Source organism: Oncorhynchus nerka, linkage group LG20, assembly GCF_034236695.1.
Source record: "Oncorhynchus nerka isolate Pitt River linkage group LG20, Oner_Uvic_2.0, whole genome shotgun sequence".
NCBI lineage: Eukaryota > Metazoa > Chordata > Actinopteri > Salmoniformes > Salmonidae > Oncorhynchus > Oncorhynchus nerka.
This window is the reverse complement of record NC_088415.1, coordinates 80,445,094-80,589,272: the sequence shown is the minus strand read 5'-3', so window position 1 is coordinate 80,589,272 and position 144,179 is coordinate 80,445,094. Positions and strand designations below refer to the sequence as shown.

The 144,179-nt window shown below is 42.8% G+C and overlaps 5 protein-coding genes and 1 pseudogene across 10 annotated transcripts; 3 read left to right on the top strand and 3 right to left on the bottom strand.

Annotated features, from left to right (window-relative positions):
- Positions 1 to 10,835: 10,835 nt before the first annotated feature.
- Positions 10,836 to 17,631, top strand: LOC115103206 (prostaglandin G/H synthase 2-like). The gene is made up of 9 exons (XM_029623984.2): positions 10,836 to 11,738; positions 11,959 to 12,075; positions 12,197 to 12,340; positions 12,602 to 12,745; positions 13,000 to 13,181; positions 13,317 to 13,647; positions 13,918 to 14,204; positions 15,137 to 15,284; positions 16,149 to 17,631. Exons 1-9 carry the CDS (start codon positions 11,678 to 11,680, stop codon positions 16,556 to 16,558), a joined length of 1,824 nt encoding a protein of 607 aa, XP_029479844.1. The 5' UTR covers positions 10,836 to 11,677; the 3' UTR covers positions 16,559 to 17,631.
- Positions 17,632 to 44,157: 26,526 nt separating this feature from the next.
- Positions 44,158 to 46,655, top strand: LOC115103207 (phosducin-like). The gene is made up of 2 exons (XM_029623985.2): positions 44,158 to 45,336; positions 45,656 to 46,655. Exons 1-2 carry the CDS (start codon positions 45,232 to 45,234, stop codon positions 46,103 to 46,105), a joined length of 555 nt encoding a protein of 184 aa, XP_029479845.2. The 5' UTR covers positions 44,158 to 45,231; the 3' UTR covers positions 46,106 to 46,655.
- Positions 46,656 to 52,155: 5,500 nt separating this feature from the next.
- LOC115101586 (protein odr-4 homolog) lies at positions 52,156 to 64,306 on the bottom strand (annotated as a pseudogene).
- A 4,821-nt stretch (positions 64,307 to 69,127) lies between these two features.
- On the top strand, positions 69,128 to 92,442 carry LOC115103205 (nucleoprotein TPR-like). The gene is given in 48 exon segments (XM_029623981.2): positions 69,128 to 69,374; positions 70,277 to 70,381; positions 70,493 to 70,560; positions 70,680 to 70,767; positions 70,876 to 70,979; positions 71,178 to 71,342; positions 71,583 to 71,675; positions 71,756 to 71,836; positions 72,032 to 72,119; positions 72,333 to 72,464; positions 72,621 to 72,715; positions 75,414 to 75,611; positions 75,933 to 76,040; positions 76,362 to 76,579; positions 76,733 to 76,896; positions 77,179 to 77,315; positions 78,078 to 78,226; positions 78,483 to 78,645; positions 78,773 to 78,907; positions 79,180 to 79,320; positions 80,086 to 80,296; positions 80,444 to 80,637; positions 80,827 to 80,967; positions 81,142 to 81,258; positions 81,449 to 81,652; positions 81,848 to 82,044; positions 82,389 to 82,536; positions 82,641 to 82,778; positions 83,599 to 83,730; positions 84,267 to 84,397; positions 84,869 to 85,058; positions 85,208 to 85,393; positions 86,489 to 87,200; positions 87,347 to 87,540; positions 87,701 to 87,777; positions 87,899 to 88,098; positions 88,261 to 88,751; positions 88,885 to 89,085; positions 89,323 to 89,533; positions 89,773 to 89,821; positions 89,823 to 90,012; positions 90,167 to 90,238; positions 90,450 to 90,541; positions 90,695 to 90,801; positions 90,950 to 91,214; positions 91,296 to 91,402; positions 91,525 to 91,629; positions 92,148 to 92,442. Coding segments are annotated over 48 exon segments (7,704 nt in total). The 5' UTR covers positions 69,128 to 69,223; the 3' UTR covers positions 92,207 to 92,442.
- Positions 91,777 to 96,266, bottom strand: LOC135563046 (proteoglycan 4-like). 3 transcript variants are annotated; one of them, XM_065005843.1, is made up of 6 exons: positions 96,155 to 96,266; positions 94,575 to 95,604; positions 94,248 to 94,334; positions 93,313 to 93,960; positions 92,965 to 93,209; positions 91,777 to 92,593 (listed from the first exon to the last, which is right to left on the bottom strand). In XM_065005843.1, exons 4-5 carry the CDS (start codon positions 93,443 to 93,445, stop codon positions 92,971 to 92,973), a joined length of 372 nt encoding a protein of 123 aa, XP_064861915.1. In that variant the 5' UTR covers positions 93,446 to 93,960; positions 94,248 to 94,334; positions 94,575 to 95,604; positions 96,155 to 96,266; the 3' UTR covers positions 91,777 to 92,593; positions 92,965 to 92,970. The 3 variants fall into 3 exon arrangements, with proteins under 3 accessions (XP_064861915.1, XP_064861912.1, XP_064861914.1); XM_065005840.1 differs by lacking the exons at positions 91,777 to 92,593; positions 92,965 to 93,209 and having other exon boundaries at positions 93,447 to 93,960; XM_065005842.1 differs by lacking the exons at positions 91,777 to 92,593; positions 92,965 to 93,209; positions 96,155 to 96,266 and adding an exon at positions 95,850 to 95,947 and having other exon boundaries at positions 93,447 to 93,960.
- Positions 96,267 to 101,913: 5,647 nt separating this feature from the next.
- Positions 101,914 to 130,837, bottom strand: LOC115103204 (retinoic acid receptor RXR-gamma-A-like). Of its 4 annotated transcripts, XM_029623975.2 has the most exons (10): positions 122,053 to 122,278; positions 119,657 to 119,958; positions 113,926 to 114,073; positions 105,941 to 106,120; positions 105,693 to 105,853; positions 105,372 to 105,501; positions 104,978 to 105,110; positions 104,462 to 104,553; positions 104,103 to 104,208; positions 101,914 to 102,417 (listed from the first exon to the last, which is right to left on the bottom strand). In XM_029623975.2, exons 1-10 carry the CDS (start codon positions 122,177 to 122,179, stop codon positions 102,270 to 102,272), a joined length of 1,527 nt encoding a protein of 508 aa, XP_029479835.1. In that variant the 5' UTR covers positions 122,180 to 122,278; the 3' UTR covers positions 101,914 to 102,269. The 4 variants fall into 4 exon arrangements, with proteins under 4 accessions (XP_029479835.1, XP_064861910.1, XP_064861911.1 ...); XM_065005838.1 differs by lacking the exon at positions 122,053 to 122,278 and adding an exon at positions 130,632 to 130,837 and having other exon boundaries at positions 105,693 to 106,120; XM_065005839.1 differs by lacking the exon at positions 122,053 to 122,278 and adding an exon at positions 130,172 to 130,349 and having other exon boundaries at positions 105,693 to 106,120.
- Positions 130,838 to 144,179: the final 13,342 nt, after the last annotated feature.

Genomic DNA, 144,179 nt, shown 5'->3' with positions numbered 1-144,179 from the left:
ACCAAGGCACTTGAAACTCTCGACCCGCTCCACTACAGCCCCGTTGATGTTAATGGGATCCTATTTGGCCGGCCTTTTCCTGTAGTCCACGATCAGCTCCTTTGTTTTGCCACATTGAGGGAGAGGTTGTTGTCCTGGCACCACACTGCCAGTTCTCTGACCTCCTCCCTATAGGCAGTCTCATTGTTGCCCGTTGACCAGGCCTACCACTGTTGTGTCGTCTGCAAACTTAATGATGGTGTTGGAGTTGTGTTTGGCCACGCAGTCATGTGTGAACAGGGACTAAGTACACACCCCAGGGGCCTCGTGTTGAGGATCAGCATGGCAGATGCGTTGTTGCCTACCCTTACCACTTGGGGGTGGCCCGTCAGGAAGTCCAGGATCCAGTTGCAGAGGGAGGTGTTTAGTCCCAGGGTCCTTACTTGATGAGCTTCGTGGGAACTATGGTGTTGAACGCTGAGCTGTAGTCAATGAACAGCATTCTCAAATAGGTGTTCCTTTTGTCCAGGTGGGAAAGGGCAGTGTGGAGTGTGATTGAGATTGCGTCATCTGTGGATCTGTTTGGGCGGTATGAGAATTGGAGTGGGTCTAGGGTGTCCGGGAGGATGCTGTTGATGTGAGCCATGATCAGCCTTTCAAAGCACTTCATGGCTACAGACGTGAGTGCTACAGGGCGGTAATAATTTAGACAGGTTACCTTCGCTTCCTTGGGCACAGGGACTATGGTGGTCTGCTTGAAACATGTAGGTATTACAGACTCAGTCAGGGAGATGTTGAAAATATCAGTGAAGACACTTGCCAGTTGGTCCGCGCATGCTTTGAGTACACGTCCTGGTAATACATCTGGCCACGCGGCTTTGTGAATGTTGACCTGTTTGAAGGTCTTGCTCACATTGGCTACCGGGAGCGTTATCACACAGTCATCCAGAACAGCTGGTCCTCTCAAGCATGCTTCAGTGTTGCTTGCCTCGAAGCGAGTGTAAAAGCATTTAGCTCGTCTGGTAGACTTGCGTCACTGGGCAGCTTGCGTCTGGGTTTCCCTTTGTAATCCGTAATAGTTTTCAAACCCTGCCACATCCGACAAGGGTCAGAGCCGGTGTAGTAGGATTTAATCTTAATCCTGTATTTGACGCTTTGCTTGTTTGATGGTTCGTCTGGCATAGCAGGATTTCTTATAAGCGTCCGGATAGGTATCCCACTCCTTGAAAGTGGCAGCTCTAGCCTTTAGCCCGATGTGGATGTTGCCTGTAATCCATGGCTTCTGGTTGGGATATATACGTACTGTCACTGTGGGGACGACGTCATCGATGCGCTTATTGAAGTAGCCGATGACTGAGGTGGTATACTCCTCAATGCCATTGGATGAATCCCGGAACATATTCCAGTCTGTGCTAGCAAAACCGTCTTGTAGCATCCGCATCATCTGACCACTTCCATTTTGAGCGAGTCACTGGTACTGCCTGCTTTAGTTTTTGCTTGTAAGCAGGAATCAGGAGGATACAATTATGGTCAGATTTGCCAAATGGAGGAAGGGGGAGAGCTTTGTATGCATCTATGTGTGTGGAGTAAAGGTGATCTAGAGATTTTTTTTCCTCTGGTTGCACATTTAACATGCTGGTAGAAATGAGGTAAAACTGATTTGTTTGAGTGATTTCATTGAGTGCGGTCTTAGTGTGGTGGTAAATTGAAGGCTACGAATAATATAGATGTAAACTATATTGGTAGATAGAGAGGTCTACAGCTTATCATGAGGTATTCTACCTCAGGCAAGCAATACCTATATAATCATTAAAATAAGATGAAATGAGGCATTAACATTTTATGGCTATATACTTCATAAAGTAATTTATTTGACCTTAATAAAGGCGCACATGAAATGAGTATGATTTGTGTAATTGAATAGAGAGCATATTGATATCATAGCACTACTTGAAATTGGTGCCTGCAAGATTTCTATGGCCTTCGAGGCAATGCTGTTAGTATATTTTCATTACCAGGTGAGATAGATATTGTTTTGTTCTCACAAGAGGAAATTAAAACATGAGTATAACTCCCAATTAGAATCACAGGTGAAATAGAGAAATTCCTGCCCCATTTCTTTTGCCAGCCATCTACCAACGCAGGTTGGCATTTATTGTAATGAATTTTGCCCTGGAGGTAGCTCTGCAGAGTGGTCATTTGCTGGCACAGGGCAAGATTCATGACAATAAACCTGCTCCAACAACATCCTCTCTCTGTCTGCCTCTCCCTGGTCATTATTTTCTCTAAATGTTTGACCTTGAATATATCAAGGAACAGACTCGACAGCTGTCAACTCTCTGCTCCACACACAGTAATAAGACTAGACTATAAAGAAGACCGGGTGCGGCGCACAGATACATATGGAGGGTAATCGAAATATAAACCGGGTGACAAAGTTGACAGACTAGTTTGGGGTGGGTAGGTCTTTCCGCAATGGAGCTGTCATGTTCTTTAAGCATGTAATTCTACTCTCGCGTACTCTGTCTAACACCATCGCTCTCGTTCTCTCTCTCTCTCTCTCACACTACATCTACCTTCTCTCTATCTGCCATCTTTCTGGTCATATGCCACCTATCATGGTTCATCTTTACAGCCGCCCATCCCATTCTCTCGCCATTTTCTGGTAATCTGGTATCACTTTGTTCTGGTAGAGAACCATCAATGTCACTCTATACTTCTTCTGATGAGATTGCCTCAGCACTTCAAATGTATTCTTATTTTATTCCACTTCCACACTCCTTTTCTATTCTACTGTTCGACTTAATTTCAGATTCTATTCCCCCCAATTTCTACTGCGATTCTGCGATTCTTCTGGCTCAATCAGCAGAGGCGATTTGACTCTCATATTGCCTGTGGTGGTGAAAAGGCCTGCTGTGGAGTCCCTGCTGGGGACTCCCTGCCTGGTCTACACATCCCTTTGATAAAGACACTGAAGTAGAGACTCTGAAGTGAATATCTTACCTGGAGTGAGCTGAGCTTGGTCTACCAATCAATAATATATTTTGAGAGATGCCTGTAATTATGCATGTTGTTTGTGACATAATTGGGCAGTGATTCATGTCAAATGAATCCCTTTGTGGTGATATGTTAGCGTGTTCGTTAGCATTGATAGCAACATTTGTCATTGTAGCATTGTAATTTTAGCTACATGACACTGAGTAGTCTAACACCTGAATTCAATTTAAGCTCAGACAGGACATCCTTTCATTCTTTCTGTCTCAGGTAAGGGTTATTGGTTTGATTTGGAAGGCCTTCCCAGCTAGCAATGAGGAATTGGCCCAGAAGCGGCCCTCTTACGGGGGGCTGGAACTGATTGAATTTGCCCGGAATCGGGTTTTGGACTCGGCCCGGAATCAAAATGAAGGACTGCCCAGAATCGGCCAAAGTACATCGGGCCGTTTCCGTCTACCGGAATTCAGCCGACTTTTCTGGGTATCGTACCAGAATCCCCCAGGAGCAGCCCGATGCAAATGTGAATAAATGTCTACAAAATTACCTGATTTAGTAATTTTTACTATTATACATTTTATACATGCAAATTTTACCCACCCACAAAAAAAACAGTTTGTGTCAGAGAAAACATACACCTACCTGGTGATCGTGTCAGCATGCATGCGCCTGGCCCACCACAGGAGTCGCTACATGATGGGACAAGGACATCCCGGCCGGCCAAACCCTCCCCTAACTCGGACAACGGTCTCCCAGTCGTGGCTGACACGTGTCTTGCACCAGCATCTGTAGCAACGCAGTTTGCACTGCAATGCAGTCTCTTAGACCGCTGCGCCACTCGGGAGACTCCATGCACCGGAGACTCCATGCTCGGGAGACTCCAAGTTTTTAATGCTCATCAGATTCACAAAGTATCAAAATACTAAAATACTACACAGGACTCTTAAAGAATTTCATTTAAATGTTAATTGCATTTTTTTAATCACAGAAACAATGAGAAAGTATGGAAAAATAAATAATGAAATGTTAATTATATAATGTAGCCCGTGTAATCATCAGCCCCAATCGGCCCGAGCCCCAAGTAATACATTTGGGACAGATAACTCACACCGGAATTGGCCCGAGCTCAATCCCCGCATCCTAGCCATAAGTAATACTGCTGAAGGCGGCACTGAATCGGGCCACATGATGTCGGCTGAGTTTGACTCTCAGCCGAGTGCCCCGACTTTCAGACGGAATCGGCCCAGATCCACTATGCTAGCTGGGATGATAGCAGGTCCCTGTCATGCGTGTCGCCAAAACAGCTGTGTGACATGGATTAGAAAGCACGGTTGGTTAGCGTAGCATAGCCTCCTGTATCAGAACCTCACTTCTTCCTAAGCTCCTTGGTGTGTGAAGTCACCTTTCAGCTTTAGTGAGGTGTACTCCGTGATGCCTTCAATTCAGAGGCATTCAGTGGAACCCTTTGCCTCTGTAGTATTGTCGCTGTGGTTGAGCTAGCCTAGCGAAGGATACGACTGACCTTCACGCAAAGTGAATACTAAACCAGAATGGTATATAACAATATATGCCATTCAGCAGACACCTTTATCCAAAGCAACGTACAGTCATGCTGGCATACAATTTACATATGGGTGGCCACGGGAATCAAACCCACAACCCTGGAGGAGCAAACACCATGCTCTACCGACTGAGCCATACAGGACCAAAGAAAATGGCAAATAATATAACAGTAGGAGAGACTGAATTGGTCAGTGGCTGAATACATGTATAATTTCTAGGTGATTTATTTAATTTCGTTGTTTTGTTTTAGAAGGAATAAGAACATTTATATTTTGAAAGTAGCAAAATGATGATAGAGTTCAGTGTATTGTTGTGCAATCAAGCTAGCCTTGGGATCTGAATGAGCCTTCCAGTTATTTGGACAAATTCATTTTCTATTGGAATAATAAACTACAATAATATTCTACTCTCTTTCTCCCAGGCTGGAACAAACAAGTGGACTACGAGCCCGGGACAGGAAGTAAGCAGCTGTTTCCCAAGATGCACCTGGAGACTTGTGACGGCCCATTGTCGGCGGTGAGAGCCATGGTGGAGCTGCAGACCAGCCACATTGGGAAGGGCTGCGACCGAGAGACCTACTCCGAGAAGTCCATGCAGAAACTCTGTGGTAAGCCAATTAATAAGGAAAGAGAGGACAAAAGAAAACAATCAAATGTACCTAGAACATTTCAACCTGTGTGCGGTTACATAATGTGTCATTCATATTTACACTTGTGACTAGTGAAGTCATACAGACAATCGTGTCCCATTAGTTGTCTCCGATTATTTACTCTAATTTCACATTTTCTGCCTCGTTAATTACCACCAATATCTAACTGTCAAATTATAAACAAGTAGGGGTATTTAAATGTAATTTGTAACACATAGGAAAGTGTATTTTAAATCAACCTTATGAATCATTTTTATTAATAAGTGAACATGTTCATTGTGAAGAGTTGAACATGTGAAATGTCTCAGATTTGTACTATATTTCTTCCTTGGATTTATTTTCCTGTTGTGTAAAACTGAAGCGTGGTATGGTTGATTTGAACAATTCATTATGCAGCAATAACAGTTCATTGGTGGACTCTAGTCTAAGTCTTTAAGTGTTTGTGTAACTATGGCTACACAGGCATACTTAATTTCCTCATATACTCATTTGGATTTCCATACTTCTTTAGTATGCAAAGTGATTTCCATACTTCTTTAGTATGCAAAGTGATTTCCATACTTCTTTAGTATGCAAAGTGATTTCCATACTTATTTAGTATGCAAAGTGATTTCCATACTTATTTAGTATGCAAAGTTTGCAAGCCAGGAACTTTTCCAAACCTCAATAATCATTATCTAATATGCAATAAAACACATTGTAAAAAAATGTATTAGTCACACTTTATTTGGATTTCCCATCTGCAGATGCTCTACAGATGTTAATGCTAGCAACAAACTATCTGTTGACAAGAAACTGCTTACTAAGGTTACGGTTAGGGTTAAGCTTAGGTTTAGAATAAGAGTTAGAGTATGGGTTAGGTTTAGAATAAGAGTTAGAGTAAGGGTTAGGTTTAGAATAAGAGTTAGAGTAAGAGTAAGGGTTAGGGTTAGGTTTAGGTTTAGAATAAGAGTAAGGGTTAGGGTTAGGTTTAGAATAAGAGTTAGAGTAAGCGTTAAGGTTAGGGTTAGGTTTAGAATAAGAGTTAGAGTAAGCGTTAAGGTTAGGGTTAGGGTTAGAATAAGAGTTAGAGTAAGCGTTAAGGTTAGGGTTAGGGTTAGAATAAGAGTTAGAGTAAGGGTTAGGGTTAACCCTATTATCTTTAGAGCCACTTAAAGGTAAACAAACAACATCCTATGGCCCATTGTTTAAAAAATAAATCAACTTTATTTCCTAAGCAGAGACAGGTTGAAAGTGTGATGTATTCATAGTTCCCATGGCCAGACGTGGGCTGGTCGAAACAGATGAAAAGAGAGAGGGGTCGTGGATTTGACAAGCCCTCTGAAAACTGTACATAGTGAGAGTATGAGACTGAATCTCATCAACCTCAAGATCCCAGTGAAAGTCCTGAGAGAGTTAAGAGGCCTGGGTGTGTATTTATGCTGGCCTATCAATTGACAGACATAAATGTTATATAGCTTAAAGGAGCCAGCTTGTTTCTTCTGAAGGGTGGGCAGGATGGGAATTTGGTGGTGAGAACCAAGGGTCCTAACAAACTGGGTCATTCACCACTCATCAGCTTCAGACAGTCACCCCTTGTATGACATGGAGAGGGTGATGCTGTCAAATACCTTAACCATATAAAACTGTTCAGTTCACAACAGTTTGCTTGGTAGGGCAGTATGCATCTCTGTGTGTGGAATAAAGGTGGTCTAGAGTTTTTTTCCCTCTGGTTGCACATGTGACATGCTGGTAAAAAATTTGGTAAAACTGATTTAAGTTTCCCTGCATTAAAGTCCCCGGCCACTAGGAGCGTCGCTTCTGGGTGTGCATTTTCTTGTTTGCTTATGGCGGAATTCAGCTCATTCAATTCTGTCTTAGCGCCAGCATCTGACTGTGGTGGTATGTAAACAGCTACGAAAAATACAGATGAAAACTCTATAGGTAGATGGTGTGGTCTACAGCTTATCATGATATACTCTACCTCAGGTGAACAATAGCTTGAGACTTCCTTAGGTAATCGTGCACCAGCTGTTGTTAACAAAAATTCAAAGTCTGTCGCCCCTTGTCTTACCAGACGCCGCTGTTCAATCCTGCCAGTACAGCGGGCAACCAGCAAGCTGTATGTTGATAGTGTCGTCGTTCAGCCACGACTCTGTGAAGCATATGGTATTACAGTTTTGAATGTCCTGTTGGTAGTTTAATCTTCTGCATAAGTAAACTATTTTATTCTCCAAAGATTGCATGTGTGCTAGCAGAATGGAAGGAAGTGTAGGTTTAATTGGCCCATTTTCTCTGCCTCCTCTCCATGCAAATCACGGGGATCTGGGCCTATTCCAGAGAAAGCAGTATATCATTCGCGTTGGGCTCGTCAGACTTGTTAAAGGAAAAAAAGGATTCTGCCGGTCCATGGTGAGTAATCGCAGTCCTGATGTCCAGAAGTTATTTTTGGTCATAAGAGATGGTAGCAGCAACATTATGTACAAAATAAGTAAAAAAAAAAAAAGTTCCAATCAACACAAATAAACAAACAAAAAAGCACAATCGGTTGGGGACACGTAAAACATCAGCCTTCTTCTCCGGCGCCATTGTTACATAACTGTGCACTCTCCTGAAACAATAGCATGATATTCTTTCACTGTAATAGCTACTGTAAATTGGACAGTTATGATTAACAAGAATTTAAGCTGTCCTGGGAAATGTTCCTGTTACTTAAAACGTCATGCTTATCACATTAGCGCACGTCAGCTCAACCGTCCCTTGTGGGGGACACCGATCCCGTAGCGGTTAAAAATGCTGAGGACCAGGGCCTCCCGGGTCGCGCAGTGGTTAAGGGTGCTGTACTGCAGCGCCAGCTGTGCCATCAGAGTCCCTGGGTTCGCGCCCAGGCTCTGTCGTAACCGGCCGCGACCGGGAGGTCCGTGGGGCTAAGCACAATTGGCCTAGCGTCGTCCGGGTTAGGAAGGGCTTGGTCGTTAGGGATGTCCTTGTCTCATCGCGCACCAGCGACTCCTGTGGCGGGCCGGGCGCAGTGAGCGCTAACCAAGGTTGCCAGGTGCACGGTGTACCCTCCGACACATTGGTGCGGCTGGCTTCCGGGTTGGATGCGCGCTGTGTTAAGAAGCAGTACGGCTGGTTGAGTTGTGTATCGGAGGACGCATGACTTTCAACCTTCGTCTCTCCCGAGCCCATACGGGAGTTGTAGCGATGAGACAAGATAGTAGCTACTACAACAATTGGATACCACGAAATTGGGGAGAAAAAAGGGGTAAAATTCAACAACAACAAAAAATGCTAAGGACCACTATATATACAAAAGTATGTGGACCAGTGGAGGCTCATCAGAGTCGGTGAATTGCATAAAATGTTTAATTGTAAAACATTGTTATCCCTTTTAGATAAAACTATACTAAATAGAATCATGTCACCAAATAACTGATTAAAACAAACGATTTTGCAAAGAATGTTTACAGTAGCCTCAACAGCACTCTGTAGGATAGCATCTCGGTGTAGCCGCAGGACAGCTAAGCTTCCGTTCTCCTCTGGGTACATTGACTTTAATACAAAACCTAGGAGGCTCACCCCCTTCCATAGACATACACAGTAATTATGACAACTTCTAGAGGACGTCCTCCAGTCTATCAGAGCTCTTGCAGCATGACCTGACATGTTTTCCACCCAATAAAAGGATCAGAGAATAAATCTAGTACTGAAAGCATCAGCTACAGCTAGCTAGCACTGCAGTGTATAAAATGTGGAGAGTAGTTGACTCAAAGAGAGAGAAAGACAATAGTTGAACAGTTTTGAACAAATTAATTTCTTCCAAAATGAAGGAGAAACAAGAGAAATAGTGTCATTTTTTAAATTCAGTTTCACTTACGTTAGGTTACTAACTGCTAATACTGTTGTTAAACACTATTAGTAGCCTAAATTGTCAGTCAATATTTATTTTCTTACCTTAAAGGCCCAGTGCAGTCAAAAATGGAGGGCGGCAGGTAGCCTAGCATTAGGTGCGTTGGGCCGGTAACCGAAAGGTAGGTAGTTCGGTTCTCCGAGCTGACAATGTGATAAATCTGATGTGCCCTTTTGCAAGGCTCTTAACCCGAATTGCTCTTGTAATTCACTCTGGATAAAACCATCTGCTAAATGATTAAAATGCACATTTTCCTTTTTGTTTTATATACACTGAGTTTAAAAAAATGAGGAACACTTTCCTAATATTGAGTTACACCCCCTTTTGCCCTCAGAACAGCCTCAATTTGTCGGGGCATGGTTTCCACAAGGTGTCGAAAGAATTCCACTCCAATGCTTCCCACATTTGTGTGTAAGAATCTATTTGCAGATACAGTACATACAGATAAGTACATACAGTACACTGCTGCCATGAAGGGATGCACTTGATTGGCAATGATGTTCAGATATCTGGTGGCATTCAAACGTACCTCCACTTTTATCAAAGTGCCCAATGTGTGCCATGAAAACACACCCCACACCATCACACCTCCACCACCAACCTGTAATGTTGACACGTGGATGACACGATGGATGCATGTGTAGCCGATGTGAAATGGCTAGCTAGTTAGCGTTGGTGCGCGCTAGTGGCGTTTCAACACCTAGTGGAAAATGTATTAACAGACCAATAAGAAAGAGAGTTTCAAACCTTTCTGTCAATAACAGCTACTTTTCAGTTTTCCCCTCCCTACTCAGACCACTACCAGACAGTCCTAACAAAAATAAGCTATGACCATTTTACTTGAAAACAGGTACTTAATTGTTACCCAGAAAGGATTTTATATTGAGATTAAAACGGCTGCATTGGACCTTTAAGTCCACTAGATCAGGGTTTCCCAAACTCGGTCCTGCCCCCCTACACAGCGGATTCAACTAATCAAAGATTGAGGATGAGTATGTTATTTGAATCAGTTGTGTACTGCTAGGGCAAAAACCAAAACGTGCACCCAAGAGGGGCCCCAGTACCGAGTTGAACAAAAATATGAACGCAACATGTAAAGTGTTGGTCCCATGTTTCATGAGCTGAAATAAAAGTTAACACAAATTTTCCATACTCACAAAAAGCGTATATCTCTCAAATACTGTGCCCAAATTTGTTTACATCCCTGTTATTGAGCATTTCTCATTTGCCTAGATAATCCATCCAATTGACAGGTGTGGCATATCAATAATCTGATTAAACAGAAAGGTGGACCTTGTGCAGGGGACAATTAAAAGGCCAATCTAAAATGTGCAGTTTTGTCACACAACAAACTCAAACTCAAGTTTTGAGGGAGCGTGCAATTTGCATGCTGACTGCAGAAATGTCCACCAGAGCTGTTGCCCACCCAACGCCATAAACATTGTTTTTGAGAATTTGGCATTGTATGGGAGAGCGGTTTGCTGATGATAATGTTGTGAACAGAGTGCCCCAAGGTTGTGGTGGGGTTATGGTATGGGCAGGCATAAGCTACAACACATTTTGTCAAAGACAATTTGAATACACAGAAATAAGGTGACGAGATCCTGAGATTGATTGTGAGGCAACGTTTTTTTAAGGTATCTGTTACCATCAGATGCATATCTGTATTCCCAGTCATGTGAAATCCATAGATTAGGGCCTAATTGATTTATTTCAATTGACTGATTTCCTTATATGCACTGTAACTCAGTAAAATCTTTGAAATTGTTGCATGTTGTGTTTAGTTAATATTTCACTCATAAACAGGTGTTACTAACTCTTTCAAGTAAATATTCAAATAACTAAGAATAACATAACAACATAAAATAGGTTAGCTATTAAGGACGTAAAAGACAAATGACATTTTTTGTAACCTGGTCAGTCGGTAATTACAACACCACGACACATTTGGCCACATGTTGGCGCCAAATGACAATAAATTCTTCCTACCGTCCATATATCGTTTGCATGAACAACGATCGCCTTAATTTACTGGTAATAGCTTGGGAAGACTGTCCCTATTGCTTGTGGAGATATGCTCTGATGAAGGTCGACTGAACGAAAGCTTTTTGTAAGAAATTAACATCTGACAAGAAGTGTGTGGAGACGTTTTCCTGTTTTTTGTTTTGTCTCCTGCGCCTTCACTAATCGATTTTGGATTAGTCTTTAGAAAATGTGTTACTTTTGTTATCAATCTTTATACAATATAATTTAAAAAAGAAAACAACCTAATGTTGGCTACAGTGATTGAATACACTGTAAATACAGAAACGTGTATTTTATTGTTTTAAATGACCACACTGTGTGGATGTCAATGTTAACTGGATGCAGAATAGACCAAATGCCTCCATGAGGAAGATGATTGGTCCAATTTTTCCGCTCACCTCTGGTCCTGGCCGGTTCCCCCGACTTTATTAGCGTAATAGTTTGCGCAAGAGCTTGGCATGAGCATCGTACATAAATATGGAGCAGGCATCCAAGAATGTCAGAATCACTGTCGCAAGGTGTGAGCTGTAGTCGGCTGGAATTTTACACCGGATTGCGATTCAATAGAATCTTTCGGAATGAATAAAGTCATCTGCGTTGTTTTGCTCTCTAACGTCTGGATCTATTTCTGCGAAGGAGGTGAGAATATTTATTTTGAGACTCTTATAAATATATTATATTGTGAAAATATTGTATATGGCTTATTAATAAGAGTTTAGAATTATACTTTTACATAAACGTATCGATTTATCTGAATTGCTGTAATACAAATTCGAATGTTTGTAATGGAAAAAAGAGATGAATGGATACAATAATACAACTTTGTATAGCATTCTAAACTTTTTCAATATATTTTCAGTGGACCCTTGCTGTGCACAACCATGTGAAAATAGGGGCTTATGTAATTCAAAAGGCTTCGACGACTATGAGTGTGAATGCACAAGAACGGGATATTATGGAAAGAACTGCACAACTCGTAAGTGAAACATTTTTAGGAGGTCTAATACAAATTCCATCGATATTATGTATATCATTATTCACGAGGAGTATTCGATATTGTTATTATAAATATTTCCTATTCCCTCTCCACTCTGCAGCTGAATTCCTAACATGGATAAAGATATCATTGAAACCAGCCCCGAACACTGTGCACTACTTCCTTACACACTACAAAGGGGTGTGGAATGTCATCAACAAGATCAGTTTTGTGAGAAATGCTATCATGAGCTATGTCTTGACATGTAAGTTGAAAATTATATCACATTTTTGATAGATCATGAATGAAAGACTGCTGAGTCAATGTATTATTTGGATATACCTGTATGATATTTACTGATATGGGAAGGGTGGAGATAAAGAAAGAAATTAACAAAATATGAGTGAAAAAATACATGATAAATATTTTTCGGTCAGAAGTCTTACATTAAATTTAATAGATTACATTATTAGCTCAGTTTCTGAACAAATTAAATAATGTTGCTCTCTGCCTCTCTATTTCATAGCCCGCTCACATTTGGTGGACAGCCCACCGACTTACAATTCTGATTATGGCTACAAGAGCTGGGAAGCTTACTCCAACCTGTCTTACTATACACGGACCCTTCCCCCATTGCCAAAGGGCTGTCCTACACCTATGGGAACTGCAGGTAAGTGAGCTCCCTCCTAACCAGTTTTTTGGGATTCCTTTTCTAAGACCATGGAAGCCTTAGAAATTAACTTCAGACCGGTTTCTAAATAATTCCCAGCAGGCGAAAGTCACAGCCTTCTGAAGTTTCCAAAATGAGGCTGAATGATATGGCAGTCGAATTAACATAATTATAACTGTCGTTAGTAACCAAATAAATATTTTGTTGAGGCAGGACCCCAAGTATTTTGCTAACATCGCTCCTTCTCCTTATAGGAAGAGCCGTGCTTCCAGATGCCAAGCTTGTGGTGGAGAAGGTTATGTTGAGGAAGCGGTTCATTCCGGATCCTCAGGGTTCCAATCTCATGTTCGCCTTCTTCGCCCAGCACTTCACCCACCAGTTTTTCAAATCAGACTTCAAGAAAGGACCAGCTTTCACCAAAGCCTTGGGCCATGGCGTAAGTCTAATTTACAATACACAACAAATAGTGGGTCTGTCATATGAAAATAGTTTTCTAATTTGTTTCATGGTTGACTTTAACTTCTAGGTTTGGAGTGTATGTTTGAACTCATTCTTTACCTCTGTGTTTCAGGTGGACTTACACCACGTCTATGGAGACACTCTGGAGAGACAGCACAAGCTGAGGCAGTTCAAGAATGGCAAACTGAAGTATCAGGTTGTGAATGGCGAGGTCTACCCCCCATTGGTAAGGGAGGTTGGGGTCGAGATGCATTATCCACCCCACGTGATCGAGGAGCACCGCTTCGCTGTGGGCCACGAGCTTTTCGGCCTGGTCCCCGGTCTCATGATGTATGCCACCATCTGGCTGAGAGAGCACAACCGCGTCTGTGACGTCATGATGCAGGAACATCCCGAATGGGACGACGAACGCATTTTCCAGACCACACGCCTCATCCTAATTGGTGAGTTATCAGTACTAAAACTGGACACACCTACTGTGCCTACTGTACTGTCTTAGATCCTTCAGGTCCTTATAATGGGAATCATATATGATCAAAGTGAGGCAATGTTTGAGTGTTTTAGAAACCGTACAATGCATACAGATTAAAACAGCTCTGTGAAAAACAGATCAAAACACTATACTTAGTGGGTGTCAGATATTTATTGAGCAATAGCTCACTAACCTCATCTCATGCATTCTCTTCCTTCCTTCTTTCCTTCCTTCCTTGCAGGCGAGACCATAAAGATCGTGATTGAGGACTACGTCCAGCACCTGAGTGGCTACCACTTCCAGCTCAAGTTCGACCCGGAGCTCCTGTTCAACCAGCGCTTCCAGTACCAGAACCGTATTGCAGCTGAGTTCAATACCCTGTACCACTGGCACCCACTAATGCCTGACACCTTCAACATCGAGGGCCGCGCCTACACCTACCCCCAGTTTGTCTTCAACAACTCCCTGGTTACAGAGCACGGCATCAACAACCTGGTGGAGTCCTTCACCAAGCAGATCGCTGGAAGGGTGAGTTGTCTAGTGTACATTGAGGTCCTATGGGAAGCAGTGGTGGAAAAAGTACCCAATTGTCATACATGAGTAAAAGTAAAGATACCTTTAATAGAAAATTACTCAAGTAAAAATGAAAATAACGCAGTAAAATTCTACTTGAGTAAAAGTCTAAAAGTATTTGGTTTTAAATATACTTAAGTATCAAAAGTAAATGTAATTCCTAAATTATACTTAATTATCAAAAGTAAAAATAATTTAAAATGTCTTATATTAAGCAAACCAGACAGCACCATTTTCTTGTTTTTAAAAATTCACTGACAGCCAGGGGCACACTCCAACACTCAGACATCATTTACAAATTAAGCATGTGTTTAGTGAGTCAACCAGATCAGAGGCAGTAGGGATGACCAGGGATGTTCTCTTGATAAGTGTGTGAATTAGACCATTTTCCTGTCCTGCTGGGCATTCAAAATGTGAAGAGTACATTTGGGGTTTAGGGAAAATGTATGGAGTAAAAAGTACATACTTTTCTTTAGGAATGTATTGAAGTAAAAATTGTCAAAAATATAAATAGTAAAGTACAGATACCCCAAAAAACTACTTAAGTAGGACTTTAAAGTATTTTTATTTAAGTACTTTACACTACTGATGGGGAGTAGTGGGAATGGGGGTGGGGGCACTCAACACTGGAACATCCTTACAGCAATGGTATTTCATTGAGGCCTAAGTGACAACTGTTTTGTCACAAATAAACAGAGCTGGTTGGGGAATGGTGTGTTTTCAATCTCAGTATACATCCAATGTCAAACGTTAGACGTGGTAGTCCTTCCTAATGTTAGACGTGGTAGTCCTCCCTAATGTTAGATGTGGTAGTCCTTCCTAAGTGAACAATTCCCAAACTCCTGATACAGCTCCACTAATGAATCTTGATTCCTATTGGTTCCCAGGTGGCTGGTGGGCGTAACCTGCCTCCTTCAGTAGTGGGCGTGGCAGCTAAGGCCCTGGAGCACAGCAGAGACATGCGTTACCAGTCCCTCAACGCCTACAGGAAACGCTTCAACATGAGGGCCTACTCCTCTTTCGAGGATCTCACAGGTGGGACACACATCTTAAAGGGATAGTTTGGGATTTTGTCAATGAAGCCCTGCATCTACTTTCCCAGAGTCAGATGAACGAACCCGTGGATACCATTTTCCAGAGACATAAAATGGTATCCCCATGAGTTCATCTGACTCATAAAGGTCTTAATTGCCAAAATCCTGAAGTGTCCCTTTAATATTGATATTTATTTATCCTCAATCTAACTAGGTGAAAGCTTTCATTTAATAAGCACAGGTGCATGGCAACTGAAGTAGTGCCTGGAAAAAGCGACAGGATTGGTTCAGTTGTTTTGTTATTGGCATGGTTACTACCTACATGGCAGCTGCTGATATAGAGGGTGGGCAGGGAGTGGCTGCCGCCTGTTATCCTCTGCGGGTGTATTATTAAAGTCTGCACATGTAATCTTCAACGAACAATCACATACACATTTACACTCTCACGTGAGATTCACACAAGGTTCAACTGTACTGTGTCTATACTTGCATCATTGAGTTCCTATAAAGACCAAAACACAGACTTGTCATAGCATGCACCTTTCCACTGGGCACACACTGGTTGAATCCAAGTTGTTTTCATGTAAGTTCAATGAAATTACGTTGAACCAATGTTGAATTGACGTCTGTGCCCAGTGGGTTGTTCGTTTACTTTTTATTTTGTGAGTGAAGGATTTAATAGACGTGTGTGACTAGCAATGACTTATATATACACTAGATGACTGATAGTGCCAATATGGCCGGCTGGTGGCTTCAAAACCTTACAATGGCCAATACATAGCTTCAGCAATCCAGGGTTTATATACATCATTGGTGACTAGCAGGCTAGATGTATTAACCCTTTGTTGTTCTGTGGGTGTTGCAGGAGAGAAAGAGCTGGCTGCGGAGCTGGAGAGTCTATATGGGGAAGTGGATGCTGTGGAGCTGTACCCAGGCCTTCTGGTGGAGCGCCCCAGACCTAACTCTGTCTTCGGGGAGACTATGATTGAAATGGGCTCCCCTTATTCCCTGAAAGGTCTCCTGGGAAACCCCATTTGCTCGCCGGAATACTGGATGCCCAGCACGTTCGGAGGGATTGTGGGCTTTGACATCGTCAACACTGCTTCATTGGAGAGGCTGGTGTGCAGCAATGTCAAAGGTCCTTGTCCTATGGTGTCTTTTCAAGTGCCAGATTTTTTTAGAGTGTTTGAGCAGGCGTCAGCCAACGCAAGTGAGACACACCCGAGTGATGTGAACCCAGGTGTTCTGCTGAAAGAAAGGACTTCAGAGCTTTAAAGAACTAAAGCAATAGGTTTTTATTAAAATACACTTAGCAGTGTCTAGTGTTCTAAAGTTGCTCTCATTTTAGGTCATTTTGCTGTATTTCTGATTTTATTGTGATATTTGCAAGCAAAAAGGCTTTATTTTGCTGCAGCAATTATGTCATTTAGCATGGCAATATGCAATTATTTTGTCCAATTTGTTGCAAAACTGCACTGACGAGAGAGAACATTTGTTGACATTTGGCTAAATTGAACCATATTATGCTGTAAATGTGCGTGATTATTTGAAATTGCCAGGCCTCTTTTTGTACTGCAGTGTTGGATAATTTGTATGCAATAATATTTCGATGATTTAACTGTTTTATGAGGAAATAGTGCAGTGATTGGACAAATGTATAAATATTATAATTTGGGATTGCGGAATCCTTGAGGGACTTATTTAGTTATTTATTGTTTATTAATTTATGTATTTAATATTTATTAGTGTATTGTTGATTATTTAGTTATGATTATGTTTTTAAATATGAAAACCGTTTACTAATTTGCAATGCTTAACATGAACAAAAGTAAGTTAGTTTTCTCTGTATACACTGTGAAACTTGAAGGAGTTACATGGGGCTGTTAAGAGCATTGGGCCAATAACTGAAAGGTCGCTGGTTCAAGTCCCCGAGCTGGCAAGGTGGAAAATCAGTCGTTATTCTGCCCTTGAGAAAGGCAGTTAACCCCCAACAACTACTCCCCGTGTGCCGATGATGTGGAAGTCAATTTAGGCAACTCTCTGATTCCAAGGGGTTGGGTTAAATGCGGAAGACTATTCAGTTGAATGCATTCAGTTGTGCAACTGTCTAGGTATCTCCTTGCTTGAAGCAAAGACCTATCCAAAATACTTTTATGTTGTTTATTGTCTGTCTAGAACTTGAACTACCGCATGGAAAATCAGCTGGGGTGTATTTGTCAGTCGTTTTTCTTTGGTCAAATATAATGTTATTGCAAATGGAGGAAGTGAATATTTGTGAGACTGTATTATTACAGAGTGAAAGGAATGAATGCAAATGAATCACACTAATACAATTCTTGGTAAATTGATTGTCTTTTAATGCTTTCTTAAGTGCCATACCATTTTAATTGGAATGTAAATTGTGACTTTACTGTTATAAAAGGGGCAATCTGCAGTTCAAACAACAACAAAGTGGACACCCTGCCCCAGTTTTTGGTAAACAGCTGAGGAATGGGGCTGGAGAAGTATAACCAGTTTTAAATTCATAGATACAGCTATAGATGCAAGGACTGACCATCCATGACATCAAAATGATAGTTTTAACCATGTTTTGAGGCTAGACACTGTTATTACATTGTTAACAAGCAATGCAATAAATTAAACATGCTTACAGATGAGGTTTGATAATTGAACAAAGCTCATGAGGAATTAATAAGTTATATTCTTCAAGAATCAATGGGTACATATCATTAATAAAACATTTAAGAATGGACGTAGGAATCACAGATTGCCCCTTTAACATGGTTGCATATAAAAAATAATCCACCCATCTGTCTGTGAATAAAACAAGTTAAATTTGACATTGCATTAATTATAGTGCTTTATTTATTAAGAACCATTAGTCCTTCTGGGCTAATATTCTTGGGATTGTAGACACAAAACTATACAATACAATAGGAAAAAATCAACATTGTAATGAGTGGGCTTACCCCACGTCACACATACACTCATCTCATACCCAGACCACTCTAATGAAACTAGCTAGAAGGATGCTGTTGCTTAGTAGATTTAGAAGGGAACAGAGAACATCCCTTTCACTTTAATGTAGTCTGTCATTCTTACTCATTTCAAACTTTCCTTTACTCATACAGGGATTAACTTTAAAGTCTGAAAGGCGTTTGCCCATCTGACAAGTCAGGAGTATTTTTTGAGTTGGCTGAAGATTGCTTGTCCAAAAATGTGAAATGCTTTTTACATTTACATTTAAGTCATTTAGCAGACGCTCTTATCCAGAGCGACTTACACATTTTTACTGGCAGAAGTGCCATATATTGCCTGGCGTTCACCTATACATACAGTAGGGCAGGAATCAGAAAGATAAGTACTGGATCAGTACTGGATAAACTTGCACAATTGCCATAAATGGTTTGTCTTTCACTTAAACAATGGGGAGGAACCAGAAATATGTTTTAGGCTACTGGAATTCTTTGCAGTTTGGCTGTTTGTTTTATCACCGGCCAAATGGGGCAATCTCAGACCGGGCTCAACTGCTCAGTTGACTTGCCCCAGCCAATAGGGCAACGCTTAATGTCAATCCCTGCTTATACCAGTAACTTGCAACTTGGATTCTAGTTTATGAAGTTTTGGCTCAGCCACTGAGACTAGGTGCCAACAAACCGTTGGACAAAGGAAATTAATACACAGCCACATGCCAAGTTAAATAGTGTGAGCAGCCAGAAAGGAAAATGTGAACAATCCAAATCCATTAGCAACAAGGACTTCATTATAATCCTGAGAATTTTATATGGGAATTTATTGGCATTTAATTTAATTTGTGTTACTTTGATATTGGTCAAATGGAGGTAAAGGTTTTGTGGGTGATTTTGCTATGTTATGGTATGAAACCAAGTCTATCAATCATGACAGGTCTATTTATTGTGCTTGAAACCCATCACAGTGACCATATACTATCACAATAGTGGCATGAGAAATAATGTCAGTACTGAAGATGTCTTGAAAGTTAAGGAGCCTGTAGTTATTTTAGAAGGGGAAAGAAATGTGTAGGAGTAACAGTAGCCTGGGTCCAATACCTGCTTGTACTCTTGCCAACTCCATTGCTGTCATTAACATGACAATTCCATAAGGAGTTATCAAAAGAGATACAAACTGGCACCCAGGCTAGCCTAATGGTAGTTTGTACACAACATGACACCATTTTTTTTATTGTGATGACATACTGTGTGCATTGGGACATAAGCCTAACGCCTAGCTTACCTGTCACACATTAAGTCACGATACCAAACTTTCTGGGTATACAAGGAGCAGAACATAGGCATCCTATTCAGTGTTTAATAGATTGTCTATGGTATCACCTGATTTGCCCAATTAGTGCTTGCGTTGCGTAATTAGTGCTTGGTTTGGTTGGTGCATAGTTTTGGATCATAAATTCTCTGCTGACCCAACTGGGAGGCTGCAGACTGCTGCCAGCTATTTGTGTGGGCAGCTGTATCTGGTCTCAGAGCATTTTATATTATTCTGTACGTAAATCTGAGACACTCCTTTTTAGTATGATATGTTATGTATGTTATGTATTAATTTATGGATGTCCATCACCCGTTTTGTATGACATGTTACAAATTAAAAATTCGTATTACATGTTACAAATGTGCAAAAATCTATGATATTTTACAAATTCTAGCTAGGTGGCTAACATTAGCTAGCTTGCTAACGTTAGCTAGGCTACGATTTAGGGTTAGGGTTAAGGTTGGGGCTAAGTTTAGGAGTTTGGTTAAATGGTTAAGGTTAGGGAAAGAGTTAGTTAAAGGGGTTAAGGTTAGGGTTAGGGTTAACTAACGTGCTAGGTAGTTGAAAAGTAGCTAAAAAGTAGTAAGTAGTTGAAAAGTTCCTAATTATCTAAAATGCTAAAGTTGTCCATGATGATATTCGAATTCGCAACCTTTGGTAACCCTCTGTCTTATGTAACCATACCAAAAGCAGCATATCATTCTAATTTAAGTATGCCGGATTTACATTTACTATGTTACTTCTAGTCTATGAGACAAGGCTGGGCAGCTGCAGCCGCCACTGATTACTTCTACTATCAGAAGGCCCAGAAGACCATCAAACCCAAGGAAGAGTTCCAGGTGATTTACAATGAGAATAGTAAGCGCCGACAGAGATGGCCGCCTCGCTTCGCGTTCCTAGGAAACTATGCAGTATTTAGTTTTTTTTACGTGTTATTTCTTACATTGGTACCCCAGGTAATCTTAGGTTTTATTACAGTCGGGAGGAACTACTGGATATAAGAGCAACGTCAACTCACCATCATTACGGCCAGGAATACTTTCCCGAAGTGGATCCTCTGTTTTGCCCAGGAAGCAGTCTTCTGGTCAGGCTCCGGAGACGGGCTCATCGCGCACCGCTCCCGAGCATACTACTCGCCAATGTCCAGTCTCTTGACAACAAGGTTGATGAAACCCGAGCAAGGGTAGCATTCCAGAGAGACATAAGAGACTGTAACGTTCTTTGCTTCACTGAAACATGGTCGGTACAGCCACCTGGTTTCTTCACACATCGCGCCGACAGAAACGAGCATCTTTCCGGTAAGAAGAGGGGCGGGGGGGTATGCCTTATGATTAAGCAGACACATCGATGGCCCTGAACAAACTTTATTTGACTCTATGTAAACTGGAAACCACATATCCTGAGGCTGCATTCATTGTAGCTGGGGATTTTAACAAGGCTAATCTGAAAACAAGACTCCCTAAATTCTATCAGCATATCGATTGTGCTACCAGGGCTGGTAAAACCCTAGATCATTGTTATCTTAACTTCCGCGACGCATATAAGGCCCTCCCCCACCCTCCTTTCGGAAAAGCTGACCACGAATCCATTTTGTTGCTCCCTGCCTATAGACAGAGACTAAAACAGGAAGCTCCCGCGCTCAGGTCTGTTCAGCGCTGGTCCGACCAATCTGATTCCACGCTTCAAAATTGCTTCGATCACGTGGATTGGGATATGTTCCGCATTGCGTCAAACAACAACATTGATGAATATGCTGATTCGGTGAGCAAGTTTATTAGCAAGTGCATCGGCGATGTTGTACCCACAGCAACTATTAAAACATTCCCAAACCAGAAACCGTGGATTGATGGCAGCATTCCTGCGAAACTAAAAGCGCGAAGCACTGCTTTTAATCAGGGCAAGGTGACCAGTAACATGACCGAATACAAACAGTGTAGCTATTCCCTCCGCAAGGCAATCAAACAAGCTAAGCGTCAGTATAGAGACAAAGTAGAGTCGCAATTCAACGGCTCAGACACAAGAGGTATGCGGCAGGGTCTACAGTCAATCACAGATTACTAAAAGAAAACCAGCCCCGTCGCGGACCAGGATGTCTTGCTCCCAGACAGACAAACAACTTCTTCGCTCACTTTGAGGACAATACAGTGCCACTGACACGGCCCGCTACCAAAACCTACGGACTCTCCTTCACTGCAGCCGGCGTGAGTAAAATATTTAAACGCAAGGCTGCAGGCCCAGACGGCATCCCCAGCCGCATCCTCGGAGCATGCGCAGACCAGCTGGCTGGTGTGTTTACGGACATATTCAATCAATCCTTATCCCAGTCTGCTGTTCCCACATGCTTCAAGAGGGCCACCATTGTTCCTGTTCCCAAGAAAGCTAAGGTAATTGAGCTAAACGACTACCTCCCCGTAGCACTCACTTCCGTCATCATGAAGTGCTTTGAGAGACTAGTCAAGGACTATATCACCTCCACCCTACCTGACACCCTAGACCCACTCCAATTTGCTTACCGCCCCAATAGGTCCACAGACGACGCAATTGCAACCACACTGCACACTGCCCTAACCCATCTGGACTAACCCATCTGGACAGCTCAGAATTTAACACCATAGTACCCTCCAAACTTGTCATCAAGCTCGAGACCCTGGGTCTCGACCCCGCCCTGTGCAACTGGGTACTGGACTTCCTGATGGGCCGCCCCCAGGTGGTGAGGGTAGGTAACAACATCTCCACCCCGCTGATCCTCAACACTGGTGCCCCACAAGGGTGCATTCTGAACCCTCTCCTGTACTCCCTGTTCACCCACGACTGCGTGGCCATGCACACCTCCAACTCAATCATCAAGTTTGCAGACGACACTACAGTGGTAGGCTTGATTACCTACAACGACGAGACGGCCTACAGGGAGGAGGTGAAGGTCCTCGGAGTGTGGTGTCAGGAAAATAACCTCACACTCAACGTCAACAAAACAAAGGAGATGATCGTAGACTTCAGGAAACAGCAGAGGGAGCACCCCCCTTGAATGGACACTCCAATTCAAAGCAATGCACCATGAGATGTGGATTGGCAGCAGCCATGTTGGATGGAACATTGCTTCAGTGAGTTTCAGAACATGATGTCTCCCTTCCTCTTCATCTCAGATTGCCTGGCAGAATGTGGAGCACTTATGCGCACACAGCTTTTTCCAGTCACTGATGAGTCTTCTGATGAGTTACATCAGGGGGTATCAGGTACTGTATAACAACCTATGTTATAACCTCCTTATAACTGTATAACTCAGAACACTGTCAGCTTTCTATCTCATCTGGGATTCAGATGTCATTCAAAAGGTGAATATTGTCATCTCAGGTCCAGAATCTGAATCAGAATCTCAGGTCCAGACTTGGGTTAAAATACTATTTGAAATAATTTCAAATACTCTATGTATGCTTGCTTATGCTTGCCTGTTGCAATGGAATCAATAGAAACGTCTCAAGAGTGCAAACCCTGCCCGAATTGCACTCCAGGCAGGCTAAAGCAAATGATCTTGAATCAAGCTCTACTAAGGACTTCATTTAGCTCTTCCCTTGACTTCTTCCTCTAGCATCACACTGACTGATGTCATATTTTACATGTCAACTCTCAGGTGGAAAAAAGGCTGCACTACAGTACGTGTGCATCGTCAGGGGCAACAAGACACACCTGTAGTAGGCCATGTACACAAAAAGGTCCATGCTGGATGGGTTGTGACTCAATGGAGTATAACTACGACCGGAAGTGACTTTCCATAGCAGGTTCAGATAGCACTAACCCTAACCCTAGTGCTATCCGAACTAACCCTTTTCCTAACCTTAACCTAATTCTCCTAAACTTCTGTGTTAGTTCTCCTAACCTGCTACGTAAGTTCTCATAACCTGCTACGTTAATTCTTCTAACCTGCTACGTTAATTCTCCTAACCTGCTACGTTAGTCCTCCTAACCTGCTACGTTAGTTCTCCTACAAAAAAAAAAGTTACTTCCGGTCGTAGCTGTATACCACCTAGTCAAAACCCACTGGATGAGTCTGTAGGAGCAAAGACTCTACCCCTTCAAAGATGTCACTATTATAGGAGATAACCAACTCTATACAGTCAAAGATGTCCCTCTTATAGGAGATAACCAACTCTACACATACCTTAAGAGCAAAGATAACACTCTTATTGGATAACAAACTCTACACCATAAATCAGGGATGGATAAGTGGCTTATTTTTATTTTAGGAACTCAAATTACTGTTGAGAGTAAGAATTGTAGAATACCTAAGGTGCAATTTCGAAACTTGGTTGTGCATCAGCAGTTTTTCTCTTGTTATGTCAGCCACTCATTTAGCCCATGTCAGCTAAAACATTTTTGATCGGTAAGATGGCCAGACTATCTAAACTTTTAATAATCATGGTCGGAATACAGACTGGGGGGCCCCCATTGATTTTGTTAGTCACTCTCACTCAGATATCATATGCTGGCCTACTAGGCAGAGTTGCTCTGTCCACTGTCTGTGTTCGTTTGCCCATCTTAATCTTTTATTGGCCAGTCTGAGATATGTTTTTTTTTTTTTGCTACTCTACCTAGAAGGCCAGCATCCCAGAGTCGATTCTTCACTGTTGATGTTGAGACTGGTGTTTTGCGGGTACTATTTAATGAAGCTGTCAGTTGAGGACTTGTGAGGCGTCTTTTTCACAAACTAGACACTCTAATGTACTTGTCCTCTTGCTCAGTAGTGCACCGGGGCCTTCCACTCCTCTTTCTATTCTGGTTAGAGCCAGTTTGCGCTGTTCTGTGAAGGGAGTAGTACACAGCGTTGTACGAAGTCTTCAAAATATTTCTCGCATGGAATAGCCTTAATTTCTCAGAAGACGAATAGACTGACGAGTTTCAGAAGAAAGTCCTTTGTTTCTGGCCATTTTGAGCCTGTAATCAAACCCACAAATGATGATTCTCCAGATACTAAACTAGTCTAAAGAAGGAGAGTTGTATTGCTTCTTTAATCAGAACAACAGTTTTCAGCTGTGCTACCATAATTGCAAAAGGGTTTTCTAATGATCAATTAGCATTTTAATTAGCATTCCAGCTTCAAATGGACAAATGGGCTCCTGAGTGGCGCAGCGGTCTTAGGCACTGCATCTCAGTGCTAAAGGCATCACTACAGACTCTGGTTCGATTCCAGGCTGTATCACAACCGGCCGTCATTGGGAATCCCATAGGGTGTCGCACAATTGGCCCAGTGCCGTCATTGTAAATAAGAAATGACTTGCCTAGTTAAAAAAGGTTAAATAACATAAAATGTTTATAAAAAAATTGTTGGTGAAAGGTCATGATCATTACTCCGAAATGTTCTTGGCTGCTATTCTTTTCAATATTCAATAGGGTTCAACAATTTTGGTTGAATAGTTTGGCTATAGTAGAAAACCAGGCTTCCTAGACGTGACAACATCGTGATTTTGGAGGTATGGCTACGCAAGACTAATAGTAGCATAATCTTTCTCACTGGACTTACAGTTGAAGTCGGAAGTTTACATACACCTTAGCCAAATACATTTAAACTCAGTTTTTCACAATTCCTGACATTTAATCCTAGTAAAAATTCCCTGTATTAGGTCAGTTAAGATCACCACTTTATTTTAAGAATGTGAAATGTCAGAATAATAGTAGACAATTTATTTCAGCTTTTATTTTTTTCATCACATTCACAGTGGGCCAGAAGTTTACATACATACACTCAATTAGTAGTACACTCAATCGGTAGCATTTCCTTTAAATTGTTTAACTTGGGTCAAACGTTTCGGGTAGCCTTCCACAAGCTTCCCACAATAATTTGGGTGAATTTTGGCCCATTCCTCCTGACAGAGCTGGTGTAACTGAGTCAGGTTTGTAGGCCTCCTTACTCTCGCACACTTTTTCTGTTCTGCCCACAAATTTTCTATGAGATTGAGATCAGGGCTTTGTGATGGCCACTCCAATACCTTGACTTTGTTGTCCTTAAGCCATTTTGCCACAACTTTGGAAGTATACTGTCACGTTCTGACCTTAATTTCCTTTGTTTTGTATTTATTTAGTATGGTCAGGGCGTGAGTTGGGTGGGTTGTCTATGTTTGTTTTTCTAGGTTTTGGGAATTTCAATGTTTCGGCCTAGTATGGTTCTCAATCAGAGGCAGGTGTCATTAGTTGTCTCTGATTGAGAATCATACTTAGGTAGCCTGGGTTTCACTGTGTGTTTGGGGGTGATTTTTTCCGTGTCTGTGTTTGTTCGCCACACCGTACTGTTTCGGTTTTGTTCACGTTTATTGTTTTGTATTCATTGAGTGTTCTGTTCATGTTTTTAAATAAACAACCATGGACACTTACCACGCCGCATCTTGGTCCGATCCTTGCTACACCTCCTCTTCAGACGAAGAGGAGGAAAACCATTACATATGCTTGGGGTCATTGTCCATTTGGAAGACCCAATTGCAACCAAGCTTTAACTTCCTGACTGATGTCTTGAGATGTTGCTTTAATATATCCACATCATTTTCCTACCTCAGTTGCCATCTATTTTGTGAAGTGCACCAGTCCCTCCTGCAGCAAAGCACCCCCACAACATGATGCTGCCACCCCCGTGCTTCACGGTTGGGATGGTGTTCTTCGGCTTGCAAGCCTCCCCCTTTTTCCTCCAAACATAACAATGGTCATTATGGCCTAACAGTTCTATTTTTGTTTCATCAGACTAGAGGACATTTCTCCAAAAAGTACGATCTTTGTCCCCTTGTGCAGTTGCAAACCGTAGTCTGGCTTTTTCATGGCGGTTTTGGAGCAGTGGCTTCTTCCTTGTTGAGCGGCCTTTCAGGTTATGTTGATATAGGACTCGTTTTACTCTGGATATAGATACTTTTTTACCTGTTTCCTCCAGCATCTTCACAGGGTCCTTTGCTGTTGTTCTGGGATTAATTTGCACTTTTCGCACCAAAGTACGTTCATCTCTAGGAGACAGAACGCATCTCCTTCCTGAGCGGTATAATGGCTGCATGGTCCCATGGTGTTTATACTTGCGTACTATTGTTTGTACAGATGAATGTGGTACCTTCGGGCGTTTGGAAATTACTCCCAAGGATAAACCAGACTTGTGGAGGTCTACAATTTTTTTTCTGAGGTCTTGACTGATTTATTTTGATTTTCCCATGATGTCAAGCAAAGAGGCACTGAGTTTGAAGGTAGGCCTTGAAATACATCCACAGATACACCTCCAATTGACTCAAATGATGTAAATTAGCCTATCAATTATCCTATTAGCCATGACATAATTTTCTGGAATTTTCCAAGCTGTTTAAAAGGCACAGTCAACTTAGTGTATGTAAACTTCTGACCCACTGGAATTGTGATACAGTGAATTATAAGTGAAATAATCTGTCTGTAAACAATTGTTGGAAAGATTACTTGTGTCATGCACAAAGTAGATGTCCTAACCGACTTGCCAAAACGATAGTTTGTCAACAAGAAATTTGTGGAGTGGTTGAAAAACAAGTTTTAATGCCTCCAACCTAAATGTATGTAAACTTCCGACTTCAACTGTACATGGACAACTGAGCTGTCTGTACGAGAACCTGTCTGTAATGTCTTTTTTGTTGTGTTGGAACCCCTGGAAGACTTGCTGTCATCATGGAATGGGGATCCTAATCAAGTAAAATCTAAACCAGCAGTGTAAAGCGAAGGATAAGAATGTGAGTCTTTTTGGACTTTCCCTCGTCTGTGATGTAAAGAAAACATGTGGTGTCGGAATGTCAGATGTGCTTCCAGGCACGAAACCACCTGATACAGGCATGTTGGAAATGAATGGGAGGAGTCATGTACTGGAAAGAGCTCTGCAGGGTATTTATGCCTCCAATAACAGACCTGGAAAAACACAACTCAATGTGTGTGTGTGTGTGTGTGTGTGTGTGTGTGTGTGTGTGTGTGTGTGTGTGTGTGTGTGTGTGTGTGTGTGTGTGTGTGTGTGTGTGTGTGTGTGTGTGTGTGTGTGTGTGTGTGTGTGTGTGTGTGTGTGTGTGTGTGTGTGTGTGTGTGTGTGTGTGTGTGTGTGTTGGTGTGTGTTCCCGCGTGTCAACGAGCCTCACAGTCCACTTACAGGCAGCCCTTCTGGGAAAGTTGTACTAAGCATCTCTGAATGCATTAGTAGAGGCATTTCCACGTCATTTCATTGAAATGAAATGAAAACAACATTGATTCAACCAGTGGGTAAGGACCCAGTGCTGGAAGTGTGTAGCCTGTAAAGAGTCGTGGTCCCAATTCAAAGCAAGATAATTACCTTTGATATTAAACTAAACTATTTTCCAAACAATTCCAAACTATTTTCATAGTTTATTCAATTGTAGGACCATAAAATTCCACGGAATAACATGGTCTCACTGAAGCTGACTGTGCCCAGTGGGATGACAACATGACAACATGACCTACCGTGGCACAGACGTGTGCAGTCAAAAGACACTCCTGTCTCTTCTTAAGAACTTCTCAACTGGAAAGGATCTGACTAAGAAAAGGAAATAATCTTCTTAATCATCAATCAGAAAAACATCCTTACAGAGGCATGCCTGCGCACACACACACACACACACACTCACGAAGGGCGGGTTCAACATTGCAGCAGACTTTAAAGGCGAGGCAAGACTGACGGATCTACAAATCATCTTACATTATAAATAACTGCTCAATATAATATGTAGATCAGTTACCCATGAAATATCCCGTTTTGGTGCTCTCGAACACGGCCAAAGACTCGCGTGTGAAGGGATAGTCAGGGCTGACTGACTTGGCTAAGGAGGGGGATTAGTGGAATGGAAAATTGACTGTCCAGCAACAGTCAAATTAAATTAAATTGTATTTGTCACATATGATGAATACAACGGGTGTAGACTTTACCATTAACTGCTTTCCCTTCCCAACAATGCAGTGTAAAAAAAGAACTTGGAACACAGCAGAATAAAATACACAAGAATAAAGCTATATACAAGGAGTACCAGTACCAGATCAATATGCAGGGGTACGAGGTATTTGAGGTAAATGTGTACATAAAGGCAGGGTAAAGTGACTAAACATCAGGATAGATAAGAGTCAAATAAAACATGCGCCGTGACTAACATAAGAATAGGGAATGACAGAGGAATTAAAAGGAATTAAAGGATGAAAGGAGGGGTAGCAAAAAAGTCATGTTGTGACAAGAAGAGGGAATAGGGGATCAAACCTGCTGCACAATATGTCATGAGTCACAGACTCACACGAAGGGCATAATGGCTATGCAGCTTAGATCTCCCAAACTAGGAGCGGCACCATGCAATTCAACAATGTGAATTACACTCAGTGGTGGAAAAAGTACTAAATTGTCATACTTGAGTAAAAGTAAAGATACTTTTACTTGAGTAATTTTCTATTAAGGTAAGTCACGTAATAAAATACTACTTGAGTAAAAGTCTAAAAGTATTTGGTTTTAAATAAGATTGGCAAATTCGCCACTGGCGCCCTGTGCTCTTCACAGATGAAGGCAGGTTCACACTGAGCACGTGGCAGACGTGACAGAGTCTGGAGACGCCGTGGAGAACGTTCTGCTGCCTGCAACATCCTCCAGCATGACCGGTTTGGCGGTGGGTCAGTCATGGTGTGGGGTGGCATTTCTTTGGGGGGCTGCACAGACCTCCATGTGCTCGCCAGAGGTAGCCTGACTGCCATTAGGTACCGAGATGAGATCCTCAGACACCTTGTGAGACCATATACTGGTGCGGTTGGCCCTGGGTTCCTCCTAATGCAAGACAATGCTAGACCTCATGTGGCTGGAGTGTGTCAGCAGTTCCTGCAAGAGGAAGGCATTGATGCTATGGACTGGCCTGCCCATTCCCCAGACCTGAATCCAATTGAGCACATCTGGGACATCATGTCTCGCTCCATCCACTAACGTCACGTTGCACCACAGACTGTCCAGGAGTTGGCGGATGCTTTAGTCCAGGTCTGGGAGGAGATCCCTCAGGAGACCATCCGCCACCTCATCAGGAGCATGCCCAGGCATTGTAGGGAGGTCATACAGGCACGTGGAGGCCACACACACTACTGAGCCTCATTTTGACTTGTTTTAAGGACATTACATCAAAGTTGGATCAGCCTGTAGTGTGTTTTTACACTTTAATTTTGAGTGTGACTCCAAATCCAGACCTCTATGGGTTGATAAATTTGATTTCCATTGATAATTTTGTTGTGATTTTGTTGTCAGCACATTCAACTATGTAAAGAAAAAAGTATTTAATAAGAATATTTCATTCATTCAGATCTAGGATGTGTTATTTTAGTGTTCCCTTAATTTTTTTGAGCAGTGTACATTCTTTAGGCCCTAATCTATGAATTTTACATGACTGGGAATAGAGAAATGCATCTGTTGGTCACAGATACCTTGAAAAAATAATTGGGGCGTGAATCAGAAAACCAGTCAGTATCTGGTGTGACCACGATTTGCCTCATGCAGCGCAACACATCTCCTTCACATAGAGTTTCTGTTGATTGTGGCCTGTGGAATGTTGTCCCACTCCTCTTCAATGGCTGTACAAAGTTGCAGGATATTGGCGGGAAGTGGAACACACGGTTGTACACGTCGATCCAGGGCATCCCAAACATGCTCAATGGGTGACATGTCTGGTGAGTATGCAGGCAATGGAAGAACTGGGACTTGTTCAGCTTTCAGGAATTGTGTACAGATCCTTGCGACATGGGGCCGTGCATTATCATGATGAAGCATGAGGTGTTGGCGGCAGATGAATGGCACAACAATGGGCCTCAGGATCTCGTCACGGCATCTCTGTGTATTCAAATTGCCATTGATAATGGAGGAAAAAAACGGATGTGGCAGTCCTCGGCCAGTTGGACGTACTGCCAAATTCTCTCAAACGAGGTTGGAGGCAGCTTATGTTCGAAATTAACATTACATTCTATGGAAACAGTTCTGGTGGACATTCCTGCATTCAACATGCCAACTGCACACTCCCTCAAAACTTGAGACATCTGTGGCATTGTGTTGTGTGACAAAACTGCATATTTTAGAGTGACCTTTTATTGTCCCCAGCACAAGGTGCACCTGTCTAATGATCATGCTGTTTAATCAGCTTCTTGATATGCCACACCTGTCAGGTGGGTGGATTATTTTGGCAAATGAGAAATGCTCACTAACAGGGATATAAACAAATTTATGCACAAAATGAGAGAAATAAGTTTTGTGTGCGTTTCTGGGATCTTTTATTTCAGCTCATGAAACCAACACTTTATATTTTGCGTTTATATTTTTCTTCAGTATACATCATCCATACACATGCATTATGTAATAATCTAATGAACACTTTCACTGAGATTGTAAATAGTATAGGATACATCAACCAAAACTATTTTAAACTTAGGGCAAATTGGCCAGTTTTCTTTTTGGCATTCTGTACATATCTACTATTTTTTTTTCTCTCTACTTACTTACATCCAGAATATCTGCAGTCAAGTTGGATTACCAATGACAGAGAGCATGGTTTCTGGGTTGATGTGTTCAAATCTGTCAGGCTCCAAACCCTCTTGCATTTAAAGAAAGTGGAACAAGGATGTTGACAGTGAAGTCATTCATGTGAGAAAAAAAAATGTGAGCAATTTAAATGGTTCAGATAATGATTGGATAAGGGGAGAGGAAGAATAATTCATTACAAAGCGTCATTGTAGAATGCCAGGTGCCGTGTGCAGTAGACCAGTTCTCTAAGTCAGCGCATTGCAAATAGTTGGGGCCAGGTTAAGGGTTGTGAGGAGGCAGCGGAGCCAATGTAATGGGGGCCACATTAAGGGGAGCTAGGATAGTGATGGGGTTTGGACCAGAGAAAGAGACTGGGGATGGTGCTGCTGTACTGCCGAAATTAGGAGCCTGGCAAATGGACTGGGCCAGGGCCAATGTTGTGCAGAGAATATGGGTTTACAGGAGGCACAAGCTGGGTGTAAGAAAGCTAACTTGGTGCTTCCTCACTTGTCTTCTGTAATTTATATTAAATGTTTACAAATTACTTAGCACAGATCAAACACAGGTGACACACTCAACCAAAGGTAATATTTGGTGAGGTGACCAAGCAATTAAATCCCCATGTACACTGTGAAATGGGACTAATCAGATCAAGTGCATTAGTTATGTTGCTAGTCTAAAGCGGTACTTACAAATGTTTCTGTGTGAGATCTGTCTTGTAGCATGTGGATGGGCGTGGCCAACAAGCACACAGGTGACATGTGACATGTGCACACGGTTTGCTCATTAAGAAAACACATTCCATTACTAATTGGAGGGAAAGAGAAAACACACTCCATTACTAATTGGAGGGAAAGAGAAAACACACTCCATTACTAATTGGAGGGAAAGAGAAAACACACTCCATTACTAATTGGAGGGAAAGAGAAAGCACACTCCATTACTAATTGGAGGGAAAGAGAAAACACACTCCATTACTAATTGGAGGGAAAGAGAAAACACACTCCATTACTAATTGGAGGGAAAGAGAAAACACACTCCATTACTAATTGGAGGGAAAGAGAAAACACACTCCATTACTAATTGGAGGAAAGAGAAAACACACTCCATTACTAATTGGAGGGAAAGAGAAAACACACTCCATTACTAATTGGAGGGAAAGAGAAAACACACTCCATTACTAATTGGAGGGAAAGAGAAAACACACTCCATTACTAATTGGAGGGAAAGAGAAAGCACACTCCATTACTAATTGGAGGGAAAGAGAAAGCACACTCCATTACTAAATGGAAGGAAAGAGAAAACACACTCCATTACTAATTGGAGGGAAAGATTTTCTGCTCTAGTCCAGCTCTTTATAAGTATTCTACATCTGTTTGTATCGTACAGGTTATAGTATCTAAACAGTTATTGTAGAGTTGTTTACTTTGTTAATTATTTATTGGCTTAGTTTGACAAAGTGTTTTCTATTAATATAAGTGTTTTTTGTTTCCGTCCACCTGGTCTCTGCAAAGGTATGAAATGCTCAGGTGTAGCGCTTTATGATTAAGATTAAGATGGCAGTCTGTCTCTGCAGGGGTTAGTTAGGGTTGTTCTGAGCTCTAGGGGCTAGTCAGACTGTTCTTCAGTCTTTTTCATTCTTAGGGCTAGGCCCCTTTTTTCTCCACTTCCTGTCTGAATGACATGCCCAAAGTAAACTGCCTGTAGCTCAGGCCCTGAATCCAGGATATGCATATCATTGGTACCATTGGAAAGAAAACACTTTGAAGTTTGTAGAAATGTAAAATAATGTAGGAGAATATAACACAATAGACATAGAAGGAGAAAATCCAAAGAAAAACCAATCAGATTTTCTTTTGAGAGACCATCCTCTTAGAATTGCAAGAGAAAGGTCATATTGAACATTAGCTCCCTGGATCCAATTCCCATGGCTTCCACAGGGTGTCAGCAGTCTATGTTCAAGGTTTGAGGCTTGTAACTTCAAAAACGAATAAGAAATATCAGTTTTAGTAGAGGGACACAGTCTTGAAAATTCGTGTTTGCGTGCACCATGAAGACATTACGCACCTGCTTCCTATTGAACACACTTCTTTCCGAAATAAATATTATAGTTTGATTACATTTTAGGGTATCTGAGGGGTAAATAGAAACGTATTTTGAAACAAAGTTTAGGGGTAGATTTTCAGATTCCTTTCTCTGCATGTTGAACGAGTGGATTACTCAAATCGATGGCGCCAACTAAACTGACTTTTTGGGATATAAAGAAGGATTTCATCTAACAAAATGACAATACATGTTATAGCTGTGACCCTTTGGATGACAAATCAGAGGAAGATTTTCAAAAAATAAGTGAATATTTAATTTTTATTTGTGAAAGTATGAAACCTGTGCCGGTGGAAAAATATTTTGATGTGGGGCGCCGTCCTCAAACAATTGCATGGCATGTTTTTCGCTGTAATAGCTACTGTAAATCAAAACAGTGCAGTTAGATTACCAAGAATTTAAGCTTTCAGCCGATATAAGACATCTATATGTACATAAATGTTTAAAATCCATAATATTTATTTATTTACAATATTTATGTATTGATTATTTATTTGAATTGCACGCCCTCCAGTTTCACCGGAAGTTGTCCCGCTAACGGGACTCCTATCCCTAAGAGGTTTTAATCAGTTTATCATTTACTTTGAGCCTGGTCCAGCATCTTGTTGGATGATTTGTATATTTTGTAAATACCTGCATCTGCTCCAATAACCTTTAAATAAAAACCTTTCACTGGATATTCTGCTTCCTGCCTCTCTTTGTTCACCAACAGTAAACAGACAGCTCGAACTATCCAGGGCAACTAAGGGGCCTACCATCCACCCTTACACTGTGGTTTATATGGGGGTAACTAGATACAGTTGGTCCTCAGGCTGAGATAATAGTTTGACCTAAAAAAGGTTGGAGGATTTGCGTAAGCAGTGAGGGGGTGTTGAATGTGGGGGTGGTAGGTGAATCATGTCTAACCCAGATGAAGACCAGTTAGACCACCCATTCCATATACCATATCTGTCTGTGAATCAGGAACCACATTGAGTTTCCATGGCGATGGCACACATTCACAAACGTGACCAATTACTGGAACTTTCCATGATGAATCATTCACTCCCTGACCAATCACCTCTCCTTAACATGGACACACATTAGAGGAGTGTTTAATGTGTTTAAATGACTTTTCACTTTGCATATACCTGATTATCTATCTGGTTAATGATAGTGATTTAACATTACACCATTATATCGTTTGATAAACAGTGAGCAATGGTTCCGTGGTTGCCATGGAGCCGTGAGTTTGCCTAGGTAGAGAGCTACTGTACATTTTGTAAATATTTAACTATTTTGAAGTGTGTTTTTGTTAAATGTTTTAATCAATTTGTTTGTTGATAACTCTGTTTTGATCACATAAATATGGTGGTCTTCAATGTCAAAGTTACAAGACCTTGATGTTAAATCTGTTTGTTTTTCCTTGGCTAGTTAGCTGGATGGCTAAGTATTCTTATAGCATCTACGTAGTGCTTTCCCAGGGTCCGGATGCAAACAGGTCAGCTGCCTTATATGGCAGTGGAAGGAAGTAGAGGGAGGTGCTTACACTAGCAATTAGGTAGTGGCACAGAAAGCAGTTAGGCAATGACACAAAAACATCAACAGCGGTGGTCTGTCTTGACATGCTGTAAATAGGAAAGACAGCTGTGATCTGTGTTTACTTCATGTACAAGTCACAGCTGTGTTTGAAATAAGTAGAGAAATGGAGAGAGAGAATGGTAGAGAGAGTGAAAGAGATGGGACAAACACCAAATTGAGACTGCATGCAGAATTCTGCAAAAATATCCTCTGTGTACAATGTAAAACACCAAATAATGCAGGCAGAGCAGAATTAGGCCAATACCCGCTAATGATCAAAATCCAGAAAAGAGACGTTAAATTCTACAACCACCTAAAAGGAAGCGATTCCCAAACTTTCCATAACAAAGCCATCGCCTACAGAGGTGGAGAAGAGTCCCCTAAGCAAGCTGTTCATGGGGCTCTGTTCACAAACACAAACAGACCCCACAGATCCCCAGGACAGCAACACAATTAGACCCTACCAAATCATGACAAAACGAAAAGATAATTACTTGACACATTGGAAAGAATTAACGAAAACAGAACTGGAATGTTATTTGGCACTAAACCGAGAGTACACAGTGGCAGAATACCTGACCACCGTGACTGACACAAACCTAAGGAAAGTTTTGACTATGTACAGACTTAGTGGGCATAGCCTTGCGATTGAGAAAGGCCACCTTAGGCAGACCTGGCTCTCAAGAGAAGACAAGCTATGTGCACACTGCCAACAAAATGAGGTGGAATCTGAGCTGCACTTCCTAACCTCCTGCCAAATGTATGACCATAGAGACGCATATTTCTCTCAGATTACACAGATCCACAAAGAATTTGAAAACAAACCCAATTTTGATAAACTCCCATATCTACTGGGTGAAATACCACAATGTGTCATCGCAGCAGCAAGATTTATGAGTGAGAGATATGGGTAGAAAGAAAGATTCCCACTGAGATAAGTGACTCTGCCTTGTTGCCCTATCAGCAGTTCATACAATGAGTGTGTGTGTGTGTGTGTACGCCCAGGTCTGAAAGTCCCAAGACAGCATGAAACAATCGCTAGTGTCAGAATGATCAATATTCACACAGCGATTCATGTTTGACAGCAGTATTGGGTTTGGTTTGAATTGATGCCAAATATATATATTTATTTCAATTCATTTCTGTGCCTGAGGATTACATCTCATCTTAGTCATGATGTAATCGTCATCGATTCGACGACCATATAAACGTGCATCCCTTTCACTAGGATAGAGCTGTGTGAGTCACAGAAAATGTGAGGGCAAAAGTTTAAACCAACAGAAAAATGTATGACAATATTAGAGACACATATTTCCCTCAGATTACATAGATCCACAAAGAATTTGAAAACAAACCCAATTTTGATACACTCCCATATCTACCGGGTAAAATAGCAGTGTCATCACAGCAGCAAGATTTATGACCTGTTGCTACAAGAAAAGTAAAACCAGTGAAGAACAAACTCCATTGTAAATACAACCCATATGTATGTTTATTTATTTTCCCTTTTATACTTTAACTATTTGCACATATGACATTTGAAATTATTTTATTATTTTGGAACTTTGTGAGTGTAATGTTCACTTTATTTTTTATTGTTTATTTCACTTTAGTTTATTATCTACTTCACTTGCTTTGGCAATGTTAACATATGATTCTCTTAAATGTAATTGAATTGAGAGAAAGAGAGAGGGTGAGAGATATAGGTAGAAAGAAAGATCCCCACTGAGATATGTGACTGCCTTGCTGACCTATCCGTAGATCATCAGCAGTTCATACAATGAGTGTGCAGGATTTCAATGACAGCAAGGGTGGCACCTATACTTCAGACAGTAGACACCTGTATGGAGTAGGTGACAGGATGGGGACATGATGGTGACAGTTTAAGGTAACCAGGCTACTCTGGTCAGTACAAAACATCAACAAAGAGATATGTTAAGGTTGTGAATGTGATGTTACAGTGTGTATCCTGAAAATCACTCATCAACCAGGAAGTGACAGAATAAAACATGTGTTACTGTATGACATCAGTGTATCAGAAACATGTATACTTTCAAGACAATCTGAAGTCCTCGTTCAGGTAGACTAAAACTGACACACAATTCGTTCAGACAGAGAAAAGTATGATAAGAACTGGTTAGTATCATCAAAGACGGAACAATCAGTTAAAAAATATATATTGACCACAAGACAACCGGATTCTCTGAGTGTGTGACCCTGATAAGTTTGTGTTACAGGCATAAACAATGGATGAAAGGGACAAAGATACACAATAAGATGAAAACAGTATACATTTAGTCTCTTCCTCTTTACATCTAATCGATGCCACTCCTTTCAGGAAATGCAAAGGACTGAGTGACGACCTAAAACAAATACTCAGTTACTATAATGTAAGCAACATGACATTGAGGGTTGTTATAAGGACAATGAGCTCTTTATTATATAGAAGTAGGGATTGACATGAAGGGTTTCCTTATTGCCTGGGGAAAGTGAACTGAGCAGTTGCACAAGTTGAGCATGCTCTGAGGTTGCGCCATTGGGCCACGTGTTCTTTAAACAACCAAACTGCAAATAATTCCAGGGGACTAAACAGATCTTTCTGGTTCCTCCCTTTTGTTTAAGTGAAAGACAAACAATTTATGGTATTTATGGCAGTCGGGCAAGTTGAGCCGGCTCTGAGATTTTTTTTTACTGATAACAACCGAAATAAAGAATTCCAGTACTGATCTTTCTGATTATTCCTATATGTGTAGGTGAAATGCAGGCCATATATAGCACTTCTGAATGTAAAAAGCTAATTACAATTTTTGGGCAAGTAATCATAATCTTTGGGTAACAAAACAATTCTCCTGACTTGCCCAATGGTCAAATGCCTTTCAGACTTTAATGTCAATCCCTTAGAAAATCAGAACGTGTTCCCACTAAAATAATATGATGAAGAAGTACAGAGGCAAGAAAAAGTATATGAACCCTTTGGAATTATATGGACTTCTGCATAAATTGTTCATAGAATGTGATCTGATCTTCATCTAAGTCACAACAATAGACAAACACAGTCTGCTTAAACTAATAACACAAACAATTATACGTTTTCATGTCTTTATTGAACACACAGTGTGAACATTCACAGTACAGAGTGGGAAAAGTATGTGAACCCTTGTATTTAATAACTGGTTGACCATCCTTTGGCAGCAATAACCTCAACCAAATGTTTCCTGTAGTTGCGGATCAGACCTGCAGAATTTTGGACCATTCCACTTTACAAAACTGTTACAGTTCAGCAATATTCTTGGGATGTCTGGTGTGAACCTCCGGTCATGCCACAGCATCTCAATCAGGTTGAGGTCAGGACTCTGACTGGGCCACACCAGAAGGCGTATTTTCTTCTGTTGAAGCTATTCTGTTGTTAATTTACTTCTGTGTTTTGGGTCGCTGTCCTGTTGCATCACCCAACTTCTGTTGAGCTTCAATTGGCGGACAGATGGCCTTATATTCTCCTGCAAAATGTCTTGATAAACTTGGGAATTCATTTTTCCGTCGATGATAGCAAGCTGTCCAGACTCTGAGGCAGCAAAGCAGCTCCAAACCATGCTCCCTCCACCATATTTTACAGTTGGGATGAGGTTTTGATGTTGGTGTGCTGTGCCTTTTTTCCTCCACACATAGTGTTGTGTTCCTTCCAAACAACACACCTTTAATTGAATCTGTCCACAGAATATTTTGCCAGTAGCGCTGTGGAACATCGCGAGGTGCTCTTTTGCAAACTTCAGATGTGCAGCAAAGTTTTTTTTGGACAGCAGTGGCTTCTTCCGTGGTGTCCTCCCATGAACACCATTCTTGTTTAGTGTTTTAGGTATCGCAGACTTGTCAACAGAGATGTTAGCATGTTCCAGATATTTCTGTAAATCTTTAGCTGACACTCTAGGATTCTTCTTAACCTCATTGAGCATTCTGCGCTGTGCTCTTGCAGTCATCTTTGCAGGACGGCCACTCCTAGTGAGTAGCAACAGTGCTGAACTTTCTCCATTTATAGACAATTTGTCTTTCCGTGGACTGATGAACATCAAGGCTTTTAGAGATACTTTTGTAACCCTTTCCAGCTTTATGCAAGTCAACAATTCTTAATCTTGGGTCTTCTGAGATCTCTTTTGTTCGAGGCATGGTTCACATCAGGCAATGCTTCTTGTGAATAGCAAACAAAAAATGTATGAATGTTTTTTATAGGGCAGGGCAGCTCTAACCAACATCTCCAATCTGGTCTCAATGACTGTACTCCAGGTTACCTGACTCCTGACTCCAATTAGATTTTGAAGAAGTCTTTAGCCTAGGGGATCACATACTTTTTCCAACCTACACAGTGAATGTTTAAATGACGTATTCAAAATAGACAAGAAAAATACAATAACGTGTGTGATATTAGTTTAAGCAGATTATGTTTGTCTGTTGTGACTTAGATGAAGACCAGAACTAATTTTCTGACCAATTTATGCAGAAATCCAGACAACTCCAAAGGGTTCACCTACTTTTTCTTGCCACTGTAATTTACTCATTTAACATTGAATTGTAATATAAAACATTATATAAACAATTGTGCTTGGCTTCCAATGAGAATGTTTTTTAACTTTCCACCCGCCTCTATCCACATCTGTTTCAGATATTATAACAGCAACTTGCCGGAAAGCAATCATCCTGTATGAAAAAAATCTGTCAATCTGCCATGCATATACAGAAGTATGCCCTGGTCTGAAAGTCCCAAGACAGCATTAAACCATCGCTAGTGTCAGAATGATCAATATTCACACAGCTATTCATGTTTGGTCAGCAGTATTGGGTTTGGTTTAAATTGATGCCAAATACACATTTTTATTTCAATTCATTTCTGGGCCTGAGGATTACGTCTAGTCTTAGTCATGATGTAATCCTCATCGCTTCGACAACCATATACACGTACATCCCTTTCACTAGGATAGAGCTGTGTGAGTCACAGAAAAAGTGAGGGCAAAAGTTTAAACCAACAGAATCACAAATATTGTAAATATGACTGTGTGGGAATTAGGGAATCCCTGTTATGAATCATGCTGTCTAGGAAGGAAATTCAGTCTGAATTCAGATTTGTTAATTCATCATGCTATTGGTTTTGCCCTGCAATGAATGCGTGATAATGTGATTTCAAGAATTATTGGAAAATCTTTTTCAGAGGCCTACTGACTGATTATATAATTATTCTATTCTAATAAAGAATTAATGTTTCCCATGATACACAATCATGTCTAGTCACACATGCAGTCAATCACAGTCCCAAAGAGGAAACTGCTCTTTTCATTTTAAAATATTTCCATTATCATTCTCTTCAATAGATTTCAATAGAAAAAAATTAAACAAAAGTCTAGCAGCATCCCTGCACCACTGGTTCCCCCGTCCAATAGTCAGTTATGCCATGCGCAAATTCTGTCTCATTTTAACCATTCATAACCTCTGTCACCTTGTTAGGTTATGATAATCCATACAGACTTTTAAAAATAATGAAACATTTGGACAGTCTTCTCTTGCCCAGCTTCCCAGATTCAGCATGTGTTATGCTTGAAGTTGGGCACTCTGCTGGCACTATGAGGGGCCCCTAAAATTGCAGGAGTGAAAAGTTCCATGTTGCACGGTTAGAAGACTGATGTTGCCATTGTGATTGTGTATCTTTTTTGCCATGTCGAACATGTGACTGAATCAAACTAGCTACACTTTAATGAGTTACCAGAATGAATAATCATGGTATTATTTACCCAAATTTCCCAACATGAAAACAATGGCCAGTAAGAGACTAGCAGGTCTAATCATGTTAGCTTGATCCCAGATCTGTTTGTGCCGTCTGGCCCACCCCTATGGTAAACTCACAATGAACATTGGAGTTGACAAGACAGCACAAACAGTTTTGGAACCTATCTTGCCCTTGCACTGTCCAGAGAACACTTTTAGGATGTGGTCTGACTCTGCGTGCATCTCAGATGTTGTTTACAGAATGTTTGCTTACTTTACATCAACAGTGATACAGTGACACATCCACAGAGGATTATTTGGTGATGCATGTTTAACAGATGAAAATAAACTATGTGACTCATCCAGTTAGGGGCTGTGTTGCTGATATTATGCTTTCAGAACACACTCCTGAGTCGAAACTACGCATGAGAACATATCCTGGTCTTCTATGACTAACCTAAGGCACTGGTGGCAAGCTTTCCCTTTCAAGGCCCTGGCAAGTTAGGTCTTGACTCTGTGTGTATGTAATATTGCCATAGCAACAGGAAGGAAAAATATAACAAGCCTGAAGAACAAATAAAAGATATTGACATAACTTTTGTTTTGCTTTACCTCCTGAGCATGCTGTACAGTCGTGGCTAAAAGTTTTGAGAATGACACAAATATACATTTTCATAAATTCTGCTGCCTCAGTTTGTATGATGGCAATTTGCATACACTCCAGAATGTTATCAAGAGGGATCAGATGAATTGCAATTAATTGCAAAGTCCCCCTTTGCCATGCAAATGAACTGAATCCCCCCAAAACATTTCCACTGCATTTCAGCCCTGCCACAAAAGGACCAGCTAACATTATGTCAGTGATTCTCTCATTAACTCAGGTGAGTGTTGACGAGGACAAGGCTGGAGATCACTCTGTCATGCTGATTGAGTTCGAATTACAGACTGGAAGCTTCAAATGGAGGGTGGTGCTTGGAATCATTGTTCTTCCTCTGTCAACCATGGTAAACACGTGCCGTCGTCATTGCTTTGCACAAAAAGGGCTTCACAGGCAAGGATATTGCTGCCAGTAAGAATGCACTTAAATCAACCATTTATCGGATCATCAAGAACTTCAAGGAGAGCGGTTCAATTGTTGTGAAAAAGGCTTCAGGGCGCCCAAGAAAGTCCAGCAAGCGCCAGGACCATCTCCGAAAGTTGATTCAGCTGCGGGATTGGGGTACCACCAGTACAGAGCTTGCTCAGGAATGGCAGCAGGCAGGTGTGAGTGCATCTGCATGCACAGTGAGGCAAAGACTTTTGGAGGATGGCCTGGTGTCAAAAAGGGCAGCAAGGAAGCCACTTCTCTCCAGGAAAAACATCAGGGGCAGACTGATATTCTGCAAAAGGTACAGGGATTGGACTGCTGAGGACTGGGGTAAAGTCATTTTCTCTGATGAATCCCCTTATCGATTGTTTGGGGCTTGTCCGGAGAAGACAAGGTGAGCACTACCATCAGTCCTGTGTCATGCCAACAGTAAAGCATCCTGAGACCATTCATGTGTGGGGTTGCTTCTCATGAGCGGTTTGTGGCTGGTTGAAATTTTCAACAAGCATGTCTATTCTGGGCTCAGTTTTTGATAGTGCAACACTGAGGTCATGCTCAGCATTGACACTGTTTCTGTGCTTGAGAACCCTGACTTGCATATGTATGTGGTGCCAAACTGGATCAGAACATCTACTGCTTTCTCAGTCAGGCAGGAGACCGCTTCCAGCTGTAGATGAACAGCCCAGAACTGTGTGAGTGTTTGTCTAAAAAAAAACATCTTGCTTCAATCAGTTTATTCCAGTTCAGAATAAAAATGATTAATTGTATTTTAACAGCAACAGTTCCGACCTAGACGTGTTTTCAACAAACATTTCTACAGTTAAATGTACAGTAGGCCTGAATTTTTCATCTGTATTGTTTCTTAGGGTTGCACTATCAGTAGCTAGTTAGTTTGCTTTGGCTAACATTAGCTATTAGCTGTGTAACGTTAAAAGGCCAGGGGATTGTTTGAAAGAGAAACTCACATCTACCACTATGAGAGATAGTACTCCCTTATTTCTGCATATACCTGTTATAAAATGACAACAATGCCTTGCTAGTTGACTGTCTTTTCCACTTTAGAAGCACTGTTTCCTGAAGCATTCTGCCCTGTTCTGAAAGAACTCCCTTGGTTTACCGTCATGTTGTGCCTCCACCTCTGGCCAGTCAAAACTGTTCGCTGCTCTGGCCCCCCAATGGTGGAACAAACTCCCTCACGACGCCAGGACAGCGGAGTCAATCACCACCTTCCGGAGACACCTGAAACCCCACCTCTTTAAGGAATACCTAGGATAGGATAAAGTAATCCTTCTCACCCCCCCCCCCCCTCCCCTTAAAAGATTTAGATGCACTATTGTAAAGTGGCTGCTCCACTGGATGTCATAAGGTGAATGCACCAATTTGTAAGTCGCTCTGGATAAGAGCGTCTGCTAAATGACTTAAATGTAAAATGTAAATGTAGATGTTTGTTCAGGACGTGTCGTTTTATTAATTTGTTCGTTTTGAGACTCATTACTAAGCACTTCCCCACACAAAACACATTGTGGGCGCTCCTCGTTATTTCTCGAAGTTTCTATGAAAGAGACAAAAAGTCATCACTGTTTTTGCGTTTCATGACTATTGAGCTCAGTCAGAACTTGTGGCTAACATGAGTCAATTTCATGACAGCGATGAGTGAATGGCGAGTGGGAATAACAAGTCAGTGGCTTGAACGACAGCGCTGCAGCGTGTGGGTCGCGGAGTGATCTTCAACAAAACTGCAGAGAAAAGATCCGGTAAACCGCGAAGCACACGGTCATCTCCCTCTCCAACTCGCGCAGCTACCAAACTGAGCATGAGCGCGTACTGAACCGAAAGCGCAGTCGCACTTGGCCAAATAAATTTCAGTAATTAATGAAATAATTATACATTTACGTCGCGACCCATACTTTAAGAAACGCAGCTTTAGGAGCTTAGTTCAACTGTCCTACCCCATCATAACTCAATATACAAGCCGGTTTTACGTCATTGTTTGTAAATAATGTAATTGTAAACAAACCCTATATAGCCTCAAAACATGGTTAAAAATATAATTTTGATATAATGGATAGTCAGTCCTTGCACCCATAGCTCTTTCTATTGAATTGAGAGTGAGAGTGGTTAAATTTGTCCAGCAACATCCATCAAAGTTTTACTAAAAGGTGGAAGGGCTTTGTTATTGTTTGAGCTGCAGATTTTCCCTTTATAGGTTTATGGTTTTACAGTGTGTTCTGACAGGTGTACTAAAGACCATGTTTCATGTCTCTGGGATTAGAATTGACATTCAGATGGTTAAAATAAATTAATCTGCAACCCATCATTTCAGATAACCAGCGCAATAGTCCGCACTAGATGGAGCAATATAAAACGACATCAGGCCTTATCATAATTTATGCTCAACATTATCGAAACCACTGAAATGTTTTGCTTGTGCATGGATCCACATAAAGACTATTCTGTAATTTGCTGCAGCATAGCACAAATTTGAGGGACAATGCCTAGAGCACTGGAACGTCACCTTGGACACAATGATAATGTACAAGACAAACCAAAATACATTGACACACTACACATTTATTAAGAATCTAGCAAGTTGTGTTGGCAGCATTATCATCAAAGATAATGTTTTATTTTCAGCTCTGTAGAAGCTTTATGGTTTATGGTTGCCCTAGGGGGGCAAAGTAGCTTTTCAAATTTAGCGACAGAGATCAAATGAGAAAGGTTTCAGGTTAAATTGAGATGTTGTATTGTAGTTGCTCTAACACTGGAGATGGAGATGGAGAGATTGTGGGGGGAGGGTGTGTATATCACAAGGATTGGCATGGTCCAGATTAGTAAAGTTTAGGTTTGACGCATTGTTTTGAGCAGGCCTATGAATGCTGTCATTACTCAGCCGCATCATGTTGTTGCTGCTGTTGTAATCGCCTCTTTAGATGCTCCACCTGAAGAGTTGTATTGGCTCCCTGATCTAATGCTTAGTGGTTTAGGGGGTCTGTATAGGTCATACAAATAATACATGCCACATTGTTATCTTTATCTCCAAGCAGCATTTTACACACGTAGTCCCACACAGACCCATGAATGAACTGTTTTAGAAAACCCTGAATATTAGACATAATCTTAATCTGATAATACAGCATCATCCTGGCTCCCTCTGAATGTCTCTGACAGTTTCAATATGCTGCATACAGCACACAAGCCAGGCACACCTACGAACCAATGTGATGCTACAATGCTGCCAAGGCGACAACTTTGTTTCAAGCCAGTCTATTTGAGGAAGTGGTGATAAGAAAATGGTTTTCATTGATAAACTGTATTTAGTCTCTTCATTCAGAAAGTTCATTATGTCAAGCCCAGATGAAGATGAGGTGCCAGCAATCCAAACAGGTGACAGACAAATCATCAACTAATATCAACCCTTCTAGTGACCTGACTCTTTATAGGTCTACACTGTTTACAATCCAAACCTCACATGAAATGAGAGTGAATTCTGTACAAACGGTCTTTCTGATGCAGACTTTTTTCTCTGTAAAACTCTGCTCTTGTTTTCACCTATTGATGGACCCCTCTCAACCCATATAATTACATATAGAACCCTGTCTCAACTACTTTGTGGTTTATCTACAAGGCCCCAAGGGTGTGATCAATGACTGGAGGATGTTCAAGTGTGAGGACCAGGACACCCCTCCCAGCAAGAAGGAGCTCCTCAGACAGATGTCCAACCCCCAGAGCGATGACATCCCAGACAGACTCAACCGCAAGGTCAGTCAGTGTTCAACCACAACCACACGGTCAGTCAGTGTTCAACCACCACCACACGGTCAGTCAGTGTTCAACCACAACCACACGGTCAGTCAGTGTTCAACCACACGGCGAGACTGTAAGTGACTCGACCACAGAGGGAGACAAGTGTTACAAGCTCCTGTGAGAATCATAACATGTTTACTTTACCTATTTTAACCCATATAAATAAAATGACTAGACCCTCCATTCAAGTCAATTATATTTCTGTTTCAGACCCCTATACATCCTAGACATGAGCCTTGACTCAGCTTCCATCACCCCATTTGTCTCCATACAGATGAGTGTCCAGGAGTTTGAAATGATCGCAGAGGAGGATGAGAAGTGCCTGCGCAAGAATCGACAGCAGTGCATGAAGGAGATGCACAAGCGTCTCAGCTTTGGCCCTAAGTTCGACAGTGTGGTGGAGTTGGACAGCGCCGAGGCCTTCCTGGAGGTCATTGAGAAGGCGCACCGGCTCACCCTGGTGATCGTACTAATCTACGAGGACGGGGTCAAAGGTTGCGAGGCACTCAACTCCTGCCTGGACTGCCTGGCCACAGAGTACACCAGCAGCAAGTTCTGCCACATCCAGGCAGCCGCAACAGGTGCCGGCGAGCGCTTCTCAGACAACGTGCTGCCCACCATTCTGGTGTACAAGGCAGGCAAGCTGCTAGGCAACTTCCTGTCCATGACACAGCACCTCAGTGAGGAGTTCTTCGCTACTGATATCGAGGCGTTCCTCAGCTAGTATGGCCTGCTGCCCGAGAAGGAGTTTACGACCTGTCCTGATGAGGAGGATGCAGGTGTGGAGGTGGAATAAGGGTCTTAATAGGGTGTCAATGACAGTCAGAGCACATTTCTGAATCTATTAGCCTTCTAGGCTGCTGTAAATGCTATATTTTTAGTTAACAGTATCCACTATCCAGTCAAGGCCGTTTAAGTTTATCACAGGCAGCGTACATTCACATCAGCAAAGCTACAGATTTCAGACATCAGCTCAATACTGTATGTGTGTATCACTATAAAATGCTTTTATTCTCTATGTGTGTGAGATTGATAAGTGGATAATATTGCAATCTTTGTTAAAGTTGTATTGGCGACACAGTATAGGATCCTGCGGTTGGAGTAATGAACCCCCTTTTTGGGGCTTGGGCTTGTTTATCACTATTGACTCAACGTCATTGCATTCTGTGCTACATTTTCATGTTTGAATTCAGTAGGTTTAATGTGTTAACCCCCAATCAATCATTAAAAGCAATGAAAGTGTTGGTTGGTTTCTCATGAAAGTGTTGGTTGGTTTCTCGGTCTAATTGTTTTATCATTATTAACAAGCCTATAGGGAAATTAATGGGGGTTTCGTATGGATTTTAGATAAACGCTGAAAATAAGTCTGTGGTAACAACAGGCTTAGGAGATGTTATACATTTTGTTCCTTGAGAATCAGCTAATGTAGCTTTTTGTGAATTTCGAAGCATTTATGTAATCAAAACAAGCCCATAAAGCACTGTACATAATAATTGTTCATAAATTCATAAAGATGATATTATCTGACAGAACAAAACTTTTTAAATACTGTATTCTAAGCCTGTGTTAACCTGCAACCTTATTTTCTGCATTTATCCAAAGAGCAACGTCCTTCCCTGTAGGAATGGCTGAATGAACCAGAGGTAACTCATTGCTGTTTTTTAGGTCTACAAGCTGGCGAGCTCTATACCGAGCATGACCATACTGTAGACCTAGGTCATCGCAAAATAATGTACTGAATACCAACGCTCTGAGCACTTCTGATGCATTTCCGTTGTTCGTTGTGCCAGCACTGTGGGTGAGGAGTGGTCCGATAGACATGGTTGTTGGCATGAAGCGTGGGTGGCATGAGGTAACATGTCAGGACAGAGTGGATAGTTTGTGGTTATCTCACATCAGAATATCTTATGATGCCTGAATGAACTGAAAATAACAATTCGTGGGTCCATTTCCCCCATTATAATAAATCATAGAGGGAATTTTAAATATATGCTTCAACATGTTAATTGGACACACACTTACTGTAAGACATGACACCATATTCTATACACATGCTTCTCTGAGAAAATTCTTTATTTCTCTCTATATAATTCTGCTTTACAATTTATATGAAAATAAATATGCTAAATTATCAATACAGCTTGCATATGCTTGTATAATAATAAATCATGTAAACTCAATTTAATGAAAATGTAATTAAATCAAGCGATTTAGTCACTCCACATAGGACCAGCTTTTGTTGTGTGTGTATCCTGTGTGCCTCCACCACTTGTTGCTCAGGTAGAGCAGCAAGTTGCCCATGGCTAGGAGAGTGATTGCAACACCTACACAACATGGCAACACCTACAAAACACAACGGTATCTGTCTGAGTCAAGAGACAGCTATGTTACATACCTGATGATGCTGATTAATAGGTTGGGTTAGTTGTTAGGAATGTCACGAGAGGTGCTTGCCTAGTGGTTCACAAAATAACCACAATACCATTGTCATGGTTCCACCTGTCACCAGAGGGCGGCAGAGACCGTCCTAGAGACATTAACGACACTCAGGTGTGTCCTATTTACTTGTGATTTCCCTGTTAAAAGGAGGTGTTTTCTTGTGCAGAAGCCTGTATTATGTGCCGTGTGCGGTTGTCTCCCGAGTGAGTTTTCGAGACTCAGTGTTTGTTGGTCTCCCAGTGTTACTGTGATCCTTCTGTTACCGTTTCTCAGTAAAGTAACATGTTTTTCCTTAACCACTGATTCCTCGTCTGGTCTCGTTGCACCTGGGGCCAACCTCACCATGTCACAACCATTACCCTAATCTTTTAGCAATCGATACTTCCTGTACATGTCTTTACATACATAATGTTAACTCAAATCACGACAGCCAGGAGTTTTTCCCTGGTCATTCAGAGTGGTTGGGTTAAATGCAGAAGACACACTTCAGTTGAATGCATTCAGTTGTACAACAGACTAGGTATCGCCCTTTTCAGTTCCTTTCCTTTCTACCTCCTGAATTCTGAGGAAATGGTTGTTTGAAGAGAGTATTTCAAACAAAATACCAGCGTAGTACACTATATATACGAAAGCATGTGGGCACCCCTTCAAATTAGTGTATTTGACCATTTTAGCCACACCCGTTGCTGACAGGTGTATATAATCGAGCATAGAGCCATGCAATCTCCAAAGACAAACATTGGCAGTAGAATACCCTTACTGAAGAGCTCAGTTACTTTTAATGTGGCACCATCACATTCCAACATGTCAGTTCCTCAAATTTCTGCCCTGCTAAAGCTGCCCCGGTCAGGAGGAGCAACAACAGCTCAGCCGCGAAGTCGTAGGCCACACAAGCTCAAAGAACGGGACCACCAAGTGCTGAAGTGTGTAAAAATTGTCTGTCCTCTGTTGCAACACTACCGAGTTCCAAACTGCCAATGGAAGCAACGCCAACACAAGAACTGTTCGTCAGGAGCGTCACACTTCACTATCTGGCAGTCCGAAGGACGAATCTAGGTTTGGCGGATGCCCCAATGCATAGTGCCAACTGTAAAGATTGGTGGAGGGAAAATATTGGTCTGGAGCTGCTTTTCATGGTTTGAGCTTAACCCTTAGTTCCAGTGAAGGGAAATCTTAACGCTGCAACATAGATGATTCTGTGCTTCCAACTTTGTGGCAAAAGTATGGGGAAGGCCCTTTCCTGTTTCAGCATGACAATGCCCACATGCTCAAAGCAAGATCCATAGAGAAACGGTTTGTCGAGATCGTTGTGGAAGAACTTGAATGGCCTGCACATACCCCTGACCTCAACCCCATCGACACCTTTGAGATGAATTGGAACGCAGACTGCGAGCAAAGCCTAATCGCCCAACATCAGTGCCCGTCCTCAATAACCCTCTGTGGCTGAATGGAAGCAAGTCTCCGCAGAAATGTGCCAACATCTAGTGGAAAGCCTTCCCAGAAGAGTGGAGGTTGTTATGTCGACAAAGGGGGGACTTTGGAATGAGGTGTTGGACGAGGAGGTGTCCACATACTTTTGGTCATGTGGTGTACATCTTGTATGTTTTGGGGTCTTCAGTGGGATCTTCAGAGGGTGTCTTAGGAGGTGCATCAACAGTAGATTTAGCCTTCAGGTACTTCTGAAAAATCACCTTCTCTAGGTCAATCATAGGAGCTTCAAAATCAGACATTTTCAACAATGTCACCCTTACAATCAATGGAAGACAAGTAGAAGTATGGAAAGAATAGAAAATGTAGATTCTAAACTCTACAATGATCTAGGAAGCTAAAACAACCCATATGATATCACTTCTTAACCAACATACCAAAAGAAAAACTATTGGTTTGAAGATTTTCAATTATGAGTAACGACCATCATAAGATGTCTTTCCTCACATGACTGACTAAACCGAAACACAGTTGATAATGAGGTTTCCCCACAACATTGTGTGTCACGGTGGGGAAACCTGATATGTTTCCAAGTAGTCATTGTATGATCTTTCATGAACTATTCACAGGCATGTAGCCTCAGGTTACTGATTGTGACCGTTTCCCTCTGGAATTCCTGTTTCATTCCTCATAGGGAGTAACACTCCTTGCTTTATTGACCCGGTCATTGGAAGATTACACTTGATACTGTAGTAGTCTACATTGTCTATACCAAAACAGAGAATACCCACTTCCTGGATCATGTTTATTATGGCACGTTTGTGTTTTGCTATGGAAAATGAAAATGAGTCTTTCCTATTGGGAAAGTTCAGATAGTAACTCCCTGTTTCACAAGCATAATTTTAACAATCAACTAGCGTAATACTTGTCATTCTTTGAGTTACTTATAATCCAAATTAAACGAACTGTCATGGCGTCCACCTACGTTGACCCCTGACCACCGGTTGTCATGGTAACCCCAACCCACCTAAGAGGGTGCCTATGTTGTTCTCGGCATGTCCCTGTCCAGCATCTCTTGGAGATGGTCACTCACGTCGGACACACACTCGTCACGGAACATGTAGTCACACACACACAGGCCCATGCCGGGCAAGGAGGCAAAAACTCTGCGAGGGAGCACTTAGCTGTAAACCAACTGACCCCGCTGAAGAGAGGAGAGCATTATAAGCATTTTACCTTTATTACCCCAAACCTTTATTTAACTAGGCAAGTCAGTTAAGAACAAATTCTTATTTTCAATGACGGCCTAGGAACAGTGGGTTAACTGCCTGTTCAGGGGCAGAACGACAGAACCTTGTCAGCTCGGGGGTTTGAACTTGCAACCTTCCGGTTGCAACCTTCCGGTTACTAGTCCAACGCTCTAACCACTAGGCTACCCTGCCGCCCCATTATGTAAACTCTGCAGATTTATGTATGAATCATTGTTCAGTGTTTGATTTGTTATTGTTTGGGGGAATATATACTGTAATGCAGGAGAACAGGTAAATGATAGGACAGTGAGTATTGCGACAACCAGTGAATGGTCAACAGTGCCACCTTGTGGTTGATCTGCATAGCCTAAAATCCAATGCTAAAGCAGAGAACTAATACTGTATCTTTGTCTTTTCTCTCTCTATTAAAATATCTTCCAGGAACATCTCCACTCTGCTGGACATTATGTTCATATTAGTGGTGTAAAATACTTTTGGGGTTATCTGTACTTCACTTTTCATATTTTTGACAACTTCTAATTCACTACATTCTTTAAAAAATAATGTACTTTTTACTCCATACGTTTTCCCTGATACTCAAAAGTACTCGTTACATTTTGAATGCTTAGCAGGACAGGAAAATGGTCAAATTCATACACTTATCAAGAGTGGTCATCTCTACTGCCTCATATCTGGGTAACTCGGGGCTCCCGAGTGGTGCAGCGGTCTAAGGCACTGCATCTCAGTGCTAGAGGTGTCACTACAGACACCCTGGTTTGAATCCAGGCCGTATCACAACTGGCCGTGATTGGGAGTCCCATAGGGCCGGGCACAATTGTCCCAGCGTCGCCCGGGTTTGTCCAGTGTAGGCCGTCATTGTAAATAAGAATTTGTTCTTAACTGACTTGCCTAGTTAAATAAAGGTACAATTTTTTAAAATAAATTTGAAAAAACTCACAAATGCATTGTTTGTAAATGATGTCTGAGTGTAGGAGTGTGCCTCTGGATATCCGTAAATTCAAGAAAAAATGTAATTGTATCGTCTGGTTTGCTTATTAAGATAAAACATTTGAAATTAATTATACATTTACTTTTGATACTTTACACTGGATGATATCTCTTTTGATGACCTATCACAAAGGCGGCAGGTAGAATGTTCATTCAAAGATGCTAACTGTTGTGGCTCATGCAATGGAATTTTTGTAATGTCAACAAATCACAGCACAGATTGAAGGGTAAACTTCTTGGTTTTCACTCGCAATGGCTGACAGTCCACCCACAATGCCACCATTTACTTGAATGGGCATGCCCATTCTATTCATTATATTTCTACAATACACACCCGAAATCAGGCACACACTCACAAAAGCATAACACACACTGACGAACGAGAAGGCACACAAACAAGCATGCACACATACAAATTAACTGCAGCAAGGAAACTCTGAGCCCTTGTTATGGGCTACAAAAAAAAAACCTACTCATGACATTCTTACCAATAGGATAATGATCTGGGCTCGGAACGTCTGCTAAACAGCCTTTACGTTATTTTTCTGAACAGAAAAACATTGACTAAGCAGTAATACGGTCCTATGAACTACACTGTGCCACCAAAAGTAACGCTGTGCTTACCTGCCCTGCCACTAGCTACACTTCATCAGGCATCATCTTCAATCTGCTTTGCCCATGTTTGAAGTTCCTCCTGAAACACACAAGCAAATTATTAGTTTCACTAGAACTAACATTTTAATCCACTGTCCTATTTGAGAATATAAAAAAAGGCAAAGTGAGCTCTGCTAAAGAGGAACTCACTAGACATTTCCTAAAATGTACTGTTTATTCATCTCTCATTTAGTGATGTAATGCTGACACACTTAAGAAAGGTGTTTTAATAAGGGTGTTATAAACATTCATATGGAGCTATAACAATAGATCAGGTAATAGTATTCAATATAAGCCCCATCACCGTCACACACTTTTCCATGTCCTGTGGAAAGACATGCATCTCTAACACTGGGAACAGCAGGTCCAGTTTCACTGAACATGTAAACATTGGCCACGAAGTACACCCCCACCACTGGTACTTCCAATCAGCAGGCTTGTCTCTGAAATCACTAATCAGAATAAAGTTACGGCTTGTAGTATTTCCAGGGCTGAATTTGAATACAGAAAAGAGAAAGTAGAGGAAAATTGACCGCTTTAAAAAGGCCATACTGTCACACATACAGTGCCTTGCGAAAGTATTCGGCCCCCTTGAACTTTGCGACCTTTTGCCACATTTCATTCATCAAACATAAAGATATAAAACTGTATTTTTTTGTGAAGAATCAACAACAAGTGAGACACAATCATGAAGTGGAACGACATTTATTGGATATTTCAAACTTTTTTAACAAATCAAAAACTGAAAAATTGGGCGTGTAACATTATTCAGCCCCTTTACTTTCAGTGCAGCAAACTCTCTCCAGAAGTTCAGTGAGGATCTCTGAATGATCCAATGTTGACCTAAATGACTAATGATGATAAATACAATCCACCTGTGTGTAATCAAGTCTCCGTATAAATGCACCTGCACTGTGATAGTCTCAGAGGTCTGTTAAAAGCGCAGAGAGCATCATGAAGAACAAGGAACACACCAGGCAGGTCCGAGATACTGTTGTGAAGAAGTTTAAAGCCGGATTTGGATACAAAAAGATTTCCCAAGCTATAAACATCCCAAGGAGCACTGTGCAAGCGATAATATTGAAATGGAAGGAGTATCAGACCACTGCAAATCTACCAAGACCTGGCCGTCCCTCTAAACTTTCAGCTCATACAAGGAGAAGACTGATCAGAGATGCAGCCAAGAGGCCCATGATCACTCTGGATGAACTGCAGAGATCTACAGCTGAGGTGGGAGACTCTGTCCATAGGACAACAATCAGTCGTATATTGCACAAATCTGGCCTTTATGGAAGAGTGGCAAGAAGAAAGCCATTTCTTAAAGAAATGCATAAAAAGTGTTGTTTAAAGTTTGGTGGTGGCAGCATCATGGTTTGGGCCTGCTTTTCTTCAGCAGGGACAGGGAAGATGGTTAAAATTGATGGGAAGATGGATGGAGCCAAATACAGGACTATTCTGGAAGAAAACCTGATGGAGTCTGCAAAAGACCTGAGACTGGGACGGAGATTTGTCTTCCAACAAGACAATGATTCAAAACATAAAGCAAAATCTACAATGGAATGGTTCAAAAATAAACATATACAGGTGTTAGAATGGCCAAGTCAAAGTCCAGACCTGAATCCAATCGAGAATATGTGGAAAGAACTGAAAACTGCTGTTCACAAATGCTCTCCATCCAACCCCACTGAGCTCGAGCTGTTTTGCAAGGAGGAATGGGGAAAAATGTCAGTCTCTCGATGTGCAAAACTGATAGAGACATACCCCAAGCGACTTACAGCTGTAATCGCAGCAAAAGGTGGCGCTACAAACTATTAACTTAAGGGGGCTGAATAATTTTGCACGCCCAATTTTTCAGTTTTTGATTTGTTAAAAAAGTTTGAAATATCCAATAAATGTCGTTCCACTTCATGATTGTGTCCCACTTGTTGTTGATTCTTCACAAAAAAATACAGTTTTATATCTTTATGTTTGAAGCCTGAAATGTGGCAAAAGGTCGCAAAGTTCAAGGGGGCCGAATACTTTCGCAAGGCACTGTATTAACTCATCTTGGGATCTCGAACATCAATTGTTCAGCAAACGGCTCTGAGAATGATAAAAATGTTTTCCAATGCTAAGGCTTCTCCTTGTCTCAAGCACACCACACAACTCGGCAAAGATGTCACCACCTTTATCATGGACTTTAGTGAGACCATTGTTCATCATTTACTGTCTTTGGGCAGTAAATAGATTATGCAATTGAGACCAATTTGGGCAGATGTGAAGCGTGACCTCAGTAACATCCTCCTTTGTGAGACTCCATATTCGTCACTTGGATATGTGCTTGCCCACTGCAAAGATCAACTACTAAAAACACACTCTAGTTTTAAGAAGCCCACTTTCTAGTAATGCAGTTCCTGTTATTAAAATGCATGATCTCTATATATAATAATACTCAGATTGATTTAGGCTTTTGAATTTTTTTTGCCCCAGCTTTAGTTTGTGTCATGCTTAACTGTCTCAATGTATTTTGAGCCTCTTTGGGCAGCTCAGGTGGGGTGACAAGAAATATACCAAAAACTGAGAAACCTCCCTGTAACATCCGGGAAACCTTCAGAAACCTACATTACTGTCACGTTCTGACCATCGTTCTTGTGTGTTTTCCTTGTTTTAGTGTTGGTCAGGACGTGAGCTGGGTGGGAATTCTATGTTGTGTGTCTGGTTTGTCTATTTCTATGTTTGGCCTGATATGGTTCTCAATCAGAGGCAGGTGTTAGTCATTGTCTCTGATTGGGAACCATATTTAGGTAGCCTGTTTTGTGTTGGGTTTTGGTGGGTGATTGTTACTGTCTCTGTGTTAGTTTGCACCAGAATAGGCTGTTTAGGTTTTCACGTTTCTTGTTTTGTATTGGTCGTGTTTGTTACGATAAATGAGTGAAGAGGTGTGGAGTCAGGCGCAGAGAGCAAAAGATGTGGGAAAAAACAACACGCTTTAATGTCCCGGAAACATAACATGTACAAAAGTGGAAACACAAATGAACAGAAATATAAACGGACAGCGTGAAACCCAAATGCCAACAAAATACACTCAAACAACAAAACAGACATACAAGCCCGCACGAAACAGAAGCGGGCTGAACAGACTATATATAACCCTACCTAACAACCAAACAAGAAACAGGTGCTACCAATTAGACAGAACAACGGAGTAGACGACCGCCGAGCGCCACCCGAACAAGAAGGGGAGTGACCTTCGGTAATATTCGTGACAGTGTTTATCTTTTATTAAAGATGAATCAAAAATAACCACGCTGCATTTTGGTCCGCCTCTCTTTCACCGGAAGAAAAACGTTACAGAATCCCCCACAAACCAAGGACCAAGCGGCGTGGTAAACAGAGGCAACAGCAGCAGCAGGAGAAGCGAAAGGTGCAGCAGGAGCTAGCACGGCAGAGCAGCTGGAAGCCCGAGAGGCAGCCCCAAACATTTCTTGGGGGGAGGCACAGGGAGAGTGTGGCAGAGTCAGGAGTCAGACCTGAGCCAACTCCCCCTGTTTACCGTAAGGAGCCATGGATGGAATTGGAGCTGTCGGCGAAGCTGAGTGCTGAGTCTGAGAGTGTTGAGGATGTATTGGACAGAGTAGAGAGAAAGCTGTTGGTTTGGCATAGTATGCACGGCATTCGCCCTGAGGAGCATGTTAGCTGTCCGATGTCACCTGTGTCAGTTCCTCGTACTCAGCCTGAAACGTGTGTTGGAGTTCCGGGGAATTTGATGCCAGCTATACACACCAGGTCTCCAGTACACCTTCACAACCCGGTGTGTCCTGTTCCTTGCACTCACCCGGAGGTGCGTGTCCCCGGCCCGGTACCACCAGTGCCGGCTCCCCGCACCAGGCTGTTTCTCCGTCCCATCAATACAGGTGCTACCGCCTGTTCGTCGCTGCCAGAGCTCCCGCCCCTCAATCCAAAGGCGCCAGAGCCCCTCATTCCAGAGGCGCCAGAGCTCCTCAGTCCAGCGCTGTCAGAGCTTTCCTCTCCAGCGTTGCAGGAGCTTCCCGTCTGCCCAGCGCCGCCTGAGCCGCCAGTCTGCCCAGCGCCGCCTGAGCTGCCAGTCTGCCCAGCGCCGCCTGAGCCGCCAGTCTGCAACGAGCCGCCAGTGCCGCCAGTCTGCAAGGAGCCGCCAGTCTGCCAGGATCTGCCAGAGCCGCCAGTCAGCCAGAACCCGCCAGTCAGCCAGGATCTGCCAGAACTGCCAGTCAGCCAGGATCTGCCAGTCAGCCAGGATCTGCCAGAGCCGTCAGTCAGCCAGGATCCACCAGTCTGCCAGGATCCGCCAGTCAGCCAGGATCTTCCAGATCCGACATTCAGCCAGGATCCGCCAGTCAGCCAGGATCTGCCATAGCTGCCAGTCAGCCAGGATCTGCCAGAACTGCCAGCCAGCCAGGATCTGCCAGAGCCATCAACCTGCCTGAGCTTCCCCTCAGTCCCGAGCTTCCCCTCAGTCCCGAGCTGCCCCTCAGTCCAGTGGGGCCCGTTGTTAGGGTTCCTAGGCCAAGGTTAGCGGTGAGGGTCGCCACTCAAGGGAGCGCTGCATTTTGGGCCGCTTCTCTTTCACCAGAAGAAAACCGTTACAATTACTACATAATTAAACATTATTACAGAGTGAGACTGAGATACAAGTAATTGCTAACAGTGCTAAAACTGTCATGTTATGTGAACTAACTATAAGAGCTGACATTTTCATTTTAAAAGTTGTATTATTATGATGATTATTATTATTGTATAAAATGCATTATTATCATTACCTAGCTATCTGGCATGCTCAGTGACCCCGTCCAAGTTCAGGTGGTCCAGTGAGATCCCAGCTCTCCTGCTGACAGATGGAGACCCCAGTCCCTCTGTGTCCTTCTGAGGTGTCCTCATAGCCAGCACCACAAAGTCTCTCTGGGACGAACTCTGACAGAGGGGACTAGGATGTCCTACTTAGGAGCAGTTAGAAGTCCTACCAGGTGTTTTTCTGAGTCCCGTGACCTGAATAAGAAAAACTCATGGCCCTCTGTAAAAAGTAAGCTATTTTCTGGTCAAATTGGGTGCTCACTAGACACCAAACTGAAGAAAAAAACCGGACTAAAACAACTTTCCAGCTGAAATAATAAATGTAATAAAAATATAGATTCAATTATTATATATATGTATTTTTTCAAAATTTTCAAGGGGTGCTGCACCCCTCAGCACCCCTACTTCCCATGGCTGTGTAAACATGAATATAAACTACATTTATTTGCAGACGATCTCCTGATATACCTGATCAATATGGAAAACTCAATACCTCCTTGTTTAAAATATTTTCTGAATACACTAAAATCAGAGGATATAAAATGAACGTGGTTAAACTTAAATAATGCCAATAGGAAAAATAATAACTCATGATCTACAGCAATCCTTTAAGTGGACCATGAAAAAAATGAAATACTTATGATGCTTAATATAAGTGACATCTCTTTTTATGTTTGGTCAGGGTGTGATTTGGGTGGGCATTCTATGTTCTGTTTTCTATGTTTTTGTATTTCTATGTTTTGGCCGGGTATGGTTCTCAATCAAGGACAGCTGTCTATCGTTATCTCTGATTGGGAATCATACTTAGGCAGCCTTTTCCCTTCTGTCATTGTGGGAAGTTGTCTTTGTTAGGGGCACTATAGCCTTTGTAAGCGTCAAGGTCGTTTTGGTTATTTCTTGTTTTGTTGGTGACATTTTAACAAATACAAGAAAATGTACGCTCACCACGCTGCACCTTGGTATCATTCTGACGACGGCCGTGACAACATCAAACAACAAATATTTAAAGATAACTTTATCCCATTATTCAACAATATGAAAACAGATCTAATTAAATGGAACAATTTCCCCAAAAATCTTACAGGTAGAATAAACCTCTTCTATTCCCGGTAATACCAATTACCCCACCGAAGACATTCTTTAAAAAAGTATACTCGGTCATAACAGACTTTATATGGGAAAATGAAACTCATAGAATAAAAGGAAAGTTTCACATCTCCCCAAGTCTGAGGGTGGTTTTAACCTCCCAGACGAGGAATTGTATCAACACGCAGTGTATTCCTAGATGCCAAGGGAAGCCAGGCTTCTCCAAAAAATGGACAAAACCCCCCAACAAAAAACACATATAAAATAACTTTTCTTTCATCTCTCTGTGTTTCATAATTTTCCTTCAATTTGCAAGAGTCTGAATGTATCTCACAGGAGAAAGCATCCGAGCGAGAGAAGACAGCGCCCCACTGTCTCAGTATGTGTAGGCCATCTACGTATCTGACACTCCTCTGGTCAAAAAGTGTATTGCATTGTTGCCACCTGTAGCATTGAACGCAAAGGAAGCCAGCGAGTATTTGGCCTCCCTTGATAAAAAAAATAGTATTAAATAATAGCCAATCAGCAATGAGCTAAACTGAGTGAGCTCAATTGTGAATGGCCCTGGCACACTAAAATAAAGTGTCAAGAGAAGCCAGTTTGGATATGGCTTCACTCCTATCACATGGCATCGAGAGCATACATCATTACATTTACATTTACATTTAAGTCATTTAGCAGACGCTCTTATCCAGAGCGACTTACAAATTGGTGCATTCACCTTACAGACAATTTGAATTGTTGCATCTCATTATGTTGATGTCCTCAGGTACTTAGCTAGCTAGCTAAAATTGGCCCTTTCCTAAATTAGCTATGGATGGAGATAGGGATTTGGACTTGTGGTTTTACTTAATTCTCTGTACTGGCCAATGGTTGTTACTGGCGACTCTGATCTAACCATAAATTCATACATTGTTCCCCTTACCCGAGAGGATGGAAGTTCAATTCAATATATAACGTTAGCTAGATGTAGAAGGCTAATGTTAACTAGCTAACGTTGCCCATGAAAGGAAGTTAGGCTAGCGAGCAAGCATTTTAGCCAGGTAGCCTAGGACAACAAAAAATAAAAGCGTGTACTTTATAACAGAGTCATAGACCGTTTCGTCAACATGAAAGAGAGGAGGATGGCATTGGCGTTCCTCTACAAGTAGGGTGAATCAACATGGTTTTTCTATTTGCACGAATGCATCCACACACACACACACACACACACACACAGAAATAAGAATCATGGAAAGCCACATCATATTTAGCTTACGTTGTTTGGACTAAATTGTTTTTGGTATATTTTAGTTGTCACTGTACTAGAGGTGATTTGATGATATTGAAGTGGAGGTCTTGGCTTCTCCAGTGATTTTACCCACACACCGCTACTGTCAACTCGCACCAAAGGCTTTTACTTGAGACATACACTGAGTGTACAAAACATTAGGAACAACAATCTTTTCATGATATAGACTGGCCAGGTGAATCCAGGTGAAAGCTATGATCCCTTATTGATGTTACTTGTTTAATCCACTTCAATCAGTGTATATTAAGGGGATGAGACAATTGAGACATGGATTGCGTGTGTGCCATTCAGAGAGTGAATGGGCCAGACAAAAGATTGAAGTGCCTTTAAATGGGGTATGGTAGTAAGTGCCAGGCACACCGGTTTGAACGGGTTAAGAACTGCAACGCTGCTGGGTTTTTCACGCTCAACAGTTTCCTGTGTGTATCAAGAATGGTCCACCACCTAAGGGACATCCAGACAACTTGACAACTGTGGGAAGCATTGGAGTCAACATTGGCCAGCACCCGTGTGGAACGCTTTAGACACCTTGTAGATTTCATGCCCCGACAAATTGAAGCTGTTCTGAGGGCAAAAGGGTGTGCAGTTCAATATTAGGAATGTGTTCCTAATATTTTATACACTCAGTGTATTGTTAAATGCACTAAAGAGGAACAATGGGTACATATTGTTTTCAAAGGATAAAGCTAAGAACATTAACATAATAAGAACACTATAACAATATGCAAGAAAATGAAACATTCTACAAGAATCAATATCACTCCCAAAAAACACACCCCTATGGAACAATTCTTGGATAGCTTTTCAGAATTCACAATAAACTGGTCCACAAAGAAAAAACTAAAGGCATAGAAACCATAAATGACTTGGTAACAGGAAATACATTTATTTCAATTACAGAATTAAAAAGCAATTTTGGACTGACCAATGTAGATATTTTCAAATACATGTAACTTAAGTTTCATATCAACTTCCTCCGAGTTGGTTCCTCTCCTTGTTCGGGCGGCGTTCGGCGTCGACGGTCTTCTAGCCATCATCGATCCACTTTTCATTTTCCATTTGTTTTGTCTTATCTTTCCACACACCTGGTTTCAATTCCATAATTTCATGTTGTGTATTTAACCCTCTGTTCCCCCCCATGTCCTTGTCCGGAATTGTTTGTTGTTAGTGCATGTGCACGTTTATCTGGTGTGCGACAGGTTGATACCCATTGATTGTTTGTTCTGTTTCCGGTGGTTTTTATTATTAAACTGCTCCATTGTAAACACTGTTTTTGCTCTCCTGCGCCTGACTTTTCTGCCACCAGTACGTACCCCTTACAGAATTCTGGACCTACTATATGGAGTCAGCAGGAGCAGGTACCCCGGGTATAGGGGTGGAGGAGCGGGTCCGGGAGCATGCAACAATGCTCCACCATCTTGGCACCACCCCAGACCACGTTGTCCAGACAATGGACCGCTGGGAGACACAGGGAGTTCTTCCAGCGACTCCACCAGCACAACCGGGGTCTCCACTACGCGCCCCTCCTTCTCCTGGTCCCAGTGGGATTCGTCTCTCCCTTCCCAAGGAATACGATGGGACGGCTGCAAACAGCCAGGGGATCAGAATGAGGAGTTCAACCCGCGGATGGTCGACGACTGCCAGGAAGCGGCGGGTGAACTGCCGGTCGGTGCTGGGTTGGTTCCTCTGGGTATCGAGGCAGCAGGCAGGGCGCTCTGGCGTCACCCCAGGTGAGCCAGCACCATTCTCACCCAGAGCTCTCTGTTGCGCATATGTTTTTGTATGTCACTTTTCCTGAGTTTTCCCCGCATTCCCAGCATAAGGCGCTCGTCGAATCAGGCGCGGCTGGGAATTTTATAGATAGATTGTTCGCCCATAGTTTAGGGATCCCCATTGTTCCTGTGGCTGTGCCCTTCCCCGTTCACACCTTAGATAGTCGACCATTAGGGTCAGGGTTGATTAGGGAGGCCACCGCTCGCTCCTCTGGGTATGGTGACGCAGGGGGGTCACAAAGAGAGAATTAGTCTCTTCCTCATTGACTCTCCTGTGTTTCCTGTGGTGCTAGGCCTACCCTGGTTAGCTTGTCATGACCCCACTGTTTCTTGGCAACGGAGGGTTCTCACGGGGTGGTTGCGAGAGTGCACAGGGAGGTATTTAGCGGTGAGAGAGCACGAAACTATGACGTGGGGGACCGGGAGCTGTTGGCTGTCGTAAAGGCTCTGAAGGCGTGGAGACATTGGCTTGAGGTGTCTAAACACCCTTTCTCATCTGCACTGACCACCACAATCTGGAGTACATCCGGGCAGCGAGGAGACTGAACCCTCGCCAGGCTCACCCGTTTTGTGTCACCCTGTCCTAAAGACCAGGCTCCCAGAACTTGAAGGCAGACGCATTGTCCCGGCTGTATGACACAGAGGAGCAGACCATGGATCCCAGTCCAATACTCCCAGCCTCCTGTGCCGGTAGTGTGGGAGCTGGACACGGACATTGAGCAGGCATTACGTGCAGAGCCCGCTCCGTCCAGTGTCCTGCTGGGCGTCTGTACCTCCCGTCTGCTCTCCGTGACCGGTTGATCTATTGGGCCCACATGTCACCCTCCTCTGGTCATCCTGGGATCGGTCGGACAGTGCGCTGTTTGAGCAGGAGGTACTGATGGCCTACCTTGGCTAAGGACGTGAGGGTTTATGTTTCCTCCTGCTTGGTGTGCGCCCAGTGTAAGGCTCCTAGGCACCTGCCCAGAGGGAAGCTACACCCCTTATTCATTCCACAACAGCCTTGGTCGCACCTGTCGGTGGATTTTCTTACCGATCTCCCCCCTCACAGGGTAGCACCGCGATCCTGGTCGTTGTGGATCGGTTCTCTAAGTACTGTCGTCTCCTCCCTCTGCCCGGTCTCCCTACGGCCCTACAGACTGCAGAGGCCTTGTTTACGCACGTCTTCCGGCACTATGGGGTGGCTGAGGATATAGTGTCTGATCAAGGTCCCCAGTTCACGTCTAGGGTCTGGAAGGCGTTCATGGAACGTCTGGGGGTCTCGATCAGCCTTACTTCGGGGTTTCACCCCGAGAGTAATGGGCAGGTGGAGAGAGTAAACCAGGATGTGGGCAGGTTTCTGCGGTCCTATTGCCAGGACCGGCCAGGGGAGTGGGCGGCGTTCGTGCCCTGGGCCGAGATGGCACAGAACTCACTTCGCCACTCCTCCACTAACCTCTCTCCCTTCCAGTGCATACTGGGGTACCAGCCGGTTCTGGCGCCTTGGCATCAGAGTCAGACCGAGGCTCCTGCGATGGATGACTGGTTCAGGCGCGCAGAGGAGACATGGGAAGCTGCCCGTGTTCACATTCAGCAGGCCGTGCTGCGCCAAAAAAAAGAATGCAGACAGTCACCGCAGTGAGGCCCCGGTGTTGGTTCCTCTCCTTGTTCGGGCGGCGTTCGGCCATCATCGGTCCACTTTTCATTTTCCATTTGTTTTGTCTTATCTTCCCACACACCTGGTTTCAATTCCATCATTACATGTTGTGTATTTAACCCTCTGTTTCCCCCATGTCCTTGTCCGGAATTGTTTGTTGTAAGTGCATGTGCACGTTTATCTGGTGTGCGACGGGTTGATACCCATTGATTGTTTGTTCTGTTTCCGGTGGTTTTTCTTATTAAACTGCTCCGTTGTAAACACAGTTTTTGCTCTCCTGCGCCTGACTTTTCTGCCGCCAGTATGCACCCCTTACAATTTGATTCAGAAAATTATACTAATATGATAGATAAGATATAGAAAAACCTTGCAGAGAGCCTCTCGAACCAATAATTAAAAATAAGAGATATTGATTGGCACAAGATGGAGGGGGTGTTTGAACATAACTAACAAAATTACAGTTCACGAAAATGTTTGCTTAAACCAGTATAAACTAATGTATAGAATGTATTATACAAGACGACAACATTCACAAATTCTACAGTACAATGGCAGAATCATGTCTTAAGTGTAAAACGGACAATGACTCAATAATTCATGCCTTCTGGGAGTGCGATAAAGTCCAAAAGTTGTGGGCGGAGTTAGAAAGTTGGCTGTCAGAAGGTTTACAATTTAAGATTATTTTTAATGTGTCTATCTGCATATTTCAGGGTGCGTGAGATCCCCAATGGGTTGGACCATACTTTTCTCATCAATCATTTTAAAAAAAATTTTTTACTTAAACTGTAAATGAAATGATCAAATGCTTTATTATTTAAAAAAAACATTGTGTCTACAGAGAGAAATAGAATAGTGCAATTTGGAGCCATATTGCATAGTGTCACAAGCACTGGAAGCGCCCAAAGTATGAAGAATGAGAGGGAATGTTGGAGTGAGATAAATGTCTATTCATTTTATCTTGTGTCCTTTAACTATTTGTACATTGTATATATATATATAATATGACATTTGTAATGTCTTTACTGTTTTGAAACTTCTGTATGTGTAATGTTTACTGTTAATTTTTGTTGTTTTTCACTTTATATATTCACTTTGTATGTTGTCTACCTCACTTGCTTTGGCAATGTTAACACATGTTTCCCATGCCAATAAAGCCCTTGAATTGAATTGAATTGAATTGAAATGGGATGGGTATGGATCGGGTGGGAACATGTTGGTTTGAGTAGGTGTGATGTCATTGATGTTTGTTGGAATTTGTGTGCGTTTGTCTATTGTATACTGTCTATGTATGTTTTCTGATGTTTGAAAATTAAAATAAAATCTTAAATAATAATAAAATAAAACAGGGACGAACTACCTGAAGTGGTACTTTTTGTTTTCCATTACAAAGCGTTTTGCTCCGATGTGTGACCCTGACACCTATTAGGGAATGACACATAGATCCATGATATGTGAACCTTACCTGGCCAATGAGAAGGCCTGTGACACAAAATGCACGGAGATTGGACAGATATTTCACCACCACACCCTCCACTTTGTAGTCTCTGCCCATTCTAAGGACAGAATGAAGACGGAGAAAGGCAGCGAGAGAACTTTTGCTTTCTCTTCAATCATGAAGCCCTGCAAGTTATATTCAGAAGCTGTGAAACACAACATTTTCCAAAATATCACAGTAGTTTATCTCATATAACTAATGGACAGTACTTCAGCAGAAATTAATGTTATAGTTAGCTAGCTCAGTATGACATGACACGTTACATTAGTGGATGGAAAGGTAACTTGGTTTTCAAACAAACACAAATCATCTAGAGGTTTGACAATCACACAGAGGTGTAAGATTGTATCCTTATGAGTTCAGCCCAAATGTATAAAAATGTAGGCTTAAATTCGTTGTTATAACGTTAACTACCTGGTTGACATGAGTGGTTACTTCATGAACAGTTCCAGCAGCAAATTAATATGGTCATCACTAATTAACACAGCCACAAAGACAGTCATAATTATAGCTAAACCCCACCCATTTCTACAATTAATATTTTAAAATCTGATTTTAACCTGTAGTGACACCCCATCCCGTGAACGGGACCTTTATCATCATCTGACACTAATTAGCATAACGCAACGGCATAAATCTTCCTAGAAGATCTTCCTATTCATGAAAATCACAAGTGAAATATATTGGAACACAGCTTAGCCTTTTGTTAATCACCCTGTCATCTCAGATTTTCAAAATATGCTTTACAGCCAACGCTAGACAAGCATTTGTGTAAGTTTAACATAGCCTAGGCATAGCAAATCAGAAAAGCAATGTTTTCACTCACAAAACTCCCAGGTAGACAGACAAAGTTCATTTTTTCCCAAAATATTATTTTTGTAGGTGAAATAGCTCTGTTTGTTCTTCACGTTTGGCTGAGAAATCGCCTGCAGAAAAATATTCCAAATTAGCTCCATAATATCGACAGAAACATGGCAAACGTTATTTAGAATCTATCCTCAATGTGTTTTTCTAATATCTAGGATAATATATCCCTCGGGACAATTCGTTTTTCACTAGGACCGATTGGAATAATGGCTACCTCTGTATTTTACACGAGAATCTCTCTCGGAGCCACCATGTGACAACTTACGCAATGTGGCCGCCTATGGCTATTCTTCAACAGAAATGTAAAACTACGTCACAATGCTGTAGACACCTTGGGGAATACGTAGAAAGCCTAAGCTCGTTGATGGTACATTCACAGCTGAATAGGGAGTCATTGGAACGCAGCACTTTCAAAACCTGGGGCACTTCCGGATTGGATTTTTCTCAGGCTTTCGCCTGCAACATCAGTTCTGTTATACTCACAGACAATATCTTTACAGTTTTGGAAACGGTAAAGTGTTTTCTATCCAAAGCTGTCAATTATATGCATATTCTAGCATCTTTCCCTGACAAAATATCCCGTTTAAAACGGGAACGTTTTTTTTCCAAAAATGAAAATACTGCCAGCTAACACCAAGAGGTTTTAAACCTAACCACACTGCTAATATTATGCCTAAACTTAAATAAGGGACCAAATTAGCGGACATCAGAGAGGAAAAGACGAAGCGAGAGGGTTTACTCCGCCCAAAATCTGTCTACGAAATAAAACCACAAAGAGAGGAATTTTTGTATGCAAGTCAATGGGAGTGTCGATTTTGGTCAACACAAATGTAATTCCTAATTTGTCATTGTGAGGCTTATTTGATCGAATAAACGTTTCGTTATGGTTAGGCTGTTACGAATACACTGACATAAGTGGACACACCTGATATTTCGGCAACTTTGAAAACAACGACTTCATATCAGAGATGGGAATAACTTGTTTTCTGTAATACTCTATTGAAATCGTTACATTAAGTACTTTCAAGGAAAATAGGCAGGTGCCGCGTTCAAAACAACGGGGAACTCGAAAGTATCCGACAATCGTGCGTTCAAAACTGGGAACTGAATAAAAACGAGCTCCGACTTGGAAAAATCGATTTGAACGATTATCCAACTCGGAATTCCAACTCGGGAACTCTGGCCGCTTCCTAGAGCTCCGATTTTTCTTAGACATTCTAACTGTTGTGAACGCTCGGAAGTCAGAGATTTCCCAGTTTTTTTAACATGGCAATACCCTGCCTTTTAGAAGGGATTGTGTGACGATTAGTTTAGCAACCACGTGACGCAACCTGCCAACGTGAAAGCGATTGGTCAATCGTCTGTTGGACGGGGCGTTGATTCCATTCATTGGCCACTAATCGCCTCTAAATTGTACACCGTAAACCTTAAACCCTAACCTTTACCCCTAACTTTAACTCTTACCAAACCTTAAACGTTGTCCACTTAAATTGGGCGACGTCCCAACGATACGTTTAGATGGTTGCAACCCCTATTACCAGCCTGTTCAACCTCTCTTTTGTATCGTCTGAGATCCCTAAAGATTGGAAAGCTGCCGTGGTCATCCCTTTCTTTCCTAGGGGGTGACACCCTAGACCCAAACTGTTACAGACCTATATCCATCCTGCCCTGCCTATCTAAAGTATTTGAAAGCCAAGTTAATAAACAGATCACTGACCATTTCGAATCCCACCATACCTTCTCCGCTGTGCAATCAGGTTTCCGAGCCGGTCACGGGTGCCCCTCAGCCACGCTCAAGGTACTGAACGATATCATAACCGCCATCAATAAAAGACAGTACTGTGCAGCCGTCTTCATCGACCTGGTCAAGGCTTTCGACTCTGTCAATCACTGTATTCTTATTGGCAGACTCAATGGCCTTGGTTTTTCTAATGACTGCCTCGCCTGGTTCACCAACTACTTTGCAGACAGAGTTCAGTGTGTCAAATCGGAAGGCATGTTGCCCGGACCTCTGGCAGTCTCTATGGGGGTACCACAGGGTTCAATTCTCGGGCTGACTCTTTTCTCTGTATATATCTCTGTATATATCAATGAGGTCGCTCTTGCTGCAGGCAAGATCCACCTCTACGCAGACGACACCATTCTGTATACGTCTGGCCCTTCCTTGGACACTGTGCTAACTAACCTCCAAACGAGCTTCAATGCCATACAACACTCCTTTCGTGGCCTCCAACTGCTCTTAAACGCTAGTAAAACCAAATGCATGCTTTTCAACCGTTCGCTGCCCGCACCCGCCCACCCGACTAGCATCACCAACCTGGACGGTTCCGACCTAGAATATGTGGACAACCATAAATACCTAGGTGTCTGGTTAGACTGTAAACTCTCCTTCCAGACTCATATTAAACATCTCCAATCCAAAATCAAATCTAGAATCGGCTTTCTATTTCGCTATAAAGCCTCATTCACTCACGCCGCCAAACTTACCCTAGTAAAACTGACTATCCTACCGATCCTCAACTTTGGCGATGTCATCTACAAAATAGCTTCCAATACTCTACTCAGCAAACTGGATGCAGTCTATCACAGTGCCATCCGTTTTGTTACCAAATCACCTTATACCACAGCATACCTGTATGCTCTAGTCGGCTGGCCCTCGCTACATATTCGTCACCAGACCCACTGGCGCCAGGTCATCTATAAGTCTATGCTAGGTAAAGCTCCGCCTTATCTCAGTTCACTGGTCACGATAACAACACCCACCCGTAGCACACGTTCCAGCAGGTATATCTCACTGATCATCCCTAAAGCCAACACCTCGTTTGGCCGCCTTTCCTTCCAGTTCTCTGCTGCCAGTGACTGGAACGAATTGCAAAAATCGCTGAAGTTGTAGACTTTTATTTCCCTCACCAACTTTAAACATTAACTATCTGAGCAGCTAACCGATCGCTGCAGCTGTACATAGTCAATCTGTAAATAGCCCACTCAATCCTCCTACCTCATCCCCATACTGTTTTTATTTTATTAACTTTTCTGCTCTTTTGCACACCAGTACCTCTACTTGCACATCATCATCTGCTCATTTATCACTCCAGTGTTAATCTGCTAAATTGTAATCATTCACTCCTATGGCCTATTTATTGCCTCCCTCCTCATGCCTTTTGCACACACTGTATATAGACTTTATTTTTGCTACTGTGTCATTGACTTGTTTATTGTGTTATTGGCTTGCTTATTGTTTACTCCATGTGTAACTCTGTGTTGTTGTCTGTGTCACACTGCTTTGCTTTATCTTGGCCAGGTCGAAGTTGTAAATGAGAACTTGTTCTCAACTAGCCTACCTGGTTAAATAAAGGTGAAATAAAAAATGGTTCAATGAGAGATATTTCACCGGATGTATAAATGTGAAGCATCTGCTTGGCGTTTGCGCGTAGTGCGAGGAAGCCCAGTGGCCACCAGTGGGAGAAGATGGAACGAGTTTGGACGATATTCTGCACATTTTCTCATCGATGAAACATTTTTATCTCAATACCATTTTCTGTTCACAAAACTAGAATCTGTCTCAAAGAGTGGACTACGTTTTGTAGACTTTACCCTTTGACAAAGTAAAAATGGCGTTGTTTAAGAGTGCAAATGCCAATTTAGTTAATCCACACCTGCACTTCAAAGTAGGCGTTTCCGAACGGAAAAATACAAATTATGATAGAACGCCTCAATAGGATCTCGTTAGCTCGTGCTTGGCGTTGCCCTCCTCCTTGCTTGTTTTGCCCTCCTTGCTTGTTTTGCCCACTTTGACAAATGTCTTCCCATTTGAAAAGATGGGCTGTGGTCTATCTTGGTTTAGTTATTTAAAAAATGTTGGTTGATACACAGAACAATAAGTTCGTTCTAAAAACGTTTTTGGTTAATACTTGTGGCATCGCTTAAATAATACGTCACTGCATCCGAGGAAGATGATTGGACAATATACTAAATCTCCCGTGATGCTCCGCGGTTAATGGTATCTGTCGCTTATTGACAACGTAGATTATGCTACTCGAGGTCATTTTTTTCTTCTGATTGCTATCCCAACGAAGTTGCTTTGCGCTGTTTCGGACTGGTTGGGAGATGGCGGCAGTTCTGCTTCAAGTTTTGGAGCGTACAGAGCTTAATAAACTCCCTAAAGCTGCTCAAAACAAATTAGAAAAGTTCCTTACTGACCAGAAGAATGAAATCGAATCCCTCAAAACGCAGCACGAGCGGTTCAAAGCGGACTGTGGTAAGTGGAGCATTGGCTAGTGGGTTAGCTAGCTTTAGTTCGCTATTTATGTCAACCAATATAACTTTAGCTGCTGGTTGGTTATATTTTACGTTACTAGTTAGCTAATAATCTATGAACCTGGCCGTATTTATTAGCTACTGCAGCAGTAACGTTATAGCCTGAGATGGTAGTAGTACAGGCCCTGTACTGTAACGTGAACGTTAGCTGGTTGAGTGCAATGATTGTTTTGCAAGTGCGTTTTAAGTGAAGTGAGTTTGATAATTAGTTAAGCTCGCTGCCGCTACCTTCTAGGAAGGGGTGACTAAACTGATCACGTTTTATTCCATGTACGTCCTCAAATTCTGGCTCGTACACGTTTCTCATTCATATTTCCAGTGTTACTCATTCTTGTCTAGAAGACTAGCGTTAGACACACCAGCTACCTACATCATATTATTGCCTCCCATGTCAATGTGTTGTACCTACATTGTATCGCTAGCCCTTGCTCATAACAATTTTCCATAACATACGATTAATTGACGAAGGCGTTTTCTGTACGGGGAGTTTTGTTAAGAGCCCTGACGCTCAATCTCAATCTGACCACGCATCGCTTGTGGTACGGTTTAGGAAGCATAATGACCTTTTTTAACATCAGCGAGAAATAATAAAATAAAGTTAAATTGATACTCAGAGCTATATAGTATAGTTTCGTCGGCTGGGGGCACCCATAGCTGTATGGATCTGTGCAAGAATGCTACAGTAAGTGTACAATGATTATTTCTTGCTGATGAAGGATAAGGGCCATATGCTACGAAAGCCATATTGCAAGCGACGATTGTTGACATTTCTTAACGTGTTTGAGAGCTAGCCTATCTCCTGCCCATGTGTGACATATCCCCCATGCCTTACTACATATATAGAGCAGCAATACTTTGACGTTGAGAAGAGATTGGCAGAGAGTCAGGAGCAGATTGTGTCTCACACCCGGAATTACCAGACTCTCAAAGAGGAGAATACCAAACTCAGTAAGTAGTCTGTTGTTTTCCACACTACCAATGTTGACATTCCACCTGTCACACAGTCCAAGTCCAGAAGGTTAGATTGAAGGTTAAGTGTTATATTCTCTTTCTCTGTAGTCGAAGAGCTGAACAATCTGAAAGGTGTGGATGTGGAATCGTCAGAGGAGAAGGAATCACAGCAGCCGGTGAGAATATGCGTATCTTTCTTTGTCCACATGACCGTTATGCATGCAGAAAGCTTTTTCATCAAACTTCAGGGAATGGAAGGGCATGAGCGTTAATATATATCATAACTCTATTTCAGAGCAAAGCCAAATATGAGATTGAGGCCGAAAGGCGGGAACTGGCTCGTCTGCTTGAAAAGAGAACTCAAGATGTGGAAAATCTCACCGGTAAGACACGGACTCGGCACATGCGAGTTGTCCTCATTGTAAATGATTTGTTTGTCTTACTACCTGCTATTGTTCCATATGATAAGTGTGTTCATTTGTTTTCCGCAGAGGATGTCAAGCGGCTAAATGACAAGCTGGTGGAGACCAACACAGCCAAAATAGATCTACAGCTCAAACTGGATGAGATCCAATCTTCTGAGGTCTCCATTCAGGTGAAAAAATCCAGAGCCTCAGAGCATGCTAGCCATTTACTTTATATGAACTACATTGCCAACATAACAAGGTTGTATTTCAAGCACTTTGAGAAGCAGATTGAGATGGGGGTGTCTCTGAGAATGCACCTGTCTGATCATCCCTATATTGTATTGAATACAATGATTGCTTAATGATTTCACACATTGTATTTCCAGCACCGTGAGAAACGTATGGAGCAGGAGAAGGAGCTACTGCAGAATCAGAACACGTGGCTGAACTCTGAACTGAAGACCAAGACAGAGGAGCTGCTATCAGTCTCCAGGGAAAAGGGCAAGGAGATCCTGGAGCTCAAGTGCAGCTTTGAGTGCAAGAAGGACGAGGTACTGTACCATAAGGCACACTGGTTTTATGACTTCTTGTGCAAATATATCATATATGCTTCAATTTCACCAGGCTGTTCTGTAATTGTATGATCTCGTATACAAAACAATAGACATAGAAAATGTCAATATAACTCTTAGAAATAATTATGTGGTGAGCATTACATTTCTTTGGTATGAATGTTGTGACCATAGAGCAGTCTATGTCCTTACACCCTGTGGCTTCCACCCTCTCTCCAGGTCACAAGACTTCAAACCCAAGTCACCAATCTGAAGAAGAGCAGTGAGAACCTGCAGAAGAGAGTGGAGGACCTGATGACAAAACTGAAAGAGGTTTGGTGTAAATTCAACTGATTATAAATGGGATTATTGATAAGGAACTATACTGTTATCAATACATCTATGTATTGTAGGCTAAAGACCATCATAGCACCATGGAGGAGAAGTACCGCAATGAACAGAATGCCCACATCAAGCTCTCCAACTTGTACAAGGTAATAATCTGACTATTCTTCTAATGTACTATGTTGGAATATGTATGCACACTGTTTTTTTAGTATGCAGGTGTATATTTTAGCACTGTTTTGCATTATGTACAATATTTAGTGTGAACATTTAGGCATATAAGGCATTCATAGCAGTGCGGTGGTAGCTTGCTAATGGTCCGTTCTTCTATGTGGTTTCTTTAGGGGTCAGCATCAGATGCAGAGTCCAAGAACGAGGAGTTGAACAGGGCCGTGGAGGAGCTGCACAAGCTGGTGAAGGAGGCTGGTGATGGTGAGATACACAATGCGTTCACTCTATTGTTTCCAATTCCTAATGGTTGTTGTCAACCATAGATTGTATCAATCTAAATAATATCACATTTTGAAAAGACCCAAATGTTATAGGAAAAAGTAACACTTTGGTTTGGCTGAAATCTAATAGAAAAATGTATAGAAATGTTTAGACATTTTTTTCTAATTATGTCATGGCTCTTCCTTCCAACAGCGAGACAGAACATGGAGAAGAAGCTGGCAGACATGGAGGGGTCAAAGAGCAAACAGGAGGCTGAGCTGAAGGAGAAGTTTAAGAAGATGGAGCTGGAGAACGCCAACCTGCGTGCCTCAGATAAGAAAAGAAGTATGTCACAGTACTGTATATCTGTATTGTCTAGAATTTTTCTTTAGCTACCATCTGAATCTGTTGAAATTGCTTATTTGAGAGATTATCTCATACTGCAAGACAAGGTGTCAAGATGTTGAATTATTGTTTTTTTAAAAGTGTTTATTTCCTCAGGCATGCCAGTGCTCACAGAGGAAGAGTTGGACTCCATGTGTCCGACCGCAGCTGCTGTGGCCAAGATTGTCAAGCCTGGAATGAAGTTCATGGAGGTGAAATGACATGTTTTAACATTGTGATGAAGCATTGAAATTAAATTAAGTGTCAAAGTCTCGAAGATACAGTGCCTTCAGAAAAAATTAATACCCGTTGACTTATTCCACATTTTGTTGTGTTACAGTCTGAATTAAAAATAGATTAAATATTTTTTTTTATTACGCATCTACACACAATGCCCCATAATGACAGTGAAAACATGTTTTTAGAAATTTTAGCAAATCCTATTTAAAATTAAATGCATATCTTATTTACATAAGAATTCACATCCCTGAGTCAATACTTTGTAGAAGCACCGTTGTCGACGATTACAGATTTGTCGTCTTGGGTACGTCTGGATTTGGGGATTTTCTCAAGCTCTTAAATTAGATGTGGAGCGACGGTGAACAGCAGTCAAGTCTTTCCACAGATTTTCAATTGGATTCAAGTCTAGGCTTTGGCTGAGCTACTCAAGGACCTTCACATTCTTGTTCTGAAACCATGCCAGGGTTGTTTTTGGCTGAATGCTTGGGGTCATTGTCCTGTTGGAACGTTAATCTTTGCCTCAGTCGAAAGATGTCCATATGCTTCCCAGATGAAACGGGTAGTAAGAGTTTGTGCATATATTATGACGACATTTTGTGATGTTTTGGATTACATTTTTTTCTGGAGTCAAGCCAAAGTCTACGCCCCTTTGTTGGTGATTAGGCTAACAGGAAATCGTCTAGCATCCATACGGTTTGGCTTGCAAAACTATTATGACCCCTCTATGGAAAGAAGAGACTCGCAAGAACACGTACATGACCACAGGCCTCACAATACCCGCCTGAAGGTCCCCCAGTACCAGCTGAATAAATTCATGGAAGTATATATGGAGACTGTTTCGTGTCAAAAAAATAAGGGGTTAATGTAAGAAGAAAATAATAATGCATGTTTCCAGATGTTTCTTATCTCTCTCAGATATAGGACAGACTAGAGGTCGACCGATTAATCGGAATGGCCGATTAATTAGTGCCCATTTCAAGTTTTCATAACAATCGATAATTGTCATTTTTGGACGACGATTACATTGCACTCCACGAGGAGACTGCATGGCAGGCTGACTACCTGTTATGCGAGTGCATCAAGGAGCCAAGGTAAGGTGCTAGCTAGCATTAAACTTATCTTATAAAAAACAATCAATCTTAACATAATCACTAGTTAACTACACATGGTTGATATTACTAGTTTATCTAGCTTGTTCTGCGTTGCATATAATCGATTCGGTGCCTGTTAATTTATCATTGAATCACAGCCTACTTCGCCAAACGGGTGATTTAACAAGCGTATTTGTGAAAAAAGCACCAATGTGTACCTAACCATAAACATCGACGCCTTTCTTAAAATCAATACACAAGTATATATTTTTAAACCTGCATATTTAGTTAATATTGTCTGCTAACATGAATTTCTTTTAACTAGGGAAATTGTGTCACTTCTCTTGCGTTCTGTGCAACAGAGTCAGGGTATATGCAGCAGTTTGGGCCGCCTGGCTCGTTGCGAACTGTGTGAAGACTATTTCTTCCTAACAAAGACTGTAATTAATTTGCCAGAATTGTACATAATTATGACATAACATTGACGGTTGTGCAATGTAACAGCAATATTTAGACTTAGGGTTGCCACCCATTCGATAAAATACGGAACAGTTCCGTATTTCACTGAAAGAATAAGCGTCTTGTTTTCGAAATTATAATTTCCGTATTTGACCATTATTAATGACCTAAGGCTCGTATTTCTGTGTGTTATTATAATTAAGTCTATGATTTGAAAGAGCAGTCTGACTGCATTCATTCAAACAGCACGTTCCTGCATTTGCCAGCAGCTCTTCACTCTGCTTCAAGCATTGCACTGTTTGACTTCAAGCCTATAAACTCCCGAGATTATGCTGGCAATACTAAATTACCTATTAGAACATCCAATAGTCAAAGGTATATGAAATACAAATGGTATAGAGAGAGAGAGAGTCCTATAATAACTACAACCTAAAACTTCTTACCTGGGAATATTGAAGACTCGTGTTAAAAGGAACTACCATCTTTCATATGTTCTGAGCAAAGAACTTAAACGTTCACTTTTTTTACATGGCACAAATTGCACTTTTACTTTCTTCAACACGTTGTTTTTGCATTTAAACCAAATTGAACATGTTTCATTTTTTATTTGAGACTAAATTGATTTTATCTATTATATTAAGTGTTCATTCGGTATTGTTGTAATTGTCATTATTACAAATATATATTTTAAAAAATCGGCTTTTTTGGGTCCTCCAATCTGTATCGGTGTTGAAAATCGGTCGACCTCTAGGACAGACACTTCAGAACAGACTTCCTATAGATTTGTTTGGTGGGGGACTATCTGTTCAATGTAGTGACCCCCCCCACAAAATTGGATGCACACGACCTCAATTTGGAGGACCATAGCAACGAGGTGTGAATACTTATGTAAATTAGATTTCTGTATTTCAATTTCAATACATATGCAAACATTTCTAAAAACCATGTTTTCAGTTTGTTATTGTGGGGTTTTGTGTGTAATTTAATCTGTTTTTGAATTCAATATCACAATAAAATGTGGAATAAGTCAAGGGGTATGAATATTTTCTGATGGCAAATGTTTAGTCGTGACTTAACATGTTTTTTTTTTTTTTAACACAAAACAATCCCGCTCTCTTAGCTGTACAATGCATTCGTGGACATCCAGGACCAGTTGCTCGTTGAGAAGCAGGAGAACCGGCGTGTGACGCGCGTGCTGGACGAGATCGTGCAGGAGGTGGAGGAGAAGGCGCCCATCCTAAAGCGCCAGCGGGAGGACTATGAGAGCATGCAGAGGTCCATGAACAGCCTCTGTGCCAAACTGGAACAGGCCAGGACGGTGAGCGGGAGAGGTGGTAGGACTGGACGAGTGAGGATCAATATGTGGGGGAGGGGAAAGAGAAATTGGCAGAGGAAGAAGTTGGGTCGTATTCATTAGGCATCAAACTGAAGAAAACAGACAGTAAAAAGGGAGGGACTACCTAGACTTATACGAAATGCTCATTTTAGTTTTGAAATGTCTACCATTTCATGAACAAAACCCAGATACATCACATAGAAGAGGGGAGAGAATACGACGCAGAAAAATACAGGCATGTATCAGTGCTAATGTCTGAGTTGAGGCTTGGATTGACCAATTTCGATCTCTTGTAATCTTCAGGAGATCCACAGCCTGCAGAAAGAGACAGATGAGGCCAAAAAGCACTGCTCCAACCTGGAGAAGGACAACCAGCACTCTGAGAGAGAGCTGGAGGACATGTCCCAGCAGGTATACCATGGTGTCATTTAGTGTCTACCATTACCATATTAATATAACTGTTAACTTAAAATGAACTAAACTACGTTCCAATGTTTACTCAACAGTGAGACTCCTGTCCAGGTGCACTAATAACAGAGTAATAGCACTGTAATAACAGAAATATAGGGGAACTTAAAATATGAAGTTAACAGTTTGGTGGCTATCAAAGTGTCTTGGTTTTCCTTGCTTTAACAAAATCAAGAGAAGCTCCTCCAGGAATAAGAATAGGAGCCACTGCCTTTAATAAGTTGCTCTCATATAGATTTTACTCCTTTTCATCGCGCCCTCTAGGTGCGCGTCCTGCTAGTGGAGCTGGAGGAGGCGCGTGGCAACCCGGTGGTCCGCGAGGAGACGATGAACCTGAGCAGTAGCTCTGAGATCATCAACCCACGCCAGGTTTCCTTCCGCAGTGTGGAGGAGCTGCAGCGGCAAAACCAGAGCATGCTGGCACGTCTCCGGGAGCTGGGGGAGAAGATGGAGAGAGAGAAGACCGAGGCCAATTCTGCACGGTAGCGAACGTTTATCAACCCCTTGGCACTGTACTTCCTCACCCTTGAACATAGTATCGCAGTCATACAGTCAGATTTCATTTGCTTAGTGCTTTTTACAAATGCATTATTTCTGAAAACAAACTCTATTTCTCCTGTCTTGTGTATATGTAGTGTGACCCAGCTGGAACAGCAGCTAGAGAAGATCCAGAAGGAGCTGGAGATTATAAAGGAGCAGAGAAACCAGCAAAAGCAGCTGGCTGACTCCAACGGCCGCCAGAGAGACATGTACCGCATCCTGCTGTCCCAGAGCACCGGCTTCAACCTCCCACCACAAGGTGAACTTCTCAGCAACCATCTCACAACCTAACCCCAACCTACGCGCTGTAAACACTCATCAATTTAAACCTCAACCACCACAGTATAACCACCCCTCAACCTAACCCTAATCACGACAAAGATGTATGCATTGAGCCTACCTTCACACACAGCCAAGTCAATACATGGACACGGGCATGTTTATTTATTGGGCCTTGGAGCTTTAGATCAATTCATTGATCTTTGTTATGCTTGTTATGTTATGCTTATGCTGACAGGATTATATATGTTCTTATTCCCAGGTCCTACACAGGAGGCAGCCCCCCAGATGTACACCCCCAGCCGGCCCTCCTTCCCCCCTCCCACCAGGTCCACCCCCATGAGGGCTTCAGCCGCTGAGTCTTCCCAGACCACCCAGGCCAAGGCTGCTCTCAAACAGGTCAGATGCATACCAGGGAGAGGCAGTCAGACAACATTAAATTTGACACTTTAATTTATTCTTTGTTGAATCAAAGGAAATTGAATAGTATCTCATCTATGTTATGAATTTTTTTACTTACCTCGTGTTGGTCAGCATGCGAAACTGGGCACAGTGTGTAGTTTGACTAGGCTACTGTTATTGCCTGGGGTTGTCCAGCATGCAAAATGACTGTCACTGCTGTTCACATGCAGTTCGGCACTGCAAGAGAGGACTCATCAGTTGTTACAAAATATTTTGTATTTTGATGTAATAACCATCATATCGAAGTAAACTTGGAGTCACGTGATATAATTTTTACTTCCACTAGGAGTTTATAGGCAGATTAAATAAATTATCATGAACTTCATGGTGGTGATGGACAGTGGTGAGCTTGACGCAAATTTACAATAAATATTGAGAGTATTATTTGAAATCTGGTGACATATGATAATCAATGGTTGGCTGCCAGTTATCAAATATAAATTATATTCCTCTTATCCATATCATCATATAACGTACCCTGTCATCTATCAGTGAACTGTTTAGAGAGCATGTGCAAGTTCGCCATTTATTGCCACAGTTTGCGACAAAACAATCCGTAGAGTTGAAAATGCGATGGAAACCAATTTAACTTCCACTCAGTGATCAAAGGGGAACGATCGCACACTCTCACTCAGTGGCCAGTTTATTAGGTACACCACCCCGTTCACAAAAATGTTTTTTTCATTCTGCCCCTTCCAGTTGAACGACTCCTTCACCACATACAAGAATGAGAAGGCGGTGAACGACAGGATGCTGAACGAGCAGAACGAGAAGCTACAGGAGCAGCTGTCTGCGTTCCGCTCCCAGAAGGCCAAGCTCTCCACACAGCTGGAGTTCGCCTCCAAGAGGTAAGTTGTTGTTTAAGTTATACTAAATCCAACAACAATACTGATGTGTATGTCCAGCATTGCTTTTTCATACTTCACCTGACTTATTTTAGAAAAATTCTGAGAAAATAGATTTCTGTTGCATTTTTAATTTTGGCTATTGATCATTTTCCGCTTCCCTTTTCGAATGCTCTGAACAAACACATCTCGTATGTATTTTTTGAGGCAGAAGTGTCCATCTGCTGAAGTAAATCAAACCGTGTTTGGTCTCTGTCAGATACGAGATGCTGCAGGAGAATGTAAACGGCTACAGGCGGGAGATCGCTGCTCTGCACGATAAGAGCCAGAAGATGGCCGCCACGGCTCAGAAACATGAGCAGATCATCCACACCATGACCCAGGATCTCCGGGCAGCCAATGAGAAGCTGGCCTTGGCAGAGGTTAGGAGGTCAAGGTTGGCCCAGGCGGGGTTAGTTAAGTTGTGATGGGGTATGTATGTTTATTCATTTCTCTTCTCCCCTCTCTCTCCATTTCTCCTTTCTTTTCTTTCTTTCCCCCCACCATCAGGTGCGTGGTGAGAACATGAAGAAAGAGAGAGACATGCTGAAGTCAGCAGAGTCCAGACTGAACCAGGAGAAGGAAGCCATGATGGCTGAGCAGCGCAACCAGAACCTCCTGCTCACCAACCTCAAGTCCATCCAGGTACACACACTGCTCTTACATATGTCAACCAGTTACACAAACACATTGTACCCTTACTGAGGCCTATCCTGACAGACTCCTTACAGTGGGCCTCTAGTAATTGAAAATGCCTCAAAGGACAAATCTGTGGTTTGGCTTTGCCCTACTTTCATTAGCCCTGTGGGATATCACTGCAAATGCAGCTTTGCCGTAGAGTCCAGTCACACTACTCTAGTGTAGAAAAGATCTATGTTTAATGACGATCACCTCCCTGCCTTACTCTTGTCCCCTAGCTGACGATGGAGCGTACAGAGACTGAGACCAGGCAGCGTCTGAACAGCCAGATAGAGAGACTGGAGAGAGAGCTCACCCAGTTTAAGAAGAAATTGGCTGAGGAGGTGGAGCAGAGGCACATGCTGGGCCGTAACCAAGACGTTCGTATACACTCAATCTTTTTCTTACTTCACTTCCTTTCCTCTTTCTTACTGATTTGCTCTTTGACACTGGTTGTCTTTTTTCTGTCTCCCTTATCTCCTCTGTCACTTTTTCATTCCCTCTTTCTTCCCCCAACCCTTTCGTTCTGTCCTTCTCTCTTTAATTGCCCTTCTCGTAGGGTATGAGTTGAATACCCATGACTGAGAATATTAGACCTTCTGTGGCTTTTACCATAACATCACTTAAGCCTTCTGCATGCTTTGGTTCAGCTCGCAAACTCCATTAAAAGAACGAGAAAAGGCGGCAATAGTACTGTTTGTCCATCTTTCGATGCCGTAGCCAGTATACACTTCCTCAACATTCAGAATTAATCTAAGATGACTCAAGAAATCTGTCATTAATTATGACGTTTTTGCCAACATTTTAGTCGAGCAATTTTACATCTAACTAAGATGTTTGGTGCGAAAAGTGAAGAAATTTGCATTAAATGATTTCTTTCTCGTTGAATGACAACAAGCACTTAAGTGAAGAATCCCTGCTGTTGACCAATCACTGATGAAGGGGCGTAGACTTCGTCTTGCCTTCAGACATTTTTGTGTGTGTGTGTGCACGAACACCCCAAAAAATCTTGCCGAAGACCAAAACACAGAAAAAACGTCACAATGTTGTCATATATGCACAAACTTTTTCGGCTGGGAGCATGCGGACACTTTTAGGCCCCCTTTCCTTCTTCCACCAGTTTTTATTTAAATATACTCCCTCAGGCTCAACTGCTGGAGGCCAAGAAGCAGCTAGAGGCCCAGTGTGCCCTGCACCAGAAGACCAAGGAGCTGTTGAAGAATGCTGAGCAGCAGGCTAACCTTCTGAAACAACAGCTCAGCCATGCTGAAAGCCAGAACCAGGGTTCAGGTCTGGGCCAGGGTCAGAGCTTGGGCCAGACTAACCCCCGGGCACCCATCAGAGCACCGTTAAGAGGTAGGCTTTTGTCCAAAGGGGCAAATACAGATGTCCTCTGGGAATTTGACTGAATTTGCCATGTATTGTGTAAAAGCATTGGAAATGGTGGCATTGGACCAGAACTGTTGGCATTTTCAGTCACTCTCTGTCTGTGTTTGTTTGTAGCTCCATCTCAGACCCAGTCCCAGGAGGCCCAGGCCAAGCTCCAGTCAGAACTAGAGGAGGTGCGCGGGCGTCTGCAGCAGGCCGAGAAGCAGATCAGTGATCTGCAGGAGCGCCTGCAGAACGCGACCACTAACGTGGAGCAGTACCGCACCGTGGTGCTCAGCCTGGAGGAGTCCCTCAGCAAAGAGAAACAGGTTATGTGTTGAGAATTAGCACAAGAAAAGCATACGAGTACTTATTATCCTACAATGACCCTTTGACTTATCAATCTTCCAACCTTGTAGTAATCGGCACTACCAGTGGAGTTCAAACTCACTTTGAACACCAATTTGATGTAACTTCTTTGATTCCTAACTTCGTCTCTCTCTACCTCTACCTCTCAGGCTCGTTCTCCTGTGGAGACTCGTCTAAAGGAGGCCCAGGAGTTCCAGCGTGGGCTGGAGAAGAAGCTGGTGGAGGCTGAGAAGGAGAAACAGGAGCTCCGTGAGGAGAAGAGGAAGGCCATGGATATTGTGGAGAAACAGGTAAGATGGCAACTGTACCAAATACTTTCTCAAAACAGAAGCAACAGCTGTTACTAAATGTTGCAATGTATTGACCCCTCTTAATGTTGGATGTCTGGAGCTGACTTGTTAGTCGGGGGCCCAACAAGGCTCTCCTCTGTCATCCTCCGCTCATGCCCACTCCTTTTTCCCCAGGTGAATGAGCTGAAGAGGACCATGAAAAACTTGCAGTCAGAGCTGCAGGAGGCGGAGGAGAGGAAGGCTGCAGCCATCACCCAGGAACAGAAGGCCATGCAGGACAGCCTGCAGCAGGTAGACTTCCAGCTATGTCAGGCTACATGTTCTCAGTCGGTAATTAAGGGCAAACTGCCCTGGATGTTGCTTGCTTCAGATCCTTTGTGCTCCACCTCTAGTTATAAATGAGGTAAAACGCTAGAAAGCCTGTTGGTATGACAGTGTCTAGGCATGGGTTTGTCAAACTTGACTCTCTCTCCTTGCACAGGGCAAGCTGGCAGTGGAGGCCCAGAACAAGTACGAGCGGGAGCTGATGCTGCATGCGGCTGATGTGGAGGCGCTACAGGCGGTCAAGAAACAAGGCCTGCAGGGGAACCAAAGCAGGAAGCAGCTGGAGGACAAGGCCAAACAGACCACCACCCAGCTACAGGAGGCTCGCACCAACTGGTACCAGCTGGAGAAGAAACTTAAGGTTGGTGGTTGGTCAGGAGGTGGGGGAGATGTGCCGTGAACGTTGTTGAAAGAGTAATGCAGATCTTTTGACAGACAATGTGGTAAAGAACTATTAGATTTGGCCAGAATGTTACAGGTTACCGTTCCATCAGTTGCTTACTGGTGATGAGCTGGAAACATTGTTCTTCACACCCTGGCTTCCCTCTTCCCCCAGGAGGACCTGTCCAAGCAGCAGAAGCGGGCAGACGAGCTGCAGAAGCAGAATGGCCTGCTGCACCAGCAGATGGAGAGCCTGGGAGCCAAAATGGCCGCCACAGTACAGCAGCAGCAACAGGCTAGTAGGGAGAGCAGCCTCAACCTGTCCTTCAGCGAAGAGGGCAAGTCTCAGGAACAGATCCTGGAGATCCTCAGGTAGTAGATAGGGATGTGACTTTGCTTACTGTGCCAATTCCTTTATAGGTACTTGATACCTGTATTACTGACCTGTGTTAAACATGGATAATTTACATCTGAATCTGCGGTCACCTGAATTTCCTGATTGTAAAACTGAAAGATCACACTGATACATTTTTACACTACAAAATGGTTTCCCAGACCAGATTGAGCTAGTTCTAGACAACAAAAAAAGCACCATTCTACCTTAAAAATGGGCTTAATCTGTGTCTGGAAACCGAGCCTATACTAGAGCTGTTCCTAACCAGTACTTTAGCGGGCAAGCAGTTTGTTAAGCCTGCTCTGACCTTTCCCTCCTGCAGGTTTGTGCGTCGTGAGAAGGAGATTGCAGAGACACAGTTTGAGGTGGCCGAGGTTGAGACACTGCGCTACAAACAACAGGTTGAACACCAGGACCGAGAGCTGAAGGAACTACAAGAGAGCCTCAACGCTGAGAGAGAGAAACTACAGGTAGAATTAGAAAGTTCTTAACCTTTCAGAGCATCCTTTCCTCTGTTACAGCCTGCTATGGGTTCATATTTTAATTTCAACTAACTCTGCTGTCTGCCCCCCAGCTGACAGCGAAGACTATGGCCCAGCACGATGAGAAAATGAAGAGGATGGAGAACCTAAACGTGCTGGTGGAGACCAACAAGATGCTGAAGGAGGAGAGGGAGCGACTGGAACAAGAGCTGCACCAGACCCAGGCTAAAGTAAGGACTCCTATACACTCTATTGAGTGATGTGGAAAACACGGACAGAATCACGGAATCCAGACATTTAAACGGAATTCAGCAATATTATAACATGTATTGAACTTATTAGGAAATCAACTAAATGTTTTGAATTGATAAAAAACGCTATTTTGCAGCTTTCTGAAACATGAATGCCCATGTTTGTGTGCGTTTGGTACACATTTTGTGTAGCCGTTAATGATGATGCTAATGATGACTGTAAATTCGTAGATGGAAAAGCATTCCTTAACCTCAATGAAATGTTAACTACAAAAGTAGCCTATGCCTACCTGGCAGAATATCTGATTATTTACATCAATCCAGTGGCCATTTGTTTTGTTAACTCTGCAATCACATGAGTGCTACAGAAACACTGCATTACCATACAATGGTCTCTGTGGGTGATTTGGAGAACAAAAACCAGAAGACGAAAACAAACCTAGAAAAACAAACGGAATCAAGCAAAACGCATAAATGGATTTTATTGGGCCCTATGAGTGTTAAAAGCATCACTAATAATTGGTACTAGCTACATGATTTCTTTCTAAAGATGTTTGTCAGCTGCAGTAATACTCCCAAATGTTTAGTAGGCATCCTAATGTTGATTTCTGAGCCAGTCTGTTGCCTTTTGGACACACATCACCTATATGATGAGACTGAATTACATTTTTTATAGTTCTGTAGAACGTCGTTGCTTTGATGCTATACACGAAGAACCCTTGTCTCTATACATATACTGACAGAGTGCTCTTTTTCTCATGTGAATTGAGCGTTTACCATTACCTCCTTTTTCTTTCAGGTGCGTAAGCTGGAGGCGGACATCACTCCCCTGCAGGACTCCAACTCTGAGCTGAGTGTGAAGAATGGCATGCTGCAGGCTGAGAAGAAACTGTTGGAAGAGGACAGCAAACGCTGGAAGGCCCGCACACAGGTCAGAGGTCAACTTCAATGTTTGTGTGAGAGAGATGATATACAATATGTGTGCGTGCTGTTTGTTCATAAATTCACTTTGGCTATCTACTCTGATTTCAGAGCACTCTCATCTGAGTGTACAAGAGCGCAGAATAACTGATGCATTTTCGAACACACAACACCCGTTGAATATGGCCGGTGTCATTAAACATCTGCAAATAAGTGTAATTCAATTATTGCAAGCAGGACAGTTGCAGTCACCAACACCAATAACATGAAAACAGCCTAACCAGCTCTGCTAGGGAGAGTAAAATGGTCAGTGAGCTGTTCTCTCATTTGTTTCTTGATGTAGCTAGCCAACGTTAGCCAGTTAGCTTGGGTGCTTGACTCCCATTGTGAGGTCAGATCAGCCCTACTCTTCGGGCCGAGATCATCCAGTGTTCGCTCTGAATGCTCAGAGAATTTACGAATGGACAATCTGACAACGTTCTGAATTTGCAAACGCCCAGAGCACACTCTGGCATTCCAGAGTGAATTTGTGTATGTGTCCCTCAGCAACTGGTGAGCCAGCAGAAGGACACAGACCAGGAGGAGAACAAGAAGCTGCACTCTGAGAGAGAGGCCCACCTCAAACGCATCCAGCAGCTCTCTGAGGAGACTGGGAGACTGAAGGCTGAGGTGGCCAGGTCAGTATGCACTCACTCGAAATAGACTCATCACAATTTACGTACAATTCTTTATATTTGTTGATATAAAAAACAAGGCAATAACCTACACTTATCAAAATTAATATAACTACCAATTTGCTATCCTATATTTATCTTGTCTTACTACACAATACACCTGTCATGTTGTGACATGCAATTTGCCGCTCACTCTGATTCTATGCATCGTTGTAGAATTATAAAACACACGTGCACACCAGGGTTGGGGACAATTCATTGTTTCCAATTCAGAAACGGAATCCAAATGTAATAGTACAGTAGGCTCAATTATAAACTGTCCCAAGATTGTCCAAAAATAATTTTATTTTATTATTATTTTCTAATCCGCATTCCTCTACACTTGACTACATACATACATACATACATACATACATACATACATACATACATACATACATACATACATACATACATACCCCTGTCCTCCATTAGGACCCATGCGTCGGTTATCACAGCCCAGAGCCAGGCGCAGAACCTGAAGGAGAATCTGGGCAAGGTGACCGCCGAGAGGGATGCGAAGCACCTGGACATCCAGGAGAAGTGCAAGACCATCACGCAGGTCAAGAAAATCGGACGACGCTACAAGACGCAGTATGAGGAGCTCAAAGTGCAGCACGACAAGGTGTGTGTGTGTACATTTGCTGATCATGCATGTTTAAACTGTACCTGCACATGTTTGCACCCACAGCTACAATGACCGGGGCCAGTCAGAACTTTACTGACTGTTAATTCTGTTCCGTTCCAACACTCTGCTCCTGTCCCCTTTGGTAGCTGGTGGCGGAGGCAGCAGCCAAGCCAGCCCAGGAGGAGGTGCTGCAGGCTGTGCAACAGGCCCAGCAGCAGGCTCAACAGGCCCAGCAGGCCTCTGCCCAAGAGATCCAGAGCCTGAAGGACTCCCTCAGCCAGGCTGAGACCAAGGTCAAAGACCTGGAAGGACAACTGAAAAACGTACAGGAGGTAGGTATACTGTATGTGTATGGAGCCAGTGTTGTAGATGCTGAGCTTAACTGCTTTTCTAAAAGTCTACTTTTGTGCAGATGGGTGTTGGCACCCTGTCAATATCATAAACCATGTTTCCATCCAACCATTTCATGCGGTTGAATTACCTGACGCATTAATAAAAAGTCCTGACAGGAAATGTCGGTGTAATTTCATAAATGTCGAAAGACAATTTGTTTGGTCGACATGGTGGGATCGTTTTGTCTGTATAAAGAATTATGAGCAAAATGGCGGTGGAAATGCCTTCATGCGCAAATATGAACATAACCATCATATCGAAGTAAACTTGGAGCAAATGATATTGGCCAACCACCACAATGTGGAAAACATGAAAAGTTTATAGGCAGATTAAATAAGTTCTGAACTTCAGCTGGTGGTTAAGTGCACAGTGATCAGGCACGTTTCCAATAGGATAAATATTGAGGGTAGGCTGTTATTTGAACGCTTGTGACCTGATGATCGGTGCTTGGCTGCCAATTATCAATTGAGATCGTCTTCCTCTTATCCATATCTCATCATATAACCCCCTGTCCACTATCAGTAAAGTCTTGTCCTAGAGAGCATGAGGTGAAACCAGACTGAGCGATTTATCACTACAGTTTTTGTGACAAAACCATAGACCGAAAAATAAATGATGTACATAGCCTTTTATCCCCAACAAGTCAGTTTGATGGATAACTCGCCACTGGTGGGAAAATCTGGTGTTTTTATGCAGATTTTTTTAAATATTCGCCTGATTATCTGTCACCATTTGGATAGAAACCTAGCTATTGACTAGAAATTAACCTTTGATTTGATTGTATTTGTATTTCCATTTAAAAGAAAAATTCCAGAGAAAGGTCATGATTGAATACGTTGCCACCTTTCTTGTCCACCCATGATCCTGTTCCCTTGTTCTGGAGGACCAATCTATTCCCTCTCCTGTACTTCCTTCACCATACAGCTTTACAAAACACCTCAAACCGTTGACCCCCAAACCCCTCTAATGATAGCAGGAGACACATTTCCATCTCGTATGGATTAATAAAGTATTGTTCTCCATCACCCTGTCAGGCGGTGAATGAGCGCAACACAGAGATGGGGCGGCTGAAACAGGAGCTGACCCGGCTCCAGGAACAGTCTACCCAGGCCCAGGGGACACAGAGTGAAGTGACCCGACTGAAACAGGAGCTGGCCCGCCTCCAGGAACAGTCTGCCCAGGGGACCCAGGGTGAAGTGACCCGGCTGAAACAGGAGCTGTCCCGGCTCCAGGAACAGTCTACCCAGGCCCAGGGGACACAGAGTGAAGTGACCCGACTGAAACAGGAGCTGGCCCGGCTCCAGGAACAGTCTACACAGGCCCAGGGGACCCAAGGTGAAGTGACCCGGTTGAAACAGGAACTGACCCGGCTCCAGGAACAGTCTACCCAGGCCCAGGGGACCCAGGGTGAAGTGACCCGGCTGAAACAGGAGCTCACCCGGCTCCAGGAACAGTTTACCCAGGCCCAGGGGAATCAGGGTGAAGTGACCCGGCTGAAACAGGAGCTGACCCGGCTCCAGGAACAGTCTACCCAGGCCCAGGGTGAAGTGACCCGGCTGAAACAGGAGCTGACCCGGCTCCAGGAACAGTCTGCCCAGGGGACCCAGGGTGAAGTGACCCGGCTGAAACAGGAGCTGCAGGAGAAGACTGCTCAGGAGGAGTCGCTACGGCAACAGATGGCCGACAAGGAGGAGAAGACCAAGAAGGTCTTCATGGGCGCCAAGCAGAAGATCAACCAACTCAACAGTAAGTCACATAGCTAGCTGTTTATGTTTTGTTTATGCACATTATCTAGTTTGTTGCCCCGATTTTAAAGAAATGATTTAAGTGATCTGAGAACTATCTGGGGTTTGTACACGGATTCCAAATGAAGTATTCTGTGTGTGTCCCAGTTGCGAAGGAGCATCTGACCAAGGAGGTGGAGGAGCTGAAGCAGCAGCGGGAGGAGCAGGAGGTGCGTCTGAGTGCTCTCAAGTCCCAGTATGAGGGCCGTCTGCACCGACAGGACCGAGAGATCAGGGAACTCCGAGACCACCGTGACGAACAACCTCAGAGAGACGAGTCCCAGGACCAGGGGAAAAATAAGGTACAGGCACTGCACACAAACATCTGCATGCACCCATACGTACTGTACAGGGAGTACTGTACACTTGATTTGGGATAAATTACATTTTAAATTCAGTCAATCCAGGAGATGAATTGAAATTCCAATTCAATTATTTGTGATGGACACTGTCTTCTTCCAGACCCAGGAGCAGCAGCAGAGAGCTCCAGATCAGAGGCAGATCAACCAGAGGACTTCCCAAGCTGCAGACAGGGGAAGGTAGAAATATGTCTGAATCATGCACACTGAAAATAAATACTGGTTTAAAATCTAAAGTAACTGATGCATCCCCCAACTCTTAACACCACGTCTGTCTTGTCTCCCATTTCTTACCAAACAGTGGTTCTTCCGGCTCTTCAGAGCAGCCCCCCACTGCCAACATCAAACCCACCACGGTGTCGGGCGGTGCCCCCAGTAAACCTTCCCCCATCCCCGGGAACAAGTCCACCCCCAGGGCCAGCATCCGACCCATGGTGCCCATAACCATGCCCACCCCCACGGCCACTGTCATGCCCCATACACAGTCTGAAAGCCAGGAAGGTGAGAGAAGTGGCTCTGTATTATAGGATTGGCATTAGATGGGCGACTGTTCCCCAGGGCAGCTGTGGATGGGCGACTTTTGACCTGACCTTGTTATCCCCTGTGTGTGTGTGTGTGTGTGTGTGTGTGTGTGTGTGTGTGTGTGTGTGTTAACCCCCACAGTGCTGCAGTCCTCTGAGAGTGGAACCCCCGTGGAACACGTGTCTGTGTTCGGCAGCACCAGCGGCTCGGTCCGCTCCACCAGCCCTAGCGTCCAGAACATCACGCACTCTCAGTTTCAGCCAATCAGCAGCCAGGCCACCGCCTTCGTCCAGCCAACCCAGCAACAGCAGGCCCCGCCCACCGCTGAGCTGGCCAGTCAGGAGATAGAGGCAGGCCCTAGTGGTCAAGTGGAGAGGCCCTCCACTTCTACGGCCGTATTTGGCTCTGCTATTGCTACAGGGGGCTCTGCTGGGCCAAAGCGTGCCCGCGAGGTGGAGCTGGAGGCTCGGGCAGAGAGCGCCGACATAGCCCTGGAGAACCCAGACGAACCACCCATCCCCAAGAAGCTCCGTATCATCCAGAGAGTGGGACTGGAGGAGGAGAATGAAGAGGGCACTGATGGAGAGGCTGAGGGGTCAGGGGAGAACCAGGAGACTCCAGATGGCAGCCAGGTAAACCTTAAGACATAGGAGTGTGTGCGCACAAATTCATACGCATGTGTATCAGGCCCTGTATGTGTACAGGTGCATGCATTCATCATCACATGAGTGTTGTTGCAAAACCCTATCTAACTGTGTGTGGTAGGAACTACCAGACGTGTCCTTTCCTGTACTGGGAGAGGTGGAGGAAGAGGATGACGGGGTGTCCCAGTCTGTCCCCTCAGACCACCAGGTGACCCCCCAACCCTCTGACACCCAGGACTCCAGCGAAGAGCGCCAGCCTGACGTCATCATCATCGACACAGACAGCTCCAGTCGAGAAGAAGAGGAGGAAGAGGCAGAGCAGGTGAGGGTTTCAGTATATGTTGACGTTAAAATATATTCAGTGTTTTATGAATGTTTGCAGAATCTGATATGTTGAGCTCTATTTAGGTGTTTAATTCGAAGTAAGGTGTGCATTTCACGCTAGAAGTGCATTTCACGCTAGATTATTTTCTCTCTGTAAAAGCACTTTGTGATAATTGCTAATGGATACAATCTTTAAATACATTTGATTATTCAAGAGATGTTTGTATTTTCCCAGTATGAGGAAGAGGTGGAGGAAGAGAAGGATGATGATGATGACGAGGACCAGGGGATGGGAAGAGAGGAGAGCAACGAGGGGAGCGGAGACGCCAACGAGCCGTTTGAAGGAGACGAGACGGGCCCTGAGACCTCGGAGCCTGTCTCGGAGAACGAGGAGAGCATGGGAGCTATAGACTCCACCTCCCAGAAACAGGCTGACTCACAAAGCGGTGAGGGACACTGTTTTTGTACGACATTTCTATTAGGAAGTCCCCCAATTTGCATTTGAAACACTGACTGAGGGAGTTTTGTCTGACAATTGAGAGACTTCCAAATATGGATGTTGTGTTTTGAAAGTAAAGTTAATGCAGTAAATATCATTAAGTAGAAGTGAATAGAAACTTCAGGTAGATGTGACTTAGTGACTGACGTATCAGTCTGAGACATTAACCCCTTCCCCTGCTTCCAGGTGAGGGGAGCAGCAGTACCACCGAATCCTTCCCCATGGCCATGTCCGACCCCCAAAGAACTACTACAGCCTACCGCTAGTACTACCAGCACTTTCTCCTTCTCTACCTCCCCCTTCTCCCCCTCCTCCAGCCTGCGCCTGCCCCAGTCTGTCCCCCGCCGACCCCCACACCCCCTGCCCCCACGCCTCTACATCCAGCCCCCCGGCCCTGAGCTGGGCCTGGGACCTCCACCCACACAGGTAAGGTTTTGATCCAGAAGTAAATACAGATATTCAGATGTAACCTGTACTAACATGCTCCTGGGTTCAATTATACAATATTCACTATGTACTGAGTCAGCTGTGCAAAAATATTTTGTCTAGTTCAGTGTCCTTGTGGTTGTTTGTCCCACAGAGGCTGTCTGCGCCAATCCGCCGGCAGTCTGTAGGCAGAGGACCCCAGCTCACGCCTGGGATAGGCAACATGGTAAGGCAGGAAGGAATGGTGCCTGGCTATATTTTGAGGCTTGGTTTCCCAGACACAGATTAGTGTTACCAAGCTTATTCCTGGACTAAAGGCTTCTTGGTCTAGGCATAATTTGGGTCCAGGAGTATTTCAATGACCATGTAACCTAACCAAGTCATGTCTTGCACAGTTTGCTAGTCCTTTCTCACCATCTCTGTTCTCCATCCCTCAGCAACACTTCTTTGATGACGATGACCGGATGGTCCCCAGTACGCCCACTCTGGTGGTGCCCCACCGGACTGATGGCTTTGCTGAGGCCATACAGTAAGTCTCTCTCACACACACACACACACACACACACACACACACTTACTTGTATGGACCCTTAAATGAATGTTGTGATTTAGTATTTATTGACTGGACCCGGTCTCTTGGCCATTGGTTTTTCATTGATATTATTATCGGTGTCTGTCTCAGTTCTCCACAGGTAGCAGGAGTTCCCAGGTTCAGGTTTGGTCCTCCTGAAGACATGCCTCAGGCCAGCTCGTCCCACTCTGACCTCGGACAGCTCGCCTCACAAGGAGGTACAACACACACCAAGTAGCACTGAGTGAATATGCTGCTCTGTACTGGCTTTTTCCTCTATAGATACAATATATCTGTCATGAAATTGATATGTCTTTGTAATGAGTGTCCGCTTCAACTCCCTGACCTCTGTGGTTGTGTCTGTAGGTCTGGGGATGTACGAGAGTCCACTGTTCCTGGCCGCTCACGACGAGGAGTCTGGAGGGAGGAGTGTTCCCACCACACCCCTGCAGGTTGCTGCCCCAGTGACGCTCTTCAATGAATCCCACCCCTCTGATGCCCAGGACATGGCATCCCAGTCTGTTCCCATGGTGACGACATCCACGAGCCACCACGGGCTGGCAGTCCCCGGCGGAGAGGCCATCCCAGGAGATGACGGTGATGAGGTGTTCATGGAGGCAGATAGTGAAGGGTGAGAACAGGGGTTGTTGTGGTGTGGGGATGGGGGGGTGTGTGTGTGTTGCTCATACACACTTTTCAATCCTATTAGTAGGAGTGGTGAAGCGTCCATGGATAGCCAGGCTGAGATGGACTCTGCCCAGCCGTCAGACGATGCCAGTCTGCCCTCCACAAGCCAGGAGCCCACCTCCAGCTCTGCCGGTCAGTACAGCTTTCCCTCTCTCACGTCTCTCTTGCTTGTTCTCTCACACCTCAACCTTCTCTCATCCCTGCTTACAACCTCTTTGTCTCTTCTCTAATTATTTTGTTCCCTCTCTCTTCAGACACCAGCAGTAGTGTGCAGCCCAAGCCCTCCGGCCGCCCCTTGGCCCAGCACTCTCTGCCCATGAGAATAGCCAACAGGGGCAGGGCGCTCATCCGCAGAGGAGGTGAGCTTTCATCTACATTGAATTTTTAAGTCTTGAAGGCCACTTTTAACCCAGAACAACATGTTATAAGTCCATTCAACTAAAGCAGTAGCTTTGCTACCATACTGTTGCCTAATAGAGTAGAAACGCAGCACACAACAAAGTAGATGAGAATTTAAAATTAGTTTGATAAGCAAGTGAAAGTAGGTGACATAAAGCACACATTGTAGACTTTTGTTTGGCATGTTGGAGTACATGTGCTGCAAGTATAGTTGGAGCAGGGTTGCTGTCATGCGAGAGATACTTAAGCCCCCCCAGCAGGTATGGTTTTAACTTGGTCTTGTAAAATGTTTTATCTTATGTTTGAACTTAGCACTGACAGTTTAGAGATAATTATTTCAACGCACATCAAAACAATCTTCAAAGAAGCTATAGTGACCCAATCTAAAGCAGCACAACAGAGTTACAAGTGTCATGAAGTGGCCATTTTGGATGATGGGTAAGATGGAACTTGACTCTATTCGCCTCCTCCATTCAAGGTATGGGCTTCCTTCGAGCAGGAAGAGGCCCCTTCGGTAGAGGAAACCTACCCCGCTAATGATGCCATCATGCACTGCTCCATCCCCCGCCCTTCATCCCAACTATCAATCATAGTGTCTTGGTCTACTTAAAAAATCCAACTAATTTGTGATTGACTTTTCTTCCCTAACTTTGTGTCAGTGGATGATACCATGTGCTTTAAAAGCGTACATTTTTGTTGTTTTGTATTTGTTTCGAGAAGAGTGATTGTTCCATTGCTTTTGTTTTTGCTAATAAACTTTGAGAAAAATAAAATGTTTGTCGTAGTCGTGCGTTGGCGGTGGTCCATCCATAGGGTGGCTCTAGGCACACTTGAGCCAGTTGATGGAGTTCTGGCGGGGATCGGGGTTGTCTGGTTTGGCCAGAGCAGGCAGGTCACCAGATATCTTGATGTTGAAGTAGAGCACTAAAATGGATTAGAGTTCATGTTACTATATAGATTATAAATAACTACCTTTCCAACAGAATAACTGTTTTGCTTTTAGATTAGCATTTTGACTTTTTAGTATTAGTTTTTATCCCAAGTGACCGGTCTCCTCCCCTTCATAAACACTGAAGTGTGTTTAACAAGTGACCTCAAGGGATCATAGCTTTTCAACCTGGGCAGTCGGCCAAGGAAAGAGCAGGTGTTCTTAATATTTTGTAAACCGGATGTCAAACACAGCATCCGCGTAAGAATGATACATTTCTTAAATGTGTATGTGTACATTACGTCTGTCTTTTGAACTGCAGTAACCCCATTTCCATGATACAACCAAGATATCAGATGTACAATACCTCAGACTAAGACTTGGGTCCAGCAGAGAGGAAGTATTTGTATCTGTCGGCCTTCTTGGCGCTGGGGACAGACACAGCTGAGGTCACTGAGGAGGGGAAGCCTTTCAGAGACAGCTTGATGTTAATCTCTACGCCCAGACGCACCTCTGCTCTGGGACCGTGGTGTGTCTTGGTACTGGACTTGGATTTCTTGCCACAGACGGGGCTACTTCCAGCAGGGTAGGAGTATTTCTGCATGGTGCCTCCTGTGAGAAAGAAATGGTCAATTAGGATTGAGTGAAGCAAGCTCATTTGTGTAAAGCAATGGGAGTAGGTTAGGTTGTGGTAATCCTCAAAGCTCTCCCTAACTTTTCTTGAAGAAGTAGACAGACTCGGGCCTTCTGGTAACAGGCACAGACAGGGCTGCAGTGATGGTGCCAGTCAGACCATCAAAACTAGAGGCAACAGATTTGGGGTAACCAGGCTCCTTGCCGTTGGCCATCCTCCAGTAGCCTTACATGGAAAAGAGATGGGGACAAAAGTGTTGCCATTTGGTTCCACCAAGGCATCTCCACTGCCCCAACCGTCTGAACTTCTCTCAGGTTCTAGGTTTTTCCTCTGCATTCAGTATCTTGATGATGTAGCTCTTGCCCTGGCAGTTGGTGCGGGTGACGGCACTGTCGATAGAGGACGGAATGCCAAACTCCTCCGTGACGTTGCGGGCTGGGCAAAGGGCCTTGGTCCTGGGGTCCATCGTCCAGAGAGGAAACCAAACCACAATCATTAGATAATGTATCAAGTCACTACTTTTTTTTGTCTGCTGCTGCTTTGGAAAAGCTACTTGACCTTCATAAACATTGAATCACTAAGTAATAAGTGAGATAGGAGAGAGCTGTGTAGGACAGTGCTGGGCATGAGCTGGGCCACTATGCTCAACACACACTTGAAGATGAGTGGTTCTGTTGGCCAGTCTGTTGATGGGCAGGTCACTGCAGAGGTCTGGGTTACTGTTGGCATCTAGAGTAAAGAGGACACACTCGTGTGGGTAGAAGCCATTACAATTGTGAACAATATTTAGGTGTTATTTACTATATAATATTATACATATAGCTTACTGTATAATAGCTAAATATTTACTTGAGTGATTGCATTTTATTTATTTTTTTTGCAATCAATTGATGCAGTACTGTACATCACAACACAGCAGACATCCCACAAGTGACTGACGGAGAAACATTAAATTAGTATCTAATCCTGAGGTCCCTAGCTGGTAGACTTTTGTGGGGTTTGTTTGGGTTGTTGACCTCCAAGGCCTTGGCTAGGCCTGCCAGGGTGCTGGGGCCGTTGAGCTGAGATGCCCTCCAAGAGACTGGTGGCTGCATCACTCAAGGCTTCACAGGAGATAAGGGGGCAAGATGGAGGACGTTAGAACATGTACATACAAACAAACACAAGCAGGTATACAATAGACTACACAATGTATCAGCATTCAGAGAGAACATTGGACTCCTGAGCCTACTAAGATACATAGAGCTTTGCTCTTGTCGCTCGACTACCTCAAAACATAAACAATAACTAGCTGTTCTACCACTGTCTCAGACAATACCTTCATCAAACACTTTGACACTCACTATCCATGACAGTGGCTGGGGCTGTGGAGGGGCCATTGAAGCGGTCAGTCAGAGGGTAAAAGTCAGGGTTCAAAGGGGATGCTGGGTCCTCGGAGAAAGGAGAATAGTCACTCTGGCTCTTAGAGCTGCTGGATCCAGGGTAAGGGCCGTTAGTGTCTGTGAGAAACACAGACCGGTTACAGGAATCCACAGAGCAGGCTACCATAAACTCTAAAGCATGAAAATGACTGATTCTAGCATGTAGTTGAAATTCTTAATCAATTGTTGCCCAGCACAAGTGCCTTGTATGTTGACAAAGTCCTCAATCTCTACATTTCATACATTACATGCAGTGTTCTGATAATGTCAATGATGGACAAGAGCACCCACAATAGGCTGAACATGTCAATGATGGTCAGATGGAGAGGTGTATGTGACCTTACTATGGTCTGAAAGCACAACAAAAATACCAGAAATGATCAACTTTTGTGTTCTGAGACCCAGAGGGCAGACAGACACACAGGATCAGCCCCTGAACTGTTGCATGTTTCAGTACAGTTACTGCTTTCATCTCATCTGACCACCATACATCGATAACCTATAGAGGCCTATTGTGGGTTGGATTATCACATGCAGTCAGTCGGTCACTGATCAACACGTAACCAGATGGAGGCTAATTGCTCTTCCAGTCAATAAGCATGGCCTTGGTTTGGAAAAACTCAGGACCCCAGCTATTACACACATGCTTTGTCTGCCTTCCTTACTCTCGCTGTTTAAATTTTTCTTGGAAAATTTGAGAGACTTCAATTCTGTCTTGCTGGAGGATTTGTTCTTAGGAAGCGCTAAAGATAATTTTATCTTATTCAAACGTTTCTACTGTTTAAAATGGCCCACTCTAACCTAGCACAGTTTGGCCTATAATCAGGGTACACAAGCTCTGTTGATCCATGCAGTTACTTTGCTACAAAGACAAAGACAATAACTGAGCCTGTTGGCTTTTTCTTGGCATCCTGCTTGATCCTCTGGGTTGGTGTTGGAATTGGAGTGGCATCTAAGAACAGAAGAAAGTTGATGAATCAAAAACGATTAGTAAATGGTCTGATCCATCACTCTATTCAACTCACTTTAAATCATTAACTACATAGGCAGTGTTCTTTAGACATGTTCTCTGTGGGACTGATGGGTTTAATGGATTACTGATTGCTGGTTGTATTGTCCTGGTTAAGTTGAGCTAACTATCAGATATCATGAAAAAGTGTTGTAAAGAGTCTTCATAAAGATAGCTGTTGGACGTACCCCAGTGGTTTTGGTAGTCACGGCTACAGGTGTCATAGCGGACACAGCCTGAGTCACATTCGCAAAGCCTGCCTCGTCTGAACCATTCACCACACCTACCACTGCACGACCTGATATTGACCAACACACAGACTTTCTCTTTGTACATGGTCCTCTCTACTACACCATTGATGGATGACTTGGCCTGTCACATAGTTTGAGTTTCAGGTACATCAACACATGTTTACATTCATGCATATATACAGACTCTGATGAATAACCATGCTGACTTTTAAATAAAGACATAGTAATAGCATCAGTCTTACCGGAAGTGCAGAGAGCCTCAAAGTCCTTGCAGCACTCGTCATGAGGGAGGCTGCTGGCGTCACACTAGCAGGGCTGACCACGAGCAAATGGCTCACCACATCTAGCACTGCAGCTGTCTGCAGGTTGGGGCGACAGCGATGGGGAGGGATGAGCCCAAAAACAACTACTACTGTACATTCAATGCTACCATTAAAAAAAGTCCAAAGGGACTTACAGAACTGTTGACATTAACAGTGTCACATATTCAGCATATAATGTGGCCCCTGTACCAGACAATGGGTTCTTACCTTGAGCAGCAGAGAATGGCAGAAGAGCAGCATGGGTCGCCACCACGAAGGCAGCCAACAGCGACGATGAGGTCATCATGAGTTTGTCTCTAATAGAATAGAAAAACAAGACTATTAAATACCTTTTGTCCAACTCAGTAGGATGAACTGGAAAAAAGCATCTTCCTCTTTGGTTTTATCCATAAAGGAGTGTTACAAAGTTACATTCAAATAATCAAACCATAACTAATTATCAATGTTCTTTTCACATGTTATGCTTGGTAGGTCCCTGAAATAGAGAAAAAGAAAGCCAATCACCTTCACACAAGTCAACTGCAGTCGACTCACCTTGCTCTCCCTAACTTCCTATGGGCTTTATATAGTGTGAATAGGGCTGGTTTTGGAGTGACAGCTACAGCAGGATATTTTTATTAGTCCAAATACAGCCACAATTAAAACCACAAATGATGCAGAGACCTCCTACGCACTCACAGGAAGTAGAACTAACCTGGCCAGGCGTGTTGAGGCGTGGAATAAGAAACTGAAGAGAAGAATAGACACCGATGACATCAAATCAAATCAAATTTTATTTGTCACATACACATGGTTAGCAGATGTTAATGCGAGTGTAGCGAAATGCTTGTGCTTCTAGTTCCGACAATGCAGTGATAACCAACAAGTAATCTAACTAACAATTCTAAAACTACTGTCTTATACACAGTGTAAGGGGATAAAGAATATGTACATAAGGATATATGAGTGAGTGATGGTACAGAGCAGCATACAGTAGATGGTATCGAGTACAGTATATACATATGAGATGAGTATGTAGACAAAGTAAACAAAGTGGCATAGTTAAAGTGGCTAGTGATACATGTATTACATAAGGATGCAGTCGATGATGTAGAGTACAGTATATACGTATGCATATGAGATGAATAATGTAGGGTAAGTAACATTATATAAGGTAGCATTGTTTAAAGTGGCTAGTGATATATTTACATCATTTCCCATCAATTCCCATTATTAAAGTGGCTGGAGTTGGGTCAGTGTCAATGACAGTGTGTTGGCAGCAGCCACTCAATGGTGGCTGTTTAACAGTCTGATAGCCTTGAGATAGAAGCTGTTTTTCAGTCTCTCAGTCCCAGCTTTGATGCACCTGTACTGACCTTGCCTTCTGGATGATAGCGGGGTGAACAGGCAGTGGTTCGGGTGGTTGATGTCCTTGATGATCTTTATGGCCTTCCTGTAACATCGGGTGGTGTAGGTGTCCTGGAGGGCAGGTAGTTTGCCCCGGTGATGCGTTGTGCAGACCTCACTACCCTCTGGAGAGCCTTACGGTTGAGGGCGGAGCAGTTGCCGTACCAGGCGGTGATACAGCCCGCCAGGATGCTCTCGATTGTGCATCTGTAGAAGTTCGTGAGTGCTTTTGGTGACAAGCCGAATTTCTTCAGCCTCCTGAGGTTGAAGAGGCGCTGCTGCGCCTTCTTCACGACGCTGTCAGTGTGAGTGGACCAATTCAGTTTGTCTGTGATGTGTATGCCGAGGAACTTAAAACTTGCTACCCTCTCCACTACTGTTCCATCGATGTGGATAGGGGGGTGTTCCCTCTGCTGTTTCCTGAAGTCCACAATCATCTCCTTAGTTTTGTTGACGTTGAGTGTGAGGTTATTTTCCTGACACCACACTCCGAGGGCCCTCACCTCCTCCCTGTAGGCCGTCTCGTCGTTGTTGGTAATCAAGCCTACCACTGTTGTGTCGTCCGCACAGTGAGGTGACGACCTTGCTTTTCAAGGGTCCCCAAAAAACACTATGTTCTTTATGTTAATAACCAGACCTGCATGGTTGTTCCCGCCACTCTGTGTGGACTCCAACAACGACACACTGATTGGTTTTTATCATCTTAATTCAATTAAAGTCTGCCTGACAACCTCAATTGGTCGTACCACAGTGTATGATCAAGCTTTCACTCTCAGGGCCCAAACTTTGAACTGATTAAAAGGTTTAATTGTTCTCGTGATTCACAATGTAGTCGTACCACAGTGTATGATCAAGCTTTCATTCTCAGGGCCCAAACTTCGAACTGATGTATTAGTACTGTATTACAAAACAAAAATAACCTATTTTTTTTTGTGATATTTTAACTACATTCTGACTAGTGTTCCTTACAGTAGGTTAGTGGAACATGGTCAATCATGACTAAACTAAACCAATTACTTTATAACCAGGAAGAACTCTATGATAGTGCCAATATAATAGGTCATCTCTGGCTAGTACTAGGGCTCTTAAAGGTTTTCCCTTGTCAGACCATGTGGTCAGGAAAATCTCTGGATCTAAGTGATAATGTAGCAACTGAACAGTGTGCAGTGATTTGAATGTAAATCATTCAGCACACCTTTATTGTGGTGTTCATCTCTCTGAGTAGGTCTGTGTACAACACAAGGGGTATACTACAATGCAGGATCAATGAGTTAGCAAGCTCACCTGCTTAAATATTCTGAAATAACTTCTTATTTAAGCTTGAAATGAGCATGGTCTAATTGAGTCAACAGCCAAAAACACACATCTAAGTTTAGCCTTCTTAATGAACCAGAAAATCAATAGTTATTTCTGGTTGTTTATCAAAGTTAGCTGGCTAACTCATTGATCCTGCTTTCTAGTATACCCCTGAGATCTTCCAGTGATTTGATCTCGCTACAATAACAATGAGGCGCACCGAAACACAGCACTTACTCTCACTACCATTTGGTATTTTATTAGGATCCCCATTAGCTGTTACAAAAACAGCAGCTACTCTTCCTAGGATCCACACAAAACATGAAACATAAAACAGAATGACATAATACAGAACATCATTAGACAAGAACAGCTCAAGGACAGAACTACATACATTTTTAAAAAGGCACACATCAATATATACACACAAACAAGTGTCAATTGCTGCTTTATTTTTTTAGAAAATGCTTTTTTTGTGTGACGCCGCCTCTTGATACATTTTCAGTGTTTGGAACAAAAGAGACTTTTCAAGAAAGAATAGTCTTTCCTGGTTCCATTCCAAGATTATGTCTTCTACCCCACCGACGAACATGTAGGTATTATTCAAACCGTCTCTCAGGCAATATGTTTCAAGAATGAAAATAGCAGTGGGGGGAAAAGTACCCAATTGTCATACTTGAGTAGAAGTAAAGATACCTTCATAGAAAATGAAGTGAAAGTGAAATGAAGTTAAAGTGAAAGTCACCAAGTAAAATACTACTTGAGTAAAAGTCTAAACTATTTGGTTTAAATATACTTAAGTATCAAAAGTAAATGTAATCGCTAAAATATACTTAAGTGCTCTGTGACCCCAAATTCTTTCTCAGTTCTGTGAACATTATGTTGTAGTTCTTGATTTCAGAGTCTTGTAAAAGGTGGTTTGTAGGAGCTGTGTTGGAGGCCTTATTAGGCTAGTATACTACCCAGCTGTCAGCCTACAGACCACAGGAACACAAGCTGGCAAGACTTCCACAGCTAGTCATGACCTTTGTCTCTCTCTGCCTCTGGACTGGACTCACCGTGGGTGACGAGAATGATATGGTTACAGTCTGATCTGCCCAGAGTTCCTATGAACTAACCATGATCTGCTATACTGTACGGCATCATTTCGTGTGGAACTCAAGCCAGGTACTATGGATAGGGCCAGGAGTTTGTCTTGGCCTTGAGATCTGGTAAATTAAATCTCTGGGCTCTGAGATATAGGCCGGCAGATAGCCTAGCAGTTAACACATTGGGCCAGTGACAGAAAGGTTGCTAGTTTTAAGCACTGAGCCATCAAGGTAAAAAAACATCTGTTGATGTGCCCTTGAGCAAGGCACGTAATCGTAATTGTATGGCAAGTGGGAGAGCTGTTGGTTGGTCCACTGACATTATAAAATAAACTGTGGTTCTATGTCTCGCTACTGTTTAGCTTTTCCACGCATTTCACATAGTCAGGCTTTCCAACGCTGCTTGTGCTCTCTCTTAATAGGTTACTTCACATATGGGAAGGAGATTACAATAGGACACAGAACATGATGTTACCACATACCATTGAGTTTATTGCAAGTTTATAGCATAACAAACTAACTGAGTGAGGTTCTGTTCAAATCTTTGCTAGGTTTCTTCTCCCATCCTACACATAATGTATTTACAGTTGGAAGTTTACATACACCTTAGCCAAATACATTTAAACTCAGTTTTTCACAATTCCTGACTTTTAATCCTAGTAAAAATGCCCTGTGTTAGGTCAGGTATGATCCCCACTTTATTTTAAGAATGTGAAATGTCAGAATAATAGTTGAGAGAATTATTTATTTCAGTTTTTATTTCTTTCATCATATTCCCAGTGGGTCGGAAGTTTACATACACTCAATTAGTATTTGGCAGCATTGCCTTTAAATTGTTTAACTTGGGTCAAACGTTTCAGGTAGCCTTCCACAAGGTTCCCACAATAAGTTGGGTGAATATTTGCCCATTCCTCCTGACAGAGATGGTGAAACTGAGTCAGGTTTGTAGGCCTCCTTGCTGCCACACGCTTTTTCAGTTCTGCCCACAAATTTTCTATAGGATTGATAGGCTTTTATAGGCTTTGTGATGGCCAGTCCAATACCTTGACTTTGTTGTCCTTAAGCCATTTTGCCACAACTTTGGAAGTATGCATTATCCATTTTGATAGACTCATTTGCGACCAAGCTTTAACTTCCTGACCAATGTCTTGAGATGTTGCTTCAATATATCCACATATTTTTCTTCCTCATGATGCCATCTATTTTGTGAAGTTCACCAGTCCCTCCTGCAGCAAAACAACCCAACAACATGATGCTGCCACCCCCGTGCTTCACGGTTGGGATGGTGTTCTTTGGCTTGCAAGCCTCCCCCTTTTTTCTCCAAACATAACAATGGTCATTATGGCCAAACATTTCTATTTTTGTTTCATCAGACCAGAGGACATTTCTCCAAATTTCTTTTGATTTTCTCACAATGTCAAGCAAAGAGGCACTGAGTTTGAAGGTAGGGCCTTGAAATAAATCCATAGGTACACCTCCAATTGACTCAAATGATTTCAATTAGCCTATCACAAGCTTCTAAAGCCATGTCATAATTTTCTGGAATTTTCCAAGCTGTTTAAAGGCACAGAAAACTTAGTGTATGTAAACTTCTGACCCACTGGAATTGTGATTCAGTGAATTATAAGTGAAATAATCTATCTGCAAACAATTGTTGGAAATATTACTGCCAAAACTATAGTTCTGTTAACAAGACATTTTTGGGGTGGTTGAAAAACAAGTTTTAATGACTCCAACCTAAGTGCATGTAAACTTCCGACTTCAACTGTACATACTGTATTTACATACAGTATGTTTAAAGAATGTGATTTATCTTTGTTGTCCTGTTTTGTAACTGCACTTTAAATAAAAATCTAATGGAGGTTGAGAATAAAGGTTGACAGAATGAATTGACCAGACTTGAAGCAATTTATTATGTTAAAAGTTGTCTTTTTATTTGCACAGATATTCTATTCTGGTGACATTGTATTTCATACCGTTCATCATTGAATAAAATAAGACTTCATGTTGCATTCATTTGTTGCTAGATCTGATAATTAATACTCTTCTTTTTACAAAAACATTATCCTCTTTAAAATTCACCTTTGACAGTGTTGCATTTCTTAAAATACCAATAGAAACTTTTTATTTTCACATTATTAATTGTGCTCGGTACAAAATATGCAAGTGAAGAACTCTCAAGTTTGACTTCATAGCAGTTGTACTCCGGGGTACGGGATCTGGGAATTGGGTTTAGGGGGTATTTACAATGGGTAAGACATGTGTCATGTGATCTGGTGCGGCGCTTCAAGCATTTCCATGAGGAAAGTATCTATGGGCGTATCTCCTATCAGCTTGAAGAAGAAGAGGTGCTCCAGACACTTGAGGCCGATGGAGCGTAGTGCAGGCAGACGCAGCAACAGCTTGGCAAATCTAACCAGGAGAAAGTAGATAAGAGGGAGGAGCGAGGATTGATTACTCTTGTCTGGGGTGTAATTTTAAAGCCTTAACAAATAACATTTTATTTGTCACATGCGCCGAATACAACACCTTACAGTGCAATGCTTACTTTCAAGCCCTTAACCAACAATGCGGTTTTAAGAAAATCTCTCTAAAAAAAAGTAAGAGAGCCGCAGTAAATAACAAGAGGTACTGGAGCACCAAGTCTAGGTCCAAGAGGCTCGGCTATATACAGGGGGTACTGGTACAGAGTCAATGTGTCAAGGTGCGGGGGCACCGGTATTGAGGTAATTATGCACATGTAGGTAAAGTTATTAAAGTGGCTATGCATAGATAATAACAGAGAGTAGCAGCAGCATGGGGGGCAATGCAAATAGTCTGGGTAGCCATTTGATTAGCTGTTCAGGAGTCTTATGGCTTGGGGGTAGAAGCTGTTTAGGAGCCTCTTGGACCTAGACTTGGCGCTCCGGTACCTCTTGCCAGGCGATAGCAGAGAGAACAGTCTATGACTAGAGTGGCTGGAGTCTTTGACAATTTTTATGGTCTTCCTCTGACACCGCCTGGTATAGAGGTCCTGGATGGCAGGAAGCTTGGCACTACCCTCTGTCGTGCCTTGCGGTCGGAGGCCGAGCAGTTGCCATACCAGGCAGTGATTCAACTCGTCAGGATGCTCTCAATGGTGCAGCTGTAAAGCTGGATCTGAGGACCCATGCCAAATCTTTTCGATCTTAGTCCTGTGTTGACGCTTTGCCTGTTTGATCGTTCGTCTGAGGGCCTAGTGGGATTTCTTATAAGCTTCAGGGTTAGAGTCCCTCTCCTTGAAAGCGGCAGCTCTACCCTTTAGCTCAGTGCGAATGTTGCCTTTAATCCATGGCTTCTGGTTTGGGTATGTATGTACAGTCACTGTGGGAACGACGTCCTCGATGCACTTATTGATAAAGCAAGTGACTGATGTGGTGTTCTCCTCAATGCCATCGGAAGAATCCCGGAACATGTTCCAGTCTGTGATATCAAAACAGTCCTGTAGTTTAGCATCTGCTTCATCTCACCACTTTTTTTATAGACCGAGTCACTGGTGCTTCCTGCTTTCATTTTTGGTTGTAAGCAGGAATCAGGAGGATATAGTTATGGTCAGATTTTCCAAATGGAGGGCGAGGGAGAGCTTTGTACGCATCTCTGTGTGTGGAGTAAAGGTGTAATGGTATACACAAACCATGAAGATGAATTACGATTTATCGTCTTTAAGTCAGACTTAGCGGAGAAGGAATATGGGAAAATTAGAGCCTATATGGATGGAGTAAAGTGTGATATTTTAAAGAGCTGCAGTGTCATACAGTAGGAAGAGTCAGACACATGAGACTGTTGAATGACTGGATATTAGTGTGTATGAGTGTGTCATTTACAGAGACTAGGGATTGGATTAAATCTGTGTTGTGGGAGATCCATGTTATAGCTCGATTGAAATTGAAATGCAATGTTCCCGCGTTTGCAAAGACTGCATTCACGGTAAAGGCTGAATTTGTCGGGCTAATTCTGAAATGTCCTTTACATTTTAGCGTGGGTCTTCTGGGATACTTCCACAATAGGGATTGAATGCAGCCCCAAATGAAGCAGAACATGTATAAGACTGAAGGAGAGTGTGACTGTGAGAGACGGACCTGCCAGGCTGCTCCGGATATCTGTGTTTAGTGTAGGACTCCAGTGAGGCGTACACCTTCTCTCTCAGGGCTTCCACCTCTGTAGGATTAGACAGGCCCTTGGCATCTGGAAGCAAAGAACATTCATAGACAGAAACTTACCCTTGTGCACACAGTAGACAGTATGTGAAATATATTATAAGTGTATTTCTAATGTATATCTAAAGTCGAATATATGGTGGTCGGTGAGTTAAAATCTTTAAATTATTAAAAAGATATAAGCTAATTGGACAACAATCTTTAATGCTAAAATTAATGAGGAAGACCATCCTCTGCTTCCTCCCTGGACGAGCCGCCTCTTGTATAATGATGGTAGTTACCTGGGTTGAAGAGAACAATGGCTCGGAGGCAGCCCAGCTCAGTCTTGTCCATCTGCATGTCTTTCATCTTAGACACCAGCTCCGTCAGCACCCTGGAGACCACAACACAGCAAGAAAATACAAACAAGTCAAGGGAAAAAAACATGGTAACCCTTTATTTTGCAATTCCATCTATAGATGCTCAACAAACTATCATTAAAGACATTTCTACTACTGTAGAAATACCAAGGCTATATTTGTAGCCATGTTACATAAGATAAAGCTATAGTGTAGGCCACAGGAGACTGCTGAGGGGAGGACAGGTTATAATAATGGCTGGAATGGAAAGGTATCAAACACATGGAAACGTGTTTGCTGTGTTTGATACCATTCCAGTGATTCCGTTCCAGCCATGAATATGAGCCCGTCCTCCCCAATGAAGGAGCCACCAGCCACCTGTGGCGAGGGCTATGCGTTACTATGGTATCCATATTACACATGTCAAGGGGTTATACTGTTAAAGTATTTTTCTCTGACCTGTCAAAGATGGAGCCCACCCCGGCACTGTGGGCGCTGCTGCGGTGTACGTGGAGCCCCGTGGCCAATAGGATACCATCCTTCACTGTCACAGAGCGGTGGGAGAACGAGGCAATGAGCAGCTCATTCCAACCTAACAGAGAGAGAGAAAAACACACTGTGGTTAACTGGTGAGTTTAACTTGAATTGTGACTATGTTGTTGAGACTAGAACTACCTACGTGTCCAGAGGGGTAAGGGTGTGCTAAGGAAACAGCTCTGTGCAAAAATATACTGTATTGTTCTACCACCACTACTCACAGAAAAATATTTCCATCAATGCACTAGATTAATCAATAGGTGTCTATGGTGTGTGAACAGGCATGGTGATCTGCTGTGCTGTAGCTGGAGTCTACCTGCTCGTAATAAGATGACCTGGTCGTCCAGGGCCAGCTCAGAGAAGTGGGGGATCCTCTTGGCCCACTCCACCAGGGTGAACAGCTGCTTGTCTGCTGCCTGGCAGATGTTGGTGACCGGGTCGTTCTTCTGTCAGATAGACAGAGACACACATGGACTATTCAATAATCAGCTATGAAAGAGGACACTGAGTTTGGAACAAATAGACATGTGTAGAGTGACCTCAAGCATTCAGGACATCGAATATGATTTGACGTAGTGGAGATCTGTCCATAGAGAGAGAGATGGGCGGAAGGATGGACAGAGGGAGGTTTGCTTACAGAGTTGCCTGCGCTCGCCTCCATACAGGCTTCAGTCTTGGGTTCGATAGCCAGCTCCGCGTCCAGTATCTTCTCAACGGGCATATCCTCGTTAAAACTACTGGTAGACTCCACCTCATTATCACTCTTCTCCCGGCCCCGCTGACGCTCCTCCTGCACCGCTGCGCAGAGGAACACACAAACATGGGAGTCACACACACAGAGACACAGAGACACACACACACACACACACACACAGACACACGCACCTTCTCTCTTCATGCCCATAGCCAGACACTTCTGATAGCGGCAGTACTGGCAGCGGTTGCGCTGGCGCTTGTCGATCAGGCACTGCTTGCTGTCTCGACACGTGTAGCTGAGGTCCTTCCTGATGGTTCTCTTGAAGAAGCCCTTGCAGCCTTCACAGCTGTACACGCCGTAGTGTTTCCCTGGAAGAACATGGAATATATAGAAGATCAATAATGTATCGATCAGATCACCTCTTAATGGAAATGAACTGTTGTTGTGTGGTTCTCTCTGGATGTTATCATTCTGTTAATGCTGTTAGTGAGGGGATATAATATGATGGAGCATTTCATAAGGAAATGTTTTGGCTTAGTTCTCCTGTAGCTATGTTGATGAAGGTGGTATGGTATACTAGTAGTAGGGAAGGAATATCTTCCAAACCATGTAACTTGTCAAGGGGAAAAACTATGGTACAGTACAGTATGGTCTGGTCAGGTAACCATCTACAGTAGAGTATGGTTTAGTCAGGTAACCATCTACATTATAGTATGGTCTAGTAAGGTAACCATCTACATTATAGTATGGTCTAGTCAGGTAACCATCTACAGTATAGTATGGTCTAGTCAGGTAACCATCTACATTATAGTATGGTCTAGTAAGGTAACCATCTACAGTACAGTATGGTCTAGTCAGGTAACCATCTACATTATAGTATGGTCTAGTAAGGTAACCATCTACAGTACAGTATGGTCTAGTCAGGTAACCATATACAGTACAGTATGGTCTAGTCAGGTAACCATCTACAGTACAGAATGATCTAGTCAGGTAACCATCTACATTATAGTATGGTCTAGTAAGGTAACCATCTACAGTATAGTATGGTCTAGTCTGGTAACCATCTACAGTACAGTATGATCTAGTCAGGTAACTACCTACAGTATAGTATGGTCTAGTCAGGTAACCATCTACAGTATAGTATGGTCTAGTCAGGTAACCATCTACAGTATAGTATGGTCTAGTCAGGTAACCATCTACAGTATAGTATGGTCTAGTCAGGTAACTACCTACAGTATAGTATGGTCTAGTCTGGTAACCATCTACAGTATAGTATGGTCTAGTCTGGTAACCATCTACAGTATAGTATGGTCTAGTCTGGCAACTACCTACAGTATAGTATGGTCTAGTCTGGTAAACAGCTACAGTATAGTATGGTCTAGTCTGGTAAACAGCTACAGTATAGTATGGTCTAGTCAGGTAACTACCTACAGTATAGTATGGTCTAGTCTGGTAACCATCTACAATATAGTATGGTCTAGTCAGGTAACCATCTACAGTATAGTATGGTCAAGTCTGGTAACCATCTACAGTATAGTATGGTCAAGTCTGGTAACCATCTACAGTATAGTATGGTCTGGTAACCAGCTACAGTATATTATGGTCTAGTCAGGTAACAAGCTACAGTATAGTATGGTCTAGTCTGGTAAACAGCTACAGTATAGTATGGTCAAGTCTGGTAAACAGCTACAGTATAGTATGGTCTAGTCAGGTAACAAGCTACAGTATAGTATGGTCTAGTCTGGTAACCAGCTACAGTATAGTATGGTCAAGTCTGGTAACTATCTACAGTATAGTATGGTCTAGTCTGGTAACTATCTACATTATATTATAGTCTGGTAACCATCTACAGTATAGTATGGTCTGGTAACCAGCTACAGTATATTATGGTCTAGTCAGGTAACAAGCTACATTATAGTATGGTCTAGTCTGGTAAACAGCTACAGTATAGTATGGTCTAGTCAGGTAACAAGCTACAGTATAGTATGGTCTAGTCTGGTAACCAGCTACAATATAGTATGGTCTAGTCTGGTAACAAGCTACAGTATAGTATGGTCTAGTCTGGTAACCATTTACATTACATTACAATATAGTATGGTCTAGTCAGGTAACAAGCTACAGTATAGTATGGTCTAGTCTGGTAACCAGCTACAATATAGTATGGTCTAGTCAGGTAACAAGCTACAGTATAGTATGGTCTAGTCTGGTAACCAGCTACAATATAGTATGGTCTAGTCTGGTAACAAGCTACAGTATAGTATGGTCTAGTCTGGTAACCAGCTACAATATAGTATGGTCTAGTCAGGTAACAAGCTACAGTATAGTATGGTCTAGTCTGGTAACAAGCTACATTATATTATAGTCTGGTAACCAGCTACAGTATAGTATGGTCTGGTCTGGTAACCAGCTACATTATAGTATGGTCTAGTCTGGTAACCAGCTACATTATAGTATGGTCTAGTCTGGTAACCAGCTACAGTATATTATGGTCTAGTCTGGTAACCAGCTACATTATAGTATGGTCTAGTCTGGTAACAAGCTACATTATATTATAGTCTCGTAAACAGCTACAGTATAGTATGGTCTGGTAACCAGCTACAGTATATTATAGTCTGGTAACCAGCTACAATATAGTATGGTCAAGTCTGGTAAACAGCTACAGTACAGTATGGTCACGTCTGGTAGCCAGCTACAGTATAGTATGGTCTAGTCAGGTAACAAGCTACAGTATAGTATGGTCAAGTCTGGTAACAAGCTACATTATAGTATGGTCTAGTCAGGTAACAAGCTACAGTATAGTATGGTCTAGTCAGGTAACAAGCTACAGTATAGTATGGTCTAGTCTGGTAACCAGCTACAATATAGTATGGTCTAGTCTGGTAACAAGCTACATTATATTATAGTCTGGTAACCAGCTACATTATAGTATGGTCAAGTCTGGTAACCATCTACAGTATAGTATGGTCTGGTAACCAGCTACAGTATATTATGGTCTAGTCAGGTAACAAGCTACATTATAGTATGGTCTAGTCAGGTAACAAGCTACAGTATAGTATGGTCTAGTCTGGTAACAAGCTACAATATAGTATGGTCTAGTCTGGTAACCAGCTACAATATAGTATGGTCTAGTCTGGTAACCATCTACAGTATAGTATGGTCTAGTCAGGTAACAACCAGCTACAGTATATTATGGTCTAGTCAGGTAACAAGCTACATTATAGTATGGTCTAGTCTGGTAACCAGCTACATTATAGTATGGTCTAGTCAGGTAACAAGCTACAGTATAGTATGGTCTAGTCTGGTAAACAGCTACAGTATAGTGTGGTCTAGTCTGGTAACCAGCTACATTATAGTATGGTCTAGTCTGGTAAACAGCTACAGTATAGTATGGTCTAGTCTGGTAACCATGGTCTACTACAGTATAGTATGGTCTAGTCATAGTATGGTCTAGTCAGGTAACAAGCTACAGTATAGTATGGTCTAGTCTGGTAAACAGCTACAGTATAGTGTGGTCTAGTCAGGTAACAAGCTACAGTATAGTATGGTCTAGTCAGGTAACTAACTACCTACAGTATAGTATGGTCTAGTCAGGTAACCATCTACAGTATAGTATGGTCTAGTCAGGTAACCATCTACAGTATAGTATGGTCTAGTCTGGTAACCATCTACAGTATAGTATGGTCTGGTAACCAGCTACAGTATAGTATGGTCTAGTCTGGTAACTACCTACAGTATAGTATGGTCTAGTCAGGTAACCATCTACAGTATAGTATGGTCTAGTCTGGTAACCATCTACAATATAGTATGGTCTAGTCAGGTAACCATCTACAGTATAGTATGGTCAAGTCTGGTAACCATCTACAGTATAGTATGGTCTGGTAACCAGCTACAGTATATTATGGTCTAGTCAGGTAACAAGCTACATTATAGTATGGTCTAGTCAGGTAACAAGCTACAGTATAGTATGGTCTAGTCTGGTAAACAGCTACAGTATAGTATGGTCTAGTCTGGTAACCAGCTACAGTATAGTATGGTCTAGTCTGGTAACAAGCTACATTATAGTATGGTCTAGTCTGGTAACAAGCTACATTATATTATAGTCTGGTAACCAGCTACATTATAGTATGGTCAAGTCTGGTAACCATCTACAGTATAGTATGGTCTGGTAACCAGCTACAGTATATTATGGTCTAGTCAGGTAACAAGCTACAGTATAGTATGGTCTAGTCTGGTAAACAGCTACAGTATAGTATGGTCAAGTCTGGTAAACAGCTACAGTATAGTATGGTCTAGTCTGGTAAACAGCTACAGTATAGTATGGTCTAGTCAGGTAACAAGCTACAGTATAGTATGGTCTAGTCTGGTAACCAGCTACAATATAGTATGGTCTGGTAACCAGCTACAGTATATTATGGTCTAGTCAGGTAACAAGCTACAGTATAGTATGGTCTAGTCTGGTAACCAGCTACAATATAGTATGGTCTAGTCTGGTAACAAGCTACATTATATTATAGTCTGGTAACCAGCTACATTATAGTATGGTCTGGTAACCAGCTACAGTATATTATGGTCTAGTCAGGTAACAAGCTACATTATAGTATGGTCTAGTCAGGTAACAAGCTACATTATAGTATGGTCTAGTCTGGTAACAAGCTACATTATATTATAGTCTGGTAACCATCTACAGTATAGTATGGTCAATTCTGGTAACCATCTACAGTATAGTATGGTCTGGTAACCAGCTACAGTATATTATGGTCTAGTCAGGTAACAAGCTACATTATAGTATGGTCTAGTCAGGTAACAAGCTACAGTATAGTATGGTCTAGTCTGGTAAACAGCTACAGTATAGTGTGGTCTAGTCTGGTAACCAGCTACAATATAGTATGGTCTAGTCTGGTAACCATCTACAGTATAGTATGGTCTGGTAACCAGCTACAGTATATTATGGTCTAGTCAGGTAACAAGCTACATTATAGTATGGTCTAGTCAGGTAACAAGCTACAGTATAGTGTGGTCTAGTCTGGTAACCAGCTACAATATAGTATGGTCTAGTCTGGTAACTATCTACATTATAGTATGGTCAAGTCTGGTAACCATCTACAGTATAGTATGGTCTGGTAACCAGCTACAGTATATTATGGTCTAGTCAGGTAACAAGCTACATTATAGTTGCACCCCTTCTGAAAAAACCTACACTCGATCCCTCCGATGTCAACAACTACAGACCAGTATCCCTTCTTTCTTTTCTCTCCAAAACTCTTGAACGTGCCGTCCTTGGCCAGCTCTCCCGCTATCTCTCTCAGAATGACCTTCTTGATCCAAATCAGTCAGGTTTCAAGACTAGTCATTCAACTGAGACTGCTCTTCTCTGTATCACGGAGGCTAACCAGCTCCGCACTAACAAGCTAAAGCTAACTCTCTCTCCTCTGCTCTCATCCTTCTAGACCTATCGGCTGCCTTCGATACTGTGAACCATCAGATCCTCCTCTCCACTCTCTCCGAGTTGGGCATCTCCGTAACAAGCGCTAGTCCACGCTTGGATTGCGTCCTACCTGACAGGTAACGCTCCTACCAGGTGGCGTGGCGAGAATATGGTCTAGTCTAGTAACTATCTACATTATAGTATGCGTCTCCTCACCACGTGCTCTCACCACTGGTGTTCCCCAGGGCTCTGTTCTAGGCCCTCTCCTATTCTCGCTATACACCAAGTCACTTGGCTCTGTCATAACCTCACATGGTCTCTCCTATCATTGCTATGCAGACGACATCGCCAGGTGGCGAATCGCATCTCTGCATGTCTGGCAGACATATCAGTGTGGATGACGGATCATCACCTCAAGCTGAACCTCGGCAAGACGGAGCTGCTCTTCCTCCCGGGGAAGGACTGCCCGTTCCATGATCTCGCCATCACGGTTGACAACTCCATTGTGTCCTCGTCCCAGAGCGCTAAGAACCTTGGCGTGATCCTGGACAACACCCTGTCGTTCTCAAATAACATCAAGGCGGTGGTCTGTTCCTGTAGGTTCATGCTCTACAACATCCGCAGAGTACGACCCTGCCTCACACAGGAAGCGGCGCAGGTCCTAATCCAGGCACCTGTCATCTCCCGTCTGGATTACTGCAACTCGCTGTTGGCTGGGCTCCCTGCCTGTGCCATTAAACCCCTACAACTCATCCAGAACGCCGCAGCCCGTCTGGTGTTCAACCTTCCCAAGTTCTCTCACGTCACCCCGCTACTCCGCTCTCTCCACTGGCTTCCAGTTGAAGCTCGCATCCGCTACAAGACCATGGTGCTTGCCTACGGAGCTGTGAGGGGAACGGCACCTCAGTACCTCCAGGCTCTGATCAGGCCCTACACCCAAACAAGGGCACTGCGTTCATCCACCTCTGGCCTGCTCGCCTCCCTACCACTGAGGAAGTACAGTTCCCGCTCAGCCCAGTCAAAACTGTTCGCTGCTCTGGCCCCCCAATGGTGGAACAAACTCCCTCACGACGCCAGGACAGCGGAGTCAATCACCACCTTCCGGAGACACCTGAAACCCCACCTCTTTAAGGAATACCTAGGATAGGATAAAGTAATCCTTCTCACCCCCTCCCCCCTTAAAAGACCTAGATGCACTATTGTAAAGTGGCTGTTCCACTGGATGTCATAAGGTGAAAGCACCAATTTGTAAGTCGCTCTGGATAAGAGCGTCTGCTAAATTACTTAAATGTAAATGTAAATGTTATAGTATGGTCTAGTCAGGTAACAAGCTACAGTATAGTATGGTCTAGTCTGGTAAACAGCTACAGTATAGTATGGTCTAGTCTGGTAACCAGCTACAATATAGTATGGTCTAGTCTGGTAACCAGCTACAATATAGTATGGTCTAGTCTGGTAAACAGCTACAGTATAGTGTGGTCTAGTCTGGTAACCAGCTACAATATAGTGTGGTCTAGTCTGGTAACCAGCTACAATATAGTATGGTCTAGTCTGGTAACTATCTACAATATAGTATGGTCTAGTCTGGTAACTATCTACATTATAGTATGGTCTAGTCAGGTAACCAGCTACAGTATAGTATGGTCTAGTCTGGTAAACAGCTACAGTATAGTATGGTCTAGTCTGGTAACAAGCTACATTATATTATAGTCTGGTAACCACCTACAATATAGTATGGTCTGGTAAACAGCTACAGTATAGTATGGTCTGGTCTGGTAACCAGCTACATTATAGTATGGTCTAGTCTGGTAACCAGCTACATTATAGTATGGTCTAGTCTGGTAACCAGCTACAGTATATTATGGTCTAGTCTGGTAACCAGCTACATTATAGTATGGTCTAGTCTGGTAACAAGCTACATTATATTATAGTCTCGTAAACAGCTACAGTATAGTATGGTCTGGTAACCAGCTACAATATAGTATGGTCAAATCTGGTAAACAGCTACAGTACAGTATGGTCACGTCTGGTAGCCAGCTACAGTATAGTATGGTCTAGTCAGGTAAACAGCTACAGTACAGTATGGTCAAGTCTGGTAACCAGCTACAGTATAGTATGGTCTAGTCTGGTAACCAGCTACAGTATAGTATGGTCTAGTAACCAGCTACAGTATATTATAGTCTGGTAACCAGCTACAGTATAGTATGGTCTAGTCTGGTAACCAGCTACAGTATAGTATGGTCAAGTCTGGTAAACAGCTACAGTACAGTATGGTCAAGTCCGGTAACCAGCTACAGTACAGTATGGTCAAGTCTGGTAACCAGCTACAGTATAGTATGGTCTAGTCAGGTAACCAGCTACAATATAGTATGGTCTAGTCAGGTAACCAGCTACAATATAGTATGGTCTAGTCAGGTAACCAGCTACAATATAGTATGGTCTAGTCAGGTAACCAGCTACATTATAGTATGGTCTAGTCTGGTAAACAGCTACAGTATATTATAGTCTGGTAACCAGCTACATTATAGTATGGTCTAGTCAGGTAACCAGCTACAATATAGTATGGTCTAGTCAGGTAACCAGCTACATTATAGTATGGTCAAGTCTGGTAAACAGCTACAGTATATTATAATCTGGTAACCAGCTACATTATAGTACGGTCAAGTCTGGTAAACAGCTACAGTATATTATAGTCTAGTAACCAGCTACATTATAGTATAGTCTAGTCTAGGGCCTTTTGTGTTTTACCTGAGGATCGGTCCCCACAGATGGCACAGATGTGCTTGGACATGGACCCTGGGCTCATGCAGCCGTAGCTGTTCATGTGACCCAGTCCAGCTAGGCCTGGCGGAGGCTTGATGTCCTCACTGCTGCTCACATTGTTCAGAGAGTTCATCTACAGAGAGGGGGACATCGACAGCAGAGAGGGGCTTAATGGGGAGATGTGTGTGGGTGTCTCACTTTCGCCAACTGCCCACTGTATCACAAAGGTCAAAAGTCACCGACTTGCAGCTTCCCAGTTTTGTTGAAGACAGAACTCAGCACTTCCGGGTTCAGCAAAGATCACAGTGAGTGATATATTATGTCAGTCTTTCTATGACAACATCCCTATTTAAAAATATATATATATTTCACCTTTATTTAACCAGGTAGGCTAGTTGAGAACAAGTTCTCATTTGCAACTGTGACCTGGCCAAGATAAAGCAAAGCAGTTCAACACATACAACAATAATAGAGTTACACATGGAATAAACAAACATACGATCAATAATACAGTAGAAAAGTCTATATACTGTGAGTCCAAATGATATAGGATAAGAGAGTTAAGGCAATAAATAGGCCATGGTGGCAAAGTAATTACAATATAGCATTTAAACACAGGAATGGTAGAATGTGCAGAATATGAATGTGCAAGTAGAGATACTGGGGTGCAAAGGAGCAAGATAAATAAATAAATACAGTATGGGGATGAGGTATATTGGATGGGCTATTTACAGATGAGCTATGTACTATTACAACCATGCATTAGCTACACAGTCAGTGCCTTCCTCAGTGTATTTGTGTGTATGCACGCGTGTCAATCAATGTGCATCATTCAAACATAATAGCCCACAGGTGTGCTAACGTGTGTTTGTATTCACTCCTCCCTTGTCCTTTCTGCCTCCCCCTCCCATCTTACAGGAAGTGTTTTTTCCTTTATCATGTGACCTGTTCCCTCTAGGTGAGGAAGTAGCAGTTCACTTTGAATGTTTACTCTCAGTAAACACCCACAGTCAACATGGACACAAGGTTCTTAAGGAAGGGCACAAAATTATATCTGCTGATACCAGTTTGAATTCTAATCGAACTCAACTGAAAACACTCAATTGAAACCTGTTACATGCAGTTCCACATGAGAGCAGTAGAGGGAGGTAGTTGGTCATTAAAGAGCGACTGCCGTTAAAATCAACTAATCCCTTTGAAAATGGCCTATGTGGTATCGATATGAGTCATAAACCGTTAATATAGTGTCAAAATTGACAATAAAGTCTAAATAGGGTAATTTTTGTAATAAAGTCAGTCTGGTCTAAAACGGAGTTTGGAAAGATTTTACATTACAAAGGGTAAATGAAGGTTGGGTTTTGATTTGACGATGTCCCTTTGCCCACTATCATGGGGTGACCAGCTGCGGTGATTGCTCTCTATCCAATAGCATAGACAGTAAGGCTCCGACTTTGTTTACATAAGACAACACATTGTGCATTTTCTTTTACATGAGAACTACTGCACCAAACACCTTGGTTAGATATAAAATCGTGCAACTAAAACATCCTCAGCAAAAACGTCAAAATAAATGACAGATTTCTTGAGTTATCTTAGATTAATTCTGGGGATTTTGAGGAAGTGAAATAGGCTCCCGTATCTACAGTGTCTCATGGGGGGACAAACATCATTAACCAAACTGTATCGGTCAGAAAACACACGTCCAAGACTGAAAACTTGTTTTTCAAATGAGCAACAGAAAAACACACGTGCCAATTGGTGTGCTCAGTTGCTCTTTAAGGAAACTTTATAAGCCACTCTGGGCCATCTAAAGGTCTAATAGGGGTTACTTATATTTGTCCTGTTTTACACATGTACAAGTGTTGGTGTGAAATGGAAATGTGTTTTTTGCATATCCCTCAGAGAGTGGGGTCACGGCCAGGGATCAGCCATTATAGATGCCGATCCTGGAGCAATTAGGGTAAAGTGCCCTTTTCACCTTTTCACCTAGTCGGCTCTCGGATTCAAACTAGCAACCTTTCGGTTACCGGCCCACCGCTAGGCTGCCTGCCGATCATTATCAGACCATGAAGTATTTGTGTTCTTTGAAATACTTTGAGTTTTATTGAGCCTGTCTAGAGTGCCAGAGGGGCAGAGTTTACACTTTAAGGACTATTCCATTGGTTCCATTGTGCCAGATAAGCTCAATCAAGCCCAGCTAAAGTATTAGAAATAGAACAAATACTATTTGAACCCAGGTCTGATCATTAAGAATGAGAACATCCTCCTAAAACTGCATTATTCTGACAGTGAGGGATGTATGCGCTGTGCTATACAGGCATGCTCAAATCAAATCAAATTGTATTAGTCACATGCGCCGAATACAACAGGTATAGACCTTACAGTGAAATGCTTACTTACGAGCCCCTAACCAACAATGCCGTTTCAAAAAATACGGATAAGAATAAGAAATAAAATTAACAAGAAATTAAGAGCAGCAGGAAAATAACATTAGCGAGACTATATTCAGAGGGGCACCGGTGCAGAGTCAATGTGCGGGGGCACCGGTTAGTTGAGGTAATATGTACATGTAGGCAGAGTTATTAAAGTGACTATGCATAGATGATAACAACAGAGAGTAGCAGCGGTGTAAAAGGGCGGGGGGCAATGCAAATGGTCTGGGTAGCCATTTAATTAGGTATTCAGGAGTCTTATGACTTGGGGGTAGAAGCTGTTTAGAAGCCTCTTGGACCTAGACTGCTGTGTACGCACACACACAGGTTAAGGGACTATTGCAGGTCAAGAGACCAGCCTGGGTCTAGTGTGTTTGGGTAGTAACAGAGCATTCTGGCCCCTAGTCGGCCTACCGCTGTGTACTGTACTCTACTGTAGACTAAAAGGCGACAGGGTCGACACACACACACTCACGCACGTACATACACAAAGGCAACATATGCACGGATGACCTATATAGTTAGTCTACACACCACATCCCATGTCTCTCACTCCACACATATCAGCCATGGGGCCCTTGTTGAATACTTCATATAGCCTATACATTATTCACAGTGCTCTTAATGCTACCGACTGTTCTATACACATTTCTCTGTTGCTTGGCTCATTGAAAGTGCCGGCTCATTGAAAGTGTCTACTTCTTTGAGACCAAAAGGGAGCTGCACTATTAGCGGTAAGAAGAAATCCAATTTTAACATCCTATTGGCAATAAATGGATCTGAATCTGACTATTGCATATGTGTCCCTATTTGCTTTACAGAAGCCTGTTGGCACAGCTGTCATTAGATGACTTCCATTTGTGTACTCTTTTCTGCTAGCTAGCTAGCCTTCAAGGCTTTAGCTTAGCAGGCTGGGTCAATGATATCTCCCTCCGACTCACTAGCCATCACGCCTCATTAGCTTAGCTCAGTTAGCTCCGAGTGGGACAGCCAAATACAATTCGCTCATCCCCTCTAGGGCAGGCAGAGGCCCAGCCAGTGGTAAAGGCAGGAACTGGGCAAAAAAAAACAGTCAGAAAAGGAGACATTCTAGATTCTATTTAATGCAGGACAGAACGGCAATGTTTTTTTTTTAACTAACTGAATAAAATGTTAACTTTTAAATTCACAAGAGTAAGCCTCTATTTTCCCCATTTGTTATCTATTTGAGACTTTGACTCGAAGTAAGTGGAAGCGCTGTCTCACTAATGGAGTGGGGACGAGTGAATTGAGCAACAGAATAGAATGAGGTTCTATTTCTAGGGCAGTGATTCAGTTGTAGTCTGTGGCCATGAATGAGTCTGGGTCAGGCTAACCTAATGTAGCAGGCCTGAGCTGTGTTTCTTTCTTTCTGCTCCTGACGAGAGAGAAAAAAAACTGTCAGGGGAGGTTTTCCTCTGCACTGGTCAACCAATCCAGTAAATGTGGAGATGTTAAGATAGAGTGTTGCCTTGTTAACATCCAAAAGCAGAAGTTCTGTCACAGGCTTTTTTAATTTCCCTTGAAAACCGGATGCATTTTTGGCGACCCCACTGTGGGTAGGGTCAGGCTAGCCTTCTAGGTTCTGTTAGAACAGTGGTCACCAATCTCCAAGGCATTCCTAACAATGAAGCCTTGCGTTCCTATTTGTATTTATTTGTCTCAGGCTGTTGGCGGTAGGTGCACCTGATTCAGCTGCCCTACATGCCAGGTAGGTGAAGTGTTGCAATTTAGAACCATTTCATGTGTCTGAAGGTACAAACTCTGCCTTCTTGGAGGGCAAATATGTTTGAAGTAACGTAGCAGGTGTAAAAGAAGCTAAAACAAAGTCGATACTGTGAGATTTCAAAACGTTTAAAACCATGGCCAGAGAGACTGTCAACGAATACAGCAAAGAGCTGCTGTTTTTATGACTGAGTTCATGTTGAAGTTTTTACTCTTTTTATTCAACAGTTTTATAAGCCATAAAATGTGCATTCTTCCTACCTCCACTCGTGCTACAACCAACACTGCAGCTGTAATGAATGAGTAGGAAAGTGTATAGGCGGGCTTGCATTGTTATTATCAGCGGCTTGGGTCTTCTTTAATATCGAGGAATATTTCACTTTCTCTGGTCATTGAAGTAACAACATGAATTTGTGCATGAGGCAGAAATAATGCGGTGCGACTCGAGCTTAACTATCAGCTGGAAGACGGTGTCTTTTTTTGGTCAGTGGAGGAAAGGGAGAGCGGAGGAACGTTAGGAGGTAGACCCTCAGGATGCTGCGTTCTCTCTCCTCTGAGACAATCAAATGCAGGCACCATCAGCCCAATAACATACAAATAAAAAGCAAATGTATGCTCTCTCAGCTGTGCCTCACATGTAATACAACAACTGATCTATTACCGGTGTGATCATACTGTCTACCTCAAATAGTTTAATATAATATAAAAAGTGGTCTGAACAACAATACATTGGCAGGGGAATTAAAGCAAAGCCAATATGCAGTGATAACGTATTGGGCCTATAGCCTACTGCACAAACCTCATTTCTACAGTACTGTTTTCAATAGGTTAACGTTGCATAGGCTTACGTTTTTCAAGTCCTGTAAAATGATTCTGAGCAGTTGATCGCAACCTGCATTTTGACTCAGAATGTGATCTTGACTCAGAATGTGATCTTGACTCAGAATGTGATCTTGACTCAGAAAGGGTTGGTGACCACTGTGTTAGAAGGATGCAGATGACCACTAAGGAGTCTGAGACTTCTGTAGTATCAGCTCTGACAGAGAAACAGTTAGAAATACAATTCAATTGGCATGGCTTTGAAGCTTGGCATGCAAGGCTAGGGCATTGAGAGACTCATATAAGTGACAACAATGTATCCAATGCAGTAGTTCCAAAGCTACTTTGGTGGGTCGGCTCACCTGCTGTAAGGCCTCTCGTGTTTTTAGTGTGTTCGTGTTTAACAAGTGTGTGTGTATAGGCGTGAGCATAAATAATTGTCCAGGAGGCAGGGAGCCTAGAAGTTAAGAGTGTTGGGCCAGTAACCGGAAGGTCACTGGTTCTATTCCCCAAGCCGACTAGTGAAGAAAAATCTGTTGATGTGTCCCTGAGAAAGGAAATTAACCCTAATTGCTCCAGGGTCGTTGTCAATAATTGGCTGAGCCCTGGTCATGGCCCCTGTCTCAGGGGGAGTTGGGATATGAAAAAAATACATTTCCAATTCAAAAATAGGACAAATATAAGCAACTAATTATTATGCGTGTGAATACATTGACCCTTACCTGTGGGCTGGAGAGTGTGCTGAAGCCCATGGTGGGAGTAGGGGGGATGGAGACACTTGGGGAGCCCAGAGATGACGAGGTGATGACTGAGTACGGCGAGCTGCCCTGCCCGTTGAATGGCGAGCCCAGGGTGCTCATGGGAGACGGGAGGGGCTGCCCGGGGTTGACAGAGGCACTGATGACGGAGGGGTGGTGATGATGATGATGGTGGTGGTGATAGGGGTGGTGGTGAGGGGGCCCCACCATGGTGCTGAGGGACTGAGATGGGGTGGAGCTCAGGTGCGAGACCTGCACAGAAGAACCTGTAATCAGAGCAAAAAACAGCAAATCAGAGATGAGAATGAAGGAGTAGGGAGACACGGCAATCAATAAAAGAAGAGAACAGAATGGAACACAGCAGGGTTTTATTCATTAGAGCACACAGTAGAAAAGCTTACTACAACTGAAAACAAGCATTTCTTATTGGACCAGGTCATGTAGTTGGTGCCTCATGAATTTGACCGTCATCTATATAAACTATATTGTCCTCAAAGAGGATAACCGTTTTCATAGGGATCAATAAAGTGAAACATTCAGATGTTGCCGGTAGTAATCTACAGTGTAGAACCAAAACTCTAACCTATTCTAGTCTATTCCATATGAAAATAAAATGTTCATGACTACAGCAAAAGACCTTGGTTCTGGTTCACAGACAGTGTGATGACCAATCAGACCAGAGAATAACAACTAGACCCACATCAGCCCCTTTTCACAGCAAAACGAGGTGCTTGAGTAGACAGCCAGGGGTCCAAAATGTCCATCACTCCATTTAACCTCATCACTGATCCAGCTGGTAATGCACTGTGATGGCCTGATGTAGCCTGATGTAGCTGGTCGCTTGGGGGTCAGTGCATGGGGAAAACCTGCATAAGGGACTTCCATATATCACCAGAATAGCCCAAAAGGTCAGTGCAGAGACAGGCTACACTGATCTGATCATTCATAGGAGCTTTATAAGGTCATATTCACATTATGCATCAACATGAGGAAATGTCAGGGGGATGTTACAGGGACGCTAGAGGGATGATAGGCCAACATCATAGAGCTTTTCTCTATGACCAAAATAACGACAAACATTAGCCTGCATCACGACGACAAACATTAGCCTACATAAGGAAAGTGAGACTTTAATGCTGCACAAAGATTGTTTTTTAGTTTGTATAGCAATTTGGGTTGATATGAAATTGCCATGATTGTATGAGATCAAAACGAACGAACAACAGAAGGTGATAGAAGGTTATTTCCCTTCCAAAACAAACCGACTAAAACTCCCATTATAAATCTGCGTCATCAAAAAAATCATATCAACAACCCCATTCCAACAGAAACATAATTCAACGAGAGAGGGCTTTATCAACTATCAAATCTATTTACATGTATGCAGATTGTAGCACGGCCAGGGTTTTCTTTCTAGCTGGAATATAGAATGACAGGTTGACATTTCAGGCCCCAACAATTTAAGGTTGGGCTGTTGGGCAGAGCTGTGTGTCACAGGGTTAATGGGGGGTGGCATTTGCATGGGGCATGGTTTCAGGGTCGCCATAGTCCGTCCTGGGTACAGTGATCTCTCTCATGTTACACAGCACAGAGTCTGATAGGTCAGCCAGACCAGCAGCGCTCGGACGCCAGTCTACAGTGGTCACTGATACTAGCATGTGTTAGTGGGGTTGGGACGTTTTGTGTGGCAGTGTTAAATGACTACTTGATTTTCATGCACACAGAAAGTCTCTCACACACACACACACACACACACACACACACACACACACACACACACACACACACACACACACGATCATAGCCACACACGCTTCACACCATAATCCACGCATTACACTAAACATAACGCTCACACAAGTATAAAAAGGTTCTATCTATAAAAGTAGCAAGTGTAAAACAAGCTAAAGGAGGACAAAGGCACTTCCTCATATTGTGTAGTAACAGCTGTACCTTTAGCAGTTTCTCTGCCAACCCAGACGCAGGAAACCCCAATGTATATTTAGACAGGTTGAACAGAATCTAGAAAATAAATGTGTGCGTGTCTTTGTGTGATCACAGACACACTTTCACCAACTGTCTACTATTGTGTCACAAAGGTCCAAAGACACCAACACACAGCTTGCCATTTTTGTTGAAGACAGAACCCAGCACTTCATGTTCAGCAAAGATCACAGTGAGTGATATATCATGTCAATCGTTCTATGCCAACAAATACATGCCCACATACTTCTGTTAATTCATGTATTAGCTATTGTACCTAGCATACAGTCAGTGCCTACCAAGTCAAAGTATATTACTCTGGACTATATGTATGGTCGAAGTGGCCATATTGTTCCCACAATATCTATGTTACTCACTGTCAAAGTCAGGAAGGAGCATCAGGGGCTGGTAGTTTACGTACATATCTAACTCTGATTGGCTAATGTCTATTAAGTCGCTTTCCTCTTTTCCTCCGGAATCTCCGACACCTGCTATGATTCTCATGTCTGCAGGCGACACCTCGGAGGATCTGCAGGGGGCTTGACCCTTCCAACGCAGGCGGCGGGCTGGCAGCCCCCGATCATGTGTGTGTGTGTGTGTGTGTTACAAGCAGCTGTAGAGTGGCACACACACACACACACACACACACACACACACACACACACACACACACACACTCTCTCTCTCTCTGTCTCTCTGTCTCTTGGCACAGCTCCTCCTGTGATATTAATGCCTGCTAAATGTCAAATTCCAACAGCAAAGAGCCTCATACACGTACACGTGTACACACACACACACACACACACATACATATTAATAGGCATATTTGAGCAACACACACGTACACATATGAATGTAAATGAGTATGTCACCATACAAACATCATCTGGGTTAAGTGGTTTAGAAGTGTTTTCAAATGATTTTTTTTCACTGACTTTTATAGAGATACCATCATCATAATAAAAAAATATGATCAGTGAGCGCCTTATCTTAATCATGTAAAAAGCAGGCCTGTAGCCTTTTGGCCTGGTCTGGTCTCCCCTGTCGTATTCATTATGATCTGAGAGCCAAAACTGATCATAGAAAAGCCCAGGCCTGGTGTGTGGAGACAGAGCCCACTCATTCCTGTCTAAATGGAGATGATGTCTGATCAATCAGGGACCGTATAATCCTCTTAGCCTCTGTAAGCATCTCCAACCTGGTTATTTACTGTGTGTGTGTGTGTGTGTGTGTGTGTGTGTGTGTGTGTGTGTGTGTGTGTGTGTGTGTGTGTGTGTGTGTGTGTGTGATGGGATGTATATTAGAGGTAGTGGGCTGGAAGCGGTTGAGTGGGGGCTTGGTCTACACGGCAGCATGCTGAGGCTCTGTAGAACACATTTCCCAGTTTCTCGGTTACATGACAAACATACACATTCATTCACACGTGCAGTCTCTGTCCCTGTTCCATGTGTCTAAAGGGATTTGGCCTAGAAAAGGAGAAAATCCTATCCTGTCTGTCGGATGGGCTCTCTCAAATACCCAGTGGGGGATTGGATGACATTTTAATTAAAGATGTCCCTTCTCTCTTGTAGACTTGTCCCTTTTTCCTGTTGAAATGACAGAAGATGCGCCGAGCAGACATCATTAACTTGTATGGCTTAAGTATGAGAGGAGACTGAAGTGAAATAGAGAGTCCATTCAGTCCAACTCAAAGCTTCACATTCATTGATAAAACAATTCAGTATTACATTGGAGGATACAGTAACTTTGCTAACAGTTACAAATGGGAATATGGAGTCAACTGCTGATATACTGTATTCGTAATGGCTTGGGACCACTGGTGAATGGATTCATGCGCTAAACCAGATATGCACTTTTTCCTTGTTCACGTATCAGGAAATCACACTGTATCAATTCCTATGGCAGAGGACATCTATTTCCAAGATGATTGTTCAATGTTGGTCTGACCAATCAGAATCTATGCTTCAGGATTGTTTTGATCATGCGGACTGGGAAATTCTCCGGGTCGACGTATACACTGACTCAGTGACTGGGTTCATCAGGAAGTGCATACAGGATGTTGTTCCTACCGAGATGATTACAATTTATCCATCCCAGAAACCGTGGATAGATGGTAGTATTCAGACAAAACTGGAAAGCGCGAACACCACATTTAACCACATCCAGCTATGACCTCCGTAAGGCAATCAAAGAGGCAAAACGCCAGAACAGGGACAAAGTGGAGTAGCAATTCAACGGCTCAGACACAAGACATATGTGTCAGGGACTCCAGACAATCATTGATTATAAAGGGAAAGCCAGCCACATCGCGGACACCAACGCCTCGCTCCCGGACAAGCTAAACCCCATCTTCGCCCACTTTGAGGAAAACAACATTGAGCCATCACCGTGGGCCCCCTCCGCTCACGATGACTCTGTGCTCTAGTTCTCCATGGCCACTCTTAAGGTATTTAAGAGTGTTAACCCTCGCAAGGCTACCGGGCCCAGACGGCATCCCAAGCTGCGTCCTCGGAGCATGCACAGACCAGCTGGCTGGAGTGTTTGGGGACATATTCAATCTCTCACTGTCCCAGTCTGCTGTCCCCACTTGCTTCAAGATGTTCACCATTGTTTCTGTACCCAAGAAAGCGAAGGTAACTGAACTTAATTAATATCCCTCCATAGCACTCACTTCTGTCATCATGAAGTGCTATGAGAGGCTAGTTAAGGACCATATCACCTGACACCCTAGACCCACTACAGGTTGTATTCAGTCCCAACAGATCCACTGCCCTATCCCACCTGGACAAGAGAAATACCTATGTAAGCATGCTGGTCATCGACTACAGCTCAGCCTTTAACACCATAGTGCCCTCCAACCTCATCACTAAGCTCAGGGCCCTGGGTTTGAACCCCGCCCTGTGCAACTGAGTCCTAGACTTCCTGAGGGGCTGACCCCAGGTGGTGAAGGTAGGTAACAACACCTCTGCCACGCTGATCCTCAACACGGGGGCCCCACAAGGGTGTGTGCTCAGCCCCCTCCTACACTCCCTGTTCATCCATGACTGTGTTGCCACGCACGTCTCCAACTCAATCATCAAGCCTGCTAACGACATAGCAGTGGTAGACCTGATTACCAACAATGACGAGACAGCCTACAGTCCCTTCAGGACTACTACAGCACCCAATGTCACAGGAAGGCCAAAAAGGTCATCAAGGAACAACACCTGAGCCACTGCCTGTTCACCCCACTGTCATCCAGAAGGCCGAGAGTACAGGTGCATCAAAGCTGGGACTGAGAGTCTGATAAACAGCTTCTATCTCCAGGCCATCAGACTGTTAAACAGTCATCACTAGCCGGCCTCCACCCAGTACCCTGCCCTGAACCTCAATCACTGTTACTAGCCGGCTACCACTCGGTACTCAACTCTGCACTTTAGAGACTGCCGCACTAGGTACATAGAGTCATTGAACACTGGTCACTTTAATAATGTTTACATACTGTTTTACCCACTTTATATGTACATACTGTATTATAGTCATGGCTCATCCTATATAACTACTGTTGTACACACCTTTTATATTTCATATACTGTCCATACTGTCTATACACATCATTTTATACACTGAGTATACCAAACATTAGGAACACCTTCCAAATATTGAGTTGGCTGGATGTTCTTTGGGTGGTGGACCATTCTTGATAGGGATGGAAACGATGTCCCCGGTGTGCCTGGCACCTACTACCATACCCCGTTCAAAGGAACTTACATGCTTTGTCTTGTCCATTCACCCTCTGAATGGCTCACATAAACAATCCATGTCTCAATTGTCTCAAGGCTTAAAAATCATTCTTGAACCTGTCTCCTCCCCTTCATCTACACTGATCAAAGTGACATCAATAAGGGATCATAGCTTTCACCTGGATTCACCTGGTCAGTCTGTCATGGAAAGAGCAGGTGTTCCTAATGTTTTGTACACTACATACATAATGTACTGTAACCAAGACAGAGTACCTCTCTCCGATAGCTACACACCAAACTGCACCATTTGACTGTTATCATATTACTTACACTACATTGTGGTTTGACTTATTAATAATTCAACCCTGTTACATTTAGACATGTCAACCCTGTTACATCTATCTAAATTTGTGATTTTTACAACTGTTTTGGCTTTTCAGCAACACTGTCATTATAACATCATGATAAAAGACAACACATGCTACCTACAACTGTTTATGTATTCACACAAATAGCCTTGGACACGTGACAGTGACACAAGAACATTGCAAATGCATGTGTTAACAGGCGTTCAAATCAACCATTTCATACATGTTCACCATCATTCCATGCATGCATCTTCATGAGTCTGTTTTCTAAGCATTGTGTAACATCATATACAATGAATAAAGTCAACCACATTCTGAGTGGGTTCCCACTGTATATAGAAACCCTGATCTCGCTCTCTCTCTCACTCTCTCGGAGGTTAACATTTCCATCCTGGTGTCTATTTCATGTCCTGATTAACAGAGGTGGGGGGTGGGGGGGGCAGTCATATGCCATGTGGCCAGGGGGCAGCAGGGGAGGGGCTCACCGTCTGTGGAGTTTGGAGAGGGAGTGTGCACGTGTGCACGTGTGTGTGTGTGTGTGTGTGTGTGTGTGTGTGTGTGTGTGTGTGTGTGTGTTTGCTGGTGGGGGGTGGGGGGATTAAAGGGGATTATCCCCCTGGAGGAGATGGTATATTGAAGCAGCTCTGTAGAGCTTTTGGGCAGGGGAGGAACGCAGGACATGGTGCTGCTGTACAGAAAACAACTGGACCTTCTCCAAGGCTAGAAGCTTTTCAATACTGTGCCTTCACTGATCTCCGTCTCTAAGAAACTGGCCACTATCTCTGACCACAATTGAACTCACATAACAAAAACAAATTCCCAAAAAGCTGATAAACATCTCAACATTGAGATGTTATGTACAAGCAGTTACTGTATGGCATAGAAATAGAATCACTATTTATGTAGATGCTCTATAGGCTATTCTATTCAATTCCCCTATAATCCTACAAGAGACTACAAAGTTCTGAAGTTTCCATAAAGAGTAACCACGAGCCCCTCTATCTGTGGAGCAGCACTGCTCTTCTATTCTACTGAAGCAGTAGCATTGGCTACCCAGACTGGGCCCACTACAACTGGGGCAGAAAAATGACCAATTAGATAAGGGAGCTGATTCACAATCACAAGCCTGCCGGGATACACATCAGAGCACCGCGCCTGGCCCTGACTAAATGTTATCTAATGGCCGGGCCTGCCAGCCCTGTATGTTGACACCATTTCTGTCTCTGCTATTTCTGAGTTTCCTCCATACAAAGAGAGACAGACAATCAGAACAAATGACAATAAAATGACAGAATGAAGAACAGAGCGGTGTATAGGGGATATTGGTTATAGCATCAAAGCACAATGAGTCGGGTACAAAAGAGTAGCCCACGGCAACAAGCGCGGTTCAAAGCGGAGAGCATGGCAGCAATAAGGTTATGATGAGAAGGCAGACAGGGACCTGAGATTAATCCTATATGTTGGATCAGGTCTGGACATAGCCGAGTTACTCTCAACTCCACAATGTACATCACATTAAAGGAGTTTAGAGGAGACGACTGTGGGCGGACTGAAGCTACAAGTACATAGAAGGTCCTAAGTAATCCAATTAGACGAACAGAGAGACAGATAGATAGACAAATACACAGACAGGTACACAACACACACAACTACAGAATGCTCACACACACACCCACACTCACGCATTTGACGAGTACCAAGCTACATACTAATAGCTGTTAAGAAACAGGTGTCTTGTTGAATACCAAGTAAGATCGAGGGAGGGAGAGAGAGAGAGAGAGGGAGGGAGAGAGACCAAAGGTGCCACTTGATCTCCCCACTCTCTTCCCTCTCTTTATCTCCTAACCCCTTTACAAACACAGGAGCACATAGAGGGCCTCTCAGTGCCCAGGACCCAACACAACACAGGCCTTGTACTACCTATTAAGGGACATCATCAAATAATTGTTAATGAAACATGAGGCCCATGTTGGGTCATCGGATCCCACTGTGTGGAGAGAGAGAGAGAGAGAGAGAGGCAGAGAGAGAGAGAAAAAGAGAGAGGGAGAGACATAGAGAAAGAGAAAGGGAGAGAGAGAGAGAGAAAAAGAGAGATAGAAAAAGGGAAAGATAGAAAAAGAGAGAAAGAGAGAGAGATAGGAAAAAGAGAGAGAGAGAGAAAGACAGAGAGAAAGACAGAGACAGAGTGAGAGAGAGATAGAAAAAGAGAGAAAAGGAGAGAGAGAAAAAGAGAGAGAGAAAAAGAGAGAGTGAGATGCAGCTTATCTCTCAGTAGGCCGTAGTTCCCAGGAGAAGACTCAGAAGTGGATACTCATCCTTTGGAGCACTGCTTTTGCTCCAGACACTACATGCTATAGCACTGAATAAATCAACATTAGTTTATGTGGCTTCACCCCAGACAGACAACATTGACTTAGTCTATCTGTCTTTCATATCAGTCGGTCTATCGATCCATCTACATGTCTGTCTGTCTGCCTGAATGCTTGTCTGTCTGTCTGCCTGTCCATCAGCTTTCCCGTCTGCCTGACGGTCTGGCTGTGAAGCTCAATATGAACTGATGGTGATTTATTCAGTGATATCAGGAAGTCTCAACACTGATTATAATGAGAGAGAGAGAGAGAGAGAGAGAGAACACTGGTAGTTAAATCAGACTGCCATCCCAGTTCTATACAGTATGGGGGCAATTAAGAGGGAGCGCGTAGGAACGAAGCATGCTAGAGTTAATGAATAATTAACAAAGTATAACTAGGAGGACCTTTTGGGGTATTTGAGGAATCAGAGTATTTTTTGACATCCTCTTCTTGTTCTACTGTTGATGAATATAATAGAGCAACATCTGTTCCCAAACCTGTGTCTAAATGTCGTCTTATTACAACAGCATTTTTCTGTTATTTTTAAACAGACATTTATGTAACAACCTTTTCATGAACAAATATGTTCAGCGCTGAGAATTATGTCAATGGTATAATAACACATGAAGAGACATGTTTATTAGCAGGTTTAGAGTTGCTGATTTACCTGATGGCTTGCAAACAGGGGAAAACAAGTATGTCAAACTACAGTATGGAGCCTGAACTGAAAGTAGGCCAAATAGTGTACTGAAGTTCATTGATCTTTGGCTGACACCAGTGGAGAGGCTGTAGACCCAGGATGCTGCTCGTGTTGACTTACCCTGTCTACAGACAAACTAAAACACAGCATGGTACCATATATAAAAAATACCAGATTAACTCTCGCTTTTCATTTACAAAAAGCCTCCACTGAAATGGGTCATTGTCTTCTAGTCCTGCTGTTCCAACACCGACAGAATTGTCCTATTTTGGCCGAGAGAAAATAAAGTAGCTTACAGTATATTATAAACTCGGTGGTTCGAGCCCTAAATGCTGATTGGCTGACAGCCGTGGTATATCAGACCGTATACCACGTGTATGACAAAACATTTATTTTTACTGCTCTAATTACATTGGTAACCAGTTTATAATAGCAATAAGGCACCTTGGGGGTTTGTGGTATATGGCCAATATACCACGGCTGAGGGCTGTATCCAGGCACTCCGTGTTGCATCGTGCATAAGAACAGTCCTTAGCCATGGTATATTGGCCATATACCACACCTCCTCGTGACTTATTGCTTAATTATAAGTGCTAATTAGCCTCAAACCACATCAAATCAAATTTTAGCTGCTTTGCAAAAAAATATGCATATGTGAGAGGCTCAGTCAGTGGACAAGGCGTGTTGTCAAGGGTCCGTGCTATCTGGGTGGTTCGAGCCCTGAATTCTGATTGGCTGACATCTGTGGTATATCAGACCGTATACCACGGGTATGACAAAACATTTATTTGTATTGCTCTAATTACTTTGGTAATCAATGTGAAATCAACAATTTGGAACCATGTAATTTAGCAATGAAAAGAGACCTCCTCAGGCCTTATTGCAACTTAAATATAGACTATGAATGTTGAAATATCCTCACAGATGAATAGCTTAGAGAGAGCGTGTTTTTTTAAATGAATGAATTATTGTCATTACACAAACATAAATAGATTTTGGTGTTATAGATTGTAATGATCAATATGCTTGTTCTGGTAATTTTACACTAAAATCTTTTTTTTAAATATGAACAGGGATCAATACTTTTACACTAAAATCTAAAATGATATACAGTCGCCTAGGCTGTGTGGAAATGCAATAGAATAGAAAATCATGTGCATTTCCAATACAAAGACAGAAGATGTCTTTGGGTCCACAGGACTGCTTATTCGTGGTTTGTTGTGGTGTGGCCTCATTGTCGTTCTTTGATTGAAAAAATGATATGATGATTAAATTACGGAACAATTTCAACCAATTAAGAATAACCTGCTAAAGAGAAGTAGAGCTTGCAGTGAAAAAAAATCGTATCGGCCTACCCTCTCAATGTGGTCTTCTTGACGAACTTTCCTCGAGAACAGCCGTGAGGTGAGTGAATGTATGGCTGTCGAATGGATAAGCGCTTCTGTGCCAAGCCAGACCCATAAATAAGAACAAGGCAGCGAACAGTTTAACAAGAGGCGCGTAAGAAAGGACATAAATTACAAAAGCGCAATTAAAGTGCCAACCCCTGACCCTGACTGAGGAGCAGAATCACTATCAGCTGACTTGAGCATTGGCACTGCCTCCTTGTCAATCAATACACATTAGGCGCCGGACAAGTGTTAACTACATAGATAACATTGCCACGCGGGATTTATTGCGGTCCGTATAAAGTCGGCTGTGCAGAGGGAATTCGGAAACTAAACAAACACAACACAGAGAACTGCAAGAGCAGCCTATGCGGGATATACCGCCCGCGTCTCAAGACTTGATAGAGAAACGGAAAAACATACTTACTTAGATGTAGATAAGAGTCATTGTTATCCATAACTGTATGGACGTTATTATTATTGTACGTTTTTTCTCTCCAAGATGAATGTTCTTGTTTAGCGTTCATAGGGCAGCATCTCTCTGTGAACGTCGTCCCCGCCTTGACTGAGTTCTCTTCTTACTGTTGCCTGACTGGGCTACCACACACGGAGGGGCCCAGCGGAGGGGGTGGCGAAATCAGGAATCCCACTGGGCAAAAACAGGTTGAATCAACATTTGTTCCATGCCATTAAAAAAAAAGCAATGTCATGATGCTGAATCAATGTGAAAAACTGATTGGATTTGCAACAAGCCCTCACCATAAGGGAATTTCTTTACCCAACTTTTTACCTAAATCCAATGACATGGTGATTTTTCCTTTTCTTCACAATTCAGGTTAGATGACAACTCAACCAAATCTAAATCAAAACTACATGTTGAAATGACGTGTGTGTCTAGTGGGATTCTCCCAAATGACAACCTTATTTGCTTAATTTACAAGTAATGACACCTATTTACAAATAAAATCTAGTACATTAGAGGCATGCCAATTTAGGATAATGTGTCTGCAAATTATTGGGGGGCACAGCAAAAGTCAATTAAATATGCCAATATGCTATATACTTAACTGAGGAATTAAAGTGGAAATTCCTCCAATTCCAAGGGGATGCTACAGGCTATGTTTGACAACTGATGGAAGGTCTGAAGACCCCTTGGACCCCCCCTCAGAGTGAGGGGTCATTTAAGGGTGAGCTCCCACTACCTCAGGAGGTTATTCAGAAGTCACCAGCATTCACAGTCTTGAACTCTCGTTTAAGGGGGACGGGGACGCTCCGCGAGCACCTCGGCTGACCACTCCACCACTCCCTCAGTCCAGCCGCTATGCTCCCTGGCTGGGAAAGACTCCCCCAGCTCCCCCTCCTTCTAAAAACAACCCACAAAAGAACACAGGAGGATGCTAACAAAGATGAATAGCTTTTCTTCCAACTCATTCCACACTAATCAGGCCCCTTTTCATTTGTCCTCCTTTAGATAATGTAAATTCATGAAAGTCAAAGAAGGGGACTAAAAGGACCATTTATCACCCTGTCTTTTATCTCACTAATGGAGCCACATGGTCTAGGACATTAGTATTGTCTGTCCCCTGTTACTCAGTATCATTGCATAGCACACGGTTTTAAGTGGCAGAAGACTATTTTGTTTTCAATCATGGTGGTTCAAAATGAAAATCAGAGGGTTGTGAATAACAATCAACATACAAAGTTTGTGTGTGTGCGTATGTCAGTGTGTGTGTGCGTGTGTCAGTGTGTGTGTGCGTGTGTCAGTGTGTGTGTGTGCGTGTGTCAGTGTGTGTGTGTGTGTGTGTCAGTGTGTCAGTGTGTGTGTGTGCGTGTGTCAGTGTGTGTGTGCGTCTCAGTGTGTGTGTTGCGTGTGTCACAGCATGTGTGTGTCAGTGTGTGTGTTGTGTGTGTGTGTACTCTGTGTTTTAAATGTGAAAAACCTTTGAAATATTCCAAAATATTCAACATAATCAAATAATGTGACTTCAATCATTGCAGAAGTGGTTTAAAACATCTTAAATGTAACTAAATGTAATCAAAAATGTAATGTATGTAATTATTTATCATGAGAGCACCATAAACAATAACAGGTAGCGCTGCATACTCCAAGAAAGGTTCAAATCTCACCCTTCTGGTAAAAATAGTTATAAATGAATGAGGTGTCGTCACTTTTGAGGACACAAGCTCAAGTACACAGTACAAATATGACAAAAAATATGGAAATATGAAATATTTGATATGATGTATTTTCTATTCAACAAAACTGTATGAATAAAACTTTAAATGATTTATATGTTTTCATAAATATAGTATAATCAATTTATAAAACCACTCTTTCCTGCTGCGTTATGATGTAAGGATTTCAATCATATGCCTTATTAGTGGCTGTGACATAGGGTTCAGCCAGGGGTTGATGGACAGTCGAAAGAGCGAATGAAATGGTAGGAGGGACATCCCAGCTTCAAGTGGTGTCAGATTTCACATCCTGCTTCACACAGGCAGAAGAGACATACTTCTGTGTCCACGAGAATCAGGGCTACTGCTCAACGCAAGCCATTTCCATCTATGTGGTCCACATATCAATTTCTAATCTTAAATGTGGGTTGGAACTGGTACCAGAACCACGCAGGTCCCCAAAACAGGGGACTTTACATATGAGGTTTTAAACAGGAGCAAACATTGCTGCTAGTCCACAACAATAGGCCATGTGAAACCCATTGAAAAGCACAAGGCAACAGACCCCACCCTCAACACCATCTATCACCACTTAAGCTGAAGCATTAACCCAACTCAGAGAGCTGAGAAGCAAAAGTAACCACAGCTCGCCCGTTCCCTCATATAGCCCAGTGAAGCAAGCTCACTCGATAGTGTCTTCCTTAGGTAAAGTACAAAATTAACAGTTGTAGCTAAAAATGACCATTGTGCATGATGAAACATGTTTTTTTCTTACCATCACTGCATTTTGCTTCTGCCCACAATGTCTGCAGAATAGCTTCATTTCCTCTATTGTCTGTATTACAAAGGTGTCAGTCAGTCTGGTCTGTTACACATCGTGAGCACATGGCCACTACAGTTGAATCACCCTGCCTCCACTGTTTAAACTAATATGACATTATGAGATCGAGGTGTGTGTGTGTCTTGTGGATCTTCATGCATATAGATTTTAGTGTTTTCTTTTGAGTGTGTGTGTGCGCATATAATTGTATCTGTGTGTTCAATAATCTGTGTGTCAGTGTGTCTTAAAACGTGTGCTATGCATCTGTGCACGTGTGTGTTTGTGAACGGTCTTCGGCTTGGTTGGCTGAGTCGTTTCCATCTTCCATGAACTCTTAATCATGCCTCTATGAGCTCCCTTCCCTCTTGCCCTCCCCTCCCCTCTTCCTCCCCCATCATCACCCCCCACACTGCTGCGGAGTGCATCCCTCCCGCACAGCACCCAACGCAGGCGTGTAGAACATCATCAATCTCATACATCATCAATCTCCGAGCACAAAAGATGAAACGTGCAACCCAACTTTCCATTGTGAGCTCTTTGGCCTCAGCTAAGTTTCCATGCGTTCAGTTGAGTTAAAGATACTGAAAGAAAAACAACCATGTCAGGGATAGTTCCAGGCTAGGAGGCTGTATGATGAGATCTATAGCCACAGTAAAGTGTGTTGAACATGAAGCTTCATGAGGCTAATGGACAGTTTGGTTTGGTTTCTCATCAGCGTTTGAAAATATCACTTATTGTCACTTATCTAGGAACTCTTTGTACTTCCAAGATGGGACCTTTGCTCTCATCTGAAGTTTTGTAAAAGGGGCCAATTTTTCCATCATTTGCTGTATCTGCCTCTCTTTGTTTGGCCAAGTCAATAAAAACTTAAAGAAGTACAGAAATACTGCCCTTCAGGGATTGGTGAGTCAACATGTTGAGTCAACATGGCCCGATGAAGACACAGGAATTTCGAGGTGAAAGTGGACATTCAAGTCTGTGGAAATTTGAAATCGCAACCAGCTTGTATCATTCTATGATCTTGACTTGATAAAAATGAGAAGATTTGTACTCGTAATTTTTGGTAAGCACCACACAGTTCTTTAACAAACAGACAGAACAGGAGACATTGCGGTTACTTCCAAACATGATATAAACTTTAGTTTTACTGGAGAAAGCCCTGACCAACAGGAAAGACAGCTAGAGCAGCATAACCTCATGACTGGCGTATCGTTTCAGCGGCACAGGAAGTCTGTCGTAAATCTTACTCAACAGATCTGTCAGCCGGGCTCATGGGACCTGAACCATGACACACTGATCAACACATGAGAGCTCCACCACGGGCCCAACGCTCAACCCTGAGAGACCCCCAAAAAAGCTGGAATTGTTTTCCAGTCCCAAGGTCATCCAACAGCGTATCCAAGCTGGATTGTAAAACTGCAGTCGGGCATCAATATGTTTGTCCAATTCATCACATTGGGAAATTAGCTGACTTTCTGAGGTAAACGTTACAGGGAGAGTGGACATCATTAGCAATCAGCTAATCCCAATGGAATCAATGGAGTTGAGAGGGGCCTATGGGATCCTTGGCATCGAAATAAGTATTACTTCAACAACAAAAACCTTGAGCAATAATTCATAGGCAGGGAGACAAAAGGGGAAGCCAAGTTTGCAACATATTGTGAAAGCCAGCTTAGCAGCTAACCAGATGGACAGCATGCTCTGACCATTTTATCAGCAGAACAACCATTGGAGAGGTCCCATGCATTCAAGTAGGGGAACGACCGAGAGGGTGAAATGTGTCCGCCCGGTCCTTGTTCAGGCTCCCATAGTCTCTTTCAACAGCTGCTGTAACTTACGAAGCGAGCCCATGAGTCTGGTGCGTGAAGCTAACCAACAGCCTGTCCCAATTCGATTCATTTTCTTCCCCGTTGGCCTACCTAACCCCTCAATGTTTGCAGGTCCAGAGCGTCTGGATAGGTAAAAGCAGCGTACTGGCTTAGCTTACACCATATGGCGTCCACCTTACAGATCTGCAAGCATCGAAGGGTTGGGACCATGAGGAAAGTGTAGTGAGGCTCACCAAAACACCTACAGTTCCAGCAAACAGACCAAACAAAGAGTCAATCTGGGAACAATTGGGAGACAAACAACAGGAAATCACCTGGCCCTTCCCTTGAGAACTCCACCTGAATCACAGCACAGTGGCCAAACAGTGGGCTAAAACAGACATCTTCAAGAGGACATTTGACAGGAAACAACAGAGCAAAATCAATAGGGCCTGAAGAAGGCCAGAGCGGGTGACCGGGGGCACACACCATCAACTAACAGAGGAAGAGAGTACCCGCCTGCTGCCAAATTGGAGGAACACTCAAGGCTCTTCCTTTCCAAACAAGATAGTTGCCAGAATAATTATTTTTAAAAGTACAATGACAGTGAAAGCCTGCGACAACAACAGGTCCGAATGTAGCAGTGTAGTGGACAACAAAAAGAGAGCAAGGGACATTCTGGCATTTTGGACAAAAAGGAAATGCTGTATCTTAAATATATAACAATTAACTAGGGTCAGGAGTTATTCCATGTGCTGACTATCTTAAATATATCACAATTAACTGCGCGATCTACACATTACGGTACAGTTGTTATAGAACAAGATCGAAAAATACACCACAATAGTATTTTATAGCCCATTTTTCATTTGAATGAAATGTCATGTTCACTCGCCATCTCACATATTTTGGCAACTACAAGAGCACTAGTTTTATACTTGATGAATTTACATTATGTCTGTGTCATATTTTTTCTGTGATGGTATAGTGGCCATGATGTAATCACATACACTGAGCTCAGACTGACCATGTGAATCCAGGTGAAAGCTATGATCGCTTATTGATGTAACTTGTTAAATCCACTTCAATCAGTGTAGATGAAGGGGAAGAGCAAACTTTTAAGGATCCGACCCTTTTTTAAAATTTTCGCCTAAAATTACATACCCGAATCTAACTGCCTGTAGCTCATGGGCCTGAAGCAAAGATATGCATATTCTTGATACCATTTGAAAGGAAAAACTTTGAAGTTTGTGGAAATGTGAAATTAATGTAGGAGAATATAACACATTAGATTTGGTAAAAGATAATACAAAGAATCTTTTATATTTTTTACCATCATATTTGAAATGCAAGAGAAAGGCCATAATGTATTATTCCAGCCCAGGCGCAATTTAGATTTTGGCCACTAGATGTGAAGTTTTAGACTGATCCAATGATCCATTGCATATCTGTTCAAAATGTTGTATCAAGACTGCCCAAATGTGCCTAATTGGTTAATTAATACATTTTCAAGTTCATAATTGTGCACTCGCCTCAAACAATAGCATGGTATTCTTTCACTGTAATAGCAACTGTAAATTGGACAGTGCAGTTAGATTAACAATAATTTAAGCTTTCTGCCCATATCAGATATGTCTATGTCCTGGGAAATGATTTTGTTACTTACAACCTCATGCGAATAACATGAGCCTACTTTAGCTCAACTGTCCCGCGGGGTGGACAACGATCCCATAGAGGTTAAAGAAAGATTTTTAACCCTTGAGACAATTGAGACATGGATTGTGTATGTATGCCATTCAGAGGGTGAATGGGCAAGACAAAATATTTAAGTACCTTTGAATGGTTTATGGTAGTTGGTGCCTGGCACACCAGTTTGTGTCAGGAACAGCAACGCTACTGGGTTTTTCACGGTCAACAGTTTCCCGTGTGTATCAAGAATGGTCCACCACCCAAAGGACATCCAGACAACTTGACACAACTGTGGGAAGCATTGGAGTCAACATGGGTCAGCATCCCTGTAGAATATTAGGAAGGTGTTCCTAATGTTTGGTGTACTCAGTGTATTTTTCCTGTACATAGGCCTTTGCTATTCAAGAGTGGTGGTCAGTCCACATGCACTGTCCTTTAGAAAACACATGTCTTACAGTTGTTCTATTTCCACCCTCTCCGAGGACCAATTGTCATCTCCAGAAGGCCTTGAAAGACGCATTTTATGAACCTGTTAATCCCTGGTTCTGTCTAGAGGGTTACAACAAATAATTGAGATAAAGCCAACCAGACCATAGATTTGTCATACCGCATAAAAAATCTATGATGTTGATGTGGCCCAGTCCTAATTGACCTAAGAATAACCCCAGCCACTATTTTGAATGATTGCTAATGTTGCCCAAACAAAAATTAGACGCAAATGACACAGAAATCAAAATAATCCCACCACATTGCATCCTATATGCGTGCAAAGAATACGGAATCTGTGGTCTGGCTTAGAGACACTGTTGTAAAAGAGACGGCTGGACCAGGGATTCGCCTAGAACACCTCAGGTTAAGCTGGACCTGTCCTGAAGGGACCAATCAGATTAGGGCCAGAGACACCTGCTTCTTCATGTCACACTGGTCAGGTCTGCTGTGAACTGTTTGTTCTTCTGTACCACTAAAGAGCATGTTTCACCCTCCTTTCATAGTTTTAGAACGGTCTTTTTTCATTACATTTTAGTCATTTATCAGACACTCTTATCCAGAGCGATTTACAGTTAGTGAATTCATCTTAAAATAGCTAGTTGGGACAACCACGTATCTCAGTAATAAGTAAGTACACGGGTGATAACTGTGATTTTTAGATCAGAGCAGCTCTGCAGCCCCGAGTCCACATCAAGGCTGCAGAGGCCCTTGAAGAGTGACTCACACTTGCTCAAATGTCATCGTATCAGCTTTCACATCACATTTAACACAGCCAAAACAAAAATGGCAGTAGTATCATTTCTAGCAAACACTCCATTTTAGATACTTTTTTGGGGAAAGGGCAGAGGAATATGAAGGTGCAGCATTGTATTTTACTGTCAAAATCACAGGGTCACTCCAGTGACCAAATTGGACACGGAGGGACTACTTTTCAATGAGGGCCATAAATTGAGGGTAGCCTAACCGTGTCGTCACACCGTCTAGGAACAGCTCTCTCTATTTATAATGTAAGTCAAAGGCTTATTGGAGACACTCGCTGAAACTGGAGAGCAGACATGGACTAGCATCAAAAATCTGACTTGGCAGGATCAATAAGAAATGGGTGTTGTTGAGTTCAGAGGAAAGTGCATGATAGCATGTGCAGTGTACTTTGTAAACAAATTAATATTTCATATATTTAAGCATTTCACTGTATTGTGACAATAAAACTTGAACTATCAACACTGTGACATGAATAAACTGTTGTATCATTTATCATTTTCACAAACACTTCAAAATGTTGATGCACGTGTTGTGGATCCATATGTTGAGTGGCCCAAATGTTTATAAATTAATTTTCTCTTTGATACTTATCAATACATTTTGGAGACTTCCAAAGATCGCTGATCGTGGACTACAAGAAATGGAGGGCCGAGCACGCCCCCATCACATCGACGGAGCTGTAGTGAAGCTGTTCGAGAGCTTCAAGTTCCTCAGTGTCCACATCACTAAGGAATTATCATGGTCCACACACACCAACACAGTCGTGAAGAAGGCATGACAAAGCCTCTTCCCCCTCAGGAGGCTGAAAAGATTTGGCATGGGTCCTCAGATCCTCAAAAAGTTCTACAGCTGCACCATTGAGAGCATTTTGTCTGGCTGCATCACCGCCTGGTATGGCAACGGATCAATATCTGACCACAAGGCACTACAGAGGGTAGTGTGTACATTCCAGTACATCACTGGGGCCGAGCGTCCTGCCATCCAGGACCTCTCTACCAGACAGTGTCAGAAGAAGCACCTAAAAATGGTCAAAGACTCCAGCCACTCAAGTCATAGACTGTTCTCTCTGCTACAGCACTGCAACCTGTGCGGATGCACAATGTCTGGAATCAACAGGACACTGAACAGGTTCTACCCCCAAGTCATAAGAATGCTAAATAGATAATTAAATAGTTAACCAAATATCTACCCGGACTATCTGCATTGACCCTTTTTGCACTAACTCTTTGACTCATTACATACACTGATGCTACCGTTTATTATCCTGCTGCCTAGTCACTTTATCCCTACATACTGTATATGCACATATCTACTTCAACTACCTCATAGACCTGCACATCGACATGGCACTGGTACCCTGTTTATATAGCCAAGTAATTGTTACTCATTGTGTATTTATTCCTCGTGTTATTATTGTTCTATTATTTCTGTTTGTATTCTCTTTACATTGTTGGGAAAGGCCCGTATGTAAGCATTTCACTGTTAGTCTACACCTGTTGTTTACGAAGCATGTGACAAATAACATTACATTTGATTTGAAGTAGTGTCACCATTTCCATGCATCCATTTAAAACGTGTATTTGCTGCCATCTAGTGAAATAAAGATGTAATATCAAATCAAAGTTTATTGGTCGTGTACACAGTTTACAGTAGCAGATGTTATAGCGGGTGCAGCGAAATGCTTATGTTAATTGCGCCTAACAATGCAGTAAAATGTCAAACAATTAAAATGTAAGGGGAAAAAATACAAATAAGACAAGAAATTGAGAATGGCGGGACAAATCTGATTACAGTTTTTTTATCGCTTTGGTACTATTTTCACAAGTATGTGGTAACATTTTGCAACTCTTAGTACAAAACTCAAAACAGATCATCAACAAGGCATTTAAAAAAAACTTGAAGCACATTTTCAATTGACTAAGTACAACACACAAAATCACACAGTAACTTTTTCACCAAACCTTTTTATTTATTTTATTTCACCTTTATTTAACCAGGTAGGCTAGTTGAGAACAAGTTCTCATTTGCAACTGCGACCTGGCCAAGATAAAGCAAAGCAGTTCGACACATACAACAACACAGAGTTACACATGGAATAAACAAACATACAGTCAATAATACAGTAGAAACATCTATATACAGTATGTGCAAATGAGGTAGGATTAAGGGACGTAAGGCAATAAATAGGCCATGGTGGCGGAGTAATTACAATATAACAATTAAACACTGGAATGGTAGATGTGCAGAAGATGAAGAAGAAAGTAGAGATACCGGGGTGCAAAGGAGCAAGATAAATAAATAAATACAGTATGGGGATGAGGTAGTTGGATGGGCTATTTACAGATGGGCTATGTACAGGTGCAGTGATCAGTGAGCTGCTATGACAGCTGGTGCTTAAAGCTAGTGAGGGAGGTAAATCTCCAGCTTTAGTGATTTTTGCAGTTAGTTCCAGTCATTGGCAGCAGAGAACTGGAAGGTAAGGTGGCCAAAGTAAGAATTGGCTTTGGGGGCGACCAGTGAGATATACCTGCTGGAGCCCGTGCTACGGGTGGGTGCTGTTATGGTGACCAGTGAGCTGAGATAAGGCGGGGCTTTACCTAGACTTGTAGATGACCTGGGGCCAGTGGGTTTGGCTTCAAGTATGAAGCGAGGGCCAGCCAACGAGCGCATACAGGTTGCAGTGGTGGGTAGTATATGGGGCTTTGGTGACAAAACGGATGGCACTGTGATAGACTGCATCCAATTTGTTGAGTAGAGTGTTGGAGGCTATTTTGGAAATTACATCGCCGAAGTCGAGGATCGGTAGGATAGTCAGTTTTTACGAGGGTAAGTTTGGCAGCATTAGTGAAGGATGCTTTGTTGCGAAATAGGAAGCCGATTCTAGATTTAATTTTCAGATTGGAGATGCTTAATGTGAGTCTGGAAGGAGAGTTTACAGTCTAACCAGACACCTAGGTTTTTGCAGTTGTCCACATATTCTAAGTCAGAACTGTCCAGAGTAGTAATGCTGGACGGGCGGGCAGGTGCGCGCAGCGATCGGTTGATTGCATGCATTTAGTTTTACTTGCATTTAAGAGCAGTTGGAGTCCACGGAAGGAGAGTTGTAATGGCATTGAAGCTCGTCTGGAGGTTAGTTAACACAGTGTCCAAAGAAGGGTAGAATGGTGTCGTCTGCGTAGAGGTGGATCAGAGAATCACCAGCAGCAAGAGCGACATCATTGATGTTTATAGGCAAGAGAGTTGGCCCGAGAATTGAACCCTGTGGCACCCCCATAGAGACTGCCAGACAACAGGCCCTCCGATTTGACACACTGAACTCTATCAGAGAAGTAGTTGGTGTACCAGGCGAGGCAATCATTTGAGAAACCAAGGCTGTTGAGTCTGCCGATAAGAATGTGGTGATTGACAGAGTCGAAAGCCTTGGCCAGGTCGATGAATACGTCTGCACAGTAATGTCTCTTATCGATGGCGGTTATGATATCGTTTAGGACCTTGAGCGTGGCTGAGGTACACCGATGACCAGCTCTGAAACGAGATTGCATAGCGGAGAAGGTACGGTGGGATTGGAAATGGTTGGTAATCTGTTTGTTAACTTGGCATTCAAAGACCTTAGATAGGCAGGGTAGGATAGATATAGGTCTATAGCAGTTTGGGTCTGGAGTGTCACCCCCTTTGAAGAGGGGGATGACCGCGGCAGCTTTCCAATCTTTGGGAATCTCAGACGATACGAAAGAAAGGTTGAACAGGCTAGTAATAGGGGTTGCAACAATTTTGGCAGATCATTTTAGAAAGAGAGGGTCCAGATTGTCTAGCCCAGCTGATTTGTACGGGTCCAGATTTGGCAGGTCTTTCAGAACATCATCTATCTGGATTTGGGTGAAGGAGAAATGGGGAGGCTTGGGCGAGTTGCTGTGGGGGGTGGAGGGCTGTTGATCGGTGTAGGGGTAGCCAGGTGGAAAGCATGGCCAGCCGTAGAAAAATGCTTTATGAAATTCTCAATTATAGTGGATTTATCGGTGGTGACAGTGTTTACAAGCCTCAGTGCAGTGGGCAGCTGGGAGGAGGTGCTCTTATTCTCCATGGACTTTAGTGTCCCAGAACTTTTTTGAGTTTGTGCTACAGGATGCAAATTTCTGCCAGTCAGGTCTGGAGAGAACCAAGGGCTATATCTGTTCCTGGTTCTACATTTTTTTGAATGGGGCATGCTTATTTAAGATGGTGAGGAAGGCACTTTTAAAGAATAACCAGGCATCCTCTACTGATGGGATGAGGTCAATATCCTTCCAGGATACCCGGGCCAGGTCGATTAGAAAGGCCTGCTCGCTGAAGCGTTTTAGGGAGCGTTTGACAGTGATGAGGGGTGGTCGTTTGACCGCAGACCCATTATGGATGCAGGCAATGAGGCAGTGATCACTGAGATCTTGGTTGAAAACAGCAGAGGTGTATTTGGAGGGCAAGTTAGTTAGGATGATATCTATGAGGGTGCCCGTGTTTACGGATTTGGGGTTGTACCTGGTGGGATAATTTGATAATAACCTAATCAGTGTCTTTCATATAAAGAAATTGCCTTTCACAAAGCAATGCTAACAATAATGTTCATATTATTCTCTTCTCATTTGTTTGAAAATGTTTGACCATCACTTAACCCAACAGTGCTTAATGGTTAATCACTTAACCATTTGGTAATCCTATAGATTTCAAGCTGGTTTGTCTGCTATATATGGATTTAGAGAACTACAGAAATAAAATGTGTGTTTGTAAAGTATTGTAATGAGTGCGTACTGGCGCAGAGAAGTCAGGCGCAGGAGAGCAAAGACTGTGTTACAACGGTACAGTTTAATAATAAAAATCACAGTGAACAAAAACAATAAATAAATACAATGGGACTAAACCCTTCGCACGCCAGACATAACGTGCACAAACTCTTACAATTAACAATACCGGGCAAGGACATGTGGGGAACAGAGGGTTAAATACACAACATGTAATTTGAGACAAAACAAATGGAAAATGAAAGGTGGATCGGCTAGAAGACCGGTGACGTCGCCCGAACAAGGAGAGGGACCCGACTTCCGAGGAAGTCGTGACAAGTATAAACATCTAAATTATATGTATGATACATGATAACTATATATAATGTATATTGATTTTGAGGGTCCTCTATAAGAATTTCCTCAATTTGGTGTCAATGAACAGGATCAGTGATTCCACCTATGGAGCATCTCAGTGAAGGTCTGAGAGGGGAGACACCGGTGCTGCATTCCCTAGTGGGAAAGCGTAAGGGAATTTCCCTTTTGACCAAAAAAGGTGACGTGGACCAGACTTCTACTGAGATCAGTCCTGGGGGAAGATACCCGATATGTGAAACTCTGAGGGACATGTCTTCTGAATTTCAGTAAGTCAATTTAAATTCATTTGTATTAAAAAAAATACTAATAATGAAATCGAGGCGATTACTGAATAAAATGGTACGCATATCCTTATAGAGAGAAGACTATTCACTAGTTTAATGAGAAAACTATAGCGAAGGCTTAACAGCACTATGGAAAGTCCCACTAACAGCTCTCTGTAGGCATTTATAAGAAATGTCTGTGTGGTCTGCAGCCACTACAACATCACATGAGGTACACTACTGGTCAAAAGGTTTAGAACACCTACTCATTCAAGGGTTTTTCTTTTCTTTCTACATTGTATAATAATAAACTATGAAATAACACATATGGGATCATGTAGGAACAAAAATGTGTTAAACAAATCAAAATATATTTTATATTTGAGATTCTTCAAATAGCCACCCTTTGCCTTGATGACAGCTTTGCACACTCTTGGCATTCTCTCAACCAGCTTCATGAGGTAGTCACCTGGAATGCATTTCAATTAACAGGTGTGCCTTCTTAAAAGTGAATTTAACACATTTGAGCCAATCAGTTGTGTTTGTCAGAAGAGAACTGGTGAAATGTAAGAGACAAAAAGAGAAGAGAGAATGTAGAAATACAAAATGCAAATGAAGGAGTGCAAGCAGCAGGAAGAACGTCAGTAAAAAAGTAGCCGAGATGAAGAAGATGAAACAAGCAGCAGTGATGACAGCAATGAGGGCAAAAAACAGAAAATATACGAGAAAGAAAACCTCCCCGGGAATGTATCTGTTATATATTCTACTCCATCCCCAATGGTGGTGGTAGCATGTTGGAAATGGATAGACCGTGGGATGTTGATGAAATTAAGACAATAG

Bases quoted from the DNA above. Each gene is read 5' to 3' on its own strand.
- LOC115103207 (XM_029623985.2), top strand. From the start codon at position 45,232: ATGTTCAAGTGTGAGGACCAGGACACCCCTCCCAGCAAGAAGGAGCTC. The intron at 45,337-45,655 runs GTCAGTCAGTGT...GTCTCCATACAG, and splicing joins CAGACAGACTCAACCGCAAG to ATGAGTGTCCAGGAGTTTGA.
- LOC135563046 (XM_065005840.1), bottom strand. From the start codon at position 94,779: ATGGTAGCCTGCTCTGTGGATTCCTGTAACCGGTCTGTGTTTCTCACA. The intron at 94,335-94,574 runs GTGAGTGTCAAA...TCTCCTGTGAAG, and splicing joins CCCAGCCACTGTCATGGATA to CCTTGAGTGATGCAGCCACC. The intron at 93,961-94,247 runs GTCAACAACCCA...TCTTTACTCTAG, and splicing joins GCCTAGCCAAGGCCTTGGAG to ATGCCAACAGTAACCCAGAC.
- LOC115103204 (XM_065005837.1), bottom strand. From the start codon at position 122,179: ATGAGAATCATAGCAGGTGTCGGAGATTCCGGAGGAAAAGAGGAAAGC. The intron at 119,959-122,052 runs GTGAGTAACATA...CTCTGATTACAG, and splicing joins GCTCCTTCCTGACTTTGACA to GTTCTTCTGTGCAGGTCTCG. The intron at 102,418-104,102 runs GTCCGTCTCTCA...TCTCCTGGTTAG, and splicing joins TATCCGGAGCAGCCTGGCAG to ATTTGCCAAGCTGTTGCTGC.
- LOC115103206 (XM_029623984.2), top strand. From the start codon at position 11,678: ATGAATAAAGTCATCTGCGTTGTTTTGCTCTCTAACGTCTGGATCTAT. The intron at 11,739-11,958 runs GTGAGAATATTT...ATATATTTTCAG, and splicing joins GATCTATTTCTGCGAAGGAG to TGGACCCTTGCTGTGCACAA. The intron at 14,205-15,136 runs GTGAGTTGTCTA...ATTGGTTCCCAG, and splicing joins CCAAGCAGATCGCTGGAAGG to GTGGCTGGTGGGCGTAACCT.